The sequence below is a fragment of the Pinus tabuliformis genome, chromosome 4_2, assembly GCF_031772625.1.
Source record: "Pinus tabuliformis cultivar Carrire ecotype Pingquan chromosome 4_2, CPIR1, whole genome shotgun sequence".
NCBI classification, from domain to species: domain Eukaryota; kingdom Viridiplantae; phylum Streptophyta; class Pinopsida; order Pinales; family Pinaceae; genus Pinus; species Pinus tabuliformis.
In genome coordinates this window covers 490,703,318-490,847,496 of record NC_142304.1, presented here as the reverse complement: position 1 = coordinate 490,847,496, position 144,179 = coordinate 490,703,318, and the positions used below count along the sequence as shown (strand labels likewise).

At 35.4% G+C, this 144,179-nt stretch overlaps 1 protein-coding gene across 4 annotated transcripts; it reads right to left on the bottom strand.

Moving 5' to 3' along the window:
- Window positions 1-69,264: 69,264 nt before the first annotated feature.
- Window positions 69,265-139,920, bottom strand: LOC149170110 (BTB/POZ domain-containing protein At1g63850-like). 4 transcript variants are annotated; one of them, XM_089428882.1, is made up of 3 exons: window positions 139,835-139,920; window positions 73,413-73,470; window positions 69,265-70,839 (listed from the first exon to the last, which is right to left on the bottom strand). In XM_089428882.1, exon 3 carries the CDS (start codon window positions 70,835-70,837, stop codon window positions 69,545-69,547), a length of 1,293 nt encoding a protein of 430 aa, XP_089285008.1. In that variant the 5' UTR covers window positions 70,838-70,839; window positions 73,413-73,470; window positions 139,835-139,920; the 3' UTR covers window positions 69,265-69,544. The 4 variants fall into 4 exon arrangements, with proteins under 4 accessions (XP_089285008.1, XP_089285006.1, XP_089285005.1 ...); XM_089428880.1 differs by having other exon boundaries at window positions 69,265-70,843; window positions 139,835-139,918; XM_089428879.1 differs by lacking the exon at window positions 139,835-139,920 and adding an exon at window positions 76,440-76,830 and having other exon boundaries at window positions 69,265-70,843.
- Between the last annotated feature and the right edge of the window lie 4,259 nt (window positions 139,921-144,179).

Genomic DNA, 144,179 nt, shown 5'->3' with positions numbered 1-144,179 from the left:
AGTGGTCCAATTTTTCACCCCCCCAATATGGCCAACTAGCTAGAGCGCATTGAGATGTTGAAACAACATTTTTTAGACATCTCGTTCAAGCATGTGTACATAAAATTAGATTTTGTGCATATGGATTATCGAAGAGAGGTTTGTTGGCATTTTTTGGTATTCTACATTTCAGGGTCTGTTTTGAGTATATCGTGGTGGAAAAGGGTGAGATTGCCTTATGTTGATCTACTTTGCTACTTCAGTTTCAATCTTGCTTTTGTTTACATCTTTTTTACTATTGGATTATGTTTGCTCAACTAGAATGCTTTTTTAAACATGTACAACTTTTTAGATCTTGGTTGTGTCAATTCTGATATAACGGTGCACTAATAGATCCTTTTTTATCTTAAGACCTTATGTAACTTTTTGAGTGGAGATGTTGGATTTAAATTTTGAATATAGATGATAAATTTGAATCATATATGTACAAATTTTTGTTAATAGAGTTCCAATGGTTTTTTTTTTTTGTTGAAAAAAAAACACTTTCAATCCTTAGATTACTCTTCAATTAATGACTCTGGCCCCATTCAAGAATCAGGCACCTGGTGATTTCAACGGTCAAAGCGGTTGCGTTGTTCAACAAAGTCCAAGTGATCATCTAAAAAATGTAGGCTTATGTGTGCATGCATGTAATTACTTTACTTGTGATGCCATCAATTAATGACTACTAGCTTCAAGAATCATGCACCTGATCAACTGAAGACTACTCCATTTATGAACCGGGCACCTGATTCAAGAATCATGACAAGTGGGTTGAGTTATGCAGAAATAAGTGCACCCAATTTCTAACTTATGTTTCGTTTTGTTTTGTAATTTATTTTAGAGTACTTTAAGTGCGACTTTTTGGAGTTTCCGCCGGATTTCTGGTCGGAATCCAGTGAAATTTTTTGTGCCTAAATATTGATTTGTGTTGTTTAAACTAGTTTTTTTTACTGCATATCTGGATTCGTCACCCTCAAAATCCCTAGGGCACTTCTATTATAAAGAGTTCACCTGTCAAACTTGTGATTTCAATGAATCCCTGCCAAATTCTAGACATACTAAATCATAAAAGAAATAAAAAAACTTTCCAAAAAATCATACTTAAAAACTACTCAATTTATTTTTACAATTGATTTTTAATTTATGTTTCACAAATAATTGAAATTAATTTGTTTTTAGCAAATAATTGAAAACAATAAGTCATTTATGTTTCACAAATAACTGAAATTAATTTGTTTTTAGCAAATAATTGAAAACAATAAGTGAAAGGTATCGTTCATTTTATAATTTGTTTTAAACAAATAATTGAAAAAGTACTCGGCTAGATAAACTCCAATTATATATTTACAAAATTAATTAAAAATTCAATTACATATTTATTAGATAAAAGAAAAGGTTAATTGAATTTAGTACTATGTTCGTAAATACCTTAACAAAATTTGAACTTTTCCTAATTTATTCGAATTCAAACACCAATCAAAAGTGGGTAAATTTGATGGATATTTATTATTATTTTTTGAATTAAATTATTATATATTAATAATTTTGAAATTTACTTAATTTATAAATTTATTAAATTTATCGATTAAATAAAAATTTATATCTTTACATAATTTATGAATTCATTAATTTAATCGATAAAATAAAAATTTATCAATGTTTACATATAAAGTAGTAACATAAAATGGGTTGATTGAACCTTAGTCGTCTCCCTTATTTTCATGCCTCTTTAGTTCTCCTTTCTGTCAAGGCTTGTTCTTGTAAGTGCGACCATGGGTGTTGGTGCGTAGGCCTTGCTGCGATGTGGGGTTATATTACATTTGGGATTTCGTCATTTATTGCTTATGTTGTTGCATGTTCTTTTGTGTGGGATTTTGTCTGTTCGGGGTATTTTCCGCCACCAGTTCCTTGTTTGTCATGGTCTCTAGTTTTTGTGTTGTGTCTGTGGTCACTATTTTTTCTTGGAGATTTCTGTGGGTTGATGTGGCCTTTCCAGCTCTGTTAGAAGTTTCCCAACCTTGGGATTTTTCTTCTGGTATGTTTACATCCCCTAAGAATTTTGTTTCATGGGATTGGTGCCATTTATGTTTTTTTCCCGTTTGCTATTGTTTTGGCCGCTCGTTCTTGGGTTTTCGTGGTGCATTTTGGGCTTTGGAGATGTTTCCTTTCAGGGTCTTCATTAGCGGGCCTACATGCCCATATCTTTTGTTCACAATTATCTGGACTAGGGTTTTCAGCCCCTAGGGTTTCAACTTAAAATCATTGGTGGACCTGCGTGTCCATATCCTTGTTTTTTACAGTTCTCTATCCTAGGGTTTTCGGCCCCTAGGGTTTCAATTTGAATGTAATATGCACATATGCTTATCAGATCTGATGTAAACATGACTTTCTTAATGAAAACATGTTCGATTTTTCTTTCCTGAAAAAACAATAGTATCATAAAATGTAGGAAATAAGTGATATTTTAAGACCAAATACATCTTTATAACACAATATGTACTTTTTTTCAGCACATAACACAATATGTACTTATAATTTGAAAAAACAAGATAACAACATATATATATATATATATATATTCCAACTTTAATCAATCTTTTTGGAGAATGAGTAACTTCAAATAATTACACCTAATACAACCTAAATGCCACAAACAAATTTGTTACATTATGTCTCTGACTACTTGAACCCACACAACTAGGGGAAACAAATTGTTCACCAAACTATTCAAAAGGTAAGATCCTTTGAACTGTATAATTCTTTATAAATAAATGAAATTTAGATTGAAAATTTGTAAGATAGTTTAAATACTTTATGCTTTAAATACTTTATGCTTATATATATATATATATATATATATATATATATATATATATATCTATATTATAGTTTTTGCTTAAAATATAGCTAAAAATTATAGAGATAAAAATTGAATAGTTAAATCTATATAAAGTATGTATTTTAAGAATTTATTCATATATCTAAAAAACATAATAATCTCAAAGAAGATTTACTAGGGTTAGGGTTTCCAAATTTTTCTGAATACTCTGAGTTTTAGTTTTGATTAAGAAACCAATCTTTTAGTTGCCATACTTCATTTTGATTCTATTTCTTAAAGGATTTCATTGACCACATGAGTGAAGCCACCGAGAGGGGTGTGAGTCCCTCCTATAAAAATGTTGTAATAGGCTCCCAACAACCTATTATAGGGGACACGAGATCTTTTGCAAGAAACGACAACAAGAATGAAAACTTGGTGCTTAGTGCACAATTGCAATCATGTCTTAAAGTGAAATGTTTATTGAAAGAAACAATAAACCCTAAGTTTGTGGTGCCACATAATAGATTGGAGGCCAAAGATTTCTTTATGTAATATTCTCCAATTTAGAGGATAGGACCCATGTCTTTGAAAATGACCCTTAGTCTTTCAATAATGTCGGGTTATTTATGAGGTTCTAGGAAGTGCTACAATCCTGAGAAGGAAGAAATTTTGGCAACCTCGGTCTGGGTACGATTGTTTTCACTGGAGCTTGACATTCTAGAGGGTATTAGTAACTCCATTGGAGATTTTGTGAAAATTTCTGAGGTTACAAAGATCCTCTTATGCGAGAATTTGCGTATACATGAATATATCCAAGCCCCTCCCATAATATATTGAAATTTATTACCATGATGAGGTTTGGACTCAATCTCTGCAAAATGACCATGTTCCATTCAAGTGCCAACGGTGCCATGTATATGACCATTTGATTAGAAATTTCCCAATCATGAAAGTACATATGTAGGAAATATCCCTTGGACATATTCAAAAGGGTTCTAGAAAATGGTGAATAAAAGGAGAAACCCTAAAGCTCAATTGTCTCCACCACCTTAACAACCCCAATCAGAAACAAAGATCACCTCGACAACGAACAAATTTTCTACTATTGTATATCAAGAGGATAAAATTGACCTATTGGAGTACCTCATGGTTGTGGAACAAAATCGAGGGGGACACCTGAGAGAAACCCAACCCTAAATGCAAATTCCCTGAAGCTCCAACGGAATGCCCAGAAATCAAAAAATTGATTAAGACCCTCAGGAAAACTATAGAGACTGAGGAAACCCATGAACAACTCATCCTATACATGCAATCTATGTTGTTGATCATCAAAGATTGGGCCCAATCAGAGTAAGAGGAAATTTTGGATGAACAAAAAATCAAATATCATCAACTGTTTCTCCAATGGAAATGACACTGATAGGATTGAGAGAGGGATAATATCCCAGTAAATTTGGAAACATATAGCCCTCCTCAGAAAGATAAAGGAAAACAATAGTTAACCATGGAAATAAAGAAAAAGGGGAGGAAGATGACTCAAGAAATGGTCCAAAATGTAGGTGAGTTCCTTATCAACTCAGGATAGGTGAATATGCTTATCGAGTCACCCTCCCCCTTATCAACCTCCTTCTTAAAGAAGATCAAAGCATGGAATATACATGAGGTTAACAGTAATGGTAAACAAATACACCTATGAGATAAGATAGCAAAAGAGAAGCCTACAATAGTTGTGTTACAAGAAACAAAGGTTTCAGTAAAAATATAAAATATCTAATGGATTGATGTTGGAAAGGGTGTGAACCTATGGCTCTAGATGAAAATGGAAGCATTGGGGGCCTTGCATTGATTTGGAACTGTCTAGAGGTAGCCTTTACAAACTGGATTGTGTGCCCTTACATCTTGTTTGGCATATTCTAGCAAGTGGGAGATAAAGAGTGGGTTTGTCTCACATCTATTTATGGAACTCACATTCCGGATGATAAAGTAGTCTTACTATCGAATCTACGTGCCACTCGAGCTATTCACCAAGATGAGTTATGGACTAGCAGAGTGATTTTAATCTTTTTTGATAAAATACCCATACACTTTTCATTTATGACCAAAGGGCTTTGATGATAAGGTGCTTTTTCCTTAATAACAAAGTTTGGGGATAATAGATCCTTCAGTCGTTTATGGGCTAACAGATCCAACAATGAGCTTGGTGGACTACACTTATCAATGGCTAGGTTCCTCCCATCAACACCAAGGCAAAGGATGAAATTCCTAGGAAAGGGCTCATTGCCCGACTCAAAAAGAAAGAGAAAGAGAAAGGGAAAGGGAACCCACTTGCTTATTGGACTTTATATCCACCTCCTTATATAGAAATGGAGCTTCTTAGAGAATTCTTAACCTGGAGGAAAAAAAGGGTGGTAGTAGAAGACTAGATCAAGAGGCTCATCAATTTATGAATCTTCTCCAATATTAGAGAGTCACTAATATGGATACTAACAATGGGATATTCACCTAGAATAATCACAAAGGAGAGAGACATTAGGTAGCAACTTGACTTCACTGAATTATGATCTTTCAATCTCTTTTGGAGAAAGATATTTTTGTAGAAGCTGCAATACTTCTGGTTAGCTCACTCGCCTTTTATATTAGATTTGGATTTGAAAGTTTCCCCAAGAAACCAACCTTTCAAGTTTGAAGTTGGTGGTTTTAGGACCCATATTTATTAACAAAAAACATGAGCTGGTGGGAAGATATCAATGTCCTAAAGGAGCTCAAAACAAAAAAAAATATTGGAATAAGTAAGAGTTTCGACACATATTTGCATATAATCAAGCATTAAAGGAAAGTATGCAAGCAGTTCAACAAATAATCATTTAGGAAGGGCATTTTGAGGACCTAATATTTGAAGAAGGACAATTGGTCCACAAACTAGAACAATGGTGTAAGAAAGAGGAAACTATATGGAAACAAAAATCTTGCATTCAATGGCTAGATGAGGGGGAATGGAACACAAAGTTCTTCCATAAAGCTATGATAAAAAATCGTCATCATAACAATATTTTATCCCTCATATCAAGGGGGGTAAGATACTCTTTCAGCACAAAGAAATAGAGAAAGAAATAGTGGCATACTATCAGGATTTTCTCACAAAACCTATGCCCAAGAGACATGGAGCAATAAGAGGTATTATGGTCCACATCCCTCATCTAATTAAATCAGATCAAAATGAAGCCTTAATGCAGGAAATTTCTTTTGATGAAGTGGAATAAGTGGTCATGGCTATGCCCAACAACAAAGCCCTTGGTCCAAATGGCTTCACTATAGAGTTTTTAAAAGCATGCTAGTCCTTCATTTGACCCAAAGTTCACGCCTTAGTGGAAGAGTCTCAAGAATCTAGATAAGTATGGACAAGGCTTAATGCTACTTTCCTCACTCTCATCCCTAATACAGGTAAATCTGATGACCCTAGTGGATTTTGGCCCATTTCTCTTTATAATGTGGTATAAAAAATCATATCTTTTGTTATTCTGAACTATCTTAAACCCCTGCTCAACAATATTATCTCTCTTGAGAAAATTGGTTTTGTAGAAGGCGACCAACTTTAGATGGAGTAGTAGTTGCTCATGAATTCATTCATTCTTCCAAGATAGTTAAAAGGGTCAGTATGCTTATTAAATTGGACCTCTCCAAATCATATGACAAACTCAACCGAGATTACCTCCTTTAGGTGCCTTATGCCTTCAGTTTTCCCCATTTGTGGATTTCTTGGATCAGGTTGCTTATTTCTACCCTCTTTTTTTTTTTCTATCCTACTCAATGATTCTCCTAACAATACTTTCTATCCTTCACGTGGTTTATGATAAGGTGACCTAGTTTCCCCATTCCTATTCATTCTGGATGTCAAATATCTTGGTTGGTATATTAAGGCTGCAATGAGGCAAGGCATCCTTAGAGATACTCATCTTTATGGTGATGATCTATCGATCACCCATCAACAATTTGTCAATGATATTATTTTTTTTGTGAGACATCTCTTCAAGAAATGAGGTCCTTAAAATCTACCCTTTCTGATTTCATAAATGACTCTGGGACCAAGATTCATGGAGATAAATCTAGTATATGATTTTTCAATACTAATGCACTGATACAACATCACTTGGAAACGCTCTTGTACTTCCATATAGGCAGTTTCATAGCTAGATATCTTGGTATTCATATTTTGACAAACTCCTTAAGGACCTCTTGTTGGTAGGATATTCTACAGAGGTTGAGAAATAAAATAGACAGCTAGGCTTTTCACTCATTATATCTAGTAGGTGGGGTGGTTCTTCTTAAATAGGTTTTTCAAGATTTACCGGTTTATCAATTATTAGCTCTAGTATCCCCCAAACTGATATTCCAAGCAATCATTTCCAAATTTAGAAACTTCTTTTGGAAAAGAGCCAAACACGCAAAAAAGTGGTCATTGGTTGTGTCAGAAAACTCATGCACTCCTAAGTTAGCTGGAGGACTGGGGGTTCATGACTCTAAACTCTTGAACAAAGCATTATGGGCTAAATTATGGTGGATACGATTACAAGGGAGTCAAGATCTCCAGAAACAGACCTAGGATAAAAAAATATAATCACTATCCTTCTTAAGATGATAATTTACATGGATCGGTTTATCTCCTCGATCTTAAATTTGGAATATGGCCCACAATAATAAATTAATGATTCAAAATCATGCTTTCTGGGAAATCAAGAATGATAGGGAAACTCTCTTTTGGGAATAAGCATGGCTACAACTCACTCACTTTGGATATTGGGCAAACCTAAGGGATTTGAAGGGCTTCACTAAGGACAAGGGGGCTAACATGGTAGCATATTTCTGAAAAGACAATCAAGTTTCCAATACCTAGTGGGAGTAGATATCTAAGGAAGACTAACTAGAGTGTAAGGATCTAAATTCATGGTTAGTATTAGCACAAGAGCTTTAGGAATGAAAAATCCCTATTATGCAAGATTAGGAAAAATTACATTCGGCTAATAAAATGAAAGGCATGTTTACTCCCAAAGAAGTGTTTTCCCCTTTGGAAGGCTTTCAAGACTTACTGAGAGAACTCTTATGGAGAAAAATCTGGGAGCATAAATTATGCCCAAAAGTTGTTCACTTCCTGCAATTAATAAAAAGAAGAAAACTTCTAATGTGGGATCACATCAGGACAAAAGGATTCCATGGCCCCTCCATATGTTTCCTTTACAGGAACATGAAGAAATAATGGAACATCTATAGAACACTTCATATTTTTTTGGATCCATTTGGAACCAGGTCTTATCTCTCTACAGTCACTCAGATCGAATGCCCAACAACCTAATAGATACATTGGAACTGTAACACCCTCCTCCCACATCTACCCAAGTAATTGGCCAACCGGGGTAAACATGTGACGAGAGGATACAATGATATGATTTAACCTCCTAGGTGACCTTAAGGAAGTGGAATTGATGAAAACACATCAAACATACCTTCCTCATTAGCAACAACACTCCTAGGAGCCATCCCAACCACTCAGGTATCATGCCTTTGGGTCCCATTGATTTTTTAATCTATTAAAACTTTGGATACTCCCATGCTATAGGAATTCCAACATATAGAGAGATTTGAACTCTCCCACAAGCCTACATGCCTACATCCAGGGACTATTTCCAGCAGGCCTGTACCAGAGTTCGCAGGATTTAAGGCACTTTTCAAGCCCAGAAATCCGTCCACTGCCCAGAACTTGCTGTAACTTCCAGAATCCATTAAACACATGATAGAAAGACCAATAAACCAAAAACTGACTCCAAGACTAGGTCTGACCATCCCCAACCGGGACTGACATTTTGTCAAACACTTGGCAACAATGCAATCTACAAGAGTAAACAACAGATCTGAGCATAGGGGTCTCATACTTATCTGAGAATCACTAAGAAGCATTTTTCCCTTACATCATTCGTTGCATTATTATATATTAGATCATAAATACATTTTACATTCACTTATAAATAAAAACATGAGGAGAACCGTACATCATCACTGTCATAAAACATGCTTATAACCAACATAATAACAACAGAAATATCAAGGATACATTAGCTATAAAATCCACATATAAACCCATACATTTATACACAATATATCAAGGAGAGAACCTCTTATTAATGAATGCAAAATCCAACCCGATATGGGACTACCACGTTCCACCCGACCATAGAATGACTGAGCCAAATCTCTTTTCATCCATTCACCCCCATGCCATATTCCAAGCATGAATGTGGGACTCAAACCAAGAGAACCAACCAGGGCATCCCGAGGCTAAACCACCTCACTCTCATCAATAGAAACCAAGCTTTACTGTAATCCATCTCGAATCACTATGCCAACACAATGAACATGTAATAACAGGCTTTACCATGATATCCACCCGATCACTAGGCCAAAAAAGCATGGATGCCACCGAATTTCTCAACCTACACCATGAGGAATTTTCATGTCTCCCAGTCTCTCAGGCTTTACCGTAATCCACACCGGATCACTAGGACCTAAACCAAGACCCACTCTCCAGTATTTACCGCATATCCCATCCTAGGATTATTAGGCCCAATGGAGATAATTCCACCTTTTAGCTTCACCTTATATCTTGCCATTCACCAGTAAGGATTCCTAGGCCCACTGAGGCACACAATCATGGATTTATCGCAACCAACAATCTCGTTCAGGGGTAACTAGGCCAGTGGCTTTACCGTGATCTGAAATATGGTTCAGGGACCACTAGGGCATGTGTTCTATCATTTATGGATCCACCTCATTCAACTTTGAATCCATCCGACAATCTAGCTCAACCAAAACATGAGAATCCCATCACACCATGACTATCCGGACGGCGGAAATGGCAAGGCTACGCTGAAAACATTGTCACACCTGGAAAAACCCATGCCATAACAACAAACGAATCACATGCAATACCATGCATGCCGAATCCAGCAAGTAAAACACAAACACACATGCAAATCAATACCTACAAAGAATATTGTTGTAGCTGCTTGATCCCAGTATTCCTTTCTTGCTCCTTCCTTCCTCTTGCCTTCTTTTCCTTTCTTGCTCTAAAGAAAAACACAAGAAAAAGATTGAGAAAAAGATTTCCAACTGATCCTCAGAAGCCTTTTTATCAATGAGGCCTCTATTTTGTTCATTTTCTATTATTTTCCTTCATTTTCCTCCTCACATGCAACCTGTGACCTTTCACCTTCCTTTTCTCATAATTTCCATTATTTTCATAAATAAATGTGCCAAAAATGCTATTTTTCCTTTTCCAATTTCCATAGCCATAATTAACCAAATGAACACCAACACTAGGATGCTTTTCCCACCATTTATCTTGGAATACATGTCCCATCAACTGTGGTCTTATATGATTTTTCATGGATTTTTAACTAGGGCTATTATAGGAACATTGGAGATTCAATTTGTTCAACAAACTTGTAGTTAATAAAACTTGAATTTTGAGGGGGGTTTTGTTTTATAATCAATATGGAAAGAACACAATAGGAGGATATTTGAAGGCAAGCAAACTTTCATAAAATTTATATGGAAAATCATTAAAAATAATGCACAAGAAGCAATTCAGGTTTCCGAGAGAAACAAGAGAAACTAGTATATGCATTTTGTTAACCTTCATTAGCATTTGAAGATGCTTCTCGGGCAATTCCTAAAAGAAAAGAATGAGGATAGGGTTGAAAATGTAACTAGTGCTAGTCTTCATAATGTAAATTTTCATAATTAATAAATTGATTATCTTTACTAGCATGCTCTTTTTCATGTTAAGATTTATTTATTTTTCAAGCATGGGTTTCATGCTCAAGTCAAATTATTATTTTATTCAAGCATGTTCTTCATGCTCATTATTATTTGTTTTGGTCAAAGTCAAAGGCTTATTCATAGCCTAGAAAAATATTTTTCAAAAGATGTAATTTGGGTCAAATTCACCTCAAGAAGCCAAGTCGGCCTTGCACAGGAAGAGACAAGTATTTGATCCCCTCTGGACAAGTATAAATAAATATCAAGTTGAGCTCATTTGGAGACAAATTCGTAGCATTTGATCCTCTATTATTTTGTGATAGAACAAGAAAAATATCGAAGTTAAGGAGAGAAAAAGAAGGGGCTGAAGTTTGATCTTTCTTGAAGCCCACATGTCTCTTGTTGGTATGATGAAGTTTGTTGTTGGTGCTAAATTTGGTTTTCGACCTATTACTATAGTTGATGTAGGATCTGTTGATGGAATAATATCTTGAATGAGGGCTTGAATGGGCATCTTGAAGGTTGAATTATTTTCTTAGTCTTGAGCCTTGGATATCTCACTTTGATCTAATTATAAGAGAAGAGAGTTTCTTAGGTTCCCCCCTTACGTGGTTTTTCCCTCGATTGGAGCCTAAATTTTTGTATTCTTTGTCTCTAGTGATATTCATGTTTTATGTTTTTGGCAATTGCTTGATGAGCACAACGTAATAAAACAAGTATAAATCCAACAAACATTCACAAGTAATTATAAAGTAAGAGAAATCAACCCTAATCTAAAAGCATTTTGATTTCTCAACCCGGTATAGAGCTAAGGTGAAGCTAAGATAGTTTGAAGATCACAAATTGTCGGAATCTTGAAGCAAATATCTCTCTTTCCATCAAAAAGGAGGAAAATCTTGAAGTCCATACTATTTTTTGTGTTAAGACTACTCCAAGAAAATCCAAATTATGTAGCATTCAATCAAGAAGGTTTGAAAACTTATATTTGTGGTTCGAATTGTTTGGAATTTGAACTCAAGAAAGGAAGTGTGAATATTTGTAATATAGTCTTTATCCGAGTTCCACAAATTTGTGAAAGGTCATATCATTGAAGGAATCTATTATGATATGAGAAGTAATTTGTGATATAATCTTTATAACATTGTGTCATGCGAAGGCATTGTAGTAACCCTAGATAGAAGACAAAGTTTGAGATTTGAATACCCGAACCTGTGGTGCCATTTGTACCATGAGGTGATCTGAATTATGATAAACAAGAGATCCACAGATGATCTATAAGGACTAAGGTTGTGATACATAGTGAACAAGAGGTATGTCATAATCTATAAATTTTAGACCAAGGACATTCGAGACATCTATGATAGTGACAACATTCTCTTTGAAGAGACACTATGATGCAAGTCACAAGAAATGGAAGCTACAAAATCTAAATATTTGTGATAATTTCAAACAACTATATCCAAAGCCTTCTACAATTTACAATGTTCTTTGTGATTTATGGAGGAAGATGGAAGAATAATCAATAAAGTTTGAAGCTTTTATTCTAGGTCACTCTTTCTCAAGGTTGAAGGTCAAGTTTATGAGAATCATCTTTACAAAAGGATCTATATATTATGGGAAAACAAAGATAGAAAATGAAGCGAAATGAAACTTGAAAGAGTACCTCATATCTATGACATGTGACTTGAAGTATCAAATTTTATATGAAAAATTTGATGAAGTATCTAATCTCAAAAGATTAGGAGAACTGTTTTATGTGGATAGTATACATCAATTCTCAACAAATAGAAAGCATAAGGAGTGTACACAAACCAAGTCTTTTGTGATGACATTAGATTATTTTATGGCAACGTGTTATATGAAATATTTATGACACCATGACATAAAAGTTTGAAAATATCTGTGGCTATGTGGTCTCTCTTTGTTATACAAGTCCATGTGGCATGATTCTTTGTGCTAATATAAATCTGAGAGATGCAAATTATTCCTCGCTCAAGTCGACTACTAGATTGAAGTTTATGAAGATATCTTAAATGAAGTACTATGTGAATATTTGAAGTATGCTCCTCTACTAAAGTCTGGAATTAGTACTCTTATTACCATCCAATATCCAAATCGAAATAATTCAAGCATCCAAGTGTTTTTTTTCCTTTGCATTCTGAAGTTGGTTTCTAGGCTAAGCCCTAGAGGGATAGTATAAGTCCAAGATAGTTGAGTTGAGGTCCAAGATGGGTAGGACAAAATGGAATTTATGATATATGAGGCACACACGAGTTTTTCATGACAATGTTATGTATAATGGACAAGGCTTATATACGAAGAACAAGAACTAAGACATGTCTCCTATATAATGGATCATTTATGTAGCATATAAATGTAAACCTACAAAGCAAGTCTTATATGTGATTAACTCCATGATACAGGACTGAAAGAAAGTCTTATATGTGATTAACTCCATGCTACAGGACTGAAAGAATAAGATAAATTGTCTCTAGACGTAACCCAAATAATCACTAGAATATGAGCCAAACTATTTATCCAACATAATAAGGCCTATCTTTTTGAAATAAATTATCAAGAACAATGTTGTATATCCTTAAAGAAAGGATCATGACCAAATAATTTGAAGCATTTGGAGCACATATTTGAGGCACAAATGTATGGAGCAGTCGTACTACCCATAAATTCCCTCCTATATGTTGAAGAAGGACTAACCACATCCATGGAGCCAACCTATTTGATATTGAAGCTTGAAAAATTAAGAACATTGCAAGCAGTCCAAAGATATCTCTACGCTTGAAGGACGAAGGACTGAGATCATTATTCGACCTCTTGAAAAAACATATGAAGACCTGGTTATAGTGGTATGGAAAAAATTAGCGAAGGCATGTCTCTTTGAATTAAAAGTTACATACTCGAAGGCAATAATGGAGATCAGGTAAACTTAAAAGAGGTATGTATAAAATATGCAATCGATTATCTATGTCAATAGTAGTGATGTCAAGATAATGATATCTTGCAAGATAGTAATGCATCAAATAAAGGTTTGTTTTAGAAATCATTACCTTTTGAAGTCTTTCCTTGCATAAAAAGACTAGGAATTAAATGAATTATATGTAGAAAATTTGCTAATGATATTTCTAGGGTTTGTATAGAACTTCCAATTTATAAGCTAACAAGTCTTGAATACTTTGGCATCTAGGGTTTGTAACCCCAACAAGAATAACCCTAGGAACAAAACCCTATCTAATCATTTCCACTATAAGATCTAACCCTTGACGATAATGACATCATGCTAATGTGGGAACAAGGTTGGTGAACAAGCCTAGGATTAAGAGGAAGCTAACCCTTCTCAAAAGGATAAGTACTCTACTACTAATGATATTGTCTTTGTATTTTTCCATTTTGTTCTTTCATAATCTTCTAATAAAGGTTGCAGGTCAAGGCAAGGTTTATCTAAGCTTGACTAAGTAGAATTGGAAGAATGTGGCAAAGCATGAAAGACTAAAAGTTCGATTCGATGGCAATAAATTCACTTACCTTAGTTGTAAAGGGGGAGTTTCAAGATCTTAGATGGATGCAATAATTAGAGTCTGGCAAACAAACCCAGAGAATCTTGTGATCAAATGAGAAGATGATTGATATAGGGAAATATCCTGTGGTGAGGAGTTAAAGAGTTCTGATATCATTGTACCAACAACTAATTCATTCGATCCAGGATTGATAGTATTAATGATAATATAAATACTATTTTTGATTGGAAGTTGATATAATTTCTTGGAAGAGCATTAAAGCATAACCATGTTACGAAGAAAGAAGATGTGAATGCTTACACAATTAGTGTGAATAATAGCAATCATAAGCCTAGTGGAGGTACTGGTAGGGAGAATGGAGGATTGGATAAGCATATGTGACTAATAATTCTTAAGGAATGGTATCCAAGATAGGAGTAAACTTGAGGACCGACACTCTTGAGGATAAGGTATCCAAGATAAGAATAATCCTGAGGACCAATATTCTTTGAGGATGGGTGATATCCAAGATAAGAATAGTCATGTAAGGACATACCTGGTGAACATCTAGATGGGGTATTTTCCTTGAGGCGTGGCGATGGTGTCCAAATTTATGCCTCCCAACATTGTTATATGATCTAGTGGAGAGATAGAGCTTGTCAATCAAGGCCTTGCTATGTTTGACAATGGTAGTTATGATAATGATGATTATTATCAATCTGAACCCTTCTTATGAGAATATTTCAATTTGAGAGTATCTTGTTGTGTCATTATGAATACCTCCCTAGTTAAGAGGGAGTGTTGAAAATGTAACTAGTGTCGGTCTTCATAATGTAAATTTTCATAATCAATAAATTGATTATCTTTACTAGCCGAGCCTTCTATTTTTCATGTTAAGATTTATTTATTTTTCAAGCATGGGTTTTATGATCAAGTCAAATTATTATTTTATTCAAGCATGTTCTTCATGTTCATTATTATTTGTTTTAGTCAAAGTCAAAGGCTTATTCATAGCCTAGAAAAAGTTTTTTCAAAAGATGTAATTCAAGTAAAATTCACATCAAGAGGTCAAGTCGGCCCTACCTGGGAAGAGACACCTATTCGATCCCCTGTTGACAAGTATAAATAAAGATAAATTTGGGCTCACTTAGAGTCCAATTCATAGCATCTGATCCTCTAATCTTCTAGTATAGAACACGAAAATGAGCGAAGTTAAGGAGAGAAAAAGAAGAGGCCGAAGTTTTACCTTTATTGAAGCTTGCATGTCTCTTGTTGGTATGTTGAAGTTTGTTGTTGGTGTTGAATTTGGTTTTGGACTTGTTACAATATGTGATGTTGGATTTGTTGGTGGAAGAATATCTTGAAGGAGGGCTTGACTGGGCATCTTGGAGGTTGAAGTATTGTCTTGGTATTGAGTCTTGGATATCTCACTTTGATTTGATTCTATAAGAAGAGGAGTTTCTTGGGTTTCCCCCCTTATAGGGCTTTTCCTTGGCTTGGAGCCTAAATTTTTGTGTTCTTTATCTCTTGTGATCTTTATGTTTTACGTTTTTGTTAATTGATTGATGAAGAAAATGTAGTAAAAGAATTAGAAAGCCAACAAGCATTCACAAGTAATTATCAAGTAAGAGAAATCAACCCTAATCTCAAAGCTCTCTGAATTTTGAACAGATAGAAAGGAGATAATATCTTTACTTAATAATATTCATTGTAATTAATGGGAAATGCAAGATAGTCTAGAAAGGTTAGAAGTTCGCTTGACCCATATGGAAAAACCTATTTAATGTGAGCTCAAGTTTCTAACACCCCCTAGTACTAGTCTGGATGACCCAACCCATGTGACTTCCTCAAACACGTAAAATGTTTTTATGTTATGACTGTTGACTGTTTTTGGTGGTGTATTTGGTTCTTTCGCTATATGATGTTTTATGTACTATAGTTATTTTTTTCATGTAAAACTTGTTATATCACATACAGGCCAAAAAATCTAATCAAAGTGAGGCCAATATAATTTTGTAAATGAACAAGAAATATAATATTTTAATTAATTAAATACTTTCAACTTAAAAAAGTAAAAATAAATAAACAAAATTTCATTAAAATTTATATCACCAATTAAAAAACTAATTAAACAACATTTTACTAAAGATATTTGCAATTCAATGACCAGTGAATTGTGATGAACGCTACACATAATTATAACATTAAAATACCCTTAAAAAAATATGGCAACATGTAGCTCACATCTCAATAAATCTAAAGCTCAAATTTTAGTCATGGCAAAGCAAAACTCTCTTTTTAGGTTACAAACTTTGTCATCTTATTTGTCCCTACCAGGACTATTGTAAACGAAATGCCTTTGTTTTTTAAATCTTGCACATGCATCAATAAAATTTTAGATTTTTAACCTATGTTTTGTAAGATATTTTGTCGCTACCATTTTTTGCTTTATGGGTCAAATATATAGACCTTTTGTTTTGACCAACCAACAAAATATTCTTCTTATTTAGCCTCTTATCGAGGCAAAACTTAGAATAAGTATAAGTAATAGAGATAAATTTTCCTTCAAATGAAGGAATGCTACCTCTGCCTTAGCATTAATTCTCAAACATTTTATGTTAAAAAATGTTTTTCATAAACTTTCCATATTGTGGCTACTATAGCTCGAAAGGTGACACTATACTCCTTTCCTTTGTAAACACATGTCTGACATATGTGTAAACTATTTTTCATGTCCCTTGCATGTGTTTCCCCTTGCAAGTTAGCATTTTTTTTAATTAATATTCATTGAATCCTATCTTTGGCAATAGGCATAGTACACAAAGTTTGCATAGCCCATACACCAACGCATTCTTTGGATCTGGGCATAGTACACGACGTTTTCAAACCCTTATGCCAATGCTCTTTATGTCCAATGATCATCCATATTATCTTTATGTCTAGTGACCATCCATACTATTTGATACCAATGTATGTGTTTAGTCTTAGGACAACTATTTCATTTTCCCTTCTGTGCATGGTGCATTCAACCCCACACACAACTGTCTGCAACAGAATCAACAACGTAATAAGGCACACTATTATGTATTATCATAGCCTGTTGCCTTCGAAATCATTGTCATAGTCTATCATCAACACACCATGCCTTGTCCAACAACTTGTCAATACTCTTGTGTTAGGCTCTTCAACTTAAGTATTATGTTTTTTCTAATTTTATGCAAAATACAAATAAGAATATTTAAAATTCAATTTAAAAACAAATTTCCAATAAACATTATTCATCTTTAGCATTGCATTTGATCGATTAACCAAAAGAAAATTACGATCATAAACTTCAAATCCATATATTTAGCCATACTACCGCTTAATTCAAAGTATTTGTTTGATAGGTAGTTTGAATTATGTGTCCTTTAGTCAGTTCTAAAAACCATAAGAAAACTACTCTAAAATAAAAAAGAAAAGAAATCAATGGAAGAAGGAAAGTGTACTATTAATTGAGTACGTAGAAAAACTAGATTCATGTGAAAGTCACGTACGAGAGTCGAGCACCTTCCTCTCGATACTTGTGAAAGTCTTACAAGAAACAAAATGAATGACTTATTCACTATTCTATGTCACAATAATAGTAATAGTGAATTTTAAAGTCAAGTTGGAGCATTTCAATTGTTTTCAGCATACTTTAATTAAAGAATCAATGCTTATTAGTTTAATTAAAGAGCATTTCAATGGTTGTCAACATAGTTTAATTAAATAATAAATGTTGATCATCTCAGTGTGGACATGAACACTTATGAGCACTAGATTTGGAAAAAAGGTAGATAGCCAGAGTAAAGTGGTTAACAATAATCAAAATGGAAGAGGAAGAATGTAGAGAGGAAGGGTGCAATTATATAAATATCTTTACACACGAACACATTAATTATTTACATAAACCACATTAAAAATAAAGCACCCAACATATTATTTACAAAAAAAATCAATCAATCTAATAGAGAGTGAAGAATTTGTGCTAGACATGAGAGTTAGTAATAGCCCAAGCAGATCAAAGTACACATGAGAAATATATTGGCGCTAGACCATGTGCCAGACATGAGAGCTATTAATAGCCCAAGCGGATCAAAGTATGCATGAGAAATAGATTGATGCTAGACCATGTTTCTACCATTATTTCATTTACTATTCGACCATGAACGATAACTAGGAAAAATAACAAGTCGAATGAGAAATATTCCACCTTCCATTTAATTTAATGCAGTGAAAACAATCGGTTTGACTCTGAGCTTTACTTTATACCACCACAAGTGTCCCAATATGTTGGGAGATAATGTCAAGTTAATAAAAATGTTGTACCATGCATATTCCTATGGAAATTGTTTAGTCAATTTAGTGTGTCCTAAATTGCTACATTAATTATCAATCCGGGAGTCGTAGACTGATGAAGTGTGGCGCACTATATGTGCAAGACAACCTCTTTCTTACCTTTTTGTCGTTTTCAATTTTTATTTTGTTTTGGGGGTTTTTATCTTCGTTTATCTCCTAATATGAATGGAAATCCTATTCCTGAGTTTTAAGAATACTCTAGAAGGCAAGTATGGATATAGATTTTAAGGCAATTATGTCCTCTATAATGATTTCCAGAACTTAACACTTCAGAGGGTCTTAGAACATACTAGTGATGAAATTAATACTTGAACAAGAATAAAAATGTGCTGCTATTCAAATCAAGCAAATAATGAACTATTGATCATGAAACCATTATCTCTACTGCCTTCTAAATACAGAAAAATGAATTAAGCTACTGCACTCAAATAAATTAAAAAATTGCAATCTAGTAAAAGTAAAATCAATTCACATCATTTATAGTCCAATACCTCGCTAGGTAGTCTAAGCTATGGCTTTCAGAGATAACGTCAATGATATGAGCAAGTTGATGTCTAATTGCAGAAAAGTAAAACTAAAATCAAATCACATCATTCATAGTCCGATACCTCGCCATGTAGTCTAAGCTATGGCTTTCGGAGATAACGTCAATGATATGAGCAAGTTGATGTCTAATTGCAGAAAAGTAAAACTAAAATCAAATCACATCATTCATAGTCCGATACCTCACCAGGTAGTCTAAGCTATGGCTTTCGGAGATAACGTCAATGATATGAGCAAGTTGATGTCTAATTGCAGAAAAGTAAAACTAAAATCAAATCACATCATTCATAATCCGATACCTCGCCAGGTAGTCTAAGCTATGGCTTTCGGAGATAATCGTCAATGATATGAGCAAGTTGATATCTAAACTAACTAACAAAGCAAGTGAATAAGACTGAAATCAACAAAACAGAACTGGAATTAAAAAAACTAAGAAAAGCAAAGTTAGCAGAGAGGCTAATCCCATGTCACTAGTTATTGCGAAAATTATATGAAAATGCCCAGGCCTACTCTATCCTGAAACATACACACACTAATCAACGTTAATAGCAATATACAAAGCTTGTAAAATCATAAACATGAAAGAAATGTTAATACCATAACAGATGAAATATATACACACGTGGATAACTATGAAACATGTGCAATGGAAATAAGGAAACAATACATAAAAACTGTACAACAATAAGGAAACAAAACCTCAGCGTGCAGGGGCCCTCTGCATGGCCTTGGTGAATAGGCTATCAGTCCAAAATTGTGCTCATGCAGTCATATAAAAACAGAGTCTTCTTTATAATTCAAAACAGAGGAATAATCCTCTCGTTACCACAGTGGGACTAGTGTCACGGCACAGTAAACTTTAACAACGAAATTACATCAACAAAGACTAACTCTATGCGTTTGGAAACACGTTATTTATAACAAAAGCTTTATAACTGTTTTCCTGTGAAACTACGTCAACAGAGGACACGTAAAAGACAACGTCCATGAATTTAGCATAATGGTTGCCGAGATTATTCAATCTATCAAAAGTGGCTGTTGGATTCACATCGTGGGGCAGTCTACAGCTGTCAACATGACCCCAGGGATCTAGGAACGGCCACGAATCCTTCACGTGCTTGAAAACGAAGTCCTGTTGCTGTAGGACTCCTCTGTTTGACCATCGCTTGACCATCGTTGACCACGACTTTCCTTAATGAATTCGGTTGAACCAATAGGACCTGATCCATGTTCAGGTCATTCCTGATCTGCCCACGTGTCCCGTTTTTCCTGATGTCATCTGCAACCTGGAGTTTAACAAAAACAGTTGCGGAAAGTTGAATCAGCTGCGGAAAGTGGCTGCATTCCGCAGCTAATGAGAAAAATCTAAGTCAAACAACAAACACAAAAACATAGTTAGAAAACCACTTAAATGCTCTTTTAGAATCAATACGCAATGATCTCTGATAGCTTATGGAGTACTGGTGAGGGGAAAAAGTCTCGGAAAATGTGTAGGAGAGGTGTAATTTCAAAGCTCAATAGAAACCACTGTACCAGTATGAGGTTTTTCAAAATATATTTGTCTGCGACCTGTAGATTGTGTGGTGTGATTCCAACTCACCATAAAAGTTCCAATGCATTGCCTTCCTTGCACCAACATTGTAAGTGATCATGCACCACCCATGTCCTAGTTTTGTTGGTTAGGTTTGCATATCAAACCACATAGAAAAGTAGAGTTTGTTTAATAGTTGTTTCTGAAGCACCTTCAAACAACAAATGCATGTTTAGACAGGTGGAAAACATGCATGTCTTATCCTCGCACATCGAGGATTACATGCATTTAACTTGACAATTCAACCCATTCTCCAATGTTATTTAGAATAATTAAGTGGGGAATTTAAATGCGATGATGTGGTGGGGAATAAGGAGGGTCGATCCAATTCACGACGACCTAGACTGTAGGAATTTACAGGGTACGTTCCTCAGATAGAACACCAGAGGACACGGCTCACAAACAAATCACAGATCAATACACCAGTATTCTTGACGTGGTTAAAACCCTCAAAGAGGGAAGCAGTCCACGACCTGAGCCAACGCGGCAACTTCAAGCAATATATTAATAAAAGAATGAAAATTTACATAAGCTTCTCTCATGAACGGTCACCTTACAAATGACCCTCCATGCTTTTTAAATAGAGATCATGGACCAATCGAGTGTTAAGCCACAGATCAAGTGTCGGTAATATCGAGGAGAGAATGAACCGTCAGATCACTTCATGTCTAGAACATATCGTGACTGTCAGATTGTAAGTTACAAAAGTACATAGTAAATAAACACACTTTACCTAACTCTACACTAGACCAAGTTATACTTAACTATTTCCTATGTGTCAGAATATCCTAACATCCCCCCTTAAGAACAACTTGGGATAGGATTGAATGATGTACAAATATGATACAATAGGAGAAGGAAGGAGGCATTAGAGCCTATCCCCTCTTAGTGACAACTTCTTGAACTCCAACCATAAATTGAAGTTTAGTAAACTTCGCCTCTGTGAGAGCCTTTGTGAAGATGTCGGCAACTTGATCATCGGTTGAACAATATTGCACTTCAAGAGCATGGTCATGAATGAGATTTCTGATGCAGTGCATGTGTAGTTCAATGTGTTTGCTGTGCTAATGTTGGACTAGATCTTTGCATAGTTGGATGGCACTTTGATTATCACACCAAAGTGTAGTCAGATGTTGTTGCTGAAAGCCAAACTCTGACAGGAGCTGACGAAGCCATAGGGCTTCCTTACTAGCTTCTATGGCGCCACAACACTCTGCTTCTGCTGAAGAAAGAGAAATGACACTTTGTTTCTTGCAAGCCCCTGTAATAGGTCCAAAACCAAGAGTGAAGACATAACCTGCAGTAGACTTCCTATCATCAAGGTCACCAGCCCAATCGGAATCAATGAAACCAACCAATAGAGGAGATGCTTCTGCACTGTAATGAATACCAAACTGAACCGTACCTCCAACATAATGAAGTATTCCTTTAGCTGCTTTCCAATGACTTTCATGTGGGTTTTGTATAAACCAAGCAATAAGGCCAACAACAAGGAAAGGTTAGTACGAGTATGGGTCAGATACAAAAGTTTTCCTACAAGCTGACGTATAAGGTAGCACCAACTTCAGGGGAAGTACAAGTGACTGAAAGTTTGGCTCCAAACTGAAAGGGAGAAGGGGATGGCTTACAGTATTCCATGTGAAAGTGCCGTAGAAGATCATAGGCATACTTGGACTCGGAAAAGGAAATACCCTTGGATTTCAAGACTTAAAGACCAAGAAAATAATGCAAGTGTCCTAAGTCTATCATTTCAAACTGCTTTTTAAGGCTGGACTTCACATGGTTTATAAGGTTGGGACCACTACCAGTAAGGATAATATCATGAACATAAAGAACAAGAATGATAAGAGACTTACCCACTTCCTTGGTGTAGACAGTATTGTCAGAATGACACCTAGAAAATCCAGTATCTAAAAGAAAGCTATCCATTTTGGCATACCAAGCTCAAGGGGCTTGCTTGAGACCATAAAGGGATTTCTTAAGCCAACATACAAGGCTGGAGTCTGTTTGTATCGAGCCAGGAGGTTGTTCCATATAGATTTCTTCATGCAATAAGGCAGATTTAACATCCATCTGATGGACTCCCATTTGAAAGAGGCAGCAAGGGAAAGAACAAGGCGGATAGAGTTCATTTTGGCAACAGGGGAGAAGGTTTTAGTATAGTCAAAGCCTTCAATTTGTGAAAAACCCTTAGCAACAAGATGATCTTTATGTTTATCAACTTTTCCATTTGGTCCAAACTTGGTTATGTAAACCCATTTGCATCTAACAAGTCTTTGTCCCTTTAGAAGAGGAACAAGATCCCATGTATCATTTTCCAATAATGAACGATATTCTTCATTCATAGCTGCGTCCCAATCTGGATGGTCTGAAGCTTCTGCGAAGGTGTAAGGATCATAATTCGTTGAAGCTTGAGCCAGTAAAGAAGAGGCTCTATCGAACTAAGAACGTGTACGTCGCTGATCTATAAGATCACTTGCAAGAGAACCTACTGCATCCCGAGTAGCACGGACCCATTTTGGAAGCTGAGGAGCTGAAGGAGAAGGTGGGGGAGGATTGTCATCCTCGTTGTCATCATCTGAAGAAGGAATATTTTCAGAAGTAGAAGGGATAGACAGAGGTGGCACATTCGTCGAACTAGGCTCATATGCTGATATATTTTCAACAAACTTTACATCTCTTCTAATGAAAACATTTTTGGACTTAAGTGGAATAAGTCTATATCCTTTGACATCTTCAGAATATCCAACAAAAATACATTTTTCACTCTTAGGTTCTAAAGCTTTATGTTTCTCATCTGGAATATGGGCCCATGCTTCACTTCCAAAAACATGAAAGTGACTTACATATGGTTTAATTGAGCTCCATGCTTCTTCTGGAGTGATATTCTTTAAAACCTTAGTAGGAGTGCGATTTACTCTGTAATTTGCACAGTTAATTGCTTCTGTCCAAAAATTAAGACTAAGTTCTTTAGATTGAAGCATACAATTAGCCATTTCCTTTAAGGTGCGATTCTTCCTTTCAGCTACACCATTTTGTTGTGGAGTATATGGAACAATATGTTGCATTTGAATTCCATGCTCAGTGAAAAAGTTGATGAATTTGTTGTTAACATATTCTCCGCCATTATCAGATCTTAGCTTAAGAATTTGATGTCCAGATTGTTTTTAAACAAAGGCCTTAAAGGCCAAGAACATGTTAAATAATTCACTCTTGAGTTTTAAGAAGTATACCCAAGTGCATCTAGAGAAATCATCAATGAAAGTTAAGAAATACTTGTAGCCATAGAATAAAACAACTGAAGTGGACCACATAAATCACTATGCACAAGCTATAAAGGGGCTGAGGCGTGCCAAGAGGCACATTTTTCAAAACTATCTTGATGATGTTGTCCGAGTACACATCTGGAACAAACACCATCTCTGCAAGATACCATAGGAAGAGCTGTCACCATATTTTTCTTTACATAGATTTCGAAGGGAGCGATAGTTTAAGTGACCAATTCGCTCATGCCAAAGTTTGATCACTTCATCATTATGAGCAACAAATACCCAGGAAATATTTGATGACCCGAAGTTGTTAAACTTGTACAACCTTGTAGAATCATCAATAATGCCAGTAGCTAAAATTTGTTTAGGATCTCTTAGGTCCTTAATTACAACGTCGTGAGGTGAAAATTCAATGGCTTTACCTTCACCTGAATGAGTCATCTGATATACAGATAGAAGGTTGCAAGATAAGATTAGAACACATAATACATCATTAAATTGACCATTGCCTAGATGAACAGTTCCAGTCCCTACAACACTAAGAGATCTATCATCACCAACATATATATATATTGGTGTTACAATCATTTAAATAAGAAAATATGGCTCTTTTTTTGGCCATGTGATAAGAAGCTCGAGAATCAATGAGCCACTCATGAGAATGAGAAGAATAAGATACATTTAGTGCATAACCAAAGCAGGATGCTTGAAAACCACATGCAGAAAGTGTTATTCCTGAATATGAAGTTGTAGTTGAAGAGTGCTCCAAATGGATTTTATGCTTCTTCATTGTTGCTTCCAAGGCTTCCATCTTCTTAAAGCATTTGGATTCTAAGTGGCCATCTCGATTACAAAAGTGGAAATGTCTATCAGTGTTCTTCCCTTTGTTTTTATTTGCCTTATCATTTTGTTGAAATGATTTTTCATTTTGAGATTGAAATTGCTTAGGACCCTTGTTTGGTTTAGGGCCATTCTTTTTAGGATACTTCTTCTTAGGATTCTTTGAATTTGGTTGTTGCTGGGAGGCTAAGGCTTTCTTAGAAGAGTTTCCAAGATTAAGAAGACCAAGATGTAAGAGTTTTTCTTATTCTCTTATTAAAGAATCACAAAAGGCATCAAAATAGGGTGACTTGTAGTCTTGTCCTTGAGAAATAAAGACTTCTCTTGTAGAATGGAACCTGGAAACAAACACAGAGTAGGATGGTCCCAACTTAGTAACAGTGGAATAGATAAGGCTACCATCTTATTTTTTAACCTTAACACCTTCCAAGAGAAGTCTAAGGGTCTTGAACTTGGACAAAAAATCTTCAATGGAAGAAAAATTATTGGGGTCCAACGTAAGCAACTCATTTTCGAGTTGATGGGCTCTAATTTCATTTTTAATTCCAAAAAATTTAGTGAATTGTTTCATTGCTTCATTAGGGGTATCAAGTTCCACGATATGGAATCTAAGGTTTGGAGAAATAGACATCCCTATCAACCCACGTGCTTGATCTTGCATATTTTCCCATTTGGCTTCCTTATATTCATCTTTAGGTTTAGTTTCTTGGCTTGAGGCTATTCTGTAAATACATTTACTTCTAAGTAAATCCACAATGTAGGACCACCGTTGGAAGTAGTTGGTGTTGTCAAGAATAACTTGGCATGGAATTTCCATTTTAACAAAAAATTAAGTTTTAGATGCTGAAACTAAGTGTTCCAATAGAAAAATTAGGTTGATTAAAAAAAACGGCTTCCGGATGAAAAAGTTATGGCTTTTTGAAGAAAAGTTGTTGAAAATGCCGACGAAGTGCGTGAATGTGCGGAAGTGAATGATAATGTTATATATATATATATATATATATATATATCCCCATTTCCAAACTTATTCTAATTGGCTTACTTTAAAAAAAAATTATGTGACCCACTTATATAAATAAGTGAAAGTTACTTTTACAATGATACTTAATGAGCTACCCACTAAATTGTAACTTAAATAAAATATAAAGAGACTTTAGAATTATAATTGAGTCATTTTTTATCATGAGTGAGAACACTTTTACATAAAGTAACCGTAAAACATAAGTTACATGTGCTTTTTGAAAAAGTAATTCAACAAAAAAAAGACTTGAACTCAAGACCTCTATTCTCATAAAGTAACTTTAAACCAAGTGAGCTAGTTTAAAAAGTAAGTAATTTTTGGAAAAGAGGAAAAAAAAAAAATTATAAGTCACTGAAGCTTTGGGGTGTGTGCTTACTTGAAAAATATATTTTTGCCTACAAAACAAAAAACCACACAACCCAATACAAACATACAAAAAAACCAAACCTTATGGGTTGAAGTTAAATATTTTCCTCAATGTTTCTAATTTTCCGAGATCACACTAAGGCACGACGAAAAAGAGCATACACATGAGAAAAATCCTTTCTTTCTATTTCTGATTTTCCCATATGGCACAGAGTTGCAGGGCAAAGAGCATACGCAGAAATGAAAGGTATAGATCTTGTAATAAAAAAAACGGAGAGCTAAATAAAGCAAAAAAACAGAGAGATGAATAACTAAAGCCGCAAATAAAGACTGTATACCTTCAGATCTTAAAAATGACATAGCTAGGGCTACCAGAAACCTTTTCGCGTGAAACGAAAGGGGTTCTTCACTGGAACAGATGCTCGTAACACAATAGAGCAGTCCTCTCGACCCGAAAGCGGTCAGAAACAATAGATCTAGGACATTACAATTTGATGCAGTTTTACTGGCTTCGAATTTGGATCACCAACGGAAGCGGCCCTCAAATAGCTCTGATACCATGTAGGAATTTACAAGGTAAGTTCCTCAGATAGAACACCAGAGGACACCGCTCACAAACAGATCACAGATCAATACACTAGTATTCTTGACGTGGTTAAAACCCTCAAAGATGGAAACAATCCACGGCCTAAGCCAACGCGACCACTTCAGGAAAATTATTGATAAAAGAACGAAAATTTACATAAGATTCTCTCATGAACGGTCACTTTACAAATGACCCTCCATGCTCTTTAAATAGAGATCATGGACCAATTAGGTGTTAAGCCATGGATCAAGTGTCAGTAATATCGAGGAGAGAATGAACCATCAGATAACTTCATGTCTAGAACATATCGTGACCGCCGGATTGTAAGTTACAAAAGTACATAGTAAAGAAACACAATTTACCTAACTCTATACTAGACCAAGTTATACTTAACTATTTCCTATGTATCGGAATAATGGATTGCATCGTAAGGTTTCCCAACTCAAAAACATATGCCATGCATCCCATAATTTTTAACCGTAGTTTTCCTACAAACCCCAAAAAGGAATCCTATATTGAAGGAGATGAAAGACTTAGAAATATAGAAGTTCTTTTCACTATGCTCCAAAGACAATGACTACATTTCTTGGTGAGACCGAGGGATTGAAAGCCTTTAGAAGATATGTCATGGAACACACCATTTAATTGATCCTAAGCGAAAGGCGCTTCAGGCATAAGCAAACACTAATTGATCCGAAGATCGAGACTGTAGAAGGAGTTTATCATTAGGGGATTTTTGAGGTCTAAAATGGGCCACGTAAGGAAAATATAAAATAATTGTGGAAATAATAAAATAAGATTACATTACATCATCAAATTTTAGAGGGAAAAAAAGTAAGAACTATTTTTTCAACTCGTATTTTCAACTTATCTCCCTATGGGTTTACTCAAATTTCATGCAGAAACACTCTCTGGATGTAGAATTTGATTCTTCATCCAAGGAGTACCCATGTTTCATACTTTCGATGGACCTTGCTACACGAAAAATGAGAAATACATGAAAAATGTGATGACAATCACGTTTTTTCATGTATTTCTCATTTTTTGTTTAGTAGGGTACATCGAAAGTATGCAACATGGGTACTCCTTGCATAACGAATTAAATTTTGCATCCAACGAGTAATCCATCTTGAAATTTGAGTAAAACTTTACGGAGATAAGTAAAAAATACGAGTTGAAAAAATAGTTTTATTATTTTACTTTTTTTTAATCTTTTTACTTTTTTACTCCAGAAATGGTGAATCATCCCCCATGGTTGACATAATCATCTTGAATCCTATTGGTTTTCATAAAGTTTATTTTGGTTGTACATTTTTCTTAGGAGGCCCATTTTAGACCTCAAAACTCCCCTAATGGAAGTTGTTGGAGGCGAATATCATAATATACATCGCATTCAACCTAAATTCAAAAAGAGAATGGTCAGATTTTCTTATGTGTGGATTTTAGACTTCTTAATCAAGCCTCCGTGAAAGATCATTATCCGTTACTGTCGATGGAACTTTTTATGCAATGCATTTATCTATAGTGAGCGCCTTTTGAATGAACAACTTGCTATAGTGCCCCCAACTTGCTTAATCTATACCCTTTCTTGTATATCGTAGGCTTAACTAGTCAGAACTTCTAAATGGGGACAAAGCAGTAGTTAGGGACTTGTTGCCTTTGCAACCTGTATGTTTTAAGTTTCCAACGTTGTAAATCGATGGCCATTTCCAAATGGTTCTTCATATCATGCATCACATCCTCACCGTTTTCAGGTAGAATTCTTCCCACATGTAATTGTGTTGATTTTTTCTACATAGATTATATCAAGTAAATTTATAGTGGGCATTCATTGTCGAACAATATGCATCTTACAACTTAGGTTTGTGAGGAGATAAAAATTTAAAACTAGATAATAGAAAAAATAAATATAAAAATTAATAATAAGGGATGAATCCAATTATATATATATATATATATAACCATGGTGAGTCGGTGACTCGTTGGAGTAATTTGGTCAAGGCCCAGGATCAAACTTTGTAGTTCCCACTATAACACCAAGAGTATATCCAACAACACGCAAGCTAAATATAGCAAAAATTCATAGACGTCTGAATACCACTAGTCACTAGAGTTGAGATCCCAAACTCCAACGGGATGCCTATCCTTATAACTTACTATGATGGGACATAGTGTCCCCTCATGGGATTTGAAACTAGGTGGTGAGGATAACATCCCAATGAGACAACCACCCTCTCCTCCCATGAGGAGAATATTTGACAAATTTATATTAACATATAAATGAGTGGAAGACTCAAGGGTTTGCTCAATTGGTTGAGTTCCAATCATTAAAGCACTTTGCTCATGGGAGGTCACAGGGTCAATTCTCCTTGACGCTCTTGGGGTTGGAAATGATCCCTTCAGATAGATCTACCTGGATGTAGCGGCCATCGATCTTTTCCATGAACCACAAAAAAAAAGTCAACGAATTAACATCTATTTACATTAAAATTTTGTCAATAGACTATCCCGTAGACTGTAAAGGTTGTAAGTTGATTGGATTTGCAATACCATCTTTCCTTAAGATTAGTTTTATTTTGAGACCCATCAACTAAGGGAATATATAATAGAATTTATCAAGTCCGTCCACGGAGCATCGCTCTACCCCATTACTGAGTCTGTGAGGTGCGCCCCCCACAGCCTGCCGCTGAGCCACCACGACCAAGATCATCGTGAGCCCTACAGACCACCCAACCCAAAAAACCAACATTTCTACCGCCTCAACCGAAGCGAGTGGTCGCCACTACCACCTGCCAGGGAGACTCTTGGCCCCCCTGACCATTCGAATTGTACATCAACTAGGAAGAAGAACGAGCAATGTGAGGTATCTGGTGCATTATGGAAAAATTGACACCACTGAGAAGGGACAAAGCTAACCGAAAAAATACTACACCGACTACAACTTCAACCGCAGAGAATCGCCCCACCCACGCCAGCAAGACCACAAACAACCAACCCAAGAGAAGAGCAAGGAACCCCAATTTCCAACCGACAATAGGGAGTTGAACCCACAATTTGCCGTCCCCGACCCTTTGTAAGACAACCACTAACCAGACCACTCGAAATCCAACACACTCGCGCCACAAAAGCTGCTTAACCTTGCAGAACCCCGAGAAAGAACTACTGATGACAGTGAGCCAAATTTTGCCCAGAAACATAGGAGAACCTGCCCACCCACAGTAGGACCTTTGAATGAGTTTTAGAATGATAGGACCAAATCCTCTCCCGCTCGAAAAAAATAAAGACCACACACCAACAAGGAAATTAGCCAAGTTACTGACCCAGAAGCTGGGGAGGGGACATCGACTACAAAGTTGCCACCTTTGCTAGACAAGGTGCCCTCTATATTGTTTGTTACCATGCCCAGAACTCGATCTACTCTCTCCAAAATGATACCATGCTAAGACTACCTGGCAAAAGACCACACCACCCTCCATAAACCTTCAACAATTGCCTCCTCCTACTCACTTCGAGGTTAATGGAGGTTTCACACAAACAACAATAACGCATCTCGTACACAAGATGATGTGAGAGGACGGGGAGGCTAGTCCTCGCACCAACAACCAGGTGGTGACGCCCGATTCATCACCCCCATCGGGGAATAAATATATTATTTTAATTTTACGAAGAAGCTCTTATTATATTAAATTTTAATATATATATATATATATATATATATATATATATATATATATATATATATATATATATATATATATATATATAATTTTAACCAAAAAAATATTAATTTATCTATTTTTAGACATTTTTATTTTATTACGGATCTATAATTTATTAGATTTTTATTTTTTATTAAATATCAATTCTTGATTCAAATTAACAATTATTTTCTAACGAATAATTCATTATATTAAAATATTATTTATTAATATTTAGTCAAAACTAATTGTTATATTCTAATGGTCAAAAAGTAATTCTCTACATCGATAGCCCTATTTAATCTGATTATCCATCTTATCCTGATAATGAACCACACTAGATGGTTTGAAACACGTCAATGAAATGTTCTTGATGTGATTATTACCGAAAGATTTTCCAACTTATATAATTATTATTATTATTTAAAACTATCATTTATTTTTTACATAAGAGGCCAGTACTAATCGAAAAAGTTGTATATTACACTTTTTAATACAAAAATTTATAATAAAATAGATTTAAATTAATATAATTGTATAAATTCAAATGTTATACATTAGAATATTTTACGTGTAGTCTAATTGACAAGAAATTGACCCTTTTCTAAAAGTTTTTTTTATACAATTCTATAAATTAAAATGTTATACATTAAAATATTTTAGGCTTAGTCTAGTTGACAAGAAATTGGTCATTAATGTATTTTCTAGTCAATTTTGTTCAAAATCCAATATAGATTTTTAAAAATTGTAAGTTCAAGTTGTTTAATTTGTAAAGATCGACTGCCTCAAAGGTTTATTTAGGGCGTTAAATCCATCTATGCATTCAAAAGTGCATTTAAAAAAAGAAGAAATCACAATCTTACTTAAAATTAGGTTTTTTTAGGGCATTAAATCCATCTATGTATTCAAAAGTGCATTTAAAAAAAGAAGAGATCACAATCTTCCTATATATTGTATTGTGAGATTCCAACCAAAAAGCCATTTTGTCTATTAGTTAGACTAAGCACTTATTTTATGACATATTTTACATTGTCAAAATTATATATATATATATATATATATAGATAATTGTTATTATTAATAATATAATTAATTAAAAAAACTAATATATGAGTTAAACATATATATTTAAAAAAGTATGTAATAAAATTTCTAATCATGGAGAGTCACCCCACTTTCTTACAGTATCATGGGTCAATACCATAAATTAATAATACCACATACCCAAACGCTATAGTCATATTCATATGTCACTTTTTTTTAATTAATAAATTTAATTAAAAGGGAAAAAAAATCCCCTGATCAAGGTGAGCGCTGATGAAAGGGAATCGATGGGATATGTGCCATGGTTAGAGGAGTTATGAGATATAATGGTGGGTGTCCGGATGGCAGCCCTCAATCATACCCTTACAAGCACAAGGTAGGAAGGAACGATATCATAATGCAAGTGTGGCGTGGGATTTGACCAAAAGGAACGCCTTCGGGGTTTGATTCAAAGACTTTCGCATGGTCTGGGGAATTGAAACCCGTATTTTTGAAACCTTAAGGGCGACTGCAAAAGGAATTCTCCAATCCAAAAAATCAGGGGTTGACAACATCGCCTTCCAACCTGTAAGCGGCTACTGCAGGTATGTCTTTTTCGTTTTCTCTAAGCACACCCTTATCCCTGTGTTCAAATGATATTTCTTAATTCTTTGGATGGATGTTTCTAAGATGGTGACATGGGACAATCATGAAGCCTCCCAGGAAGTATGGGAGACAAGAAATGCTTATTTTGATAAGCGTTCTGAGTACTGTCAAGTTCTCTCTTTCTATTATGACATTATGCTTTCCTTGATGTCTATCCATTCTTATAATGAACATGGGGTTTTGGTCTGTGTCTCTTGCATAAGGATTTTTTCTCAATTTGTAATCTTTGTGATAAACCATCTGTCTGGTTTGATATGGGAAAATTTGGAGTGGAAAACCCTCAAGTTGATTTTGGTTCCTATCTCAAGGAGGTTCTGTGAATTGAGGGCAGTTGTTGGTGGCATTTTTCGTTGAGACTAGGTCAACTCCATGAGGAATACTTTGTTTTATGGGTTTATTGCTTATTATCCTACTGTATTATGTTATTGTACTTTTACATGAATTCATTTCCCTCAGATTCGTAAGGATACCACGCCAGGTCATATCTTTGTGAGTTGGCCTCCCGTTCGGATGAGGTCTTAGGCGACAGTGATTTTGGTACCCATATATTGGTTTCTATTGAATCTATGTGGTTTACAATATAGCCTCATGGAACGAACCTCCTCGAGCAGAGGGAACACAATTTGGAGAGGCCATGGCCGAAGTTGGAGTAGTGGACAAGGGCGTGGTGGTCGACAGTCTCAGCCACATTAGACCAGGGGTCGAGGACACCGAAGTATCACAAGATTAACTCGGGAGTCCACCCGGGCCTATTAGGTCAACACGCCTCCACAATTTTGTCATTTGATTTCAGGGTGGGAGTTAGAATTAAAACAACAAGCCGAAAACATTGATTTGGATATGGATGGCTAGCAGACCCTGGTCCAGGACCTAGGCCATTCTAGAGGTTGGTATACCTAGTATCCACAGACAATATATTTATATTGGATGATGAAAAACATTGTGGAAAAATCTTTAATGACATCCTCCATAAGCTCATCCAAGCCTGAAATAGAACTGCATGAAATTCATAAGGAATTCCAACTCATTCAACAATAAAATGTGCACCTCAGTTGCATCGAGAAGCACACCCCTTGCCTTCCTCTCACTAAACTGTTGGGGTCCAGTGCAAAATATCTAGCACCCATAGACTCATCTGATGAGTAATTAGATGATCTCCATAGTTAAGTTTCTTAAATTTTGAGATGTATAAATGATTGGTTTGCAGACTTTGATGTTTTGTTATAGATATATAACTAATAGGAGAATTAAAGGCAATCATACTTATATAACACTGCTAGATGTCCTGAGACTTTTCAGATTTTGGATGGCATATAATGCGATCAGATGGCCAACAAACCTGGTTTCCCAGTGGGAAAGTTGAGGCCATTTGGTCCTAGTGGATATGGATGTAAAACTTGCTTTCTTTTTTGAAATGGAATAGAAAGGAACTATCAAGCTTACAAAAAAAAAGGAAGAAAATGCATAATTACTTTTAGATATATCTCAACCTTTGATTTGTGACTAAAATCCTTGAAGTCTTATTAGTATGTGCCATGTTAGGACTACAGAAATCGATTTGGTTGTTGACCTATGTTGGTTTAGCACCAATCCAAGTTATAAAGTTTAACTTTGAAAGAGATATTTATTTTTCAATATTATTGAAAAAAATATTTTTCAAACATTTGATTGGATCATAACTTTGAAGGTACAACCTTTGTGCCATGTGGATAAATGTCTCAAATTTTTTTACCATAATTTTTTGATGTAGTTGCAATATTTATAGCATGATTGGACCGAGAGGTGCTCTACAACCCAATATAGAGTAGATGTGTAGGGGTAATGTAAGAAAGTTTGTCAACAATTTTATATGTCAGCTCAATATGTTGACTTTATATTAATATGTTCAATTTATAAAAAGTAAAATATTTGTAAACATTGGTCAAATAAATCATGATAAAATGTTAAAACTAATATAAAACCCAATATGGGCTAGATGTTGCTTTGTCCTAAAATGGTGAAAGTAATAAAATTCAATTTTTTATGTCGTAATTTTGTTTTTATTCATAAAACTATAAATAACCTTTTAGATATACATATCACATTAAAATATATAACATACAAATATTAGCTATACTCCAGTTACCTTATAAATTAAAATAGTGATTAACCATATGTAAATTTAATTAATAAGCACATAAAAACATTAATACTTTAAAACAAACTTACAATATAATAATGTTTTTAACCATGGATATTCATGCCCTGTAAAGACCGTAAAACAGATGTAAATGTTTTTATCATGAACCTGTAATTAATTTCATGAAATCTTACAAAATTAACCAACAGAACTGCTGAGGGTACCTACTTGTGCACCTGCGGTTGATTATGCCTCCAGCTGCCTTGCTTCGGTTACCAAAAGATCGAATCCACCCAGCCAAACTAAGCAAAACCTAACTACTCAATCCAGTAAGCTTCTTAGTTGAAGAAGACTATTCCCTCGTGCCCAGAAACCTCAGAATAATCCGCGGTCTTCCTGTGGATAATTTTAGTTTATGATGTTCTTCCTCCTTCAGTTTTCCTTTCCTCCGTTCTTTTCCTTCTTCCCGGCTCCCCTCTTAAAATTCTGCTCGGTGGTTTTTATCTGGTTTCTTGGCGGTGGCCGATCTTCCATCAGCAGCCCACCGCTTAACCTTTTGGTGACACCTTCCATGTCACGTATCATATATAACTCTCTTATGGTCATGTATATAATTTATTTCATTTATAATTTAATTAATTATATTTCTTTATGATTTATTAAAGTACTTTTTAATATTAAGATTATAACATTATACTAAGTACCCTTTTAATTAATTTCTTATATATATTTTTTAATCATTTTATTAATTTATTAATATAATTTTTATTAATAATCTGAAATATATAATTTATATAGCCTTCTTTTAGTATTTGCCCATTAATCATGATACATTAAGCAATATGGGTGTTGATGGATGAGTAGAACCTCTATTCGAAAAAGTGTCATGATATTTAATAATTATAGTTAATTTAGTATATAAATACTAGTGTGGTGTATGCAACACATGCATATGTAGCTATCATATGCATGCATCGTATGCTTGCTATTATTATTGCGTTCTCTATATTTATAGATAGGTCATTACATATACTCCCCCTTCAGAAAACTTTGTCCTGAAGTTAGAGTTTTTTTTTTTTTTTTTTTTTTTTTTTTTTATGATTACTTATGATAGCAATTAGTACATTCTTCTTAGGATTGTAAATCGAGGTTAAATTCTTATTTAATGTAAGGATACTATAAAATGGTGTTTTGAATACTTCCAGGTTTATAATTTTAATGGTCATGCATTGCCCTAACCAGGTTCCCAAGCTATTCTAAAATCATCCTATCATTCCTAATCTCTTCCACTCCCATCCTATTCGTCCTCTACTGGAGTATGCCATGGCGTCAGTTTTACTGACCTAACCATTCATAAACTTTAAGGATGATAGCATCTGTTAAACCGACCTAATTCCCAATAGGCATCCGACAGTGATCATCACATGTCTAGGGGAGCGTGATTCGCACAGTCCTCCCATGACTTCAGGGTTCGGAGGATAAATGGTGGGCAACACCTCCACCCCTCCCAATAGAATTAGGGTTAATACCCTATCATAGAATCTCTTTGAGCCTTAATTGTTTTGAGGTTTCTATCATCACGTGGTCATTTTGGTAACGGATATTATCTGCAATCATAAACACTTGTCCATGCATTTATAAAATGTGCATTAACATATTAAAAAATAAATAACTTATGTATAATTCACACATGTCAACTACAGTATAACATATTTTTCCATATTCTATTCATGTTATTGACTTTCATATTAAAATGTAATTATTCTTTGATTTCTATCTCATCAATCATATTGATACGCATAAATAAAACATAATTATAATATCTTAATTCCCATCAGAAACAAAATCACTTAAATATTTTAAACTTTACTTTAACAACTATAATTTAGTAAGATCAATAACATATTCTATCTTGGTATCCATGTACCAGCAGAACTTAAACAAATATTATGTCATAAAAAATTCACGTTTATATATGATCATTCAAAATGGTTCTCAGTCTCTGATTTGCAATAAAGTAAATATATACAAAACATAGTTTAAAGTTCTTCAAAATTGACACAGATTAGGGTATTTTTGACATATGTTCTCTGTATCTTCCCAAGTAGCTGATCCAGGACTATACTTGTCCCACTGGACCTTAACTTGGTCTACCAGACGATTCCTGAGCTGTCAAACCCTATGTTCCAGTATACGTAATGGTTCGACCGATATGATTCCTTCGTCCGATACCTGCAGTTCCTTCCATTGAAGGTTATGAGATTGATCAGCTATATAATGTCTTAATACAGATACATGAAATACATTATGAATTTTATGAGGTGGCAGTGCAAGACGATAGGCGACAGGTCCAACTTTTTCCATGACTTTAAATGGTCCAATAAATCGTGGTGACAACTTTGTCCCTTTTCCAAATCGAATAGTATAAAGTTCGATTGGAATTCCTCCATTTGAAGCGTTATACGGCAGACCTTGCAGAACACCGTTAAGTTGGGACAGGTTAGAAGATTGAGTGATAATAGGACCAGAATTAATCCAAGAAATGGAAGAGAAAGTAAGACAAATTAGACAACGATTAAAGGAAGCACATGATAGATAAAAGAGTTATGCTAATGCTCATAGAACTGATATGAAGTATGAAGTAGGGGATCGGGTTTTCATCCACATCAAACCAAATAAGGGGATCGGGTTATACTATGCTCTTTCTTATTCTTGGAATAGATGAGAATATCATCTAAAAAGACTTGTACAAATTGATCAAGATATTTGCGAAAAACACTGTTCATAAGATTCATGAATACTGCTAGTGCATTTGTTAATCTAAATGGTACCACAGTAAATTCATAATGTCCAAAACGTGTCCGGAATGCAGTCTTAGAAATATCGCTTTCAGAAATCCTTAGCTGATGATAGCCTGATCGAAGATCAATTTTTGAAAAGACAGCAGCTCCTTTCATTTGATCGAAAAGATCATCGATTCGAGGCATAGGATATCGATTCTTTACTGTAGCTCGATTCAAGTCTCAATAATCTATGCATAATCTTAAGGATCCATCTTTCTTTTTGACAAAAATTACAGGAGCACCCCAAGGTGATATACTGGGTCGAATATGTCCTATATCCAATAGTTCCTTCAATTGAATTTGCAATTCTTGAAGTTCTGGAGCTGTCATTCTATAAGGTGTTTTAGAGATTGGTTGAGTACCAGGTTTCAATTCAATAGTGAGATCTAGCTCTCTTACAGGGGGTAATCCTGGTAGTTCCTTTGGAAATACATCTGGAAATTCGACTAACACCAGATATTGTTTTAAGGATGGTCCTTTTTCTTTAGAATTACATATGCCTGACAACCTTTTCTTAATTAACGCTTCATTTTCATTGCGGATATGTAACGTAAAGATACTTTTCTTTTGATTCCTTGAATTTGGATTGCTTCTCCTTCATCATTTATACCTAGAATTCTTTTCCCATAACAATCTACCCAAGCTTGATGAGCTTCTAGCCAATCCATACCTATGACAAGATCGTAAGTTCCTAAGGATATGACATAAACGTTCAGTTTAGTCATAGAGACCCCTAGGTCAATTTTGCATTGATCCACACTTAAGTCTACGGATTGGAGTTCTCGTGAGGCCATTTCTACCTGTCTGAAATCATTTTGTCTACGAGCTGCCAACCCACACTTGTTTAATGCATATGGCGAAATGAAACTATCTGTGGCACCAGTATCAAATAAGATTTTGAGTTTTATACCATTAATAATACCTGAAGATTCCACTACAGTGGATTGATGTGCTGCTTGGTCGTTGTTGACTACTGCATGAATTCTATGATTACCTTGATTATTTGATATTGGTTCCTTTCCAGTCCTATGCAATATACTTGATGAAGCTTCTGGACAATCACGTTGAAAATGCGGTCCTCCACATCCCCAACAATTAACTTGCGTTGATCCTCTTGAATCAGGACGTGAATTTCTAGATAAAGAGCTCCATCCTCTCATGTTGTTTCCTCTCGAATTTCTTCCTCTATTGGCAGTTCCACGAGATGTCCATGGACTGGTGTTTGATGATTCAGTGGCTATAGTATTAACTGCCATGGGAGCTCTTGTTCCTACATTTCTTGAGGTAAATCTATTACCATAAGGTGGCCTTGAGCTACCTCCCCTGAAGAAATTTCGGGGAGTTTTTCCTGGAAATCCTGATTGTAAAGGTTATGTTAGCCCTACATCCTTTTTGATTCCTAGATGTTCTTCTGCATAACGACCACATTCTACCGCCTCAGCTATTGATGATGGTTTCCACATGCTCACCAAGGCCCTGATGCAAGGATTTAACCCAAATATGAAGTGTTCAGCTTGATGTTCATGAGAATCTAAGTAGTGAATTTATACCTTATCTCATATTCTTCCACTGTTTTATTACCCTGAACTAATGTATGGAAGGCTCTGGCTTGCTGTTGTTGAAAGTATGGAGGTAAATACTTTGCGCGGAATCTTTCCTCGAACAATTCCCAAGGGACATTATCCGATGCAAGGTGCAGTTGTTTTTCTAGATTTCCCCACCAAATCAAGGCACTTTCCTTTAATTGAAATACAACAATTTTTGTTTTTGAAAAAGAAGAATATTCTCTTAATCTAAAACATCTGTTCGTTCCTTCTAACCATGCCTCAGCACGTTCACCTGCTCGACCTCTTGAAAATTCTGGTAGTTTAATTTTCTGAAACTCCCTAGAAATATCTTCTTTGGATCTTTTATGCTCAAAATTTTTTGGTTCCGTTGAATTGGTTGCTAAGGGTTGAAGTTCTTCTTTTTTCTTAGCCATAATTGACCCTTTTAATGTTTCCAATAAGGCTTCCAATGAGTTCATTATCACGGTCAACTCGGTGCTGGAGCGATTGGTGTTGATGATGGTCTCAGTGGAGACGATGATGATGGTGGTGGCGATGGGGATGATGATGACGATGGTGGTGGCATTAATAACGGTGATGCTGCCCGATCACGTCGTCGTCACTCATATGTCCTTACCATTGTAATGTTTCCTGTGTGCATAATAAAATTTTATAAAAATTTGAGGTATACATTCGGATTTAACATATAGTTTTTGCAATTTCACATTTATAAACGGGTATAGTTTTTTTGCTATTTTTATCTGCTAGGCAGATCTTACTGGTACCGAGGTCAAGGAGGGTGGTCTCGCGACCTCCTTGTCCTAATGCAGGGTATTCTATCCTAATATGAAATAATGCAAAAGCATATGGTTATTAATTCCTAAGGTAGATCTTCCAAAATTTATTACTAAATAACATTCACAAAATTAAAATATTAAATGCCTCGTTACAATGAACATCATCAACATACCCATCACACCTCAAACTAACTATTACCTTTAAAGAAGGACACACATAGTTATAATGTTGAATATATTACTTAGATATGGATTAAACCTATAATATATATAAATGAAAGATTGTTTTGGTTCAATCTGAATCTGGAAACTCGTATGAGATTCCGATGTGAGATTCTAAATTTGCTAACCTTTAAAATTATCTAACCAAAGTTACTCAAAGGGCAGATCTTCAAGCATGCAAATTTTTTTTATCTTTCCAGGAAATAAACAATATAGTGCAGATTTTTGGAGCAACCAAAAGGAGTCTTTAGGCTGTAATCAAAATCTAAAATTATGAGTTTAAATTATAGTTGTCAAAGTAAATTTTAAAATATTTAAGTGATTTTGTTTCTGATGAGAATTAAGATATTATAATTCTATTTTATTTGTGTATCAATATGATTGATGAGATAGAAATCAAAGAATAATTACATTTTAATATAAAGTCAATGACATGAATAGAATATGGTAAAATATGTTATACTGTAGTTGACATGTGTGAACTATACATAAGTTATTTAATTTTGAATATGTTAATGCACATTTTATAAATGCATGGACAAGTGCTTATGATTGCAGATAATATCTGTTACCAAAATGACCACGTGATGACAGAAACCTCAGAACGATTAAGGCTCAAAGAGATTCTATGATAGGGTATTAACCCTAATTCTATTGGGAGGGGTGGAGGTGTTGCCCACCGTTTTTCTTCCGAACCCTAGAGTCATGGGAGGATTGTGCGAATCACGCTCCCCTAGACGTGTGATGATGACTACCGGATGCCTACTGGGAATCAGGTTGGTATAACCGACACTGTCATCCTTAGAGTTTATGAATGGTTAGGTCAGTAAAACTGACGCCATTGCATACTATAGTAAAAAACGGATAGGATGGGAGCGGAAGAGATTAGGAAGGATAGGATGATTTTAAAATAGCTTGGGAACCTGGTTAGGGCAAGGCATGCCCATTAAAATTATAAACCTATAAGTATTCAAAACACCAATTTTATAGTATCCTTACATTAAATAATAATTTAACCTCGATTTACAATCCTAAGAAGAATGTACTAATTGCTATCATAAGTAATCATATAAAAAAAAACTCTAACTTCAAGACGAAGTTTTCTGAAGGGGGATTGTATGTAACGACCTATCTATAAATATAGAGAACGCAAGAATAATAGCAGGCATACGATGCATGCATATGATAGCTACATATGCATGTGTTGCATACACCGCACTAGTATTTATATACTAAATTAACTATAAGTATTAAATATCATGACACTTCTTCGAATAGAGGTTCTACTCATCCATCAACACCCATATTGCTTAATGTATCATGATTAATGGGTAAATACTAAAAGAGGGCTATATAAATTATATATTTCAGATTATTAATAAAAATTATATTAATAAACTAATAAAATGATTAAAAATAAATAAATAAATATATATATATATATATATATATATATAAGAAATTAATTAAAAGGGTACTTAGTATAATGTTATAATCTTAATATTAAAAAGTACTTTAAAAAATCATAAAGAAATATAATTAATTAAATTATACACGTGACCATAACAAAGTTATATATGATACGTGACATGGAAGGTGTCACCAGAAGGTTAAGCATTGGGCTGTTGGTGGAAGAGCGGCCACCGCCAAGAAACCAGATAAAAACCACCAAGCAGAATTTTAAGAGGGGAGCCGGGAAGAAGGAAAAGAACGGAGGAAAGGAAAATTGAAAGAAGAAGAACATCATAAACTGAAATTATCCACAGGAAGAGCGCAGATTGTTCTGAGGTTTCTGGGCACAAGGGAATAGTCTACTTCAACTAAGAAGCTTACTGGACTGAGTAGCGAGGTTCTGCTCAGTTTGGCTGGGTGGATTCGGTCTTTTGGTAACCGAAGCAAGGTCGCTGGAGGCATCATCAACCACAGGTGCACAGGTAGGTACCCTCAGCAATTCTGTTGGTTAATTTTGTAAGATTTCGGGAAATTAATTACAGGTTCATGATAAAAACATTTACATCTATTTTATGGTCCTTATGCTATGTAACGACCTATCTATAAATATAGAGAACGCAAGAATAATAGCAAGCATACGATGCATGCATATGATAGCTACATATGCATGTGTCACATACACCGCACTAGTATTTATATACTAAATTAACTATAAGTATTAAATATCATGACACTTCTTCGAATAAAGGTTCTACTCATCCATCAACATCCCTATTGCTTAATGTATCATGATTAATGGGTAAATACTAAAAGAGGGCTATATAAATTATATATTTCAGATTATTAAAAAAAAAATATTAATAAATTAACAAAATGATTAAATATATATATATATATATATATATATATATGAAATTAATTAAAAGGGTACTTAGTATAGTGTTATAATCTTAATATTAAAAAGTACTTTAATAAATCATAAAGAAATATAATTAATTAAATTATAAATAAAATAAATTATATACGTGACCATAACAGAGTTATATATGATACGTGACATGGAAGGTGTCACCAGAAGGTTAAGCGGTGCGCTGCTGGTGGAAGAGCGGCCATCACCAAGAAACCAGATAAAAACCACTGAGTAGAATTTTAAGAGGGGAGCCAGGAAGAAGGAAAGAACGGAGGAAAGGAAAACTGAAGGAGGAAGAACATCATAAACTGAAATTATCCACAGAAAGAGCGCAGATTGTTCTGAGGTTTCTGGGCACGGGGGAACAGTCTACTTCAACTAAAAAGCTTACTGGACTGAGTAGCGAGGTTCTGCTCAGTTTGGCTGGGTGGATTCTGCCTTTTGATAATCGAAGCAAGGTAGTTGGAGACATCATCAACCGCAGGTGCACAGGTAGGTACCCTAAGTAGTTATGTTGGTTAATTTTGTAAGATTTCAGGAAATTAATTACAGGCTCATGATAAAAACACTTACATCTGTTTTACGGTCCTTACATTTGGTATCAAAGCCACAGTTAAAACCCTTTGACCTTACAGGCCTTACACCCACCTGCGTTTTCCTGAATTTTGACTTGAATAATGGTATACAATGGTATTACTATTTGTAAATCCTTCATTGCCCTGCCCTGCCTGTATTCGATTTATAAAACGTAAGTTATTCCTTACTGGTTCATGGAAATTGGTATTTACACATAATAAACCCGCAAAATATATACAGTTTCCGCAGCAAGAGATCCAAGCCATCTCCCAACAGGATGTGGCGTTGATTTGTCCAGGTAATATTGAAATCTCCGAGAGAAAACGTTTCTCCATTCGTCATCGCCTGTAATCCCCTCCATAGCACTTAGGGTTCTAAATTTTTCTGGCTCCTCTGTCCAGTCCGAAGGGTTTGAGCATTGATTTCCTAGTGATATTATCAATTTCGTTGAATTTTCTGGGGTTCCAACGAGGTATGCATGCAAGTCATAGTGCTGGAAGCCAGGGGTGCCATGTTCAATCCGCACCGAATAAAAAAATAAAAACAAAAAAATTATATAAATCAATTATAAATTAAATCATATAAATTTTAATTATAATAATCAAATATTGATTTGCAACCTTCGAACCCACAGGAAAACCACGATGTTAGATAGAGTGGTGGTAATTTGTATACAGCGGCGGACAGTGCCTTGGGTACTATCTGGCTCGCTTTCCCTTTTAACATGAAAATCGACATGAAATACCACCACTCTTGAATGTGCTGATGGTTGCTATAATCCACGTCAACTCAGCGTAGATGCCAAATTTATTTATTTTTTTAAATAAATCAATTATAAATTAAATCATATAAATTTTAATTATAATAATCAAATATTGATTTGCAACCTTCAAACCCACACGAAAACCACGATGTTAGATACGATGGTGGTAATTTGTATACAACAGCGGACAATGCCTTGGGTACTATCTAGGTCACTTTCCCTTTCAGCATGAAAATCGACATGAAATACCACCGCTCTTGAATGCGCTAACGGTTGCTATAATCCACATCAACTCAGCTTAGATGCCAAGTCCGACACATAGTTCCATTATTTGCTGGCCACGCATTCCTTGACAACTAATCAATCGATGTGTATCAACATTGTCGGTACCAAAATAAATATTCTTTCAATTGATTTTTAATATTTCTTTCATTAAATCAGGCATCCAAATAATAATAAAAATTTCTCGTCATATATTTAACTCAACTCAAGGTTCAGATAATGGTGCGGAGTATTTACTAATTACTTACGCTGAGAAACACTTACTAGTTATTATAGTTCAAGCATGCAATTTTTTTATCTTTCCAGGAAATAAACAATATAGTGCAGATTTTTGGAGCAGCCAAAAGGAGTCTTTAGGTTGTAATCAAAATCTAAAAGTATGAGTTTGCTGGTATAAGTTTCCAGATCTCAAACAACCAAAGAATGGCAAAATTATGCCCCAAGGGATGAATTAATAATGCTGATTTATGAAATAAATTATTCCAAATTTCATTCCAACCAGGAATAAAAAAGGTTTATGATTTGGTTCATGATTTTCATCAAGGGTTGGAAAGGAATACTGGTGCCTATATATCATTGGGCATATGGCGTCTAAAAAACAAGGTCAAAGTGAGCCTATTTCTCTGAATTTAGGTCATTTACAACAATATGAAGCATTCTAAAGCCAACTATTTGCTGCCTTTTACTCCAGATATTATATCTTTATCCTAATGATGGAAAATACATCAAGCTGAGAGAAGAAAACATCTATAACTGAAAATAGTGAATGAAGGTTAATTTTCATCGGTTTCATAGTTGTGTGCTGGAATTCTAAACAGATTCCAAAACGTTAACAATGGTGAGAAAGACGTTACATACTGAAGAGGTAACGTCCACGTCAGTTCCGTCCGGAGAAAATCATGGATTGTCAGATAAACTATAAATAAACTATTTTATTATCATATATATATATGTGTGTGTGTGTGTGTGTGTGTATTTTCATCTCTACTATAATAATAAACTAGTAAGTGTTTCTCAGCCTAAGTAATTAGTAAATACTCCACACCATTATCTGAACCTTGAGTTGAGTTAAATATATGACGGGAAATTTTTATTATTATTTGGATGCCTGATTTAATGAAAGAAATATTAAAAATCAATTGAAAGAATATTTATTTTGGTACCGACAATGTTGATACACATTGATTGATTAGTTGTCAAGGAATGCGTGGCCGACAAATAATGGAACTATGTGTCGGACTTGGCATCTAAGCTGAGCTGACGTGGATTATAGCAACCGTCAGCGCATTCAAGAGTGGTGGTATTTCATGTCGATTTTCATGCTGAAAGGGAAAGCGAGCCAGATAGTACCCAAGGCACTGTCTGCCACTGTATACAAATTACCACCACCATATCTAACATCGTGGTTTTCCTGTGGGTTCGAAGGTCGCAAATCAATATTTGATTCTTATAATTATAATTTATATGATTTAATTTATAATTGATTTATATAATCTTTTTTTTTTTGGGTGCGGATTGAACACAACACCCCCAGCTTCCAGCGCTATGACTTACATGCATACCCCACAGGTTCAAACAGTCGATGCGTGTTGAGGCATAGTGCCATGGGTCCATACGTCGGGTGGTACCAAAGAGCAGGTCATCGTTGGTCGAGACCGTCCACAGGTTGAACGTTGCGCTGTTGTATGGTTTGTCTTGGGTTCGACCCACCGAAATACATATCAAAACTTTAAAATATATATATCGTGGTTTGTATGGTTGTATGTTAGGTCATGGGTAGAGCGCTGCGTTGATTTGAGGCAGGTCGGGGATTCAATATGTAGGTCCACCCAAAATTTTAAAATATATAAGATCTAATTTATACGGTACAGTTTGGAAAGCCAATCAAATGGCATCAGCGTGGCCCTGGTTCAGTGGTAAGACGCCGCGTTATTACAAAGGAGGTTTGCGAGTTCCATCGGCTATAAATATATCAGCTAACGCCGTTCTGAGAGCTCAATCTCGGTACTTGTAGCTCCAGAGCGAGCCATATTCAAAGATCACAATCTCGGTACAGTTTTCGTATTTCAAAGTTGGTCCAAACAGGCGGAACCCCAGAAAATTCAACGAAATTGATAATATCACCAAGAAATCAACACTCAAACCCTTCGGACTAGACAGAGGAGCCAGAAAACTTTAGAACCCTAAGTGCTATGGAGGGGATTACAGGCGATGGCGAATGGAGAAATGTTTTCTCTCCGAGATTTCAATATTACCTAGGCAAATCAATGCCACATCCTATTGGGAGATGGCTTGGATCTCTTTCTACGGCGACTGTATATATTTTGCGGGTTTATTATGTGTAAATACCAATTTCCACGAACCAGTAAGGAATAACTTACGTTTTATAAATCGAATACAGGTAGGGCAGGGCAGTGAAGGATTTACAAACAGTGATACCATTGTACACCATTATTCAAGTCAAAATTCAAGAAAACACAGGTGGGTGTAAGGCCTGTAAGGTCAAATGGTTTTAACCGTGGCTCTGATACCAAATGTAAGGACCGTAAAACAGATGTAAATGTTTTTATCATGAACCTGTAATTAATTTCCTGAAATCTTAAAAAATTAACCAACAGAACTGCTGAGGGTACCTACCTGTGCACCTGCGGTTGATGATGCCTCCAGCTACCTTGCTTCGGTTACCAAAAGACCGAATCCACCCATCCAAACTGAGCAGAACCTCGCTACTCAGTCCAGTAAGCTTCTTAGTTGAAGCAGACTGTTCCCCCGTGCCCAGAAACCTCAGAACAATCCACGCTCTTCCTGTGGATAATTTCAGTTTATGATGTTCTTCCTCCTTCAGTTTTCCTTTCCTCCATTCTTTTCCTTCTTCCCGGCTCCCCTCTTAAAATTCTGCTCGGTGGTTTTTATCTGGTTTCTTGGCGGTGGTCGCTCTTCCACCAGCGGCCCACTGCTTAACCTTATGGTGACACCTCCCATGTCACGTATCATATATAACTCTGTTATGGTCACGTATATAATTTATTTCATTCATAATTTAATTAATTATATTTCTTTATGATTTATTAAAGTACTTTTTAACATTAAGATTATAACATTATACTAAGTACCCTTTTAATTAATTTCTTTTATATATATTTTTAATCATTTTATTAATTTATATAGCCCTCTTTTAGTATTTACCCATTAATCATGATACATTAAGCAATATGGGTGTTGATAGATGAGTAGAACCTCTATTCGAAAAAGTGTCATGATATTTATTACTTATAGTTAATTTAGTATATAGATACTAGTGCGGTGTATGCGACACATGCATATGTAGCTATCATATGCATGCATTGTATGCCTGCTATTATTCTTGCATTCTCTATATTTATAGATAGGTCGTTACATGCCCACTTTACTATAGATATTATTAACTTGTAAATAGGCATTGTTACAATACCATGTGTCAATACCATAGCTCACCAATACCACATGCCCAAAAACCATCTCTCATTTCACAATCAAAATATTTTATAATTACTTTCGAGATATATCTAAACCCTCTATCACATTAAATTATCTAAGATATAAATAATAGCTATAAGTTAAGATCCATTTCACCATATAGAGTAAAATAATAATTTTGTCATTATATTTAAATTTCATTAATAAACACATAAAAACTTAATACTTACGATGTAGTAAGAATTTTAATCATAAATATTCATTGTCATTTTCTCATAGATTTTATTAACTTGTAAATAGGCTTTGTTATAATATCATGGGATAATACCATTGCTCATCAGTACAATATGCCCAAAAACCATCTCTCATTTCTCAATCAATATATTATATATTTTTTTAAATTTAATTTTATTACATTTTTGCATGAAGAGACACTCTCCACCTAGTTTGGAAGAGATGTTGTAATGTCTTTTTATGTTATGTTATCAAAACATTTTGACTTGGTTAAAAAAAATTAAAAATTATGAATTAAAATAACTAATTAAAACATTTTGGCTTAGAGAAATTACATAAAAATAAAAATAAAATAAAATAAATAAAATTATTAATTATAACTTTTAATTATTAATAGCTAAACGAGCTTAGATTCATCTTAACTATATATCTATGAACTTTTGAGAGCGACCAAATCTCTTCAGGTGCACCTCAGGAGATTTGATCCCTGTCAAGGCTTGATAGAGCGACGAGGCTTGATAGAGGAACAGGTAAGATGGATCTAGGCTGGTTTTTAAATATTTGTGCAATGAATTTTCATTTTTAAGCTTTATAATTAAAATCCTTGAAAGATGAAGATTTGATCCCTGTCGAGGCTTGATCTAGGCTAGTTTTTAAATATTTGTGCAATGAATTTTCATTTTTAAGCTTCATAATTAAAATCTTTGAAAGATGGATCTATGTTGGTTTTTAAATATTTGTGCAATGAGTTTTCATTTTTAAGCTTCATAACTAAAATCCTTGAAAATAGTTCATACTAACGTAAATAATTTACCGGATCATTTAATACCCACCATAATCTAAGCAAGTATTTGCATAAAAAATGAATAAAAATAAGATGGAAATAAATATACCTACCGAGAGTTACTACCTACCATTATTTATGTTTTCTTCAATGCTTTAACATGTAAGAGTAAAAGTGTAAATGTGCCAACTTAGTAGTGGTTACTACCCACCAAAAATTTATGCAAATCCATATCCCTTAGTAGGCAATTAACTTTTCTACTTCATATATCAATTTGCAATTTTTCTAAAAACATAACATCCACTTAAGTGGCAGGGACTACACTGGCCTATAACACTTATTTAAAAATAGACACTCTTGACTCCATAACTATAATTATATGCATTTATGTAAGGTAAATAATGGAATGGTGTACTTTTTAGAAAGAATAATTCAATGTTTTTAACAATTTAAAATATGTTATGAATATGTATTTGCTTTTAAAGGATTAAGAGTTTAAAATCATATATGTAAGTCCAGTGATTTTTTCTTATGGAAAAAAAGAGTTTAAACTTATATAAGAACGAAGTATATATTTAGCAATCAAATTTCTTTGTAAAGAAAATAGGCTTACCTTACAAACAGAGGATTTCATATACTAATTTGAAATTTGTGCTAAGGCGCTCTACAACGGAGTATAGGAAAGATGTTGTCTCGTAACATTATATTAAAAGAAATAAAATAAAACCTACGTTTAAGAAAGTTAAAAACAAAAAGTATTTCAATATGTAACATAATATTAATAATAAAAAACATTTCAATATCTGCCATAGATGAAATACTTTAATGTCCACTATAAGTAACATAATTTTACATAACTTTTTTATATAGAAGGATAAAAAAATTGATAATAAAAAAATATAATTTGCCTTGCTCAACGCAAAGCTGACATATGGTACTTGAACAAATATATTAGTAACAAAAAATAATAATTGAGTATGCATAAAAAATATTTCAATTTTCATATTAATTAATATAATTTTATATATAGAGATATACAAATTGAAGTAAAGAGTTTTTTTATATTTTTATTTTACGTGAGATATGTATATTTCAATGGGCACTTTGAATAAAATATTTGAATATCCATATTAACTAATATTTCAAAATATATATAGAGAAGAGAGAGAATAAATAAAATATTTTATTGTCCACCTTACATAAAATAATTTTCTATCTTGTATAGCTAGAAAAAAAGCAATTGAAAAGAAAAGTGTCCATTTATTTCTTACTTCTTAGTATATGGGAGATGTGTAATTCAATATGTATATTAAGTAAAATATTTCAACATCAATTGTATATGCATGTATGTATATATCTTTTGGAATATGTATATATATATATATATATATATAGAGAGAGAGAGAGAGAGAGAGAGAGATTTCTAATTCAAGGTATGCGAGAGATGTGTAATCTTTTTAATGCATAATATAGAATTGACATGCAGCATTCTATTTAAATATTAATAACAAAGAAAAATAGATTTGATTCCATGGATAGATGCTTTCTATTTTCCATGTTTTCCAAAAAAGGAAGACATCTATTTAAAAACACATTAATATTGAAGAAAAAACATTTTAATGTGGATAATGTGGGCATAAATAAAGTATTTTATTGTCCATGTTGAATAAAATATTTCAATGTCAACTATGTATATATTATATAAAGTAATTACAAAAATATTTCTTAATTTTAAAACATTTTATTGGTGTGTTACTCAAGTAATTATAAAAACATATCTTATGTTTAAAACATTTTATTGGTGTGTTACTCAAGATCAAGGAGATGTGGAATACCTGAGAAGGAGTTGACACATGAAACAAAAACACACATATATAAGCAGCATAGATCCAACTTAAGCTCGATCTATCACTTAAGATGGATCAAAGATCTTGACATGCAAACTTTTTTTCAAGGTTTACATTGAAAAAAAGTTCGCACTTCAAAAGATTTAATCTCTAACACTTGGTAGATCCGCACTTAAAATAAATCTATAGTGATTAACACTTGGTAGATCCGCACTTAAAATAAATCTATAGTGATTATATATATATATATATATATATATATATATATATATATATATATATATATATATATATATATAGATGACCAAAATTTTCTATTGATAAGTAAAAAAATTACAAAGGATATACATGAAGACCCTTGCTCTCCTAGCCTCCCTCCAATCGGATTTGTCGGCTAGGAGAGTGATACAAAAACTGAGCAGAATTTGTCATGCTTTACATAATAGCCAGAAACAAAAAGACCGAAGAGCCCCAAAAACATAGAGAATCAACATACACCCAACAATCATCACATACTAATGTGGGAAATCAGGTGCATGACTAACACCCAAAGAATTAGGATGACCTAGGTCACAGTGGGCATGGAATTCCACATGAGCAAGGTGGGTCTCCATCTCATCAAGTCTATCATTGGTGTGCCTCTCTATCCTTTGCAAAGATGCCAGGTGATCAAGAATGTCCCACTAATTTTGCTGCAAGTCTTTCATAAATGCAATGCATTCATTATGATCATCGTGTCTCTGTTGCCTCATTCCCTCTAATTATACTTCTCATCTACAGATCAAGGGACTCCATGGAGGGTGGTTGGTCAATAAGACTTAGTGACTAAACTCGATCTTGGGCCAAATCCTCCACCAATTCAATACCTACCAACCCCTCATCCTCAACTATGTCAACTCGTTCATTCTTTCTCGCTAGCTGGCCATGATGCCCCTTCCTCTCCGAGCCCAACCTCGTTGCCTCAACATATCCAAATTGGAAACAGAACACCGGAAACAAAACATGGCTATAGCATAAACACAATACCCACTCCAATAAACCTCGAGGTCTCGGCCTGCATGAACAAGAATTGTCTCACCTCTCAACTTGAGCGTCCAAAATCCATACTCAAATTCATAACACCACCCCTACCCTTCTGGGGCATTGGAATAACAAAATACCAAAGGATAGTATCCCCCACGAGGACTACTACGGCAAGCCAAGCTCCAACTTCCCACTGCCAAGCACCTGTAGCTCCATTGCCTAGAGTGCCTGGGTTTAAATTCTCTCCACAGGGAGCTGCCACACCAGTAAAGGAAGATGAAATCGCACAAGTGACACTCTAACAACACTAAGACTAAGAATAAACTCTTCCAAACCAAATTCCATAATAACCAACGTACCAGAGTGTCGTTAGGCTTGTTGAATATAGGTCGTCGATCGGGCTCCACCAACTTGACCAGCTCCACAACATCCCATGTTAGCATGAAGTGAATGCATTGCACACTACCTCCAACACTCTCCCAAGGATCCCACACTATGAGAAAGGGTTTCCAAGCTAGCACTCTTTGTAGCTCTCCCCACCCGACATTAATGACAAAGGCACAGTTTACTAGTCAAACGAACATGCACAGGTTGGTGGCCTGTGCATACTCAACGTCAGTTACGCCACCTCTATTATTTCCCATACCAAAGGACCACCAACATAGAAAACCAAACGTCATCCAAGGTTTATAACTCGCTCCCGCTTTCTCGAGGCTTTGAAGCCCCTGACGCCAGTTATCTTGGTCGCCTTTCAAAATTGTTTCACGCATTAACCACATAGATCCCTTCCACCATGAGCCCAACTATTTATACTTTGTTCATCCACCCCAACAAGATAATAATTTGAAATATATTATTTATCATACTAATTGGTTATATAATTAAATCCCAAATATATTATTTATTATAACAATTGACTTTATAATTAATCTTATTTATTACTTCGTTTCGTTATTAAATATGATATAATACAACATACTTATTATTTTATGAAATAAAATGTTATTATGTACCATTATAATAAATCATTCCTCGTATTAAAATATACAATTCATAAAATAAATTATATTTGTATATTATGTGAATTCAATTAATCTTATTTATTACTTCATTTCGTTATTAAATATGATATAATACAACATACTTATTATTTTATGAAATAAAATGTTATTATGTACCGTTATAATAAGTCATTCCTCGTATTAATATATACAATTCATAAAATAAATTATATTTGTATATTATGTGGGGATCGATGAGGTTAAATTTAAATTATAAATAAAATAAAATAAATTATATTTATATATGTATGTGGTGATCGATGAGGTTAAATTTAAATTATAATATAAGGTGAAAGAGTATATATAATATTTTATATAGACATACATCATTACCTAAATTAAAGAGTTTGTAATCTTTGTAATCACTTCCATTTATATTTGTTATTACATAATTATAATGAATTGCTAATTAATATTAATATTTTTTTATTATATAATTTTTATTATATAATTTAGTAGATGATTAAGAATTTTAAAGTAAAATTTATCATCTAAATATGTAATTGAGTTATATGAAGAATCTTTGGTTTGTTAATTTTTTTATAATAATTTTAGATTACAGATTGTTAACACTTTGTAGTTGATTTATTTTTAGAGATAATCAAAAGAGTTATATTTCTAACATTTTTTTCACTAAGTATATTCTTAAGAATTGGTTACATAATAATAAACAAAAGCAATTCATTTTTGGAACCAACTTCTTGTCACCATTGGTAGGGATTGTTTAGGAGATTACTTCTTCTTCTTCCCTAAAGATGAAGTGATTGTTGATTCTTCCATTCCCGGAGTATCTTGAACAAAGGGTTATTCTTGTTCTAAAGATTTGGCTTCATCAGCTCGATCTTCCCAACTTCAGGGTTTGGTTGATGACTTGACTTACCATGAGTTTCTTGTGCTGTGTCTTGTGGGACTAGATCTACAATCTTTGGGCTTTAAGAAACATGTTTATGTTGTTTTTATTGAGAAATTGGAGTCACATGAGTTGAAGGAGCTATTGGTGGAGATTTATCCTACGAGACTATCCGGTCATCCTTTGAAGAGCCAACCCACCATGTTGATTTTCCTTGCTACTTTCTACTTCTATTTATCCTATTTGGGAATTGAGTTGCAATATATCTTGATTCATAATAAGCCCTACAACGCAAGGAGCCTTGCTCATAGTCTCATTTTTTAGTCTAGGCAAAGTCTTTACTAGTCAAAGTAATTTTAGTTGAGAAACCTAAGTTAAAATCCATTTCCACACAGGTTATTGCATATGTCACAATATTATGCCTTTGAGTTTCATGAGAGAGAAATTGGGACTTACCTAAAGTGGACTCAATGGGCTAAAGAGAGGGTAAACATTAAAGGTGTAGTGACATATTTGGAAGCCTAACCTAAATAGGAGTTGTGGTCCGAACCTTTGTTAAAGGATCCAAAGAGGTAGATTAGGGCTTCCAGTGCAAGCCTGCATTGTCCCAAAACCATATACTAACATTAAATATCAGATCCCCATATTTGACACTTTCAAACTCGAAAAAAAAACCTTAATATAAGAGTGGATGAAGACTTCTTGTTTGATCACTAGAATCTAATATTTTGTGATCTAGGTTTGAAGATATACAAGCCAAGGCCAAAAACAAAAAAATGACAAGTCAACGTACCAGATATGAGAAAATCAACTTGATCATAAAATCCATATCGAATGGAGACGGAATAGGAAGGGGTTTCGCGTAAAAAAAGAGACATAGAGAAAGAAAAAGATTAATGGAGCACACAATTCTTGAAGGAAACATTATTGAATGCTTCGTTTACCAAAAAAAGACATCAATGGTTGTAGAGAGGCAAAATAGTGGAGGCCACATACAAGGAGGAGGTCATAGGAGCAAAGAGTGCCATTGATCAACAAGGTTTCAAGAGCATAATCTATTATATTAGTAAAATTTAAATGTTATGTTTTTTTTTGGATATTTTCTAGTCAATTTTATTTGAAATCCTTTGGGAATTTGTGTGAAATGCAAATTTGAACTATGGATTTTGTATAATTTGAGTTCCTTATAGTTTTTTTAGGTCACTGAGTCCATTTATGCATTCAAAATTGCATTTAAACAAAAAAAAAATGTGATCTCACCCAAAGATTGTATCATTAGATTACAACAAAAAAAGACAAAAACATGGAATAATCAAACTATGACTTAATTAATTAATCATAGTAACACTAAATAATTAATATTTTTTATTTGTAAATTAGGCCTTCATATATTATTGACAAAAATATATACAAAAATCATATTTCTAGTTTGCCACTATGGAAATGAAACCATAAATATAAGAGCATGTTAGGTGTTTTCTAATTAGATCGTAAAATAGAGAAAAACATAACCAATTAGTTGAGTTCAAACAACAGAGAGACTCTAAATGAAGATAAACTAGGAATACTACGTGTAGTGCTAGAAGAAATGCATTAAGAATATAGAAAAAAGGAAGTAAAGATAAACTTTATTTTTGAATGTGGGTAGAGTCCACCTCAATTGAAGTGGGGGCTAGGTTCTCCTCCTCATTGCTTTGAAGGTCTATATTGGAAAGTTTCTTGGAAAACTTGTCGAGCCCGATGTCCATCTTGTTGACATGTTGTAGAGAATCGAGGTAGAGGAGGATTTCTTCACGAACCTCGTTTCTCTCGATGAAAGCCTTACGCATTATGGTATTCAACTGCCATTTTATATCTACAATTTACATGTATTTAGTGTGCCTTGTGTGATTGTTTCTAGTGTCAGGAACCTATTGGCCCAAATCCTCCTCCAACTAAATATCCTAGATAAACCTTCTATCTATTCTTGCTTCTCATTAAACACCTCATATTTTTTCCTCATATGAGTAGGGAATGTGGTCTTTGTGATGTCATGTTGAAACTTCCATGATTACCTAAGCATGCATCCAAGGATGAGGGCCTTTGCTTCTGGAGCTTTGATTGGGAGCAGTTACATTCTTGAGAAACATGCCATCAATGTTGACTAACACTTGGGAGCAGAAGGAGCTGAAAGCAAGATCAACACTACGGGAATGAATAGAGTAGAAAGGGAGAGTTGAGTGAGAAGGGGGGAGGAGAGGAAGGGAAAGAGGTCGGGATGGTGAAATAAACATTGGAAACCAATTCAAATGAAAGACAAGCCCATGAGAGAATGTAGCAGGGAAGGGGAAGAGGATAATCGACAAGGGAGAAATCAAGATGCAGAGGCAACGAGAAAAAACGGCATTGAGTTACAATAGAACAACTATCAAATCCATGGGTTAGAGTGAAAAACTTTGTAGGTGTAAACGTAGATTTCACAATTGAAACTCAATTGAGACGGAGAGTAGAATAATACTCACTAAGGAAGGAGATGTAAAAATGAAGCGGGATTCAATGACATTGTTGGTGGAATTATATGTATTCTAATTCCAACATTTAATTATCGAATATGGGATCGTAAGACTTAGAGATGCAACCACAAGAAATGTGGGATTAGATCCTAAGTTAACTTTAGACTACTTTTCACACCATTTAGAAATAAAAGACATTGCTTAAAAGAAAGGAACCAATCAAAAGAATAAACACTCTAACTATTCTATTGTTGGAAATGAATTAGTATAGGAAGACTAAAATGGTGTCAAGACTTCCCATTTGTTGGCGCATGAAATACGAAATATGGGGTCTGACTTGTTCCTATATTAACAAACTTAACTCTGGATATGTAAATCACACAACAATAAATTGAAATTTATAATTATATAATGTAATGTAACCTTAGTGCAAACTACTCATGTAAAACTGAATCAAGAAACTAATAATGAATAAATGTTGGTGCACCACACACATAAACGATTTTAGAAAATCCACAATACACACATTACTTCGCCTCATACATATACTAACATCATCCAATGTATCTCAACCTATCTCAGATGCAGGTACCGAAACATGGAACAAATCAATGATTTCGTTAACAAGTACATAAAATGCTAAAACAGAGTATGGTCGAATTCCTATATGAAAATCCAAGTTACTTATGATGATACAAAAACAGGAAACCATATAAACAATATATCTTAATCCAATATACAAGATTTAAATTAATACATGGTAACTAAGTACCGAAAATCTGAAAACAATACTTACCATTAATTAAAAATTATAATATAAATCTAAAATGATACAGTAAACCATACCAATGTTGGAGACAGTGGGCACTTTTCGACACCAAAAAGGTAGTTGAAAACTCACAAACTTAAATGCTTCAGAAACTCAATGAATCCTCCACTGTGGCTTTTATTGACCTTCAACAAAATTACAGTTTACAAATAATTCCAAATGATGATTTCTCTCCCTCACAAAATGTTCAATTACAAACTCATGACCCCTTTCTCAGTTATATGAGATCATAAAAACGAGTGAATAAGGATAAGTAGAGGAAAATCTCATAATTCTAGTTTTTTTGTAATTTTATATAAATTGGTGTTAAAGAACCAACCATATCGCCTCTACCATGATGCATTTGGAGAGATGTTTCTATGGAGTCTAATTTTCCATATTATGAACAAAAACTTGTCATGTAATTTCATAATTCAATTCCATGGACTTGGAAATCATGCTTGAAGTTGATTGTTTAAATATTTTTGCTAATCTCGGTTTTTTCATAAATTTTGTACAAATATGCTTTGGAGAACCAATTGTAACTTTGAAATTGTATCCAATTTTTTGGAAACGGTTTGAGATCTACGTAAATTGATATATTGTGAAAAAACCCATTTTCTTGATTCTTAAGATTGGTTATCATTTGTACAAAAATCGAGGTAAAACATGGCAGTTTTAAAGCTGTTACCTATTTTTGGCTCTAGCTTAAATCATGTGCTAGGATCTCACACGTGTGAGCTAGGTATATCCAAAGGCTTGTACCAAAATATTAGGCCCATGTGGCACCTAATTTACCATGTTAGGGAAAATAAAAACATATTTTATAATATTGACTTTTTTCTCCATTCATGCAGTTGCATAATCAAGTACCAAACTGCTGAACTGATACCGAACTAAGTACACAATCGCCATATTTAAATTGAACTGATACAAAGATAGAAATTTTTGTAGTTGAACACACTTCTTGGCCACATAGCCACATTAGTAACCCATCATTGATAAAATCATGTTAAAAACACATTTAACTACTAAAAATATAAGAAATCCATCATAATTAACCACAGGTTAGAAGAGTTTCATTTAGTGGAAGTTGATCATATAATGGCTATGAAAAATATCATAAATGTGGGAATATGTCTCATGAATAGAGACTTTATATATTGAATAATATGGCATATTCAGATCCCAACAGACGTCATGATTGACTACACGAACCAATGAATGAAATGCCTAAGGATGATCGTCATCAGACTACCAATAATTGAATTGTAATGAATAACAATAGTTGGAGCATTCATGGAAAGGTAATGGATTTGGCTAAAGTGATGGGAAAATTTGGAATGAATTAACCCTGATTTGCTAAACTTCATTTAGATAATGCATATTTGACATCCGATGGAGTGTGGTAAAGACATATGGCTATTCAGCATGAGGGTTAGTAATGATGATCATCCCACGTGTGGAAGAGGAAAGATATTATAGGGCTATGAGAAAATATTTAGAAGTTCTGATCGAATTTGGTTCAACAAATGAAGATTTATGTGCAGGTGGTCCTATTTTGATCCAACATTAACTAGCTTGTCAACTAGTATGTTATCAAATCATTTTATCTGAGATTCTATGATGATACAAATCTTAGTTAGGAAGAGGACAACTCGGTCAACCCCACTGGCAAGACACCAACTCCTAACAATTTTGGATGGAGGTGATCCATTGAGAAATTTTCTCACCATTTGGATTATGATTTAAGAATCCCCTTCAATCCAAACAAGGATGAAATATCTTCAGATTACTATCTAAGCACATATATTACTCTATAGTATTATTTGCATCTAAGCCCAAAGTGCCAATAAAAATATGTAAGATGTTTCCATACACCTCCATAGGTTACTGGTTGTAGGGAGGGGAGGGGCGGACCACAAGTCAGGATGCTAAGGGTACATGGAGGTTGGGAAGACTTAGGGAGTGGAAGAGGATTGCATAATGTCAAAGGATAGGAGGATAGTAGATTCAAGGAAGGATCTTTTCTAGTGTTGGATCATCTAGGGGTAAAGGAGGATATTATCTTAGTCATCCTTTCCATTTTGGACAACATATTTTGTTGCATGAAACCAAGGCCCACTTATGCTCTTTTTAGCTCCCCCTCAAAGGAATGACCTTTGGAGGTTGCAAATATTTTTAGGATAAACTTGGGAGTCGTCAGGGCTATGAAAAGATAAATATACATAGATTGAAGAATAAATTATAAAAGGACAAGACATGAATCCATATTAAGATAGTGAAAGGTCCAATTTTCCATCCCTTCCTTCATTTTAGGTAGTAATCTCTCCTAGGACGCATGGTAGAGAGCATTAGCCAAAACAGGAGCCTTGTTGAGAAATCAATAGGGCATTATAGAGATTTTGAGGTCTGAAATGGGCCTCCTAAATAATATAATAAAAATAATAATATAAATAATAAAATAATATTATATTACATCATCAAATTTTATGAAAAAAAATAAAAATAAAAAAATAAAAATTTTACCTTTTCAACTTATCTCCCTATGAATTTACTCAAATTTTGAGTGGAAGCACTCATTGGATGAAAAATTTAATTCCTCATCCAAGGAGTACATATGTTGCATACTTTCGATGAACCTTGCTACACAGAAAATGAGAAATACAAGAAAAACGTGATTACAATCACATTATCATGTTTTTTCGGTATTTCTCATTTTTTTGTGTAACAGGGTCCATTGAAAGTATACAACATGAGTACTCCTTAGATGAATAATTAAATTATGCATCCAACAAGTACTCTCGCTCAAAGTTTGAGTAAAACCATAGAGAGACAAGTTGAAAAAATAGTTTTTATTTTTTTAATTTTTTATTCCAAAAATAGTGAATCGTCCCCCATGGTTGACATCATCATATTGAATCCTATTGGTTCAAATAAAGATGATTTTGGTTCTACATTTTTGTTTTGAGGCCATTTTAGACCTCAAAATTTCTCTAACAGCAACGAGGGTGATTTCTCTTTACTTGATAGTTGCTTGTGAAGTTATGTTGGCTTCTTATTACTTTATTATTTTTTGTTCATCAAACAATTACCAAAACATAAACTATGAAGATCACAAATAGAAAATGAACATAAGAGGTAGGCTCCAAGCAAGGGGAAAACCCAAAAAAATCTTCTCTTCCTATAGAATCAGATCAAATGAAGAATCCAAGACCCAAAAAACAAAACCAAGGACTCCAACAAGACCCAAGTTAGCCCTCCTTCCAAGCTATTCCAAGAAGTCAAAGTCAACTCAAGTCAAAACCTACCAAATGAGCTCGAGCTTCAAATTTTCAGCCCCTAGCAACAAAATTATGGACTTGGAGTGAATTTTCAACTTCAATCCCTGCAACAGATTCAAAAACTTCACATGTGTGGGAGAAATTGGGCATATTTTAGGGCAAAAAATTCAATTTTCTTCCTCCTTAGACTTCACTTTCTCTCTTGATTTCTTACTCCTCTTGAATTTCACTCTTCTTGTCTTAGAGATCGAACTTGCTTGGTTCTGCTTCAAATGAGGTCAAAATGTCTCTATTTATACACATTTAGGAGGTTGAATTACTCATTCTAGGGCCAACTTGATGAGGCAAGGCCAACTTGGTCTTTTGGGTACAAAAATTACATTTTGACTCAAATAAGTTTCTTTTTCCACTTTATTTTCAAAGTCCAAATGGGACTTGACTCCAATATAATACTTTAACTTATTTTGACTCAATAAACCCTAGAATCATGAAGAACATGCTTGACCTAGATGACAAATCAAATTGAGCATGAAACCCATGCTTATAAAATAATATTTCCCTTTCTTCTTTAGATATTTATAAGAAATATTCAATAAGATAAGTACAATAGAAATTATGAAGAGTGAACCTAGTTATATTTTATAACGAGCCCCAAGTTATTTGGATGTATCATGTCAGGGAGCTCCTATGGAATCCCAATATCTCAATGGTATGTGTTTGGACTAATAGAGGAGTGTTAAAAAAAGATTGGGATCTGGACAAGTCAGTGCACATTCCAAAAGTTTCCATGAAGGTTGAGAGGACATATTTGAAACAAAATTCTTCTTTAATAGTGTGAACTCCCATGAGGAGGGTGCCATCCACAAATTGTTGATGTGAAGAGGAAAGATCATTTTTGTGAAGTGTTAAATCCTCAATATTACCAAAGGTTATTTCATCTTTGTGAGAATTTTGAGAGTACTTTAGCTATTAAAATAAAAAGTTATAAAGAAAGAGAATCCAATTTCTTGATCCCCGAGAGGAATTGAAGGGTGCAGAAGGGGAACGGTTAATTAAGATGGAAAAGAAAGCTCCAAAAATCAAGGCCATCATATATTTAATCCATTTGATGTCAAATCCAAATGCTTTCAAGATATGAAAGATGTATTTCCAAATTAGTTTGTTGAAGGCCTTAGAAAGATCTAGTTTGATGAACATACCTAGCTTATTGATATTCTTAAGAGGGTGGACAAGATCATGAGCAAATATGTCGTTGTTCATTATTTTGGAAACCCTCAATGTAGCAAAATTGCATTAGATAAATTAGAGTTGATAGAAGGGGTTTGAACACGTTGGCTATAACTTTTTGAGATGATTTTGTAAACACATTACAAAGGGTTATGGATCTGAATTTTGCAAGATCAATGGGTTTTTCATCCTTTAGAATTAGGATTAGAAAGGTGGCATCAAGAGCAGGAAAAAGAAAGGAGATTTTCTTGGAATTCTCAACTAGATCACTGATCTAAGTGGATATTGGTGACCACCCGCTTATTCCACTTACACCCCCACTATTGTTTCTTTTCAGTTTCCTTAATTGTAGCACAACTTACTATTTTTTGTAGCTTTTCAAGTCCTAAACTTTAAGAGTCATTTTGAGGGACTAAAAGACGTTTTTAGGGAAAACGGAAAGACTAGAAAAGTCCCAAACTTGATTACTTTTTTTTTTGTCATCCTCTTCGAAATCTTCGAAACAAGGTATTATGACAGTCAAACGGAGAATATATGCAAAAGTTACAACCCCGAGAAGTTGATGTACCAATTTACCCAAACGAGGCTCACAGTGTTGGCGCTTCATCTCCTAGGGTTATATTTTTGGATGTTTAAGGTTTTCCATTGTTTCTCAATAATAAATAGGCCTTTGAGCCTCATTGTAACACAATTCAAAGCCATGTAGCCGCCACGTCTCTTCTCAGAGATAAGTTACCATTGCCTGAGCTAGTTTATTTCCATTTCTATTTGTAAGCATGTTTTAGTGCTTTGATATTAGTTTTAATTCCGCTGCATCTCTGTGTTTATGTGTATATTTGTATTTTGTTGCATTCTTGCATAAGTCTGGATGAGTGGCATCAGAGCGGTATGCTCTTTCTCTATTTTTCTTTGCATGTCCCCAACGAGGTGAGGTTATAAGGAGTTAGGGTTCAATATAGTTGAACCTTTGCAAGACCAACCTTGCAAACCCCGACGACCTCCTATGGCTGAAGAAAAGAAATATGGGGGGGCAGGAGATCCTTTCAAAATATTGCTTGAGGAAGCGAAAAAAGAACGCGGTGATGGATAACTTTGCCCAAATCCATCAGTGACTACCCACAGGCAAGACATCTTCATTTAGCAACCACTCTAGCGGCGCCACTCGTTTTAAGGTACACGTTAACTTTGACATCCCCATATTTTAGGGACAGATAGATGCAGAAATCGTAGATAGATGGTTAAATATGTTGCAAGAATATTTTTCAGTTCATGACTTTTCCAATATGGAAAAGGTTACTTTTTCACTCCTCAAAGTCGCCCCACATGTCAAAGACTAGTGGAAAACCTACTGTGAACAAAAGGACAAGAGGGAATCCTCACTTTTTTTAGCCACACCCACTTGGAATTATTTCTAAGATGCCATCAAGAAACATTATTACCCTGTCAGGAGATATAAAGATAAATACATAAAGTGAACCACACTACGACAAGGAAGGGACCAAGATGTGTTGGAGTTCACAAATTTTTTCCATACCCTTCGCACGAAGATGGGTATCAAAGATTCTGAGCAGCATTTGGTACTCAAGTACTGCGGCTAGTTACAAAAGTACATCCAAGACGAGATAGAGTTCCTGGACATCTCCTCGCTTGGCACCACCTATCGATACACTGTCAAGATCAAGAAGAAATTTAAACAGAAGAAGTGAGATTTTGAATCTGCAAATCAAAGTCAAGGGAAATGTGCCTCCAAACTGTAGAACAAAGGACAAATCCAAGGCGGGGAGACCCAGGAAAACCCGTTGAAGCCACAAGCAAAAAACACCACGAAGACAAAGAAGGACACAAGGAAATGGTGTGAGTTCCATAAGAGCCCCACTCACAACACAAGTGAATGTTGAGCCAAGCAGTCACTGGTAGTCGAGCTAAAGGTTTCCGAATCAAATGCATGTTCCAACTCTGAGTTAGAAACCGACAAGGGAAATAACAAAGGGAAGCAGATTATCAATGCGGAGCCTAGTTTCCATCGTTTCCACCACCAAGATCCAGAAGGATAAGCCCATAGACCAGAGGACTGGAAGTGACTCTTCCACTCACACATGTGGGTGAAAGGTTCTCTGTTGTAGTTCATTGTTGATAGAGGGGGCCAAAAGAACCTCATTTCAGTAGAGTTCGTGAAGAGGTTGGGCCTACCGACCACACCACACCCGCAGTCGTACACCATCGTGTGGCTTCACCAAGGGCGAGATCTTTGTGTCAACCAACAATGTCATCTTCCCTACAACATCAAGCCCTCCATAGATGAGGTATTGTGTGATGTTGTCCCTCTTAAAGTTTGTGATGTTTTATTAGGCCAACCATACTTGTGGAAGCGGCATGCTATGTATGAGTCTAGGCCTCATACTTTTATTATTACTTTGGGCAATAAGTTGTACAAGATACCGGAGGTAGCACCGCCTACTGTTGTTTCTTTGATCACTGCGAAGAAACGTAGTAAGATCATTTCCCAGAACTAGAAATTTGTTTTCCTTATGATTTTCCCCTAAGGAAAGAAGAATATTATGACCACGACCCCTAGACAGGGCTCCTCCGTATGACATCAACAAATGGAAAAGGTTGTAGAGGAGTACGAGGACATCTTCACCTCACTCGCAGAGGTACCTCTACACTGTCAGGTCAAGTACTCCATCGATATGACCCCGGGCGTGTTGCTACCCAATGGACCGATCTATCGACGCTCTGTTCTAGAGAACGACGAAATCAAGAGGCAAATTCAGGAGTTGTTGCAAAAATGGCACATCAAGCCAAGTTCATCACCCTGTGGAGCCCAATCGTGTTGGTACAGAAGAAGAACAAGACCTAGAGACTCTGTATTGAATAGCGGACGTTAAAAAACATCACTGTCTAGAATAGGTAGCCAATCCCATGGATTGATGACCTTCTGGACCAACTCAAGGGGGCCAAATATTTCAGCAAAATTGACTTGAAGTCCGGTTATCACCAGGTAACGATCGAACCCTTTGATGTATGGAATACTGCCTTCAAATCCAAGGAGGGCCTTCTTGAATCACTGGTCATGCCTTTCGGGTTAACGAATGCCCCCACAACCTTCATGAGGATGATGGACAACATCTTGCGACCCTTCACCAACTCAGTCATGGTGGTGTATTTGGATGACATTCTAATCTTCAGCGAGAGCTAGGAAGAACACCTCCACCACATTCGACAAGCCCTCCAAACCCTGCGGCAACACAAGTTGTGTGCCAATTTGGAGAAATGCACTTTTGGTATGACCTAGGTTCAATATTTGGGGTACATCATTGATGAGCGGGGTGTGCATGTAGACCCAACCAAGATACAATTTATCGGAATTGACCAGCCCTAACCACTCTAACATAGCTCTGAAGCTTTCTGGGTCTTGCTAACTTATAACACAAGTTTGTGTTGGGGTTCTCTCATATAACTTGGCCTTTGAGTCAAATCACCAAGGGAGGAGCGAAAGAAAAGTTATTTTGGTCCGAATACCAACAAAAGGTGTTTGCTAAGTTGAAGCATCACCTTTGCTTTGCACCATTTCTCACATTATCAACCCTGCAACAACCATTTGAGATTGAGACATATGCCTCCGACTATGCTCTTGGTGTTGTTCTTACCCATCAGGGGCATCTAGTGGCATATCACAGTGAGACACTTTCAGACACAGTTCAAAAGTATCCCACCTATGATAAAAATATGTATTCCATTGTGCAAGTCTGCAGACAATGGAAGCATTACATTTTGTGGAAGGAAACGACCATCCACACAGACCATCGACCGCTATAGTTCATACAGACACAAGGGAAGTTGTCGAATGATATCCATCAGAAATAGTCCACATACCTGCAATAGTTCCATTTGAACAGTAAGTTCAAGAAGGGCAGCACCAACAATGTTGCAAACTGCCTCAGTCGACCACCGATTATGGCGCTGACCACTATGTTTGATTCTTGTGGGCACGAAACTCCAAGGTGGCCTCATCTTTACAAGAGCGATACAAAATTCGGCAACACATACCAGATGCTCTTGGAAGGCAAGCAAGTTCTAAATTTTCACCTCCAAGATGAACTGTTATGCCGCCTGAGATACCTCTGTGTTCCTTCAAGCGAGTGTGCCATGATGATTTTGGAGGCACCCTACATTCGGGTTGTTGGACATTTTGAGGTAGAGAAAATAGTGGTAGTGCTACAGAGGTATTTTTATTGGTTGAACCTTCGACATAATGTTGGGAAGTACATTAGATCCTGCACTGCCTATGCCATTGCCAAACTGACCATCAAGAAACAAGGCCTATATACTCCTCTACCTACTCCTAGTCGACCTTGGAAATCCATCTCCATGGATTACATGTCGACCCTTCCTTCTATTACGCATGGCAAAGACTGTGTTTTCGTGGTCGTCGACAGATTCTCTAAGATGGTCATTCTAATGACCTGCAAGAAGAATATCATAACATAAGCCACTGCTAAGTTCGTCTTTGAACGAGTGTGGGTACATTTTGGGATCCCATAGTCCATTATCTCATATTAGTACAAAAAGTTCATAAGTAGATTTTGGTCATGTTTCTTGGCAATGTTGGATACCAAGCTCACTAAGTCCACAAGTTTCCATGCCCAAATTGATGGCCACACAAAGGTCGTCAATAGGATCATCATACACATTCTAAGTATGTACAATTCGAAATATCCACGCACATGGGATTAAAGCCTCCCCTATATACAACACAACTACAATAAAGCTCTCCATAATTCAATTGGCCACAACCCCTTCCAGGAGGGGTTGGAATTCTAGCCACTATGTCCCATTGATGTGACCATACCATTTGGAGCTATTCAAGCAGATTCAACTCATGTCCAGTCTGAAGTTGACAAGGCTAACAACTTCATTAAGCACATCCGCCAGTAGGTCCATGACATATTGGACAAATCCAGTGCTAAATACAAGCAGCATCATGATCATCATCGGGTGCCACACAAGTTCCAGATGGGCGACAAAGTTTGGTTACATTTGCAGAAGGAGTTCCTCGTTGTGCCCCACCGAAAGTTTCACCCGCTTCGATATGGGCCTTACACAATCACTAAGGTTGTAGGGGACGATGCTTTAGAGCTCAACATTCTACCATTCCTTAGCGTGCACCCAGTGTTCAATGTGGACTACCTTCGACCATACTTTCCACCATTACTAGACACATCAAACATTGCAAAACAACTCACAACAACAAAGTTAAACCCAGACTGCATGGAACATGTCACAACTGATTGGATCATGGACACGCAGATCTAGAACACTCACCGACAGAAGATCCAATTGCAACGAGTTATCAAAGTTGGCCAACTCTTGCACCAAGGCAAGTGACTCACCAGGGACCGAGTTTAGCAGAAGTTTCCCCATCTCATGGAAGCACTCAATGTAATGGGGACCATTGCTTCCTAAGAGGGGAGCACTGATCCAGGGGGATATTGGTGGCCACCCACCTATTCCACTTGAACCCCCACTGTTGTTTCTTTTCAATCTCCCTAATTGTAGCACAACTTATTATTTTTGGCAATTTTCGGGTCCTAAACTTCCAGAGTTGTTTTGAGGGACTTGAAGACGTTTTTAGGGAAAACAGAGAGACCAAAAAAGTCCCAAACCAATTTACTTTAGTTTTTTTGTTTCCTCTTCGAGATCTTTGAAACGAGGTATTATGATAACCAAACAGAGATCATATGCCAAAGTTACGATCCTAGAAAGCTGATGTACCAATTTACCCAAACAGGGCCCACAGTGTTGGCGCTTCATCTCCTAGGGTTAGGTTTTTGGATGTTTAGGGTTTTCCATTGTTTCTTAATAATAAATAGGCCTTTGAGCCTCATTGTAACATAATTCAGAGGCATGTAATCGCCACATCTCTTCTCAAAGATAAGCTACCACCGTCCAAGCCAATTTATTTCCATTTTTGTATGTAAGCATATTTCAGTTCTTTGATATTAATGAAATGAAATTTTACTTCTGCTACATCTCTGTGTTTATGTGTATATATGTATTTTCATGTGTTCGTGAATAAGTTCAGATCAATCACATACAACGACCAACGTGTTTGAAAAAAATCAATGATGAAACCATCAAAACCTAGTGCCTTTCCTTTTGGCATTTCCATCACTGCCTACTCAACTTCCAAAATGGAGATTTCTCACACGAGTGCTTCACTATGGTCTTTTGAAACAAGTAAGGGAATATGAGGGAGGATGTTTTGGATGGCTTAATGGAGGGCTCAAAGAGGAGAGAGTTGAAATGAGCAGTTAGAACCTTTTCAATTTCTTTATGTTCCTCCAGCATGTTTCCTTGGGGCCTTTTATGCATGATATTTTATTGTGGAATATGTTGTAGCATGGATATGTGAAAGAAATAAGTTCGTTTTCCCTCCCAACCATTGAACACAAGGCTTTTGCCTCCAAGGAATTTTTTTCTTGTTTGTATCTTTCCTTCGACTAGAATTGAATTTTTTATTCTTGTTATGTTAAAGGTGGCATTTTTCTTTCCCGAAACATTTGGTCTTGGATATGGAACTATAATTGAATTGTTGATTCTTGTTTGTTAAGGGTGGCATTCTTCTTTCCCAAATCATTTGGACTTGTATCTACTTTGGAGGAGAGCTCAACCTAGGCTTTGAAATATCCCAAAATTCAGGGAAAAGCTCTTCCCTAGTGTCAATTTGGATTCTTTTGGAAGTGAGTAGAAAGTTATAACATGAATTGAAAGCTTGAGTGACAGTGGAAACAATTGAGACTAATAAGCACATGGCCCTTCTTGTTAAGTTTATTTTAGTACACAGGCCGGTGAAAAAGCTCTTGCAAATGATAGTATTCCACTATCATATAAGATTGAGGGAAGGAACATCAACAAAAAATTACCTTTGATAGATAGAAGCTATTGTGCTTCTATAGGGAAGACACCCAAGCAGTTGACAAGCAAGGGAGAGGCAAGTTCCACCAAGTCAAAAGATATGGTTTCAACTCTAGTGACCGTTTTGATCAATTTGGATAGGAAAAAATTTTGAGTGTATTTGATGGGTAAATCACCTTGTGATGAGCGATTTTCCCGTCAAATTCCATCCCTCGCTGGGACTCAAGGTTGAGCAGAGCAAATCAGTGGAAGGGGTCCACAACAACTCTGTCATTTCATTCAAATATTTATTGGTCCTCAACTTTGTCCCTTATAATCCATAAAAGGTACCCTCGTTGATAGGAGAATCTCTCATCCGCATTGTGTAGTCTTGCAGTGTCGAGGTTAGGCCTATGATTAATTGTGTGTGGGATAAACAAGATTCAAAGTGCCTCGCCTTTACTGTGAAGGTTCTTGAACTTTGTTTTGTAAAACATTGTTCAAAGTAGGTTAACTTGACAGAGAATGAAATAGGGAGGTTAGAAATTGGGTGCCTCTCTTGTTGAGGAACAACCTGGTACCCATCCAACCTCCACCCTCCTGTCAAATGAAACATTGGTCTCTGGTTACAACTCTTGCTTTCAAGTAGGAATTTCAAATCTACCAACTCTCATGACCATTTGATCATTTTAACACATCAAGTTGACGAGCATGGAAAGTTTTTGGCCATATTTGATAGGCAAATCACTCTGGTCATATTTGATGGGAAAAACACGCTGTGAGTCAAATTTCATCCCTGCTTGCATTGCATAATCACAAACCCTTTGTATTGACTGAGGAGATCGTCATTATCCCATATTTCGCATGTCAAAACCTAACTATGCTTGAGGACACACTGTTTGGCACATGACAAACATGTCATATGCACAAGAGACATGTTGAACACTTGCCATCGCAAAAAAATTGAACATGTGTCAATTATATTTTTGCGTTCTTTATATTTTAATTTTACCTATTTTTAAATAATTATGATAAATTATTATAGCATAATTATTTTATTTAGTTTAAATACAGATTTTAATAATTTAACTTTGATAACTTATTATTATTTTTAATTATTTGATTATTTTTTATATATAATTGGTTAATTTTATCCTTACAACTATTTTTCAATTTAATTTATTTATTCCATAAACTTCTTTCCGCTCTCCTAAACTTCTTCATTTTAGTTTCAGATTCCTAACGATGAAATATCCACTCAGATTCTTTAAAATTTTAACACATTTCATATCACTTAACATGATTACAAATTTTATTATAATAAAATTTTATTTATATTAAGTTTCAGATTACTAACGTTGAAATATCCACTCAGATTCTTTAAAATTTTAGCACATTTGATATCAATTAACATGATTGCAATTTTTTATTAGACTAGTATTTTATTTATATTAAAAAATCACACTTATGATTCATCGGAATAAAATGATAAATACAAAATAAAACAGAGCAAACTTTTAATACCCATACACCATTCACATCCCAAATTTGTGCAGGCCATCTGCCATATTTCATCTCAAACATATAAGGTAAAACGTTCTTCAAATATATATGGAAAATTGGTGTATTCATGTAGAATGGCAATGTCTCAAAATTCAAAGTTTAAAATTAGTAACGAAACCCAAGAAAACAGAGCACCTCTCAAAAAGCTCAGTCCTTCATTCAAAGTTTAAAATTAGTTACGAAACCCAAGAAAACAGAGCACCTCTCAAAAAGCTCAGTCCTTCAAGGTTTTATTTCATTGAGGACACTTTAACGCCATGAACCTTTCCCACATCCCTGTATAATTTGATTTGCGGTAATCATATCATAAACATAAACCCTCTCTGTAAGTGAAGATGACCACTTTCGATTATCAAGAGTTTCATATGATCATATGATCATATAGTTTATGAGCCCACCACTGAGACGCACTGCATTGATCTTGCAGAGAATGTGTTATGAAGGCATTTATCCAAAGGTTGTATATACCTCTGTGCTCAACAACTGGGAGAGTGTCAGCCAAATCGCTGATTCCCTTGTCCAGCCCCGCTATAGTCTCTCTATACTTAACACTACCGATGAGGCCCGAGCTCAGATCGATCATCGTATCGACCCAGTTGGTAAGGAAAGCAAGGCGGAATGGTGGAGGAGTAATTATCTCCCCATTACCTAGACCTTTCAGAATCCGATTGATCAAAACATCGAGTATATCTTTTACAGTCCCCAAACTGTATGCTGCCAGATTCATTGTTAATGCATTACGAAGATCAGCATCTTCGCAAAACATTTTGAGCACCTTTTCAAAAAGAATCCTGTCACAACGCTGAATCACGCCCACTAGCCAGAACAGTGCAGAACAAGAATTATTCATTTTGGCCCTGTCATTAGATTTAATAAGTTCCATGTTGATCAGAAACTTTTTCATCAGTTCAGACTTGCACTTGTTTGCTACAGCTGGGCAAACATTTGCATTACAGTAGTCTACAATAAAGTTTTCGACCTTGTTACGAGGCAGATCACAGATGTAGTCTTGCCCATTGGACACCATAGCCAACATTTCTGGCACACACTCCTCCACCATCTCTAAGTTTTCGACCTTGTTACGAGGCAGATCACAGATGTAGTCTTGCCCATTGGACACCATAGACAACATTTCTGGCACACACTCCTCCACCATCTCTAACTGTGCACAAGGATACTTGAATCGACCCATAGCAAGTCTGGCAGTTATATTGGGCGAAGTGTTTATTTGCAGAGATGATAAGAGGTCTCCAAGTTGGGCTTCTTGTGCTGTATTCCAATAAACAACATCCAAATATCGCATACATTGGTCGATGCAATCTTGAAACAATAATTCCGAAGCAATTGGTAGAATAGCCAGAACTTCATTCGCGCTGTAGAAACAAAGGGTCTTGCCAGACTGAGACGAATACATGAGCTTAATGCATTTTATATACTTGTGGAAACTGTGATAAATTGTTGACTTTACTTCAAGCGGCCGCTTATTCGAAGACCAACGCTCAGAAAGCATGGCTTTATAATACTCAGATTTTTGCAAAATTTTAGAGTGGAGGTAAAGAGGATTTCTTTTGTAAACTGCTCCATCTGAACGAATCAACTCTAATATTACATCGGCAGTATTTTTGTCTCCAAATTGCAGCGGCGGTTCGTCCATTGCTATCTTCAAAGAAACAGTTTGTGTAGAAGTCAAAGTTAGAATTTAACCACTGTTATTCCTAAAATAAACTAAAATTGAAGCCTGAAAAAAAACAAGTAGAGCAACCCACTAAGTAGATAGTATGTGCTTCAGGGAATCTTAAATTTTTTTAACTAATTTGTTTTAGTATCCGTCTGAATGTGAATATTGACAGACAGGAATAAGCTTAATTTCACATATATTAATCCAAAATGATAATCAGAGAGGATAATTTTATTATTTTTTTTTTCTTTATGATAATCAGAAAGCTCCAAATAAAGTTTATGGTTTATGGATTTGGGTGGGGAGGATAACAATTATTTCTGTCCAACACTTAAATATAAATTTAATTCAATGAGAATAAAAAGCTTATTGTAGACTTGTTTTGAAAACAATGGCATACGGTTGTAGGATAAGAAAAACCCCTATTTGATATGCTTAGATGTAAAGTCTAAGGATATGTGAATGTCCTGGAGAATCTTAGAAAATGTGAAGTTTAGAGATGCAATGTCTTTGAAGAATTTTGGAGAAAGCTATAGTAACTCTACAAGAATTTTATAACCTATAATTTTAATATTAAAAGCAATAAGGAATGGTAAGGTACTTAATGTATAAGAACAAGTTACAAAACATGGATGATAAAAGACTAAATGGATGGCATGAAGACACCAACTCTTGCCAACTCTTACCTAAATCATTGAGAAATATAATAAGATGTCATGATATATAATATAGATAATATTTTTTTTAAAATCCTCTCATATAAATTTAAAGAGAATTTGTAGTGCCATAAAGAGTTAAAAAATAAATAAAAGTTAAAATATTATAAAGAGTTGGTCAACCCTAATTTGATAAATCAAAACCCTAATCTAATAAATCAAAAGTATCTTTCATTTATGAATAACACAAATAAGAAAATTAACATCATTTCAAAAAAAAATCAAAATTGCTAAAGTACTAATTAAATTCTGCAAGGCACACTGAAAAACCGGAAAAACTGGGTTTTGGATAATTCCCAGAACAAAATGCTATGTAAAAATTTGTCTATCTTTCTGACACTAAAAGATGGAAGATGAAATAACACTTTTTCCTTAAAATACCATACATATATACATATTTATTTACTTTTTAGCAATGCAATTTTTTTTTTATAATACAATAATGTTAGAATAGCAATGCAATTTTTTTTTTATAATACAATAATGTTAACTTTACGTTCTAATTATTGATGTAGGTGTTATCCCTTTTATGATCCATAAGCTCTGCAAATTCGCTTAAGGTCGCTTAAGTGGCAACACCAGCAAAAGGGCAGATTGTTAAGTGAAAAGAATTATCAACAGGACTATTTTGTTTAACAAGCATCTCGATGGAATTTTATGAAATTTGTCTATTGTATTTCTATTTCTATGACTAACACTGCTTATGGACAAGTAAAAATAAGCATATTACATAGAGCATGAACACTTTTAAAATACTATTTTTTAATTTTAGCATAATATGGAGTCTTAGGGTCATTTCGCTATAATTAATCAAAAGGATTGAATCAGATCCTTAAGTAGATGTCGGACATGTAAATGGAAATATAACATTTTCAATAGAAAAGTGAGGCAATTTTTTTTGTGTTTTTTTTTTTTTTTTTCAAAAGAAAATTACATTTAACCTTTTAAATTTTTTTGAAAAATGTTGATTATATAAACTCAATCATATAAAATTACAATTTTACAAAATTTTATCCAAACGAACCCAAAATCTACCCAAAAAAATATTTAAAAATTCGCCTCGTTAAACTAGGCCATTGAAATAAAGTGTTGATGAATTCAATATTCCTTTAACCGTGATTTTAGATTAGTTCAAAATGACATCGCATTCAGTGGTCTCGAGTATTGCAGCATTACATCATTACTTTTTAGTTTTTCATATCAGAAGGTCGATGATTATCCATACTTTTAAGTTTTTCAGATCAGAAAGGCTTAAGCTTTATGTACAGTGAAAAATAACCAAAACAATGCGCATCGTGTTACTGGTTAGTAATTCATAAGATCACAGTTATGAAGTAGCCTTTAGTTTTTCAGAATCACAGATAGTATTACGGGTATGTATGCACGGAAAACCATATCCAATCGTTTCAAGAAGTAACATAACATAATTTTTCGGACCGTAACAGGTATAATGTGTGAAACAGTAACTCTGTGTTTTTGGTGACCATGTTTTTGGTGGAGCTACATGACGCCATAGTCTATAGCTGTGGATTATTTTTCTAGTTTTGTGCCAGAAGGAAAGCTTTTTTAGTCTCTTTCTGAACACTGGAACAGATGGTAGAAATACACAATGAAAAGTGTATATGCTGAATGTATTTTTCTAGTTTTGTGCCAGAAGGAGAGCTTTTTTAGTCTCTTTCTGAACACTGGAACAGATGGTAGAAATACACAATGAAAAGTGTATATACTGAATGTAATTATTATTTAATGGAATTACACTTTTTTCTTTGGAAAAAAAAAAAAACCTAACATAATTTTTTAGTTGGATCTGAACATCAAAGATTATGATTTCTCACCTAATCATAATCACCACGTGCCTCTGTAAGTCATTCCTGAGCACTCCAGCTACCAAACCTGCAATACAACAAACAAAAAATATATAAAAGAACTTCAAGTAAGAATCGCATTCATATAGCATAAAATTACAGCAGAAAGAACTTCATAAAAAAACTTCCTTTTAAAGATGAAGGAAATAGAAATCATATAGGAATATTTCAAACCACAGTTTTACCAAATATCAAAACCATTTTACAACCAAAAGCAAAAAAACAAAAATTATTTTGTTTTACCAAATATCAAAACCATTTTACAACCAAAAGCAAAAAAAACAAAAAAAATATTTTGTGCTAATTTAACAATGTTACATCTAACGAAATCCGAAAAACAAACCAACCCATAAGCTCATTGTCAAAACAACTCATACCTCATCTATATGACCACAGTCAAAGTCAAGACTACTCCTTAATAATCCATAAAATATATTTAGTCAGATGCTCAGGGGTAACTGCAGCTAGCCTCCCTCCCATTTTCGATGGTTTCTCAGACAATATATGCAGTGCCCACAGAGAAACTCAAAATCCAATATGACCAGAAAAATATACAACACAGATTTTATGAAGTTTTAACTACCCATTTTCATATCGCGGTGACAACTACAAGGCAAAAGAGGTACTACCCAGGGAAGCAATCTCACTGTGAATAACCATTGTAATCTAATCTAATTGCCTAGAAAATAATTGGAACTGCAAATATAGCAAAAGTGCATCCCAAAAATAGAACGATGTTTGAATGCTCCCAGGATTTATTATGGAAATTTCACAAGAGATGGAGAAAACCGTTGGTCTATATGAGACCATGAGAAACGCCAAGTTTCAGGGAAGGTTGACAGCGAGTCTCTTGCCGGTGGGTGAGATCGAGAGAGAAATGCAATAGATGCAGAATGACGGTGAGCAAGTGTTGCAGTTGATTATGCAGGTGGGCAACACCACTCTGTCCATGACCAAGTGCTTTTAATCGAGATTTAGGTTTTAACCATACCTGAAAAATGACGAACAGAGGACCAAGGCCTGCATTGATGGCTTTAACCTGTACAATAATTAATTTTGAAGAAACTTGAGGAAAACGATTCTCCCTTGGGGATCATTCCATGGGGGCCATGAAAATATGCAAAGTAATGGATAAAATTAATCTGGTGAAAATATCAGAAATATGTGAGAGGCAGAGCATTTACTTCATCCATCTTTGCCGCGATTGACAAAATTTTGAAGAAACTTGAGGAAAACGATTCTCCATTGGGGATTATAGCACGGCGCCTATGACAATATGCAAACTAATGGATAAAATTAATCTGGTGAAAATACCAGAAATATGCGAGAGGCAGAGCATTTACTTCATCCATCTTTGCCGCGATTGACAAACATCTCATTGATAACAATTCCATCATCCAAGATTCACAATCTTAGACCAAATCTAACTAAAACCTTCAGTTCCTAAGGCCATCTAATATCTAGATCATATATCTCTATGTACAGGACAAAGAAAAACATATAAGAGGGTCCCATCCAACTAGGGCTCTTATTTCTCAATGTTTTGAGACTTATATGCGAATCTGGAACGAATTGTGTTAAATCTATCCCAGGAGCCCTCGGAACCCTAGCAAGGAATGTTGTTTAGATCGTGACGCCCTTGCATGTATGCGATAAATGGCTCAGGTGAGCCTTTCCCAGTTTTTCCCAGGTTTCATTTCCGCTTCTAATATACGGCTCCTACATATATGATAAGTGGCTCAGTCGAGCCTTGCCCAATTCTCCCCAGGCTTCATTTCCTCTTCAAATATCTCCACAACAACTTTTACAGTTTAATTTCCAGTGGGATTGATGAACGGTGCGTTTGTTCAGTGGATTCCTCCTCCGTCCATCTCTCCAAAAGCCAGAGATCGCCGCCCTGCAAAATCTTAGTGTAAACATTCAATCGCGTGTCGCTTACTGATGTTAATTGCAGTGATGCCTAAATTGTGGTCCAGGACCTAGGCGTGGTCGTTCACCAGTGCATTCTGGCAACCAGGTGCCCCTATTTCGGGGCAAGTTCATCCCCAGCGTCGGTCTGGAGGCTTTTGGTAGCAAGCGCAAAATTACAGCATGAATTGAGAGACTGCGTGACAGAGGGAACGGTTGAGACTAATACGCACATGGCCTTTATTGTTAATCTTCTTTTAGGTAGGCAGATTGCTAAAGATTGAGACTAATAAGCACATGGCCGTTATTGTTAATCTTCATTTTGGTAGACATATTGGTAAAGAAGCTCTTGCAGATGATAGTATTCCACCGTCCTCCAGTCTTGAGGGAAGGAACATGAGCAACTGTTACCTTTGACAGATAGAGGCTACTGTGCTTCTGTAAGGAAGGCACCCAGGGGAGAGGCAAGTTCCACAGGGTCAAAAGAAACGAAAGAAACGAGGAGATGTTCTCTTTAGGCCGTCGAATAGCGCTGTCTTTCATTCGAGTAGTTATCGGTCCTCAACTTCGTCCCTTATAATCCATATAAGGTACTTTCGTTCACAGGAGAATCTCTGTCTACGGTTAATGGTGTGGGGGATAAACAGCACTCAAAGCGCCCCGCTTTTACTGTGAAGGTTCATGTACTTCGTTCTCTAAAAAGCTGTTCAAAGTAGGCTAACCTGACACAGAATAAAACCGGGGGGCTAGAAATTGCTTTGGTGCCTCTCTTGTTGAGGCACGATCAGGTGCCTATCCGGCGTCCATCCTCTCGTCAAATGAAAGGCTGGTCTCTTGTTATGATACTTGCCTTTCATAATAACAAGCTCTTTGAATTTATCGAGCTGAAAATAAGCTATGGATTTTATACATCAAGGTTCCACCCACTTTAAAAGCAACAGAAGGGGAGAAATAATATAGCTAGACATATCTGGTTATGCGGCTGTTTCTTTTGTAGGTACTGGACTGGAGCATCTATCGCTAACTTTGCTGTGGCCGAGCACAATTCAAACAAACAATATGGAAAAGAGAAGGTAGAAAAGCGCTTACCAGGACAAAGTGGTCAGGCGGTTCAGCAAAGTTCGATTGATCAACTGAAGAAACTTTTCGATTGATCAACTGAAGAAACTTAGCCTTATGGATGAATTTAATTACTTGTTTGCGATGCCATCAATTAATGACTCTGCTCCCATTCAAGAACCAGGCACCTGTTTATTTCGGTGGCCAAAGCAGTCCAGCAATCCAATCAAGTCCGATTGATCAACTGGAAAAAACTTAGGCTTATGCGTATGCATGTAATTACTTTGCTTGTGATGCCATCAATTAATGGCTGCCCGCTTCAAGAACCAGGCACCTGATCAATTGACGACTCTGCTCCATTCTTCAACCAGGCGCCTAATTCAATAACCAGGGCAAGCGGGTTGAGTTATATGGATATAAGTGCGCCTAATTTCCGCCTTATGTTCGGTTTTGTTTTTTAATTTATCTTTTGTCCTGTTCGGTTTTGTTTTTTAATTTATTTTTGGTTATTTATTTAATTTTGAAAACCATTGCTATGTTTTTAATTTGTTTTTTACCCCTAATTGAAAAAGTTAGCTGAAAAGTACTGTTGTGTTTTTTTCTTTTTTTTTTCCAAACAATTAATTGAAAAAGTACTCGGCTCGATCAAGTCCAGTTATATATTTATAAAATTAATTAAATATTTATAAAATTAAGTAAAATTCAATTATATATTTATTAAATAAATGGAAAGGTTAATTTAATGTAGTACCGTTTTTCCGAGTACACTAATTTTTTTTTTTTAAACAATTATATATATTTATAAAATTAATTATTTATGTTAAATGAATGAAAGGTCAATTGAATTTAGTAAAAAAATTAATTATATATATTAAAAGAATGAAAGGTCAATTAATTTTATATATTAAATGAATGAATTTAGTAAAAAAATTAATTATATATATTAAATGAATGGAAGGTCAATTAATTTTATATATTAAATGAATGAAAGGTCAATTGAATTTAGTATTATGTTGGTAAATATATTTTAATTAGCACAATCATATTAATAAATGTAATTGATAAAGGTTTAAAATTCATATCAAACACATATATCAATTATCAATAATATTAAAATTTAATGTTATTATCAATAATACAAATAATAATTAATATTATATTATTACTATTATACTAAATAATAATTATAATTTTATTATTACTACTATATTAAATAATAATAATAAATAAATAAAGATAATGACAACAATTATATTAATAATCATTTAATAAATAATTATGAAATAAATATTTAATAAAAATCAAACAATAATTTAAATATGGTTGATAGGAAATTCAACTTTAAACACTTTACCATAACACAGTTATTAAATGCTAGCCTCTTCCAAAACACAAGAGGTCGATGACAAAAGTTGCACCAATTCAAATCAACAAGATAATGATCACGACCATTCATGCTTTCCAACCAATCTCTTCTCGCATTGTCTAGCATTTTTGTATAACGTTGAAAAGAAAAAGGCGGTGAAATCTGCAAATCATCTATTGATTTCACTCTTGATATCGTTGTAAATGTCAGAGAAATGACATTAAACCCAAGGGATAAATATTATAAACCCAGGGTATAAAATCCCTAAGATAAATAATATATACCCTAAAATAAACATCCTTGACCATGATTTAACATCATTGATTTTCATACTCAAATGATGTTTGTCACAATGTGATGTTGGACCATGATTGATTTTCATATTGAGACAATCTTTGGCACATTGTGACATTGGACCATTGTTGACTATGGATGACCATGATTGTAAACCCAAGTGATTTATATTAAACCCTAGGATTAATATTATAAACCCTATGAATATTATTATACCCTAAGAATATAAACCAAATAAATCCAAGGGATTGCTATTATAAACCACGGGGAATAATAAACCGAAGGGATTAATTCTAAAAGCTAAAGGTATTATAAACCCAAGAGATTAATATTATAAATGTAAGGTATATAAACCCTAAAGGGATTGATATTATAAACCCAAGCTTTATAGACCCTAAGATAAATATTATAAACCCAAGGGATTATAAATCCAAGGGAATAATATTAAACCAAAGGGATAAATATTATAAACCCAAGGAATATAAACCCTAAGATAAATATTTGTCACAATGCGACTTTGGAATATGGTTGACCATGATTGATTTTCATATTGAGACAACATTTGTCATAATGTGACATTGGACAATGGCTTACCATCGTTGACCATGGTTGATCTCCATATTGAGACAATCTTCGTCACAATGCGATGTTGGACCATGGTTGACCATGGATGACCATTGTGTGACAATGTGAGGCTGGACCAAGAGATAGTCTTTATCACAGTGTGACCATGGTTGACCATGATTGAACCCAAAGGTATTATAAATCCAAGAAGATAATATTAAACCCAAGGGATTAATATTATAAATGCAAGGTATAGAAACCCTAAAAGGATTGATATTATAAACCCAAGGGAGTAATAAACCCAAGGGATTAAAAACCCAATGGATTGAGAATATAAACACAAGGGAATAATATTAAACCAAAAGGGATTAATATTATAAACACAATGTATATAAACCCTAGATAGAAAAAAGTTCCTCTTTGAAACTTTAGTCACTCTGGTTATCTTATATGGATGTGAGGTTTGGGGTTGTAGCATCTCTAGAGAATCCTGGAGAAAGATTGAGCAAATCCAAAAGTGTTTTATAACGTATAACCTCAAAATTAAAAGCAACACACCATATCCTATTCTCCTTATAAAAGTGGGTCTTTCTCCTATCGAGAGCCTAGCTATGACTAGGCTTCTGTTGTACAAGCACAAACTCAATAACATAGGAGACCATAGACTTCCTAAGCTAGCTTTAAATCCCAGCCAAAACCACCTAAGGCTCAAACGAGGTTGGTATAAAGACACTAAGGCCTGGTTAAACCATTGGGAGATCGACGAAAATGTTGCATTGCAAAACATAATAACATTAAAAATATTGTTACTTCTAAGTTCAAAGAAAAAATGTGTTGCGAGAAAGATTTAGCAGCTAAAAGAAAATTAAGATATTATAAGGAGGTCATCAACCCCACCCTAGAAGATCAAAAGTATCTCTCCATTTTAACTAGCTCAAAGAAGAAAATTAATATAGCCAAGATTAGAACGAACTCTCATGAGCTCCATAGTGAAACAGGTCGTTGGGCAGTTCCTAAAACTCCATGGATGGAAATGTTCTGCCATCTTTGTGAGAATACGAACATCGAGGATGAAAATCACTTCCTCTTAGAGTGCCCTGCGTACAATCACATTAGATCTCAGTTTCAAAATATTTGTTGCAATACTGACCTTCCTAGCCTTTTACGTTGTCAAAATTACAATGAGCTCGAGAGGCTTCTCTCCAAGCTTTTTGAGCATAGGAATAAAATCTTAAATCAAACTAAATAATGTGTTTCTTTAGGTCCAATAGACCAAAATTTGGTCTCAGTGGACATTAACCACCATCATCATCATCATTATAAACCCAATGGAATAATATTAAACCCAAGGGATAAATATTATAACCCCAAATAATATAAACCCTAAGATAAATATTATAAACCCTGACATAAATATTTGTCACAAATGTGACGTTGGAATATGGTTGACCATGAATGATTTTCATATTGAAACAAATAAACTCTAAAATAAACATGGTTGACCATGATTTACCATCATTGATTTCCATACTGAGATGATGTTTGTCACAATCTGATGTTGGAGCATGGTTTGTCATGGTTGATTTTCATATTGAGACAATCTTTGGCACATTGTGACATTGGACCACCGTTGACCATGAATGACCATTATTGTAAACCCAAGGGGTTTATATTAAACCATATGATTAATATTATAAACCCTATGAATAATATTATACCCTAGGAATATGAACCAAATAAACCAAAGGGATTGATAATATAAACCGAGGGAATAATAAACCCAATGGATTAATTCTAAAACCCAAAGGAATAATATTAAACCCAGGGGATCAATATTATAAATGCAAGGTATATAAACCCTAAATGGAATGATATTATAAACCTAAGGGATTACTACTAAAAACCTAAGGGATTAAAAACCCAACAAATTGATAATATAAACACAACGAAATAATATTAAACCCAAGGGATTAATATTATAACCCTAAGATAAATATTATAAACCTAAGGGAATAATAAACCCAAGGGAATAATATTAAACCCAATGGATAAATATTATAAACCCAAGGAATATAACCCCGAAGATAAATATTTGTCACAACACGACGTTTGTATATGGTTCACCATGATTCATTTTAATATTGAGAAAATGTTTGTCAGAATGTGACGTTGGACAATGGTTGACCATAGTTGATCTCCACATTGAGACAATCTTTGTCACAATGTGATGTTGGACCATGGTTGACCATGGATGACCATGATTTAACCCAAAGGTATTATAAGCCCAAAAGAATAATATTAAACCCAATGGATTATTGTTACAAATGCAAGGTATATAAACCTTAAATGGGTTGATATTATAAACCCAAGGGATTAATGCGAAAAACCCAAGGGATTAAAAACCCAACGAATTGATAATATAAACCCAAGGGAATAATATTAAACCCAAGGGAATAATATTAAACCCAAGGAATATAAACCTTAAGATAAATATTATAAACCTTAAAACAAATATTTTTCACAATGTGAAATTGTAATATGGTTGACCATGATTGATTTTCATATTGAGACAATATTTGTTGGAATGCGATGTTGGACAATGGTTGATCATCACTGACCATGGTTGATCTCCATATTGAGATAATGTGTGTCACAATGCGATATTGGACCATGGTTGACCATGGTTGTGACAATGTGACATTGGACCAAGAGACAGTGTTTGTCACAATGTGACCATGGTTATTAACCATGTTTGACTATGGTTGAGACAACCTTTGTCACAATGCGACGTTGGAACATGGTTTAGCATGGTTGATTTTCATATTGAGACAATGCTTGTCACAATGCGACATTGGTTGATTTTCATATTGAGAAAATCTTTGTCACAATGTGACATTGGACCATGGTTGACCATGATTATAAACCCAATGGATTTATATCAAACCTAAAGATTAATATTATAAACCCTATGAATAATATTATACCCTAGGAATATGAAGCCTTAGATTAATAAACCCTATAAATTATTATTTTATAGACTTTTTAAATGAAAAAAATCCAAAATACAGTGCAAAATCTTAAAAACAAATGAATAATAGATAATGAATTTTTCAAAAATAAATTCATACAAAATAAAATGAAACGAAATAAGAATTTGTAAATTCATAAATTCATTTACTATAATTTCATGAATATATTAAACTTTTAAAAAATATATCATGTGAAACATTATCGATGGAATTTTGAATCTATAAATTTACAATTTTAATCTAAGATATATTTCAAAAATTGATTTAAAAAAAAAAAACCCAAATTTTATATTTTTACTTCATCTATTTTACTTATAATCAATTTACAATATAATGCATTTCAAATTTTAAAAATAAAAATACATTTCAAATCATCAACCATAATTTCTAAATTTCATAACTTATTAACCATGGAGGAACTTATCATGGAACTTATTAATATAAACAATGTACTTCATGAGTAAAATATTTGAATGGCATATTAAGTAAAATATTTGAATGTCAACTAATATGTATCATGAAAATAAATAATTTTCATTGTGAAAACATTTTTAAGCATTTCAAGTAATGTTATTATTTTTGGTAAGAATACTATCAATAAGAAGTTTTTGGAGACAAGTCCCTTCGCATATTCAACAGAAGGTGAGGTAGCCCAAGAATAATCCAAAAGAGGAATGTAGAATCTAATCTTAAGGGTAGGTTCTAAATCCTATCTATTAAGAAGGAGGTTTCATTATCAAATTTCCATGCGGGTGACTGACTTACTTCAAAGAGTGGGTGAGAGCGGGTAGGTGAGAGCGGTGAGTGACATTCCTTCCCTTCAAAGAGCTCTTGGAGAGAGAGTAATTATAAGCTTCCTAATTCATTAAGGATAGGTTTATTGTTCATGCTAAGGGGGTTGCCGCTGGAGCTAAATTGAAAGGCAAATTGACCTTCATTACTTTCATTATCCCCCATCTTCTATCTTATTCCTTTCACCCCATCATATTGGAATAGAAGGAGACACCTTAAGTACCTCCACACTCCACCTAGAATATTCTCTGCTAGACAGTAAGTCACCATATGCAAATATAAGGTGAGCTCCCACGTTCAAGTTAAGTGGGTCGTAAAGGTGGCAAGTTGTTCTTGCCCTAACCAAAAGCCCCGCCCATAAGCAATTGAAGAAGCACTAGCAGCAGCCGTGATAGTAACGTTAGTCCCTAACTAGTAGAGTGTTGTTGGGCTGAGATGCTGTGTACGAACCTGAACCATCGCTAGCTTCACATTAGTGGAAAAGCTCATATATGGTCTATAATTGGATACGTAGTTAACCAACCTATATTACACCTTGTAGTTACTTAGCTTTGTTTACCACAAGTATACTTCATTACCCTTAGAAGTATTGTCCTAATTAATGACCCCCAACTTGAACCTTTGAAGGGTAGGTAGCATAGTTCCAATGGTAGAACACTAGCTATAAAGTCTAACAAACTTACTTTTTTAGTTTCTTCCCAAAACCGTCTCTCGCCCCTCACTAATGTGTTATAAGGTATCCACCCATGCCAACCCGATTACGCAGTTGATCAGCATAGCTAGTAGCAGCAGTAGACCCAGTAGTTGATTCAGTTTAAGCACCACCTGAAGTATAACCACCAGTAGAGCAAGCAAAGCCACCAGCAAAGGCAAAGGTATCTGGAGCAAAGCAAGCAGAATAAGCACCAGTTTTGGCAATTGAACCAGAAGTAAAGGTAGTAGCATAGCTTGTTCCCATTTTTTTTGTCAAGTTTATCTTTGAGATGCAAACATTTTTTTTTTTTTTAATTTTGCATTTTAAAAACATTTACACAAGAAGAAATTATATCACTCTAAACACTTCTTATATTTGTGATTAAAATCGATCAATGCTGATCTTTAAAGAAAAAACTAATAAGATCAGTTTTCAATTTGAAAATTTGTTATTAAATGATTGCTAATAATTCATTCATGCTACTTTACCTAATTCTAAACTAATCCTACACTTGAAAACCTATGATAGACCAAATTCGTAGCTAAGCTACTTTAATACATTTGTATTTGAAAAGTAAAGAAATCTTCCATAGAACAATCCTTCAAATCATTAACATCTAAACCACACTCGATTACTAAATTTATAACAGACACATAATTGATCTCGTGGAGATTTGTGGCATAAGCTAATCAAACCTTGTACTCCTCATTTGTGTGGCGACACATATTCCTTTTAAGAGTCAAGGTCCTGTAAGTCGGCCTCGTGATCGAATATCAAATGCCCAAACTTCTCATAGGGGTTGTCCACGTTAAATTTGTCATTATCAGACACCTGTGGCAGCGTACAAATACATGTATGTTCAGATACTGGCAAAGTAGACAGTGAAGTAGGTTTTTGCCACAATTATAGGAAAATTACCTTGTTATATATGGTATGGTAAACTTTGTTATTAATCAAAGAAGACGTAGCACTCACAAATTATAGCCCATATTCTTCTAGCCTATCTAGAAGATTGGAGTAGACAATATGATCTTCGAACATGTTGAGGGACATCTTAACGCCAGAATGGATGGAATTTATTTGCACCATAGTGAAGACATAGGAAAATACCTTGTTATATATTTTCTTATATATAAATGAATGTTATAAATAATAATGAGGAACTTATCATGGAGGAACTTATTAGAATTGAAATAATCTCAAATCCCTATGAAATTGGTGGGTGGGTGGGTGGGTGTGGAGACACGTGGCACAAATCTAATTTTTTAAATTTATTAAAAATAATGGACCATTTTGCTAAATAAAATTTGTTTATATATAAATGAATGTTATAAATAATATTGAGGAACTTATTAGAATTGGAATAATCTCAACATGGAGGAACTTACTAGAATTGGAATCATCTCAAATCCCTAGGAAATTGGTGGGTGGGGAGCCAAGTGGCACGGATCTAATTTTTTAAATTTATTAAAAGTAATGGACCATTTTGCTAAAAAAAAAAATCTTATAAATAAATGAACGTTATAAATAATAATAAGGAACTTATTAGACTAGAATAATCTCAACATGGAGAAACTTATTAAAATTGGAATAATATCAAATCACTATGAAATTGGTGGATGGGAGCCACGTGGCACAAATATAATTTTTTTAATTTATTAAAAGTGATGAACCATTTTGCTAAATAAAATTTGCTTATATATAAATGAACATTATAAATAATAATGAGAAACTTATTAGAATTGGAATAATCTCAACATGGAGGAACTTATTATAGTTGGAATAATCTCAAATTCCTAGGAAATTGGTGGGTGGGGAGCCACATGACACGAATCTAATTTTTTAAATTTATTAAAAGTATTGGACCATTTTTCTAAATAAAATTTGTTTATATATAAATGAATGTTATAAATAATAATGAGGAACTTATTAGAATTGGAATAATCTCAAATCCCTAAAAAATTGGTAGGTGGGGAGCCACGTGACAGATCTAATTTTTTAAAATTTATTAAAAGTAATGGACCTTTTTGCTAAATAAAATATGCTTATATATAAATAAATGTGGAGAGATGGCGGACTGAACCGGATGCTGCATGAACTCCCATGATTCCCCTCTGACGGGGTTTGCAGGCCGGCCCACGACCCTGTAAACCCCTGTACTCTCCACCCGTCATCCTCCGGTTTTTTCATTGGCCCATGAGCGGTTTCTTGGGTCCCCCGCGTCCTGTTCCTTCCCCTCCCTTTTTACCCTAGCTCCCCCCGCGCTCCCCGCACTTTCACCCTGGTTATTTCCCCCCCGGAGCTTTTTTCGCTGCCCTCTCTGCATCGGAACGGCGACCCACAGCTTGGCCGACAGCTTGAAGGTGTCGTTTTCTCTGCCAGAGGAGAACGTGACCCACAGCAAGTTTATTCTTCAGGATCTGCCCCAAACGGTCCCCCCGCTGTCGGTGCCGTCGCCATACGGTTACCTGGTTTCGAGGAATTCTCTATCGGGCGGTTACCAGTATCTCGAGGAGGGCATCTTGCAGTTGTCGACATGGACACTGAGCTAGTTGATTATTCGGAGTCCCCACTGGCGGAAAGCTCCATCTGGCGCTCCACGTTTACTTCATCAGAGGGTTTGCACAGCGGGAACCTATCTGCTAGTTTTGAGCATCTGTCGCCCACTATCGACCCGTCGCTCCCCTCCTCTCTTTACCCTGGCGAGCCCTCCTCCTGGAATTCCTTTGCCGTCCCCTCGCCGGCTTCCCTGGGCTTCCTGGAGAACTGCATACACTCCTCCCCGGTTGGAACATCCCCCCAAGCGCTGGTTATCCCCTCCCTTCCCCTGCCCCCGGAAACCACATTGGGGCTCCCTTCCCTTTCGGCAGCAAACCCTACCATCTCGTTTTCAAACCCCCCCTCGGGCCCTTCCGCTCCCTCGGGTAGTTACCATGCGGTCCCTCCCCTCCCCGAAGCCATTCCCTCTTGTGGGGCAAACCCTTTACCCCCCCCCCCCTGTTTCCCCCCCTGTGGGCTCTCAGGCCACTGCTAACCCGGGCCGCATGTCCTCCCGACCTGCCAAGAAGCAACGTTGTTTCAAATCCACTGCGGAGGACGTCTTCCTGCGGCTGGAAGAGGATATTCAGTGGGGAGAAGCCATGGATCTGGCGGACTGTGTCCTTGTGGGACGGATCAGAGGCAGACATGCAACGGCTGCAAAAATCAAGCAATGGGCGACTGAGATTTGGGGGCAATATCTTGTGGAGATCCCATCGGTACAGACGTTCGTTCGAGGATGGTTCGCGCTCAGATTTGCAAGGGCGGACCACACGAGCTGGGTTCTTTCCTCGTTCTGGCACTTTGAGAAGGCCCCGGTCCTCCTCAAACGGTGGACGCCCCTCTTCGACCCAGAGACGGAGCTTTTGGGCATTGGGCCTGTTTGGGTTAGGCTTCCGGGCTTGCCCCTGCAGTACTGGTCGGAAGATATTTTCAAAAGAATTGGAAATGCCCTTGGAACCTTCATGGAAACAGATAAATCCTATATCTCGACGGGCTCTATGGCTTTTGCAAGGATCCTAGTACATATGGATACCAGAGGGGGAGTGCCTGAACACATTACCATTCAATGGAAAGCCACTTCTAGGAAGCAGAAGCTGGATTATGAGGGCATACCCTACAGATGCAGAAGGTGTCACCAGGTGGGACACCTATATAAGGACTGCCCCCTCCTCCAGAAGACTCAGCAGACTGCCACGGGCCAGGATTTACCCTCCTCTGAGGAGATGCTAGACCCTCAGGCTGCTATGGCACCGAGAACGGATCGTATCATCACTTCAGATACGGTGGAAGCACCCTCGGCTCCTCGACGCAGGAAGCAAGCATCAAATGCGCCCCGGCCCCCATCTCCTCCTCTGACGCGCTCCAAAGCTGCAAAGGGAGCGGTCTTCTCCTCGGGTATGTCCACTTCTTCGTCTGACTCTGTTTTACATTTTACATCTTTGCATTTATCTACTGCTGGCTTCCCCCCCCTATCAAGCTCCCCCCCCCCCCATCCCCGTCAGCCCAGGACCTGGTAAAGGTGGCCTGCACATCCCTCCCCCCCTTCGGCTCGTTATATGTATCTTGCCCCATCCCTCGACCTCCGGGCCTCCCATCTTTATCCTCTGTCCCCTCCTTCCCCCACCCCTCTTTTCCCTCGCCGTCTCCCTCTGTAAACTCGTCCCCGAGATACCCAACCCGTTCGACCACTAAGCTAAAAGTCTCGGACTCCATAGGGCTGCCGTTGGATTCACATCTCCTTTCGCCCAAGCCGGGGCGTGGTCGACCTTCCTCAAAGTCAATAGCACAAAAACAAACGGAGGAAGACATCCTCCTTGGCAAGCAGCAAACTCTTCCCAGGGCCCTTAGAGCACAAGATACCCTCCCCCATCCCCCTCCATGATAATTTTATCCTTCAATTGTCGAGGGTTGGCCAGCCCGGAGAAAAAAGCGGCCCTGAAGCGACTCTTACTCACAAACCCTGTGGACATTATCTTCCTACAAGAAACTTTATGCAAAGCGGACACCGCATCTTCCATACTTGGCTCATGGTTACCCGGGTGGACCTTTACAGCCATTGATGTATCTGGCCGCTCGGGAGGCATTGCTATGGGATCAAAGAACAACTCTATTCTTCTAAATAACATCTGGGGTGGAGGGGGTTTTCTGGGGGCAGATATATACTCGAGAGATCTGGAGGAAAATCTCAAAGTTATAAATGTTTATGGCCCCTGTCAAAACAGAGAGTTGTTCTGGCAAAAGCTCCTAGACTCCCCACTCCTACAAGCTGAGAATACTATCTTGGGAGGAGATTTAAATTTCTCATTAGGCTTCTCCGAATCTTGGGGACATCTGGGCCAAATTGACCCCCTCTCTGATTTTTTTGGGCAACTGCTTGAAGATCGCCATTGGATAGATCTCCCTTCTACAAAACTCCAATACACTTGGAAGAACAATAGAACTGGGGATCAAAGCCTAGCGAGAAGACTGGATCGATTTATCATGAAGGAAGGGCTCTGCTCCCAATATCCTAGGGCTCGTCAATGGGTGGGAAGTGGAGGGATCTCGGACCACAGGCCCATTTTTCTGGAACTAGAAGCTAGACATCGAGCACAAAATGCCCCTTTCAAATTCAATGCAACTTGGCTCCGGGATCCCTCTTACATAAAATTGATATCGGATTTCTGGCATTCACATCCGATCTCAGAGAATATGGACCCAGCCAAAGGTTTGGTTAGAAACCTCTCTGAAATTAAAGGCAAATCAAGAGAATGGGCCAAAGCAAAGAGAAAACAGGATGATCAGACTATATCTGGGGCGGAACAAGCTATAGAGGCACTTGAAGCATCTTCAGATGGAACTTATATATCCCCAGAACAGAAGACCTTGTATGAAGATCTAATCAAAAAGAGAACCCAGATTCTCAGAGACAGAGAGGACTCCTGGAGACTAAGAAGCAGAGCCATATGGCTCAAGGAGGGGGATGAGAACTCTAAATTTTACCACCGTTTTGCAAATGGGCGAAAAGCGATCAACACTATCTGGGAGTTGCAAGATGAGCTAGGACATCAAATCAACAGCCCAGGGGAACTTGCCTATCTTGCCTCTTCTCATTTTAAGAATATATACAAAGCTCCAGGTCAAGCAAATCTCTTAGAAATAATGAGGGTCGCAGAACTTTTCCCGAGATTTGTGGATGAGGATGAGGCGGAGGAGCTTATTAAGGATATCTCGTTGGAGGAACTGGAAGCCACTATCAAATGCTTCCAAAAGGACAAGAGCCCGGGTCCAGATGGCTGGACAATTGAGTTCTTTTCAGCCTTTTTTGAGCTAATAGGTCATGATATTCTCAAAGCCATAAACCACTGCTGCCTATCTGGATCTATCCCCTCTAGTATCAAAGCCACCTTGATTGCTCTCATCCCCAAATCTGATAAACCTGTATCGTTTAACGATTTCAGGCCCATCTCGCTCTGCAACTGTCTCTATAAGATCCTGGCCAAAATCCTAGCAAACAGGATCAAGCCCATCCTATCGGCCAACATATCCTCTGAACAATTTGCCTTCCTCCATAAGCGCCAGATCCATGAGGCTATAGGTACTACACAAGAGCTCTTACACTCTATGAAAAGCAAAAATCTGAAAGGAATGATTCTCAAAGTGGACCTCTCAAAAGCTTTTGATAGGGTAAACTTGCTGTACATCAGAATGCTCCTCACTCATCTGGGTTTCCCTTTCCTTTTCATCAAAAGAATCATGAGCTGCATCACTGATGTCCCTTACAGTGTCCTCCTGAATGGTTCCCCCACCCCTTTTTTTACTGCCGAAAGAGGCCTCCGGCAAGGCTGTCCCCTATCTCCCCTTCTATTCTTACTTATTATGGAAGGGCTAAGTAGATTGATTGCAGCTGAACACCGAAGAGGGCGAATAAGAGGAATCAAGATCGCGGACAATTGTTTCCTTACACATCTACTCTTTGTGGATGATGTTTTGATCTTCTTAAATGGCAGTATGGCAGACTCATCGGCATTACATCAGGTTTTTGAACTCTTTCAGAAAGCAACTGGAATGGTAATAAATGTACAAAAATCCACCCTTACAGCGATTAACTGCTCCCCACAAGAATTCATCTTCACAAACAATCACTTTCCATTTCAGATACACCCCATGGAGGAAGGGCTGAAGTATCTGGGCTTCAGAGTAAAACACGGAGGTTACAGAATTGCAGATTGGATTTGGTTAATATCTAAAGTGGAGAAAAGGATCAATGTCTGGTATAATAGATACCTCACAAGGGCAGGCAGACTCACTCTTATCAAAGCTGTGCTGGAAGCAACGCCAGTTTACTGGATGTCCCTGGCGTGGATACCAAGAGGAATCTTATCTAGGCTACAAAAAATATGCTGCAGATTCTTATGGAAGGGATCAAAACAAGGAAATCTTTTTGCCTGGGTCAAATGGGACACTATAGCAAAACCAAAAAAATGGGGAGGATGGGGAATTAAAAGACTAGATTTATTTGCATCTGCTCTAGCAGCAAAAATGGGATGGCAACTCCTTACATCAAACAGTCTCTGGCAGAAAGTAGTTATGGAAAAATATATTGCTCCGGAAAGTATCTTCAGCTGGATCCGAAGGGAACACAGGGGAAGTGGTAGTCACTCCATCATTTGGAAAGCTATCCTAAACTCCCTTCCCCTTATCCGAGAGGGACTGACATGGAGAATAAATCAGGGGAACTCTGTCCGCATTGGTGTTGACCCCTGGATAGGTTGTGGAAACATGCATAGACTATCAGAGCAGCTCCTAACACACCTAAGGGATCAAGGCGCCACGCATATTGCCCACATTGCTGACCAAAGAAACTCCAGTTTCCTCCACCAGGCCTGGAGGACCTCACTAGACCTCCACATTCCGGAACAATGGAGACAAGAATGGGCATCATACACTGAGGCCCTCTCACAAGCTCACATCAGAATATCGGAGGGAGAAGATGAGATAGTCTGGGCCTTAGCAAAATCTGGTACATACTCCCCAAAGGAGGGTTACATGCAACTTATGCAAAATCACCAGCCAGACAACTCACTACAGTGGTGGAAATCTATCTGGCACCTAAAAGCTGCCCCTAGAACGAGGCTTCTTATGTGGGCTATTCTCTCCAACAAGATTCCCACTGGGGCAAATTTGAAAAAAAGATCCTTCCATGGACCCTTCTGGTGCCATCTTTGTAGAAGTAATGAGGAAGATACGGAACACCTTTTTCTTACCTGCCCGGCAATAAAAGATCTATGGTCACTCCTCTCTTTTCGCTCCCCTTCCCTCCACCAGTGGCATGGGCAATCTATCTCTGAGGCATGGAGCACCTGGCTGGCCCAGCACTCTGGAAAAGATAAGAATATTCCTCTCCTCATGTGTTGGTCTATCTGGATTGCAAGGAACAGAGCAATTTTCGACCAAAAGCTTCCCCACTGGCCTATCACCATTGTCCACATTATTGCAGACCTGGCTCTCATTCCTGATGATCCCCCATCTGCTCCCCCTCGGTCCATCACCCCAGAATTCATAGACAAATCCTTCCCTTGGGCATATTTCGATGGCTCAGCCCAAGAGGCAGGCTGTGGGGGGGGGGGGCCTCCTTTACTTGCGAGAAAATCACTCTTTCTCCCTCCAAATTCCCCTGGGCAGAGGCACAAATAATTTTGCGGAGCTCTCTACTGCCAAACACCTCATATCTTTTGCACTTGAGAAAGGCTGTACAAAATTACAACTGTTTGGAGATTCAATGATTGTATGCAATTGGCTCACCAGAAAATCATCATGCACTGCTTTCTCTTTGAGACACATCCTGGATGAGGCACTCAGACTAACAGTTGCATTTGAAAAATTTGATTGTCGCCATATATACAGGGAGCGCAACACTCGGGCGGACTACCTATCCAAGCAAGCAGCGCAGAGGCAAGAAGAGGACTGGTTAATACAAGAAGATTTGGATGGCACCTACTTTCAGCACTACCACAGACCCTTTGATGACTTTCAGGCTCAAAGGGATGCTCTCATTTGAAAGGGGTCCCAACATGCTCAGTATTTACTGGTTTTTTGTTTACATGCTTTATATATACTTCTGTTATGGACTATGGTGGTAAAACACAGCTATTTTATGTTTATATTCGGGCAGCAAGCTACAGCTGCATAGTGATAACCGAAACTATGGGAAACTTGTGCAAATCTTTTTTGCTGGTTATATTTATTTTAGGATATATACCTCACAAACTCCCTGCGTGGACAAACAGTTTGGTGAGAGGAGTGACTACTGTCTAGTTTATCTGGTTTGTAGTTGTCTGAAACAAAGATCAGTATTTTGGTTTGAAGTTACTTGAGAGGCAAACAGCCTCAGTATGCATATGCACAGCATCTACAGAATGTAATTTCTCTTTTTCATAATAGAAATTACGACTTTTTCTATGGGAAAAAAAAAAATAAATGTTATAAATAATAATGATGAACTTATTAGAATTGGAATAATATCAAATCCCTAAGAAATTTTTTAAATTTATTAAAAGACAATGCAACCTAACAAACTTTGTAATAAACTAAAGTCGTTGATAAAGATTAAGAATAAGCATATGCTGAGCATATTCCCTTGAGAATCGATCTAGACCCTCAATTAAAAAAAAACCAACAAAACTCCTTCCATCTAAAGTTCATATATATATATATATATGCTTATCGGTGAACAAGAATTGAAAAAAATAATTATATATTTATAAAGTAATAAAAAATTCAATTATGTATTAAATGAATGAAAGGTTAATTGGATTTAGTACTATGTCGCTAAAGAAATCAAAGTTGCATGGGACTTAGGAGCATGCCAAACAACTAAGCTTAAGCTTATGCCCTCTACTAGAGGATTGGGTTAGCCAAAGAAACATAGGTAATTCTTTCACTGTTTTGGGAGACTCTCTTCTCCTTATTCAACATTTGGTGAAGGGCTCCTCTTCCAGAGTCAAAACATTAGAAAGTTTTATCAAAAAATTAGGAAAGCAACACATTTCCATATTTTTCCTGATCTCAATAAAGATGCACTCTTATGTGCTAATGTTTCCATATTTTTCCTCATTTCAATAAAGATGCACTCTTATGTGCTAACGAAGGGTGTAAACTAAGATTATGAGATTTAAAAATCAATGTTGAATAAGGGCTTCTCCTATTCCTTAGAGCTAAATGGACTAGCATTACACAGTTATGAAGGACTGTATTATCGATTAGTTATCTAATGACATGCAAATTTTGTTTTTTTTGGGTCAGTTCTATAAAGTATATCCCTACAAAACCTAGTTTTTTTGTCCATATTAAAGTCGTTCTGAAAAAATTAAAGTTTTGGATAAAAAGGCTCAAGATTTTTTTTTTTTTAAATATAGATATATATATATATATATACCTGATATCTTTGCTACGATGTAAACATATACTTACCTCTATATATATATATAATTTAATTTTTGAACTTATTAAATTAATTAATAAAATAAAAGTGTACCCATATTTACCTTTAAACACATTTATAATTTATAATTTAGAAATATAAAATCTAATAAATAATATTTATAAATCAAATATATTTTTATTATTTAGAATAAAAAATTTTAATTTTATATTTTTTCCTTAAAATATAGCTAAAAATTATAAGATGACAAATTGAATTGTTAAATTTATATAAATTATGTATTTTAAAAAAAATTGTATATTTAAAGTGTATTTAAAAAAATAATTTCATTAATAATTATTTATTAAAAAAAACTAAATGTAATGAGTGCTACATAGTAGCTAGTATTTGTCACTTAGTTTAGATATAACTAAATTGAAATAAAAAACAACTAAAAACTAAAATTGCATATATCTCATTTTGCAATAATAAGACAATAGTGTGTCGGCAAAAAAATGTAATAGCTTTGATACATTTATTATTTATTATCTTTGTTCTTTTATTAAATGTTGGTAAATGAAATATTTTAATAAAATTTTGCTCAAGCATCTTACCATAGAATGTAGTTGTAAAATTTTTGGACATAACTACATTGTGAACTTGGTTTGTTTCTGAAGTTGCCACTTTTCATACGTTATGTTGATAGTTGGATGTTATTGATGAAGAAATTTCTCCAAGTAATATTGAACAATTTAAAAATCAATTATAAATTAGAATTTCTCACACATTGACATTCATTGCATTTGAAAATTAAAAATGATAGAAAAAGTGATGATCTATAAATTTAAATGAACACAAAATAGAAGATATTTATGCTTGTTTCTTTATTTGCATTTTTTTTAAATTTCGTTGATGGATTTCTATTAATAATAAAATATATTACACTAAAAGCTTTTCATACACCAAAAGTGTAGCTTGGGAGATCGTATCTTCAATGAGGGATAATCATAGATACACCGGAACTAACAAAGGTCAAAATTTACCAAGATGAGACTACCCTACGTCAATGCAAGGACATGACAACTATAGCAAAGAAGTTTATTGAAACAGACCCATACAAAATACCAAAACCGTGCTTCAGAAATACATATCATCAGCGCACTGGCATTATTGACAAACCATGATAAGACTTCTTAAAAAAACATATACTAACCAACAGTAAACACTAATACAATATGCTTGGTGGACTTGTTAGTCCGAGATGATAACTAGCGAGAGAGGAGAAGAGTTTGTGTGAGGAGAGGTCCCAGTTGGAGCGTTAATGACTGCAAGCACCTCTTGCTACTCATTAGAGTCAGTATTTGAATCAAATACCACAAATCGCTCCACCCGAGTCAGTCTAACCACAATGTCATCCAAGTTATACCTGATGTCCCTTAGGATTCTCTTTATCTCCTCCCGACCTGCAAACATCTTGTAGTTGTCAACTTACTTACCCCGAATGGCCATACTTAGCAAAGCTTCCATATGACGGTGCAAACTGATAGAATGGAGGAAGTGAAGCCTTCACTTATGGAACTTCCCTGGATCAGGTACCCACTTGAGGCTACTACCTCTAATATCTGAATTAGAGAAATATATATGATCATCGAACTCCTTGGCCTCTAAGTGAATAATTTCCTTCCTCGCTTCGAGAGAAGCAAACTCAAAATAATTTGCCATGGACTCCCATCCAAGCAAACGTCGATGTCACAAAGAGGATGACCCAGGTGCGCCACCCCGGCGGCTAGGCAGTCTCTGTCAATGGGCCACAGATGCATATAACCTCCAGACAAAACGAGAAAAGACAACTCTTGAAAACTGAAGGATAGGGATACATAATGTCAAGAGAGGGTAGGACCCCGACGCAATGAAAACAACAAGTAATACGAGAGATGAAATTTTGTGGGTGAAGGAGATAGATCAAGAAGCCACGACGCTTACAAACTAAAAATTGCCCTAACTTCCCAAAACCCTAAAACTTGAATGGACAGAGAGCTAGATAGATTTTAACTTTTGGGACAACTAAAATTCTATCTAAGCCATACCCATTATCAAAACCAAATGGAGAAGGTACCAGGGTACCACACTTCGCAAACCAACATTGGGTAACTGAACAAAATTCCAATAGGGTCAGAGTTTTGAGGCAACATAGAGGACAACATGGCCACCAATTCGAATGAAGGACCAAACCCTAAGTTGTGTAAAAGGAGCACGAAGAACATTGACCCTTATAGTAAATAACCTAATGACCCATAGGTAACCAAACTATCTTGCAATATATGACTAAACAACCAAGAAATAACCAGATCACTAAGGGACTACGACGCAACTAGACACTAATATTATGGGGAGAGTACCTAGAAAACATACGTCCTTGTAGTCTAGAATAAACCACCCTTGTCCACCATGCACAACTTGACAATTGTGGTCCTTCAGAAACCATAACATAAACTTGCTACCACCCTGGGACCTAAACCATGCATATATAGCAAGGTGAGGACCTGAGAGGTTATACTTTTTAGGTGAAGTGAACAACAGGAATGATCATCATGGCATGATAGGTGTATGACCGAGCACAGTCCTCAGCCAGCCCAATAAACTTCAAAATGACTTGCTTAGGAATGAGTTTTCCCTGTTTGTCAAAAAATTCTCCACTCGTGACTTATCCACTCGTGACTTATCCACCATAAGAGAGATAACCCATCTCAAACATAAAAAAATGAACACTAATACCAAAACAATTTTCATGCTAAAATGCAAATACTCCCACCTACACACATTTAAGTTAGGAAGACTAGAGTAAGTGAAACATAATTAGTAAATAGTGAGAATACCACGCAAAAGACATGTAAAGTCAAATGAAGAACATGACTCTCAAGCCGAGAGCCGCCACCCCATATACCATACATATGATCCGCATGATGCTAATTATACTGCTGGACAATAAACGTTCGCCGTGAAACCACCCGATCACGGAGTTTCTTTATTTGTATTATCCGTACGGCAATTCTATCCAAAGCCTTCGCCCCGAAGAAAAGGGAGCCATCAAAAACTTCGCGTCCAAGTAAAGAGAGTAATACTATATTGTATTTTTAATATTATTATTAAAATAGTGTGAATCAAATTTTAATTTATCAAAAATTTATATTTCTGGAATGATCTCTTGACAATCTTCAAGCATCTATAATGTATTTAAATAAACAATGAGTTTGGAGGGGTTGAATTTGTAATGTTATTAAAATATTGCGAGATAAAGTTCAATGTATCTCAATAATAATGTTGTGATTTGCAATTGATGTGTGATGTGTGGCTTATCAAAGGAAGTCACCACACGAGATTCCCAGTTCTACGTGATTTTTGTCATACTTAAAAGTATTTTATTATTAAAAATATTTTGATTAATTAAATATAATTTGAATATCAGGCCATCCACCGTGGCCACTCACATCAGCGCTAGTATTTTTAACATGGGGTATAACCCTTGACATCGCTTACGGATTGGTAATGCTAGTCCACTTGCTATAATTAATTTATTTTAACCAGATTCCAAAATGTTGGTTAATTATGACAGTAAAGTTATAATAGAATGATTGTAAAATAAAATTCTAAATAATCAGATAAGAAAATTAAATTAACAAAATTTAATTTATAATGTTAAATTATTAAAAAACTGCATAATTTTTTTATAAAAATAAAGTAATATTTAATCAAAACAAAAATCTAATAGGAGTAATAAAGATATTTTTTTCAAGGGGGAAGAGCATCCTTGCTGAAGAAGCAACATTTACATATATATTCGTCGAAGCGAGGAGATACAACAGCCGGAGCTCCGAAGAGAAATTGGAAACGGAGCTGCAGAGCAGTGTACATCCATCACATCAATCACAATAAACCGAGATACATTCTCAATGAGACAATATAAGCTGCCGCATAGCACCACATAAAGGGAATCGATTATGGGTGGGGAGCGTGAAAGCCGACAGCCCCAACCGCGTGAACTGTGCTTCACCATAATCTTTCCAATTCACCAAAACACTTGCCAAATCAGTGTAATGTAAATTGTGATAAACTCTCCACATATCTCTAATCTTAAAATATCTTTAAATATAACATGTAATGTAATTTACATGTCAATAAATTTAAATCTCAAAAAGCTCCAAGGGTTAGTTTAGTTGGTCAAAATCAGTGCCTTCCCATTGAGAGGTCACATGATCCAATCTCTCCCCAAAAAAATTCTAAATCTCAATTTATAAAATTTCAGTAAAGAATAATTTTTAAATATAACATGTAATGTAATTTACATGTCAATAAATCTAAATCTCAATTTATAAATTTTAAAATAATATAAAATTTTAATTAAAAGTAATTTTTAAAACGTTTTTGGGTGCAATTAGTGATATAATATTGTGCAGATGAAAAAATCTAAATTTTAAATCTTTTAAAAACAACTCAATCTATATAGGAAAAAACCTATCATAAACTTATCCACATATAATAATAGTGATGCAAATCAAATCAACTTATATTTCTAAAAATATAATAATAATTGTCAACCCATAATTTATTTTTTGAGAAAAAGATTATGCAAAATCTTAAATCTAATTGAGGTCCTACTGGATTTGGAAGATCATCTTTCATTTAAAATTATATTTACTTTGAACCCCGCCAAGAGAATATAGAATTGAACCAGCCCATCTTTTTATATATGAAAGATATGGAATAAGAGATTTAAAATGAATTAAGTTTACAGTTAAATTTTATGTATGCAAGTGGTATATATGAAATGAATTTTTTGAAGAAAAATAATTTAATGTTTTTAATAGTTTAAAATATTTTAAGAATATGTATTTTTTGATATTATAAATTTAGAATTAAATAGGGATAAAGTATATATATGTTAATTAAATTGTCTATAAAAAATATATTTTATATATTAATTTAAAATGATGTAGTTTAATTTATAAATGAATATTATTTTTATCAAAAGTTACTAAATGTCAACAATATAATTTCAAGATTTTGTTGTTGTTTAAAATATATTTTTGGATACATAAATTGATTCAACACCCTGAAAAGTAACTATCACACTCAAATTATTGAGATTAAATAATTTAAAATCAAAATTAACCAAAAAAAATCTTAAAAACCATTTCGTTTATAAATCAAACTACACCATCTAATACTTTTAAATATATTATGTATCATAATAATTCACTATATTATTTATTATTCAATAAGCATCATAATAATTCACTGTATTATTTATTCTTATAAATTTTATATTATGTATCATAATAGTCCACTATATTATTTATTATTCAATAAGTATCATAATAGTTCACTATAGTATTTATTATTCTTATTGACTTTAATTGATTCAAAATATATTCTTTATTATTCTAATTGACTTTATAATTGATACTATTTAATAATTTTAAATATAATTAATTCTATTTATACAATTGATAAAGTCCATCTTTATATATGAAATCATACCACACCACCAACGGAAAATATAGAATTGAACAAGCCCGTCTTTTTATACATGAAAGATATCGAATAAAATATTAAAAATGGACTAAGTTTAGAGTTAAATGCGTTTATGCAAAGCATATATGGAATGAGAAACTTTTGAAGAAGAATAATTTATGGTTTTAAATAGTTTTAAATATTTTAAGAATATGTGTTTTTTAAAATTATAAATTTAAAATTAAATAAGAATAAAGTATGTATCAAATTATGTCTAAGTAAAGTTTTTGGTTTTTATTTTATTGAAAAAAATATTTTATATATTAATTTAAAATTTGTTTTGATTTTAATTTTAGAATTTATTCTATTGTCTAGATTTGATTCCTCATCTTGTTCTGAAGATGAACCACACTAGTTGATTTGAAACTCGTTGAGAGAATTTTATTTTATGTGATTTCTACCAAAAATGTTGTTACAATTAATATGGATCCCAGAAGTCTAAATTCTACAAAAATATAAAATGTTAATTTAAATGATTATTATTAATTACTTATTATAATACTTTTAAATATATTATTTATCATAATAGTTGACTTTATAATTAATATTATTTAATTGCTTCAAAATATATAATAAATTATTATTTATTATAGTAATTGATTTTAATTGATTCAAAATATATTATTTATTATTCTAATTGACTTTATAATTGATACTATTTAATGATTTCAAATATAATTAATTTTATTTATTGAATGTGGTATCATATAATATATTTATTATTCTAATAAAATAAAATGTCATTATGTAGTATTACAGTAAATCATTTTTCATATTAAAATTATTTAATATATATTTTATTATTGATTAAAATAAAATAAATTATATATGATAATGATGATGATAATAATGATTAATGTTCACTAAGATTAATATAGTTTATGGGATCTTAAGAAGGTAAAATATTAATAGGAATTTTTTAACATTTTATTTCTATATTTGAAAAGAAGTGAGATAAGTATTTGATCGCCATAGTTTTGTTGACTTAAAATGTCAAGAAGGTTGGTAGTGTGAAATAATGTTGGTAGTATGGCAAATATTTTGAGAATTAGAATGAATGTGAGTATACTATGCAAAATCTAAGAGAGCGTTTTTCATCTTCAACCCACTTAATATGACATGGGTGATATACACTTTCATCCCATGGTGTTTTGGGAATCGACCAACTCCCAGTTTCATTATGAAGCTAATGGGAATTAGTCCTTATCTTAGAAATGATCATTTTGCGTTTTGGGAATTGGTCAACACTTGGTTTTATTATGAAGCTCATGAGAATTAGTTCTTATCTTAGTGATGATCATTTTGCGTTTTCGGAATTGGCCAACACCCAGTTTTATTATGAACCTCATGAGAATTAGTTCTTATCTTAGCAATGTTCATTTTCTTTGTAACACTAGTCAAGACAAACATATATTTTTGGTTTTCTAGATTGGGGTTAATCACCTCCTTCTAATATATTTATTTCTTTTTTCCTTCTAACTCTTTAACACCCAATAATTTCTCCTTAAATTTGAAAGTAATAATATTTTTAATATTATCCTTATTCTGCAAGATGATCTCCTCATTTACTCCTTGTTGAGAAATCTAGGGCAACTATATTAGGTGATTTCTTTTAGTTTGATAACCGCTTGTGATGTATTTTACTTAACTTAATTAGCTTTTCTTTCACTTGATTATATTTATTGTTATTTTCATTAAACAACTACCAAAGCATAAACAACAATATGACAATAGGACACAAGATATAGGCGATCAACCAAAGCCAAAACCTCTCCAATTGAGAGGAAAATCACAAGAATTTTTCTCTTTTTATAGAACATCAATTGACGAATTCCAAGACCTATGACCTTGACCAAGACCCGAATTCCAAGACCTATGACCTTGACCAAGACCCCTCCAAGACCAAGTCAAACCTTTCCTTGATGATATTTCCTTCTAGCAACTTCATCCTTAACAATTTCTGCGACTTCGACCCCCCAACAGATTCTTCTGCAACTTCGACCTCCCAAAAAATTCTTCTGCAACTTTGATCTCCTAGTAGATTCTTCTACAGTACCCTAGATCTTGTACAAGTGAAAATTTATGGTAGTTTCTTCCTCCTTTATTATTTTCTTGAGTTGATTCTCTCTCTTAGAGAACTCGGCTTGCAAAGAGTACTTCTTTGTAGGAATTTCAAGGGTAAGTTCCTCAGACAAAACACCAAAGGACACCGCTCACAAACAGATCACAGATCAATACACCAGTATTCTTGACGTGGTTAAAACCCTCAAAGAGGGAAACAGTCCACGGCCTGAGCCAACGCGGCCACTTCAAGAAATTTATTAATAAAAGAATGAAAAATTACATAAACTTCTCTCATGAACGGTTACCCTACAACTGACCCTCCATGCTCTTTAAATAGAGATCATGGACCAATCGGGTGTTAAGCCACGGATCAAGTGTCGGTAATACCGAGGAGAGAATGAACCGTCGGATCACTACATATCGTGACCATCGGATTGTAAGTTACAAAAGTACATAGTAAAGAAACACACTTTACCTAACTCTACACTAGACCAAGTTATACTTAACTATTTCCTATGTGTCGGAATATCCTAACATCCCCCCTTAAGAACAACTTGGGATAGGATTGAAGGATGTACAAATATGACACAATAGGAGAAGGAAGGAGACATTAGAGCCTATCCCCCCTTAGTGACAACTTCCTAAACTCCAACCATAAATCGAAGTTTAATAAACTTCGCGTCTGTGAGAGCCTTTGTAAAGAAGTTTGCAACTTGATCATCTGTTGAACAATATTGCACTTCAAGAACATGGTCGTGAATGAGCTCTTTGATGAAGTGCATGTGCAGTTCAATGTGTTTTTTGTGTTGGTGTTGGACTGGATCTTTGCATAGTTGAATGGCACTTTGATTATCACACCAAAGTGTAGTCAGATGCTGCTGCTGAAAGCCAAACTCTGACAGGATTTGACAAAGCCACAGGGCTTCCTTACTAGCTTCTACGACACCACGATACTCTGCTTCTACTGAAGAAAGAGAAATGGCACTTTGTTTCTTGCAATCCCATGTAATAGGTCCTAAACCAAGAGTGAACACATAAGCTGCAGTAGACTTCTGATCATCAGGGTCACTAACCCAATCAGAATCAGTGAAACCAACCAATACAGGAGATGTTTCTGCACTGTAATGAATCCCAAACTGAACTGTAACTCGAACATAACGAAGTATTCTTTTAGCTACTTTCCAATGAATTTCATGTGGGTTTTGCATAAACCGAGCAATAAGGCCAACAACAAAGGAAAGGTCAGGACGAGTATGGGTCAGATACAAAAGTTTTCCAACAAGTTGACGGTATAAGGTAGCATCAACTTCAGGGGAAGTACAAGTGACTGAAATTTTGACTCCAAACTGAAAGGGAGAAGGGGCTGGCTTACAGTCTTCCATGTGAAAATGGCATAGAAGATCACATGCATACTTGGACTGGGAAATGGAAAAACCTTCCTTGGATTGCAAGACTTGAAGACCAAGAAAATAATGCAAGTGTCCTAAGTCTTTCATTTCAAACTTCTTTTTAAGGCTAGACTTCACATGGCTTATAAGGTTTGGATCACTACTAGTAAGGATAAGATCATCAACATAAAGAACAAGAATGATAAGAGACTTGCCCACTTTCTTGGTGTAGACTATATTATCAGAATGACACCTAGAAAATCCAATTTCTAAAAGAAAGTTATCCATTTTGGCATACCAAGCCCGAGGGGCTTGCTTGAGACCATAAAGGGATTTCTTAAGCCAACATACAAGGCTGGAGTCTACTTGTATAAAGCCAGTAAGTTGTTCCATATAGGTTTCTTCATGCAAGAAGGCAGATTTAACATCCATCTGATGGACTTCCCATTTGAAAGAGGCAGCAAGGGAAAGAACAAGGAGGATAGAGTTCATTTTGGCAACAGGGGAGAAGGTTTCAGTGTAGTCAATGCCTCCAACTTGTGAAAAACTCTTAGCAACAAGACGAGCTTTATGTTTATCAACTTTTCCATCTGGTCCATACTTGGTTCTGTAAACCCGTTTGCATCTAAAAAGTTTTCGTCCCTTTGGAAGGGGAACAAGATCCCATGTATCATTTGCCAATAATGAACGATATTCTTCATTTGTAGCTGCGTCCCAATCTGGATGGCTTGAAGCTTCTGCAAAGGTGTCAAGATCATAATTAGCTGAAGCTTGAGCCAATAAAGAAGAGGCTCTATCGAACTGAGAACGTGTACGTCGCTAATCTGTAGGATCACTGGCAAGAGCACCTGCTACCTCCTGAGTAGCACGAACCCATTTTAGAAGCTGAGGAGCTGAAGGAGGATCTTGAGAAGGTGGGGGAGGATTGTTATCCTCGTTGTCATCATCTGAAGAAGAAATATTTTCAGAAGTAGAAGGGATAGAGAGAGGTGGCACATCTCCCGAACTAGGCTCGTAGGCCGATATATTTTCAGAAAATTGTACATCTCTTCTAATGATAACATTTTTGGACTTAAGTGGAATAAGTTTGTATCCTTTGACATCTTCAGAATATACAACAAAAATACATTTTTCACTCTTAGGTTCTAAATCTTTATGTTTCTCATCTAGAATATGGGCCCATGCTTCACTTCCAAAAACATGAAAGTGACTTACATCTGGTTTAATTGAGCTCCATGCTTCTTCTAGAGTGATATTCTTTAAAACCTTAGTAGGAGTGCAATTTATTATGTAATTTGCACAATTAATTGCTTCTGCCCAAAAATTAAGACTAAGTCCTTTAGATTGAAGCATACAATTAGTCATTTCCTTTAAGGTGCCATTCTTCCTTTCAGCTACACCATTTTGTTGTGGAGTATATGGAACAGTATGTTCAATTTGAATTCCATTCTCAGTGCAAAAATGGATGAATTTGTTGTTAACATATTCTCCACCATTATTAGATCTTAGCTTAAGAATTTGATGTCCATATTGTTTTTCAACAAAGGCCTTAAATGCCAAGAACATGTTAAATATGTTAGATTTTAGGCTTCTGTGGAAGTTTTTTGTAGTGGCATGATCCGGATTATCCACAGTTTTGTGTTCATTCTGTCGACGTTTCAAACCCCAAAGAGGGTCCATCATCAAGACTAATTCAGATAGAATATGAATGAAATCTTATTGAGAGAAGAGTCTATCGACCTGGGAATAAATAAACCTAAACCCCTAATTTTTAAGGAAACCGACACTTATATGTATGATTTCTAATTTATTTTAATTTATTATTATTTTATTTATAAAAAAAATTATTTAATTAAATTAATTATTTAGCCTTAATTATTCCCATAGTTTTTCCCTGGAACCTAAAAATTTATTTTAATTCATAAATAAGTTTAATTTATTAGTTTATAATTTAATTTATTAGTTTATAATTTAATTAATTAGTTCAATTTTATCCATAATTTTTATTTATTGTTATTTACCATATTTTTCATTGTTAATCCCTTTTTTTTTAAAATCAATTAATCAATTAATTTATAATCTTTATTTTATCTATTAATCAAATCTCTGGTTATTATTAATTATTTTAGTTTAATTAATTGACTAACTATATTTAATTTTAATTAGAATTAATTAAAATTGATGTAATTAAATTAAATTAAATTAATTAATTTTGATTTAATTAATCTAATTTAATTTAATTAAATAATCAATTTATAATTCTTTCGATTGCTTTTATTTATTTAATTAATCAATTTAATTTTATTTGATTAATTAATTATAATTCTTTCTATTGTTTTATAAAGTTTTTATTATTATTTAATTAATCAATTTAAATCTAATTGATTAATTAATTAATTTTAGTTAATTTTATTATTGTTTAAGGAATTTAGACTTCTGTGATCCATAACATTGTTAAGATAGTCTTCGGCAAAATCACATAACCAATCTTTTGTCGACGCGTTTCGAACCAACCAGTGTGGTTCATCGTCAGGACAAGTTGAAGAACCAATCTGGCTTAGCTCGATTAAATATAGTGTGCAGAGACTCCAACGGCTAAAATTCTAACGGCTAATTTGACCTAATGAACTTGGTCAAATCACTAAAATAGTTAATTAATATTTCTAGAAATAGTTAAAATTGGTAAAAAGGAATCCATTTGTTAATTTAAAATAAATGGATATATTATTAATATTATTTCTATTAATAGAATCTATAGTATGATACAAATATTATAATTATAATGGTCATTATATATTAAATGATTTATTATTTAAATAAATGAACAATAATAAATTAATTTAAAAATAGATATATTATTTCAAATCTCTAGTATAATATTAATATTTTAATTATAATGGTCATTATATAATCATTTATTACTATTCAAATATATTATTAAATAATTATTATTTAATATTAATAATAAATAGATATATTATTAAATGATTGAATTCATTTGTTAGTTTAAAGATAAATAGATATATTATTAATATTGTTTCAAATATTAAGAGAATCTATAGTATGATATTAATATAATGGTCATTATATAATATATATTAAATGATTTATTATTATTCAATTATTATCTAAATATAAGTGAATGGTAATAAATCACTACTATTTTTATAATTTAGTTACATTAGGTAATTATGTAATAATAACTTAATGGTCCATTGGTAAGTTAGATTTCCATTATTTAGTTCTTTAAAATATATCATATTCATTATTTAAATATAATGGTCAAAATAAATAAGTTATATAAAGTAATATATGTTTATTGAATACTCTATAACTACTAAATAATTTTTAATCCCAAACAAATTGTTAAAGCATTATTCTCCCTAGAGTCTTGTTATCCTAGGTAAATGCCATTATTAAGGGTAAAGTCCACGATAATTCATAATAGTATAACCAATAATATTGGTAAACAATAATAGAGGTAACTAAGACCTTAGGTAAATAAAATGTTACCTACAGGGTTGAAACTACAATGATTGGTCTATCGCAATTTATCCTTTAAACCTAAGGTCAAGTTTCCATTAATAATCGATATTTATTCCATAATTATTTATTCAAAAAATATATTAAAGTCAACTATGTCATAAGGGAAATATTAATATTATTTATAAGGATTAAGAAAGGGGGTCTTTATAGACATTGATAAAAGGGAAACTCAATGTATAATTAATAAATTTATGAAAAAATAATAATAAATGGCCAATGGTATCATAAACCAGTTAAGGTTAATACACTAATAAGCCCGAGACTGATTCCTAACTTATTAAAAACACTCCAAAATAATTAGACAAATCTGCCAAAAGAAAATTAAAGGAAGGGGAAGATAGAAACCCTAAGACCAAACACAAACGGGGAATGAGGAGGCTAGGAAGACAAGGCTGGGACCCAGCAACTGCTGATCTTCCAGCCATCATCCCTATTAAGATTGTTCGGCCTTTTCTCAATCTCCAGGGCCTCTCTAAATTTACGATGGTGAAACTGCGCAACTTTGGCAATGACTTGAGCCTCCTCTATACATACATGATGCATAGTCTTCCCCGCATGCTCAGCCAAGGCCGAGGACTTGGTCCTACCATGTCTCAAATCCGCTGAATGCTCGCTAATCCGCTGATTGATAGAGCGACCAGTCTCACCAATATAAGGGGTGCCACAGGAACAAGGAATGACATAGACGCCCTTCATGTCCTTAGGGTCGATTGGGTCTTTCACAGACCTGAGGGAGCCACAGATAGTATTGAGAGGTCTGAAAGTTGCGGGAACATTATACTTCTTCAGAATCCTCGCAATCCTGTCCGTGGTTCCTTGGATGTAAGGAAGATTCACACCCATGATATGATCACTAGGAACCCTTCGGATTGAAGGCTCCTTCTTGGCCCTGAGGAAGGCTTTTTGACCGAGGTGCCTCTTGTAACCATTCTTCTCAAAGACTTCTAGGAGGTGAGCCTTCTCCGACTCCAGGCTCTCCTCATCCGAAATTCTAACAGCACGGGTGGCAAGCGTGCTAAGAACCCCTATCTTCTGAGCGGGAAAATGATGCGAAGAAGCATGTAAGTATTGCTCCGTGTGCGTCTTCTTTCTATACACCTGATGAGAAAAGGAACCATCCACCTTCTTTGAGATGAGAACATCCAAGAACGGGAGACAACCATTTTCTTCTTTCTCCATCGTGAATTTAATGGCTTTATTATTGTTTTTTAATTCAATTTATTTTATTATTGCTTTTTTATTTATTTTATTATTATTATTAATCATTTTACCCCCTTTTTCAAGGTTTAACCATAATTGTCCAATTAATTAATAAATTAATCTTTATTTTTGGTTTTTATTAATTATTTTATTTTATTTTATTTCTATTTTTATTTAATTAAAAATTTTTATTTAAAATTAATTAATTAATTAAAATGAAAACCCAGATACTATGCTTCCAAAGGACTGGAGGGGTTTATTTGTCTGATCAGGGGAAGCCAATTTCCACTAATTTCACTCCCATTGTCCCTGTTGAGGTTTTGAGGAAATTTCATAATTTCGATGGCCTCTCTGATTTTTCTTTTATGATAATTATCCTCTCTTGCAATTATTTTAGCGTCTTCCAAACACATATGATGTTTTGTTTTGGAAGAGTGTTCTGCAAGGGCTGATGTACGGGATCTCTCATTCTTTATATCAGCCGCGTGCTCTTTTAGTCTTATTTTCAGAGATCGACCTGTTTCCACAATATAACTCTTGCCATAAGAGCAATCAATCTTGTACACACCCTTGAGTTGTTGACGATCAATGTTATCCTTTACTGACCTCATCATTTGTCTTATAGTTCCACATGTTGTAAATTGAGTGTTTACGTTATTCTTCCTTAAAAATTTTGCAATCTTATTTGTAACCCCTTGGATGAATGGAAGGTAAACTTTTCCATAATTTTCTTTCTTGTCTTCAGGAGGATGCCTAGAGAGAACCTTATCCTGAGCTCTTCTTATAGCTTTCGTGATACTCCACTCTCTGTATCCAAGGTTTTTGAAGATAGAGGTTAAGTGTTCAATCTCCTCTTTTAGGTGATCAGGGTCAGAAATCCTGAAAGCAATGGAAAGAATTGTAAATTGATTACTTACTTAATTAATTAAAAATTAAATTAAATTAGATTAATTAAATCAAAATTAATTAATTTAATCTAATTTAATTACATCAATTTAATTAATTCTAATTAAAATTAAATATAATTAGTCAATTAATTAAACTAAAATAATTAATAATAACCAGAGATTTGATTAATAAATAAAATAAAGATTATAAACTAATTAATTAATTGATTGATTAATTAATTAGAAAACTAGAAAAAAAAAAGGATTAACAATGAAAAATATGGTAAGTAACAATAAATAAAAATTATGGATAAAATTGAACTAATTAATTAAATTATAAACTAATAAATTAAATTATAAACTAATAAATTAAACTTATTTATGAATTAAAATAAATTTTTAGGTTCCAGAAAAAACTATGGGAATAATCAAGGCTAAATAATTAATTTAATTAAATAAAATTTTTATAAATAAAATAATAATAAATTAAAATAAATTAGAAATCATACATATAAGTGTCGGCTTCCTTAAAAATTAGGGATCTAGGTTTATTTATTCCCAGGTCGATAGACTCTTCTCTCAATAAGATTTCATTCATATTCTATCTGAATTAGTCTTGATGATGGACCCTCTTTGGGGTTTGAAACGTCGACAGAATGAACATAAAATTGTGGATAATCCGGATCATGCCACTGCAACATGTTAAATACTTCACTCTTGAGTTTTAAGAAGTATACCCAAGTGCGTCTGGAGAAATCATCAATGAAAGTTAAGAAATACTTGTAGCCAGAGAGTGAAACAACTGGAAGTGGACCACATAAATCACTATGCACAAGCTGTAAAGGGGCTAAGGCGTGCCAAGAGGCACGTTTTTCAAAACTATCCCAATGATGTTTTCCGAGTACACATTTGGAACAAACACCATCTCTGCAAGATACCATTGGAAGACCTGTCACCATATTTTCTTTACATAGATTCTGAAGGGAGTGATAGTTTAAGTGACCAAATTGCTCATGCCAAAGTTTGCTCACTTCATCGTTATGAGCAACAAATACCAAGGGAAGATTTGATGACCCAAAGTTGCTAAACTTATATAACCTTGTAGAATCATCAGCACTGCCAGTAGCTAAAATCTGTCTAGGATCTCTTAGGTCCTTAATTACAACATCATGAGGTTAAAATTCAACGATTTTACCTTCACCTGAATGAGTTATCTGATATACAGATAGAAGGTTGCAGGATAAGGTTGGAACACATAATACATCATTAAATTGACCATTGTCTATATGAACAGTTCTAGTCCCTACAACGCTAAGAGATTTATCATCACCAACATATATATTTTTGGTGTTACAATCATTTAAAGAAAAAAAACATGGCTTTGTTTTTGGCCATGTGATAAGAAGCTCCAAAATCAATGAGCCACTCATGAGAATTAGAAGAAGAAGATACATTTAGTGCATATCCAGACCGAGATGTTTGACAACCACATGCAGAAAGTGTTATTCTTGAATATGAAGTTGAAGTTGAATAATGCTCCAAATGGATGTTATGCTTCTTCATTGTTGCTTCCAAGGTTTCCATCTTCTTAAAGCATTTGGATTCTAAGTGGCCATCTCGATTACAAAAGTGACAATGTCTATCAGTCTTCTTCCCTTTTGTTTTTATTTGCCTTATCATTTTGTTGAAATGATTTTTCATTTTGAGACTGAAATTGCTTAGGACCCTTGTTTGGTTTAGGACCATTCTTTTTAGGATACGACTTCTTAGGATTCTTTGAATTTGGTTGTTGTTGGGCAGCTATGGCTTTCTTAGAAGAGTTTCCAAGATTAAGAAGACCAAGGTGTAAAATTTTTTCTTGTTCTCTTATTAAAGAATCACAAAATGCATCAAAGGAAGGGGACTTGTAGTCTTGTCCTTGAGAAATGAAGGCTTATCTTGTAGAATGAAAGGTGGAAACAAACACAGAGTAGGCTGGTACCAATGTAGTAAGAATGGAATAGATAAGGTTACCATCTTCTTTCTTAACTTTAACACCTTCCAAGAGAAGTCTAAGGGTCTTGAACTTGGACAAAAATCTTCAATGGAAGAAAAATTATTGGGGTCTAATGTAAGCAACTCATTTTCGAGTTGATGGGCTCTAAGTTCATTTTTAATTCCAAAAACTTAGTGATCTGTTTCATTGCTTCATTAGGAGTATCAAATTCTGCGATATGGAATCTAAGGTCTGGAGAAATGGACATCCCTTTCAACCCACATGCTTGATCTTGCCTATTTTCCCATTTGGCTGCCTTATCTTCATCTTTCGGTCTGGTTTCTTGGCCTGAGGCTATTCTGTAAAGACCTTTACTTCTAAGTAAATCCACAATGTAGGACCATCATTGGAAGTAGTTGGTGCTGTCAAGAATTACTTGGCATGAACTTTCCATTTTAACAGAAACTGAAGCTATATATGTTGAAACTAAGTGTTCCAATCGAAAGATATCGAAAAATTAGGTTGATTAAAAAAAACGGCTCTGAAAACAGCTTCTGGATGAAGAAGTTATGGCTTTTTGAAGAAAAGTTGTTGAAGACGCCGATGAAGTGCGGAAATGTGCGAAAATGAATGATAATGTTATATTTAAAAAAAAATTCCACCCCCTTTCCAAACTTAATCTAATTAGCTCACTTTTAGAAAAAAAATATATATGACTCACTTTTATAAATAAGTGAAAGTCGCTTTTACAATGGTACTTTATGAGCTACCCACTAAATTGTAACTTAAATAAAAGATAAAAAGGCTTTAGAATTATAAGTGACTCACTTTTTATAATGGGTGAAAACACTTTTACATAAAGTAACTTTAAAACATAGATTACATGTGTTTTTTGAAAAAGTAACTCAACAAAAAGAAATACTTGAACTCAAGACCTCTATTCTCATAAAGTAACTTTGGACCAAGTGAGATAGTTTTAAAGGTTAGTAATTTTTGGAAAAGAGGAAGGGTTTTTTTGGTCACTGAAGCTTTGGGGTGCGTGCTTACTTGAGAAAGCTCTTTTTTTGCCTATAAAACAAAAACCACAAAACCCAAAATGGACATATAAAAAAAAACAAACCCTTATGGTTTGAAGTTAGCTTTACCCGGAAACTAACAATTTTCCTCAATGTTTCTGATTTTCTGAAATCACACTAAGGCGCGGCAGAAAAGAGCATACGCATGAGAAAAAAAACTTCCTTTATGTTTCTGATTTGCCCAGATCGCACAGAGTCGTGGGGCAAAGAGCATACGCAGAAATGAAAAATTTAGATTCGGTAATAAAAAACAAAGAGATGAATAAACCGAAATAAACAGAGAGAAAATAACTAGAAACTGCAAATAAACATTGTATGCCTCAAGATCTTAAAAATGACGTAGCTAGGGCTACCGAAAACCTTTTCGCGTGAAACGAAAGGGGTTCCTCACTGGAACAAATGCTCCTAACATAATAGAGCAGTCCTCTCAGCCTGAAAGCAGTAAAAAATAGTAGATCTAGGAAACGACAATCAGATGCAGTTTTACCGGCTTCAGATTTGGATCACCAACAGATGCGGCCCTCAACTTGCCTCTAATACCATGTGGGAATTTACAACGTAAGTTCCTCAGATAGAACACCAAAGGACACCGCTCATAAACAGATCACAGATCAATATGTATTCTTGACATGGTTAAAACCCTCAAAGAGGGAAATAGTCCACGGCATGAGCCAACACGGCCACTTCAGGCAATTTATTAATAAAAGAATGAAAATTTACATAAGCTTCTCTCATGAACAGTTACTCTACAAATGACCCTCCATGCTCTTTAAATAGAGATCATGGACCAATCGGGTGTTAAGCCACGGATCAAGTGTTGGTAATACTGAAGAGAGAATGAACCGTTGGATCACTACATATCGAGACTGTCAGATTGTAAGTTACAAAAGTACATAGTAAAAAAACACACTTTAACTAACTCTACACTAGACCAAGTTATACTTAACTATTTCCTATGTGTGCGAATATCCTAACATTCTTGATGCCCCAATTTGACTTTACAACTCAGTGTTTGTTGCTGCAATAGGTGCTCTAATTTCTTCGTACACGTTAAGAGCAATACCCAAAATAAATCCAAAATTCCCGGTCTTCTTTTCTTCTTCTTTGTCCTTCTCTTCTTAGCACATTTTCCTCTTCCTTGATTGAACTTATGTGAAGTGAATGCATGCTTCAAGTGAGGTTGAAGTCTCCCTTATATATAGGTCTCCTACTAGGTCAAATTGCTCCTTTTAGGCTGACTTGTCCACTTAAGAAGGCCGCCTTGATTTTTGCACCATGACGAGGACTTAGAGGGACTTTTGACTCTACTTTGACTCAAATAAATTTTCTTTTCAATATGTAACATGCCCAAATGGGTCTTCAATACATGACAATGACTCAATTGACTTGTAGGCTAAATGACAAGCCCTAGAAGCACTCAATGGGTACTTGACCTAAAAATAAATTTCCCTTGAACATGAAACCCATGCCTCAAGAATAACAACAATAAATTTATTTTTCTCTCTACATCAAATACATAAAATCATGATTAAAGATGTCATTATGAATATCGAACCTAGTTACATATTTCAACACTCCCTCTTAACTAGGGAGGTATTCATAATTCATACAAGGTACTTGGGCAGTCTCAATCTAAAGAATTCTCATAAGAAGAGTTGGATTGGTAAGTCCAAGAATCTTATCATACCAACCAACATTGTCACATAGAAAGGCCTTGACTAACAACTCTAACTCTCCACAAGATTAGAGCACAATGCTGCAAAGATCAATGACTAATAGACACCATCATCATTGTCTCTAAAGGCACATACCCCACCCGAGTGTTCTCAGTGTATTTCCTTGCAGGAAAATTCCTATCTTGGAATAACACCGCCTCAAGGAATTTCCCCTTCGACTACTCTTATCTTGGATACCCTACCAAATCCTCAAAGAGTATCGAAATCAGTCTTAGATGCTTATCCAATCCTCCATTCTTTCTTCACAATATGAAGACAAGGATGATGTGTCTATATCTCCCTCTCAACTAAGGAAGATATACTCATTCCTATAAAGGAATATACCCAAGCTCCCTCTTATCCAGGGACTTTTCCAAGCTCCATCTTAACTAGGGACATGTTACCAACAATAACTATCCGCTCTTTAGTGGAGATCATGGTATTTTCAGCTGCATGAAGGGCTTCTCCTTTCAGTGTCATGAAATTCATCTTTATCATTATGGAGTCTTCATCTTCTAGATTTTCTTTGTAGGGCATCGACCATCGATCACTTTCCTTCAACAAACCATAGGGTTGAACCATCAATCATGGCATCCTTCTTTTCATCGAAAAGTGATCTTCTAGTCCACATTTGGCTTTTCTTCACATAACTACCTCTTCGACGCCATGTTTCTTTCAGGCTCTTACGTCCATTCCCATGAGTACTAGTTGTAGGTGGCATCTACAACTCTCTTCTGGTAGCCCTGCTTTAATCCAAGTAGATATTATTCAAAAATCAAAATGAATATCAAATCAAAATTACCTTTTAAAGATGGCCTTTCATCATGACATATGCTTTGTGCAACATCAACATCATGCACATTCATAAACGTATCTCCAAGATTTCCAATGTTAAGGGACTTCTTCTTTTTCAAACTTTATCAAAATTTTCATACCTTCACCATGGATACGTCATACTAAATGCTTCTAGTCATCATATGTTGATTCCTTATCTTATGTGACCATAGTTGCAAATTTTTCGTGAATCCTTCTTCCTTCCCTCACATATTGTATCCCAGGAACTTCTATGCATAGTTCCTTCATCTTGTCAACCACCTCATATTCCATATGAGGACATATTATGTTGACTTCATCTTATCAATATGTAAATAAGGGGATATGCTTTCATGCCTATTTCTAAAGGAATATATCCTTATCATGCTCATGAGATAGAGCATTCAACCATGCTATCTGCAACTATATGATGGCGTGACTTAATCTACCAGATACATGCATACATACCTATTTTCTTCTTTTCGTCATCTAAACTTCCTTCAACAACTTCCTTTCCTTGCTTGAAAGTACTTCAACCATGTTTCACTCCTATGTCATCATACCATCGTCCTTTTAAACAAAGGATCCCACACAAGGTGGAATGTAGACCATCAACAAGACACTTGCTTCTTCCAAGTAGAGGTGAACCTTCTAATGAAGATTCCAACTGAGGATTTTGATTATCCTCATCCGTAAATGCTCCTTCCTAATGATGATGATGCATGATGAACTCTTTCTATCCTTTATCATGATAGATGAATTTCTTCTACCCATAAGTACTACTTATGCTTTCAATGAGGTAACCAAGAGCTACTATCATCATGGTTGCTGCAACTATGTAGAATTTTGCTTCAGCTATCCTTTCAGGCTTCTATAATGATGTCGTGTTCTCTTTACTTCAATTGTACGCTTCTAATATGATGCCATCTTATACTAAGATTCATATTGTCATAATGATTTTCATCTTGACTTCCATGGTAGAGGTATTTTCACCTTCTACTTCTCCTTTCTATGCATATGAGAAACCTTAATAGTGAAGATCTATCCCTTTGGATTTCTTCTCATCGGGTTCTTTCACTTCTTCGGTGATATGGGCTTCATTTCTTTATTTCCATTTATTGTTTTCATTCTTGATATTAGGACAATTTCACTTGTAGTTCCCATATTCGTTACAACCATAGGAATGGATCTTTGACATATCGATCTTCTTCTTTTTCCCAACTTTCCTTTTCTCTTAGCCATGGCAGAAAATGCTTGAACTTGTTTACTCAGTCCCACATTACTTTTTTCTTTTAACCTAGTTTCTTCAATCTTGCACAATGACCAAAGTTCACTGAATGGAGTATCTTCCTTCTTTCCATAGATTCTTGATACAAAGTTGCCCCATTCCTCCAGTAGTGCATTGAGCACAACTATGGTCATCTCTTTATCGGACATTATTTCGTCCAACTCTTGCAGTTGATCCCATATTTCTGACACCCTCATAAGATATGAGGTTATTCCTTCTTCTTTTGACACCTTCGTCTTATATAGTTCGGTTCTTAGAGATATGAATTCTCCAACGGTGCTTATGGAGAATAATTCTACTAACTTCTCATAGATTTATTTTGATGTTTCCAAATTTTCAACATAAGATTGAGGGGATCCTTGATGGATTCTATGAGAATCCTTTGAGCCCTTATTTCCCCTTTATATACTTAGCTATAGCTTGAGATTCTTCTTTTGGAGGTTTAGTGATTGAACCCTTAACGTGATCAACGACTTCATTTTCTATGAGGATCAAATATGTCCTCTTCTTCCATGCAATAAATTTTGATGACCTGTTGACAGTGCTAGACCTGCCAACATTCAAGGGATCTCTGCGGTACGGAGTCCCAACTAGACCTCAAACTCTTTGGAGTAGGAGTCCCAGCACTGGGCGGTAGTGTAATGCCTTGACCACGGTAGTGCGCAGAGGAAAGTATGATAACTTTGGGTGAGAGAAAGTGTGTGACCCTGCGAAGAGTCAAGTGTAATGCATGAAGGTTCTAACACACGGAGGGGAAAAGGAAGTGTGCCCCTTAGAATCTTGTAATAGTATGCATCACAATCGGAATGACATCACAAGCTAAAATGCAGAATAGTCCACAAATTAAAGTGATGAGTTAATCCAACAACACGCATTCAACAAGATTCATACAAATTCATACAAATTAGTTCATAAACATATGCGTAAGTTAAATAACATACATTTCTAAAGCAACCAAAATAGTCCAAATACATTAAAAACATATGCATGAAAGCGTGATGGCTCTGATATTATTATTATAAGTGAAAGTTCCATCCATACATACACCATTGACAACCACTAGCCCTAATAGTGGAACATTAATGTCAAGAACACTTGCTCCTCCAAAGAACTGTACTCTCTCTACGCTATGGAGAAGCCAAGGGTCTTCAAAATACTCCCAAGCCTTTTCTAAGCCTAAGCCTAGCCAAAATCTTGGCTCCCAAAAGCCTGTTCTATGAGTTATGAGGTTCTATTTATAACAAAGGGTGGGGTGACCCTTGACATTCCCCTTTGTGACTCTTTGACTACCCTCATGACTCTTCAACTTCCTTACAAGTAACTCATTACATAACATGATGAAATTTCATGTTCTACTAATGACACTTGGAATTTCACTTCCAACATATTCACAAATAATATTACATTTTCCACATGTACCCAAGTGCAACGACTATATCCATGCACATTGCTAGCCCATCAAGTAGTTACGTAGGTAACCCTCTAGCCATTTGTTGACTATCTATGTCTGCCCATTATTCTAGAGAGGATAACTGGTACTCGGAGTGAGCTTTGTGCCCATTAGTCGAAACAACTCCTGCCAACATCCTCCCATGAACCCGTTGTCCCGATCACTGACAATGATATTCAGAAGACCATTAAGTCGAAATACCTCCCTAAAAAATAATTCGGCCACCTGTGAGGTTGAGGATCGGGATGAGACAGTGAAAAAGTGTGCAAACTTCGTCAGTTGGTCTACCACAACATATATGCAGTTCGTGCCCTACATTGTGGGCAACCTGGTAATAAAATCCATCGACACACTCTCCCATTTCCCCTCAAGAATAGGAAGATGTTGTAGTAACCCAACAAGGTTTGTTTTCTCACCCTTGTTCCTCTGGCATGTGTCACACTCTCAGACATGCTTTAGAACATCATCCTTAAGGCCCTTCCATGAAAAGTGGTCCCTAATGGCCTTGTATGTCTTGGTAAACCCCTGATTCCCTGATAATGGTGAGTCATGGGCTGCCTGCATTATCTTCTCCCTCAATTGGGAGCTGGGCACTAAATAAATCCGGTCCTAGAATTAAATCACTTCATTCATCACCCTGTACCAGTCATCCACCTTTGCACCGTCAAGGATCTCACATGCAAAATGGTCCTTGGAATACTCCGACAGTAACTGTGCCCTCCAATAAGGTGCAATTCTAATCAATGAAAGGGTAGCGGGCCTCCTGGACAACCCATCAGTTATCACGTTGTGCTTCCCTTTGACATACTCAATGTCAAAGTCGTATGCCTGGAGCTTTCTCACCCACTTTTTGTTGCCTCTCCTGCAACTGATTTTGTTCCAAGAATAGTTTGAGACTATTGTGATATGTTTTGAACCAAAACCTGTTTCCCACCAAGTATTTCTTGAACTTGGCTAGTGCATGCATGATGGCTGGCATCTCCTTGTCATAAATGGAGTACAATCTCTCGTGGGGTAGTAGCTTCTAGCTCTCAAAAGCTATCAGGTGTCCCCCCTTGCATCAAAACTGCTCCTACACCCTCCCTTGATGGATCACACTCAAGAAAAAAGGGTTGTACGAAATCAGGGAGTCCCAACATTGAACAACTGCTCATGACTTGCTTGAGATGCTCAAAATCCTCTTGTTCCCCATCTGTCCACTCAAACACCTCCTTCTTTGTCAAATCAGTGAGGGGAGCTGCTAATTGTGAAAAGCCCTTCATGAACTTCCGGTAGTAAGTACAGATTCCCGCAAAACCCCTTAACTCCATCACATTTCAGGGCTCTGGCTAAACCCGGATGGCCCTGATCTTCTCCTCATGGACTCTCACACCGTCCTCCCCAATAATGTGCCCTAGATAGATCATATCCGTCAAACCAAATTCACACTTAGACAAGTTAGGGTAAAACGGTTGCTCCTCCAAAATGCGCAATAGTGTCTCTAGATGCTACAAATGTTCCTCCCAGGTCTGGTTTTAGATCAAGATATCATCGAAGAACACCAACACAAACTTTCACAACTTCCCATGAAACACGTGGTTCATGCAGGATTGAAAGGTGGTTGATGTGTTGGTTAGCCCGAAGTTAATTAAGTGCCCATAGTGGCACCTGAAAGCTATCTCGGGGACATCCTGGTCCCTAACCCTGATGTGGTGGTACCCTGAACGCAAGTCAATCTTGGAGAAGAACTTAATCCCCCTCAGCTCGTCCACCAACTCATCTATGCGTGGGATGGGGGAAAAGTACTTCAGGGTCTTCTTATTGAGGGCCTAGTAGTCTATACACATGTGCAAGGACCCATCCTTCTTCTTCACTTGGACAACTGATGAAACAAAAGGATTGGAACTAGGCCTGATGTGCCCAAGTGACAACAAATCGTGAATGGCCCTCTCAATCTCATCCCTATATTCCTTGGGATGTCCGTAAGGGTTAGTGATCAAAACATGTACCCCCGACGCCAACTCAATAGTATGCTCAAAACCCTGATTAGGTGGTTTCCCAAGCGATATGTCTCCAAACACCACCGGGTAGCTGTCCAAAATAACCTGTATGTCTGGGTGTGGTGGCTTGGGCTGACCCCCAGCCTCAGAAATCCTCAACTCCATGACCCACTCAATGTAATCATGCCTTAAATCAACCTCCATCTTGTGGGCCGAAACAGTCTGTGGAGGGTAAGAGTGCATACCCCGTAGCAAAACTAATTTTCCATTTGACCCTCTGAATTCCATATCTAGCCTCCTCTAATTGGTAGTGACTCAGCCAAGCGAATAGAGCCACTGGACACCCATCACCACATTGGTGTCTGACACATCCACCACAAAAAAGTGGTATGTCACTGAATAATTCCCCATGGTCACTGTCAAGGCGGGAACATAGCGTGTGCACTGCATGGTTCTATCTCCCAGCACAAGAACCGAAAATCCCTCAAACTCCTCAGTTGTGATGCCCCTCCTCTGAACCATCTGTGCATCAATGAAATTGTGGATAGCCCCATTGTCCACCAAAACTGAAACATGTTGCCCCTGCATGGTACCCCTGATCCTCAAGGTCAAAAACTTGGGTACCCCTCGCAGAGATGCAAGGACCCCTCTTGCCGGTGTGAAGGGAGTTCCCCCTGGTGGTGGTGGTGGTGGTCCCTTCTTCACATGCGCTACATTTTCATCTCCACCCACTTCTAGCTCTACATCGTCCTCTAGGTCATTGTCAGAAAAGACCTCAATGTAATGGGCCTTGCTTGTTGTGCATCTATGGCCTGGTGCCCATGGTTCTTGACAGGTCAAACACAACTTCCTCCTCGGGAGGTCTCTTCGGGTTTCCTCATCTAGCGGCCCATGCCCCTGGTCAGCTCTCGGTGGTGGAGACCTAGTGTCTCTTCCCTTCTGCTAGAAACCCTGTCTAGGTGGTAAATGTTCTCTAGCCCTGGGTAGAGAATCCTACAAATCTCAGGCCCTCCCCAATGCGTCCTACAAGGTAGTGGGTCCATTGGACCTCACCAATCCTTTCAATGGATCTGTTAGCCCCTCTACAAACATGAAGGCCCACCTGGCCTCTGATAAATCAGGCACCATCATTGGCAACCTTAGAAACTCTGAGATGTAGGCCTTAGCGCTTCCCGTCTGTTTGAGCCTTGTCAATTGTCGGTGCGAAGGGAGTTCCCCCTGGTGGTGGTCCCCTCTCCACATGTGTTGCGTTGTCATCTCCACCCACTTCCAGCTCTACATCGTCCTCTAAGTCATTGTAAGAAAAAACCTCAATGTAATGGGCCTTGCCTGTTGTGCATCTATGGCCTCATACCCATGGTTCCTGACAGGTGAAACACAACTTCCTCCTCCGGAGGTCTCTCCGGGTCTGTCCATGCCCCTGGTTGACTCTCGGTGGTGGAGCCCTAGTGTCTCTTCCCTTTTGCTGGAAACCCTATCTAGGTGGAAAAGGTGCTCTAGCCTTGAGTAGAGCATCCTGCAGATCTTGAGCCCTCCCCAATGCGTCTTGCAAGGTAGTGGGCCTGTTGGACCTCATCAATCCCTTCAATGGATCTGTTAGCCCCTCTACAAACATGAAGACCCGCGTGGCCTCCGATAAATCATGCACCATCACTGACAACCTAAGAAACTCTGAGATGTAGGCCTTAACGCTTCTCGACTATTTGAGCTTTGTCAGCTCCCTAAAATTCTCCTCTGGGTCTCTCCTCTCAAAATGCTCTAGCACCCTCCTAGTGAAATCCTCGTAGGTTGTCACTCCGGCATGCCCCATCGTAGTTAGCCCATGGAGCCACCAGTCATGGGCTTCCCCTTTTAAATGCAAAGTGCCAATTTTAATTGCTCTCCTTCCATCGTCTAATTGAGATGGAAGTAGACATCCAACTTCCCAACCCATGCTTTCGTTGAGCTCTTGGTTGAACCATCGAAAATTCGAAGGAACAGTCTCCCCATGGTGCACTGTAAATCGGTACCATGAGTGTAGCCTCCTCCACCTTGCCCTTTTCCCCTGTTATTAGCTTTCAGCTGACAAAAGTCCCTAAAGGTCATGACCTTTCTAAAGTTTGGCCCATAGGACTGATACTCAACAAAATAGTCCCCCATGGTCATCTCCTCTTGCCCTTGTGGCCCTCTAACATCGGATGCTACAAATGTGGGAATAGTGGACCTAGGTGGTGTGTTGGAAATGAGGGGTGCATTGGGGCCATGACCCCCTTGGTCATGCGAAGTACTAGATCCCTCACCAATTCGGAATTCCCCTTGAATCCCTTTGCCCTTGTTATTAATGCAATTTTGTTGCCTCAACTCCTCAATACCCTTAGATAAATCCTATATGGACTTGAGAATATGTTGGACAAACTCCTCATCTTTAGTCCTTCTGTCTCCCTCGTTATCTCCATGTTTGGCCTTTCAACCTATTGTTCAACTATCACTGGATCTGGGGTAATTTGTAGCTACCTCTCCCTGCTCCTGTACCTCTGCCTCTGGTAAGTTACGTTCTGTTGGTCTTCTAGTGTCATAGACTGGTGCTTCTTTCACAGGTTGAACCAAGACTATGAGCTCTGATACCACTATAATATCCCTAAGGAAAATTTACAGTAATAAACAAAGCATGCATAGAGAAAAACACAGAAAATTTGCCCACAAATCAAACCACGAGATGAGCCAAAAACTGCATTGCTAAGCCATTTTATTGATAAAACATGATATTACAATGGGTGCTTGGAAAGTATGCACATGGGCTTGCCCAAGGCAAGTTAGCAAATCCCAAGTGATGAAGATGAATTTCCCCAAATGTGTTGGCTAATATCCCTTTGGCTTTCCGTTGAACTGCCTAGAAAATTACCTACTGGCTATGAATAATATCTGCAAGGGCTTTCCTCCGGTGCTCAGAAATTCTGGGAAATTAACCCTGAGCTCTCCCCCAAATACCCACAAAAACCCATGAAGGAATTGGCCAGATGTTGACCTTGGAATTTTAGCCCAATTTCCCTCGATGGCTCTGACGCTGGGTAGTTTGAACCACTTGTAAATCCTACTGCTAAATGCCCCCAAAATGTCCACAATCACCAACAAATCTCCTTCCTGAACTCCCCCACAAGTTTCAGCCCAAAATTCCCTTCTCTCCTCAACCCCCACATGTGACACTACCAACGACTGTGTAGTGCCTGCGTTGCTGCTGCTAGAAATTCCCCCCACACTCACAGCACGCTACTCCCGGATCGAAAGGATGAAACTCCCTCCTTGAGCTGGCAATCGAAGTCCATCGAAGCAAGGGGTGAGATTTCCACCTAGAAACCTCTTTTGCTCAACACCACTTGCAAACTTGGCTTTAGCTCAAGCATGCTAGTCTAAGAGAAAACTCAAATGATCAAGAATGCCCAAAAATGACGGTCTCCTCTTTTGTCAAAGAGCCTCCCAAATTCCCATGTGGCCCCAACCATCGACTTTCCCCCACCAATCTCCCTTAAATGAGTGCCTACTTCCTGGTGGGTCGTATTTCTCTATGGGTGGCCCCCAATAACCACTAGCGATTCGATTTTCACCCCCTTCTTCTAATGTTTGGGTCTCCCTTTAACTCAAAAATTCATGTGGGACCTCTAAACCCACCTTTCCTAAATGCAAGTATGAAATAATACAAAATTGGGCAAAAATTGATATTTTCCCTTAGAAATATTGCTAAATGGGAATATCATAAAACCCAACCTTAATAGATAGAGATTTAAATAAAAATAATCCAATTAATGTAAATTCAAATTTAAATTCATTTTTATATTACATTTAAATTTGGAAATCCAAAACTTTGAAACAAATTTTAATTCCAACACTTGACTTTTTATTATCAAATCCAATAATATAAAACTAATTATAATACCCTGTATAAGCTTTAACACTAGTCCAGAAAAATATAAAACATATTGAATTAAATAAATAAAATATCAACCTTAATAACAAGCAATTAAATTAATCTATTAATCTATATTGTCCCTCATTAAACAATTCAATCTAATTTTAGAGTAAAATTTTACCCACTTCTTTTACTTATTAGGAATTCTAGAATTTTAATTTATCAAGAATTATTACGCGGATAATAAAAATTTAATCTCCATAGAATATTCTAAATTTTTTGTGTAGAAATCATAAATCAAAGGTGATTTATTTAAAAATTAGTTATGTTATTTCCCTCATTTTAATTAAATTGATTAATTACTAAAAAATGTCATATGAACATGAATATGTGTCATTGAAACAAGTTATGGTTTTTTGGGCATGTGATATTAGTAAGTCATGTTATTGGATCATGGTATTGTAATAAAGCATATTTATACATTAAAAATCTCCATGATGAAGTGGGTGAATCTCCATGGTTAAGAATATTGTTACATGTTTTTCTAAATGTATATATGATTAAATGGTATATTAATTCATTTTATAATTATTAATAATATAATATAATTTATTTTATTTTTATGATTTTTTTAAATCTTGACAATATAAGATGTATAATGAAATAAGTATTTTGATACCCATCATTAGTATATACCAACGATTTAATTTATATAACCATGGTAAAATTAATAATACACAACATGCATTTATTCTATATGCATTTAGGTATAAGTTATTCCAATAATAATAGTATATTTAAATATAACATAGATTTTGAAATAGATATTAAAATCAACTCATTATTACACATATGGGGCTAAATAAACACATAGTTGCATCATATTCATGAGTAATTTTTGCCACTTCAAAAAAAGCAATATAAATCCATGTCGAAGTGTTAATGATATCCATATCTCATAGATCCACCATGCACCCTAGATGAGAGGAGTAAAGGAATATTTTCCTTATAAAAAAATATTGAACATGTGTGAGTTGTCATTTAGCCCCATCATCCAAGTCAAGTAAAATACGCTAGCCTCTCATTTTATGACAACACAAAGAACCCTACCCCATGCCATGTATTGTGTGACTTTTAACAATTTACTAGTGATTTTAATTCTTATAAATGACAAAAAAAAATCATTCATGGAAGGAAATAACATGGGTTCGATTACCACCACTAGGGAGATGACAATTTGAACAAAATAGGAATACATGGCATCTTTCCTAGCTCAAGAATCCAAAATTTATTTTGTAGGAATATAGAAATAAAATTCCCCAAGTTGCTTCTCTATCAAACTATGATGATCAAACTATGATCTTATTCTTCGTCCTCCCTTGATTTACTACCCCAAAATGTACTCAAACTTCCCCTCAAATTCTCTTGATCATGAATCAATTCTACTTTAAAATCTTGTTATCATTATTAAAAGCCTCTAAATTTTACACAAACAATGGTTTTGAGTACCTGCAAGTTTCTTTTGAATCTAGGTTTCACTATCATTGACTTCAAAGTGGAATTACACACTAAACCTAATCCTTATCGCTTTTTCTATAGCTATATATTTAAAAAAGCTTTGGAAAATGTTGTAAAGCTGTAACACAAACAATATTTGCTTTAAATGGGGTACAATCCTTATACTTTCTAAATAATTTAACTTACAATGTATCAAATACAAGCAAATAATCAAACCTATAGTCAAATTATATTTCATAAAATAAATAACTGAACTAACAATGCACCAAATACAAGTCCAACATTCACATGAATGGAAAAAAACGAAGTTGTAGTCTAATTGTTTTACATTTTGTAGTTTTTTGACATATTTTCTAATTAAATTTACCCAAAATTCGACAAGGATTGGTTGGAATCACAAATTTGAGCTGTGAATTCTACATAATTCGAGTGCTCCAGGGGTTTTTCAAGGATTTGAATCCATTTATGCATTCAAGAACACGTTTTAAACAACCAAAAAACACAATTTGACAAAACATTGTTTCCTCAAATTCTAAAAACATACTCCAAAATGTATAGTTTGATAGTGCCAAAAACTGAGTTCTAAAGATTAGTGAAAATATTTCTATTATGACAATGAAAATCCTACCACTTAGAAAGTCTAATGGAGGATTGATTCACCAACACTTAGGGAAAATCTACTGATAGAGATCTAACATTGTCAAATAGGAGGATCAAGAATCTCTACTACATATTCCAATAGAGATTTAGATAAAAGAAACAAAACCACGGATCACTAATTTAAATCTTAAACAACGATATATACCAAAAATAATGTCTAGATTATGATGTATGTGCATGTCCAAAAATCTACACAAATAATAATGATGATAATGATAATAATTAAAAGAGGCTGAAATAGAAAATGATATAATTAAAGGAAATTAAAACTTAGATAACTCTATAACGCATTTATATGGGATGATTAAAAAATACTAAACAATTTCTATCATCCTTCATATTTTAAAGTCAATAATTTACTAAATAAATAACCTTGGTAGTTGCAAGAGCATTATCCAAATTTAATAATTCAATGTACAACTAGAGGCAATCTTCGATGGCAAACATTAAAACCAATGATCAGTTTATTTCCTTTCCATCCTATCTAATGAATATCACTTTATTTTCATTTAATGAATAAGATGTAAAGAGAGTGGGCCAATTACTAACATATTACATGATACTTAATATTTTCCATCTCAAAATTGTTTCCACATGCTAATGCTCCCACATCTACTTAAATGGAGCAACCCTAATCCTAATATATGAAAATAGATTTCATTTTATTTTGGGATGAGGATACCCATGTAATTCATTTGATTAAATTTAAATACTAGAGTAGCATTTATCAAAGTCATGCGAGTGGTCCACCCAAAATTTATTTTTAAATATTATTTTGAATTATTAATTACTATTATTTTTATTTATAAGAATATTTCTAATTTAAAATATCTTTAATCATAAAAATATTACTAACTAAGCCAACCCTCTAAGGATTCTTTTCCAGTATCAATTGCCTCTAACTTGGTCCACGATCATGAATCTTGCCAACAAGGAGGCTCTGAGTGTGGAGTTGCAAAGGAACAGGATCCATGGAACAAAGACCTGCGTTAAGTGTCATAATCTTCAACTATGAAGGCCTCAAGATAAATAGTGAGAGTTGCCATCAATCTCCTATATATGATATGATTATTGCTTAGTTTCTTAGCACTCTTTGTCTGCCTCAGGTCACCATGCCTCGTCCTTCTGTAATGACTCCTTGTATACCTGCATCAAACCCAGTTTACTTGAGCTTCCATCTTACTTTGCCTCCAATCTATTTTCCATTGCACCATTGTAGGCAGAGATTCAATGATCAGGGAGGAGCTTCTTTGCACTCAATATTTGTAGAAAAAGGATCACAACCCAAAGGACGCTAGAATTATTTTGTTTAAGCAATTAGAAGTTGATGCTTAGGCCATAGCAAGTACCTCCAATTAGAAGCCACTCTTTAGCATGAGGTGGAATTTTGAACTATTTTCTTTGTGTACTACTTTTTTGCTTTTGGCCAAAAAAAAATGTAATCTTTAATTATGGCAAGCCCAGAAAAGCCTATAAAGATCACAGGGTAGTTTTTTTTGCTAAGATGGGATTTTGTAAGATCTTCAAAAGTTTTTTATGACAACCTTAAGACTCTTTACCTTTGTTACTGGTCTAGCTTCCCTAGCGATAGGCAATAGTAGAGCAACAATGTACTTGTTCAGAACTTTGATCTTAATATTGTAGCTTGGCTTTTACAAAAAAAAAACGCAATAGCTATCATTTTAAAGAACCATCTTAGGAGACTTTTCTTTGTATATTAAAGATTTTCTTCAATGATTTGGATATTTTCAATATTTGTTTGTGACGAGTAAGATTAAAATGATTGTACATAAACCAAATCAATAATGACCTATTAATTTTCATAAATTAAATATTTTATTTATTTATTTATTTTAATCATTATATCAAGTGCTATTTCCCACTATTAACGAAATTTAAATAATTACTTATATCATCATAAAATAACATTTTTTAAAAGATTTTTTTTTTTTTTTTTTAAGATTCTCTTGTGAAACTTTGATACCTATTTTTGTTACTATGGATGACATTTTCTACACAAGCATTTCTTTTTAATTTTTATCTTCATCTCTCCTATAATTAGTGAAGAAATAAATTTAAGTTATATTCAATTTTAAAATATAATATTTATTATTTAATATTTCATCTGATTTTTAAATAATGTCCATAAACACTAATACTTATTAAATTTGTAAATTACATATATATTCTAAATAAATTAATGAATTCCAATTCAAAAATATAACCCATTTATTTTTTTCATATATTATTCACTTTATTTTAGTTAAATCAAATTTATATAATATTTAACCAAATTGAAAAAAATATTGAAATGAAATAGTCCTTTTTAAAAAATTAAAAAATTGTTGAACTTAAATTAATGATCCCCATTCAAAGATTTAACCAATTTATTTTTTTCATATATTATTCACTTTATTTTAGTCAAATCATATAATATGTAACCCAAAATGTTTAAATTAAATTAATGATCCCCATTCAAAGATTTAACCCATTTATTTTTTCATATACTATTCACTTTATTTTAGTCAAATCATATAATATTTAACCCAATCGAAGAAAGTGTTGAAATGAAATTAGTCGTTTTTATTTAGATCAAAATAAAAAATAAAAAAGTGTTAAAACTTAAATTAATGATGGCCCATTCACAGATTTAACCATTTTTATTTTCATATACTATTCCCTTTATTTTAGTTAAATCGAATTCATATCAGATTTAACCAAATTGAAGAAAGTGTTGAAATAGTAGTCGTCCCTTTTTTTAATATTTAGATCAAAATCAAAGGAGTGTTGGACTCGTCTGACTCGTGATGGTTTATTGTTTATACCAAATTTAATAAATAAATCAAGTGTATTTGTTATTCACATTAAATTAGATATGCAACATATTGTTTGTCAATGTAATTTAATGTGATGATTTTTTTTTAATCTTTTCTAGACAATGATTGTAAGTAACATTTTGTTATTTAAATTGAGTTTTTGAATTTAGAAATAGATTCAATTCTCTACCAAACCTCTAAAACATTGAAATTGTATAGACTCAACCATCTAAAATTACAATTTTCCCAACTAGATAATATGCTCATAAAAAGGCCAAAGAGTTTATTTGTTTAGATAACATTATGGTCAACTCAAATACAACTTGAATGGGACTAAAAGTTAAGATGTGCTTCTTCTTAAAAGGTTAGAGATTCAAATGTAGAGGGTATATACACCTCTGTAAACTTTTTCAATAAAATTGTTGTGTGGAGGACTACCAATCTTAAACTTAAGCCTATGCACCCACAACTTGGATAAAAAATTCCACGGAAATAAATAAAAAATTAATAATAAAATGATTTAATTAATATAAATAAAAATTTAAAAAATTTCAAATGTAAATCAAATTGTTGTGCCAGGCATCACCAATCTTAAATTGAAACATATGCACCCACAACTTGGATAAAAAAGTCTAACATATAAAAATAAAGATTTAAAATAATTTAATTAATATAAATAAATATTTAAAATTTTTAAAAAATAAACTTCAAACTTAATTAAAAAAATAATCATATTTAACTAATTAAATAAAATATTAATATGGATAAAATTGAATAAATTAATTTTTAAATAATTATATATATCTTTTTGGCTATGGTCAAGGGGTGATCGCTATGGGGTTGATCAATCCCTAAGGGAATTTAGCCCAGCGGCCCACTAGCAAAGCCTAACCCTAAGGACTTCGGGCAGAATGGACCCTATAACCTCCCGAACCCGGAGGCACTAATTTTGACCAACTAAACTAACCCTTGAGGCTTTTTTATAATAATATTTATTATTAATATAATTTAAATGAATTTAATAGTTAAAAATACTAATATATATATCTCATATTTATAAAACCAATAAAATATATTTACTTTAATAAATGTATTTTAATGTATTTCAATTTCTCTAACTATCAAAAATAAAAATAAAAAATAAAATAAATAAATCATAATTTTCAATTAAATTAATATTATTAATAATATTAAATTAATAAATTCTATACATATTATATCTATTTATTATATCTGCATATTTATTTTTGTTTATGGTTTTCCAAATAAGTAAAAAAATAAAAAAATAAAATAAATTAATCATAATTTTTGAAATTAAATTATTATTATCAATAATATTAAATTAATAAATTCCATACATATTACATCTATTTATTATATTTAAATATTTCTTTTTGTTATCGTTTTCAAAGTAAATGTTAAAATTAATTAGTATGTGAGTCATTTAGTTTGGTTATTCTTAATAATAAATTTAACATAAGGAGGATTATTAATTAAAATTAAATAATTATTATAAATAGAGTTTTGATTTGTGATTTTATCTCATGTATTTTAACTAGATTGTTTTTTGTCCTGAAAATCATGGAAATTACCTTAAATTTAAGGTAATGTTGTTAAAATTTAATATTTTGAATGGTCCAAAGGTGTTTTATGGTGTTGAATCCATTTTTATTATCAAAAACATGATTCAAATATTGTTACTACAAGATTTTTTTAATTTGTTTTTCCCAAATTCCAACCACTTTTAACTATACGAACCATTCTTTTTTTTTTATCTTAAAAATGAGGGAAAAGAAGTAATGTCAAAGCTTTGATTGATATATGTCACATGGATTCCCCATCCACCTGGGATTAGGAGTGAGCATATTTAGGCAAATGATTTTGAACAGGTGTAAATGGTGCCTGGGCCCCACCATCCACATCATATTTATAACTCATGTTTTAGTGAGGCGGATCCATGTGGTATTGATATACGTCACATGGAGTCCCCATCCGCCTGGGATTAGGAGTGAAAGCATATTTAGGCCAATGATTTTGAATAGGTGTAAGTGGTGCCCGGGCCCCACCATCCATATCAGATTTATAACTCATGTTTTAGCGAGGCGGATCCATGTGGTACTAGAAGTAAAAGCATATTTTCCATACCAGACAAACGATTTTGAATAGGGATAAATGGCGACCAGGCCTCACCATCCACATCAGATAAATAAATCAACTCCAGTTTTAGTGACAACAGAGGGTTTTCTGGCCTGTGGTCAATTATCTCGAATGGTAAGCCTCAGGACTCTTAACACCATTTAGCCTCAAGGTTCTTAACACCACTTAACCTCAAGGTGTTCTACCCTGTGGTCGTGAGTTCGACTTTCATGAAGGCGAAATAGACCTCCCTACCATGTAGCACAGTTGGTGGATTTTCATAAAATAAATATATGAAATTAAAGTCCACCAGATAGAAACCCAGTGGATGGACCACAAACTGAGTGCCATATAAAATTCTCTTTCTATTATGGCAGAATCCTACTGCCTATCAACATTAATGGCGGGCCTGAAGTTGAAGTTCACTTAGAACTTAAGAAAAATCCTCTAATAGAACTCTATATAGTGATTTCAGATATTCAAATAGGAAAAACAGGAATCTCCGTTGCATAAACAAACAGGGAGTTGCAAAAGGAAACAGGATCAGAGATCACTAGTGGTAAATTTAATCTTATGCAAATCTACATATACAACTCTATATAGAGATATACGGTAGTCAATTAAGGGAGACGATCAGCCATTTGGCTAAGTTTCAGGAGAATTGAACAATATTTCTTATGTAACCTTAAATGGAGGGTCTTCTCTGGCTCCAAGATCCTTATTGGCCTTGACCCTATCGCTGATGTCAAAGATCCTCTAAAGTTCCCGGATCCTCTTCTGTTTTATCTTCACAGGTCAGGTTGCTTCACGTGGAACAGAATTATAGAGAAATGGAATGGCCTCTTCCCTATCCTTAAGAATGCAGCAGAACTTGGCATCCCTCAGGTTTTATCTTCTTTATGGCTCTCTCAAAAATTATCTATTGAACAGATGGCCTTGAAGCGCGCTTCGTCGGAGGATCACATGGTTTGGTCGATTCCATCATCTACAACAACTGTCAAAGATATTTATTTGGACCTCATCTACAAAAAAATTCCTCCGTCCAGGAAGATTTTCCCTCTAAAATGGTGGAAGCTCTCATGCCCCCTAAAAGTGATTATTTTCTCCTGGCTCGTCTTTTATAACAAGAACCTGACTTGGGAAAATTTAAGGAAACGTGATTGGAATGGCCCCAGCAGATGCGTTCTATGCAAGTTGGATGAGGAAACAAATTCCCATATGTTCTTCTCCTGCAGGACCTCCTTACTTATCTGGTATGAACTTGCTATGATTTATTCTGTTCAAATTCCTAACTTCTCTTCTGTGGATGCAGCTTTTCATTGGTGGGGAAATCAACACCCTCACAAACGCCCAATCCTCCCGATAACTATATGGAGTATATGGAAATGGAGGAACTTAAAAGTATTTGAGAATTCAAACATATCTTTCAACTATGTGTTATCATCAGTTTTAGCTCTTCATCCTTCCAGTGCTGGACAGTAGATTTGCTGAAGGTCATAGTGCCGATATATTTGTTTTTGGCAGTTTTGTATGGCAGTTTGGTATGGGCTTCATTTGCCCTTCTCATGAGATAATTTGTTGATGGTCATTATGCCGATATATTTGTTTTGGCAGTTTTGTATGGCAGTTTGGTATGGGCTATATGTGTTCTTCCATGAGACAATTATGCACTTATCTTGTTTAACTATCTTTTTCCTTCTTTGGGGTTCATCTGCTTCTTCCACAGAGGCAGTCTACTCTCTCCATGTGTGCTCAACAAGCATATGCTGTATATATTGCCTCAATATAATATTAAAGCTTTTCTTTCTGAAAAAAAATGTCAATTAAGGGAGACATGAATTTTCGAGGTCTACGGTAGTCAATTAAGAGAAATAGGAATTTTCGCTACATAAATGTACAGGGATTTGGAAAAGTGTACAGAAATTGGGAAAAGGCAACAGAATCAAAGATCAATGCACTATTGATAGTCTCAATCAAATTTATTGTGATCCAAATGCACGAATGCTACTATGGCGCGATGAAGTAGGAGCCGAAATAGGAAACAAGTTGGCTGATGGACAGGAATGAGACTGTGAGAAAGAAAGGATTCATCCATGCTAGGCAAGTCTAAATATTCCCTCTTCCATTGGTCGAGCGATATCGTTCCTCTCCCTTTGGATTTTAGACTTCGTTCCTCTCCCCCTTGGTCATGGCAGTAGTGCCTATCTATGCCTGGTAGGTGGCCTAGCCTGTAGCATGGTAGGTGGGGTGCCCCCGGTAGACCACTGATTTCCATCATATTGTTTAGGTCTGAAGCCCTCGCTAGTTCGACCTGTGCACCTACTTTTTGCAATATAGCCCAATCAAACTCTTTCCAATCACTATTTGCACCATTGTATGAGGCAAGAATGCTACATCGGTTGTTTATGGTTAGAGCACAATCTAAGTCTTTCTTTGGTCGTTGTAAAAACAGAGGCTCCTGAACCCTCCATTTTGACCAACTAATTCTAACCCCCGAACCCCACCAAACCTCTCGCACAATCCGGATCATTGATCAGCCTTGCAAAATCAGATGGTGGCGCTGAATATCGCACGGCTGAAGTCATTGAACTTTAGTGTGCGATGAGGGTGGTTTTCAGACCCGGCCCTCATCCACGTGTCATGAGTTGTATGGCATCGCTGCCAAATTTTCAAAACCACCTTCGGCTTGAAAGCGGTGCGATCGCTCCAAAACCACTTGGGAAGCGGTTTTGTCTCCTGCCACTGGAAAATTGGGAAATGTTGCCGCCAAAACGGATGTCGTCGATTATTACTTTCAACCTCTCTCCGGATTGAGAAAACCTTGCGCCAGACTCCGGGGATTTTCAGGGTTGTGATTACCATGGCTGCTGAGGCCGACCCTGGCCAACCTTCCATTGTAGACCTGTCTGACCAAAATTGTGATTCTTGCATAAATCTGCTCATTGCGAATTGGCTTCCTTAGTTTTGTTCTTATACACTTCTTTGTCCTCTTCCGCTTGGTTATGGCAAAGTTCTCTTAGGTTGCTCTGCGACATTGCGAGCCAATCCATCGAAATTCTGCTATCCTTACAGCTGACACCTTGGTTGGCTAGAATGTCCGCCAATTTGTTGGCCTTTCTACGCACATGGATGAATCTAAGTGTGCGTAGTCCCTGAAGATGTCCCTGTATTTTATGGAGAACCTGTATTAACCTCCAGTGTTTTGTAACTTTTTCTGGCCCTGTTCCATGACTAATTCTCTTGGTCGCGTTGATGACTAACTCTGAATCAGCTTCTATTATCACATTTTGGCAGTTGTCCTGTTTCAAAAATTCTAAGCATTGCTCCAAAGCCATTAATTCCGCCATGTTGTTGGTGGCTTTTCCTAAATGACCATGGAAGAGGGAGATAATGCTTCTGGTTTCATCTCGAAGAACTCCTCCAAAGCCTGCCATTCCCGAGTTACCTTTTGAAGCTCCATTGATGTTAAACTTCCAAAAACCTTTCGGGGGAGGATTCCAGAATTCTTGAATTGTTTCCCTCATGATTATTTTCCTGTCTAGACTTTGTGGAATGAGCCCCTGCATGCCTAACTGCCTGAGAATTCTTAACTCTGCTTCTGTGGGAGGGTTTTTGGGGAGATCCCTCACTGTGGTTCCGACTGTCTCCTTGAGCTGTTTCAAGATTTGCTCCAATAGGCGAAGAGAGGAATTTTTCTCCTCTTTGAAGATTCTTTTGTTTCTTTCTTTCCACACATTCCATATAATGAAACTTGGCAAAAGAGCCCAGGCAGAGTTAAGAATTTCATAATCCGAAAAATTATTCCTTCAATTGTTTAGGGTGTTAGTGATACTTTCTTCGTCTCTATCGGACTGAATGAAGATGGTGGCAAAGAAATCCCATAACCTGGTGGTGAAAATGCAACTATTGAGAAGATGTTCCATAGTCTCCTCTTGGGCTTCACAGAGCTGGCATCTGGAGGGCCCCAGCATACCCATCTTTCTAATATTATCCCAGGTTAAGATTTTCCTGTGGTGAACCAGCCACATAAAAATTTTGATCTTCATCCAGCGTTTGTGCCTCCATAGCTTCTGCCAAGTTCTATCCGGAGCTTGGGAATCCAGCCCAAGGAGAATACCTTTTGCTTCCTTAATATTAAAGTTGCCTTCTTTGTTGTTACCCCATCTTAGTTGATCTTACCCTTTAGTAACTAAAATCATCCACTAATCCAACATCCTCATAAGGGTCTCTGCTCTACTATTGAGGGTTTTGTCCTCTCTGCCATCTATTTTTCTCCAAGTTCTCCATTTTCCTGTATTGTGAGAATGCTCCCAAAAGTCCTTTACCTTTACTAATCCTTGGTTGTCTGTCTCATGCTTGAGGCCCAAAAATTCCTCTTTCAATAGTGTTGGTTCTTGTTGCCATTTGTCCTCCCAGAATAGTGCCAGATCTCCCTCTCTAATTTCCCAGAAACTGTTTTTTTGAACCACCCCTCTGTTCTCCCAGGCCTTGTTCCATATGGGAGAGCCCTTCATGTTTCCATACATTCTTATGATATCAGAAGAAGGCCAAGCGCTGGCATATTTTTCCTTCCAGATGCTTGCCCATTGAGCCTTAGGATCCTTAACCCACCACCACCAAAGTTTGGCCCCAAAAACCTGACTGAGAATCTCTAGATCATCCAATCCTAGGCCTCCTTGGTTCTTGGGTTTACAGATCTTTTCCCATGAGACTAAAGCCCATTTTTTCCTTGTTTCCTCTTTGCCCCAAAGAAAATCTCTTTGGATATTTCTAAATTGTTGTAAGACTCCTTTTGGAGCTGGGAGAGCTGATAGCATAAAGATTGGGATAGCTTGGAGCACTGCCTTTGTAAGAACCAGTCTACCAGCCAGATTTAAAGACCTGATTGTCCATTTCCTGACCTTATCTTGCATCTTAATGATTAACGGTTCCCATATGTTCTTGTGCAAAGGTTTAGCCGTTAGAGGAACTCCCAAATACTTAGAGGGGAGGGATTCTCTTTGAAAGCCAAGAATTCTGGAGACATTTCTCTGAATGGCTATATGGGTGTTAAAGAAAAATATTTTTGATTTGGAAAGATTGACTTCCATACCTGTTGCCATAGCAAAGTCATTCAAAATTTGTTTGTATGCTAGCACTTCCTTGACTGTGGGAATTCCCTGTAACATGGTATCATCTACAAATTGTTGATGAGTCAGAACTTGACCATTCTCCAATAGTTGGAGTCCTTGAATTTTGCCCGTTACTCTAGCATGCTTAATGGACCGCCCCAACCCTTCCATCATGAGGATGAAGAGAAAAGGAGAGAGCAGATCTCCCTGTCTGAGTCCTCTAGAAGGAAGAAAAATTTCAAAGGGAGAGCCATTAACTAAAATTGAAAAGCTAGAGGAAGTCACCAGGGCCATGACTCATCTGACCCAATTAAGATCAAAACCAAATGCGGTAAGCACTTTCTTGATAAATGTCCAGTTCACTTTATCATATGCTTTGGCTATGTCTAATTGCATGATCATACCTGCTTCCTTTTGCTAGTTAACGAGTGAACCACCTCATGAGCTTGAATGATGTTGTCTAGAATTTCTTTGCCTTCCACAGACCTAGATTGTTCCCCCGAAACAAGCGTAGGCAGCAAAGGTTTGAGTCGGTTGGCCACGACCTTGGAAATTATTTTGTAAACTACATTGCATAAAGCGATGGGCATATACCTCTTTGGCGTTTGAGCATTATCTTGTTTTGGAATAAGGGAGATAAAGGAGGTATTGAGTGCTTTCAAAATAGTTCTGTTCAACATGGAATCTTCCACAACCCTTAAAATATCCTTTTTGACAATATTCCAACAAGCTTTGAAGAAATCCACATTGAATCCATCCGGACCTGGAGCCTTGCCATTTTGCATTTCCTTGAGGACCTCACTAACCTCCTTTTCAGTTACAGGTCTGTTGAGATTACAATTATCCTCTCTGGAAACCAACTTAAGGATATGTTTAGTGAAGTCCTTGATGAAAGGCTCCCTTACTAAAATGTTTTCCTGGGCAATACCTCGGAAGTGCTTAACTAACACTGCTTCTATCTCCTCATGGGATTGATGAATCTGCCCATCCTCGTCCTTGATCGAAGAGATCCTGTTGTGAGTCCTATTTGCAATGGTGGATCTATGGAAAAATTTAGTGTTACACTCTCCTTCTTTTAGCCATTGAACCCTTGATTTTTGTTTCCAAAAAATTTCCTCTTGTTTACACAACTTTTCCCATTCTTGATGATGTTTCTCTACTTGATCATTTTTGTTCTTATCAAAGCCTTCCTTGATCAAAGCTTGGTTGAGCTCCAGAATTTTATTTTCCACAGATTTCTTTCCTGCAAAAATATTACCAAATTCATTCTTGTTCCAAGCTTTTAGCTTCAGCTTGATGTGCTTTAATCTTTTGTGTAGCAGGAACATTGTTGATCCCTGAATCTGCAAATCCTCCGCCCACCATTTTCCAATGTTGCTAATGAATTCTGGGTGTGAAAGCCAAATATTTTCAAATCTGAAAGGTCTATTTCTTGGGGTACCTATGCCCTTGATCTCCATTTGAACCGGCCAGTGATCTGAGCCTCCAAAAGGAAGAATTCCTGCTATTATTTCCTTGTCTAGAAGCATGAGATCCTCAGAGATCATGAATCTATCTAACTTGGAGGCTACCTGGGAATCCCCTCCTCTTTTGTTGTTCCATGTACAGAGGCCATTGTTTGTCTCAATATCAACAAGCTTCATGTTTTCTGAAAAGATTTGGAAGGCTAAGGAATCTTTATTTAGAGCTCTTGTACCCCCTTTTTTCTCCGAGAGAGATCTAATCATATTGAAGTCCCCTCCTATGACCCAAGGTAATCCTGCATGTCTGACCCAGAGATCCACCAAGGATTCTATAAACCTGATTTTGTCATCTAACCTTTGAGGGCCATAAACATTCGTAACTAGATAAGTGTCCCTGTCTCCTACAGGCTGTATAACCACTGATAAATAATTCCTTGATGCCTCCGCATCAATTATTCCAATTTTTTGGGGATTCCAGAGAGTGAGGATACCCCCTGCTGTATTTTCTGCTTTAACTTCTAGAAACTCAAATCTACTGAGCCATTTACTATGGATTTGCCTTAACTTTTGAATGGAGCATTTCGTTTCTTGGACAAAAATTATATCTGGAGCTGCCTGTTTCATTATGTTATTCAACATTCTTTGTTTTCTCTTGCTGCCTAGACCTCTAATATTCCAAGTTGTGAACTTCATAATTAAAGATTGGTAAAGGAGTAATTGGTTAGATCTTTCATCTTACCTGAGTCTACCATAAGCTTTCCACATTCCATCAGTAGCTCATTCTGCTTTTTCCTGCCTCTTTTTTTTTTTTTTTTTCTGGATTTCTCGGTGCTAACCTCGGAGTCGATTTTACTGCTTTCACCCCTTCATTGCTCTATCTTTCAATGTTGTTTACTCCCTCCAAACCCTTTGCCTGAGTTTTCCATAAGAATAATTGTTGTATTCGATTGCACTCTTCTTGTGGTAGTGATTCTACCCCGCCAGTTGTTCCCTGAATCAAGAACCCTTCTAGATCCAGGTTTTCTCTGTCAAGAATCTCCTGTAGCTCATTGTCCTCCATTTCCACCTCACTCTAGGTCATTTTCTGATCCATTTCCAGTTCTGATTCACTCATCATGATCCCTTTTTGTTTTTCATTTCCCTGTGTCTGATCATGTTCTTTTTCCTTCTCCTTCTTTTCATAGCCTTCGTTCATTACTTGATCTTCTACTGCTATTTCTTCGTCTTCTTCAAGAACTTGGAATTGATTCTAACTAACCTTTTGTCCTTCATTTTGGTGTTGCTTTGGCCCTTTTTTGCCGCTTTTTCCTTTATGAACTACTTTGTGAAAGCTGTCTGTGTCTCTCATTGTGTTAGTTTTGCTTTTGTTCTCTGCTTTACTGAGGGGGCAGTCTCTTAGAAGGTGTCCATGTTCATGGCATCTACGACATCTAAATGGAATATGCTCGTAGTCAACTGTCTGCACCCAGTCCTCATCAAAAACCTCCAAGATGACCTCATCCGGAAGAGCTCCGGATAGATCCATCTCCACACAGATCCTTGCAAAAGGGGTATATTTTCCCCTCCTTGTGGCTTCAGAAGCTTTGACAAACCATTCTAATTTATTGCCTATGGCAGCTAGCGATTCTGTTTGCCAATAATCAAGAGGTAGAGAATAGAGTCTTACCCAAACTGGGACTGAAGTAAAAGTTTCCTGCTCCGGTACGAAGTTCATCATCCATGGCCGCATATAGAGCCCTGCTGCTGCATAGAAGTAGGGCCCGCCTTCAAACACTTTGTCTTTATCTTCAATGTTAGTGAACACCACAGTAAAGAAACCCTTGGACCCCAGATGAAGATCAATGCTTCCTTTAGGCTTCCAGTGGTATCTGATCCATGTTTGTAAAGCTTTTTTAGTGGGCCATAGCCCCATGAATTTGCATATTATTGCATAAGTCCGCATGTGATCCCTATGCGCCTGTAGTGCTGGATCATTTAAAACTACTCTAGGAGTGATTTCAGTTTTGGGTTTGCACGGTCCCTTTTGAGTTTTGTCTTTTGTTCCCTCTTTTTTGTCATTTACCTCCTTGTCTTTTGTGCCATCCTTCTCCTTCGATTTGTTACTTTCTGTTTCCTCTTTCCTGTTTCTTCTTCCTTTCTCAACATTACCTCTACCTTTTTCCGAGGGTTTCTTGCCCTTGTTGGTCACTGTCTCCTTGTAGGAGGAACTCCCTCCCCTATGCCGATCCATGGAAAAAGACCTCTTTCAAAAAACTGAAACCCTAGACGCAAGCCCTTCGCTCCTGCCTCTCCCTTCGAAGGCAACTCCACTATCTCCTGAACATCTTGATTATAATATTTACATACAATTTCTCTTGCTTCCTGGTGTAACTGGCTTGGATGCAACTAAGCTGCAAGTTGAGACCCTTCTTGGTTGTTTCGGATTTCAAACTAACTCGCTTGGACTTGAAGCAGACCTAGGCGCAGAGACAAAGACAGGGATAAAACCACCACATTATTCAGGAACGTGGATACCTGGGTACCATCTAATTAAATTTAAATACTAAAGCATCATCAATTAGACATCAAGCCTTTTTAAATTTCTTGTTTGCCGGGAAGACTTTGGGATTTTCGAAGATAATCAAGCTTTTTATAAAGCTGAAAAAAATTAAGCAAGGATTCCATCTGGTTTTCCCGGTCAGAAGGAATAAACAGAATTGTCTGGGACCTTCACCGGGTGTGGCTAATCCAAATCAAAATCCAAAATTTACACCCAACCCAAAACTCAAACTAAAAGCTTCGGTGGATGACTTCACAGAATTTATAAATCACATATTGCTGGCCGTCGAATTTTCAGAGGGTTTCCCTATGTCCTAGTTGCCTCAGAAATTTAAACAGCTTACAGGAAAGTCTCTTGATGTTAAGCATCTTGGATACAAAAAACTGACTCAATTTGTTTATCAATATCGCGGCTCATTTCAGTGGACAATACCGCCGCTCAATTTAGTCGGATATTTCCTGCACCTGTAATCAGGGAAATTTTGGCCGACTCAGACGAAGCAACCTCCATTAACACGGATGTTTCTGTTTTTGTGTGATCTTTTGACACATATCCCTGTATATCTCGTATAGGCATGATGTATATTTGGTGACTATCCTATGGCAGTCAGTTTATTCCAGGTGTTTACATGCTGCTGTCCCTGAAACTCCTGTATCTGACCTTTTGTGTTTCCAGTTCCATAGAGTCCTCGATGCACAGGGCATCCAATATGTTTTTTCCTCCTACAAGCACACTTTCAAAGTTTTTGATGTACTATTTGTTATATATTGCCTCAATATAATGCATTCTGCTTTTTCGATCTGAAAAATAAAAAATAAAAAACCTCCATTAACACGGACGGCGATCCTACTAAAATGAAAGAGAAAGTAGAAGAGGACCGACCTTCTAGTGGTGGAAGTAGCAAGAAGTTGTTAGAAAACAGGGGTTGGGATGAATAAATCGATATTGAACAAGTAGCAAGAAGTTGTTAGAAAACAGGGGTTGGGATGAATAAATCGATATTGAACATTTCCCAGTTCACAATTCTGCTTACTGACATGGATGAAGTATTCTTATCAATACCAATTCAGGGTTTAATCAAGTTTGAATCCACACAAACTCAAAGATAAAGAGCACACGCGAACTCATTAAGCCGAGAAAGAATCCATGAAATGGAAAACATGTTATGAAAGAAGTTTTGACCCGATTATCAGTGAACTCTATCCATGCTTATTGTATTCAAGCTTAAAACGTTTTAAGAGCTGCAACAATCAATCCCGTTTTGCAGTATGCGGCGGCCATCCCTAATATAAATTCTCTGTTCAAAATCAATCTATCTACCTAATCTGACACATTTTAAATGAAACGCCGGAAAGAACAGTTAATAATTGGGAAATTCCTTTGCAATGTATCTGCAAATCTCTTTATAGTCTAATGATTATAAAAGAATCACACAGTGACCTTAAACCCGACGTATTAATTGATTTCAAGAAGAATTTACAACATTATACCTCATCTTTATCCCAATTCCTTGAACAAGAAATTTAAAGCTTAATGAAAATTCTAATCTAATATTCACTTTACCAGAAATTTAAAAGAGCTGCTCATTTCTTTCAAGTTAAACAAACATTCTAAATCTAATAGGGAAATAGATAACTGCAATACAATCAAGTATCAGGAAAGTACCTTGGAAAGGTAATGCTTCAGAGAAACAGTGCTTACTCCGCCATTTGCACACGGACCTCTCTAGGCTACATATTAGCAAAGTCGCTGAAAGCAAGAAATGAACAAACAGAGCACCATAGCTTATAAATTTTGAAAATAATTAATAAATTATGGAACAGATAGCCAATGTTGTTCGCACAGAAATCAAATCCACAAATAAGCACAAGCCCAGAGGTATGTACCTTGCAAATATAGCTATGTAGGAGTATTCACACAGGGCTTTGCACCCAGTGTTCTATCTATGAAGCTGCAACGAAAAAAATGAAAAATAGACAAAAAAAAATATATATCATTAGTGCAGAAACTTGTAGAAATAACCTAAATCAGAGAGATTAGAGATTTCAATTATTGTTAATATGAGGAAACTAAAGTGTGTAGGTAACTTGCAAATCTAGCTTTGTAGGAGTATTCACGCAGGGCTTTGCACCCCGTTCTCTATCGTTGAAGCTGGAATCTAGAATTAAAAAGAAAAAAAGCCATTAGTGCAGTAACATATAGAAATAACCAATGAATTTTTGAAACCAAACAGAGAAATTAAAGATTTCCATTATTGTTAATATGAAGAAACTAAAAGGCAGATCTCCCTCACCTCATTCATCCATTTATAAAAGGAATGGAGATTACATTGGCCAATTTGTCTCACCAAAATATCTGCTTAAGAAAATTTTTCCTCTGCTCTGTTGTGAATCAACACGGTGGTTAATTTCACAGACAAACTACAAACATTCAATCATGACACAATACACCCAAACAGACGAGACGAGAACATAAGGAACGCTCCACACATTCAATCATGACACAAGCATACGAGAACAGAAACAAAGGAACGCTCCACACATTCAATCATGACAGAAGCATACGAGAACAGAAACAAAGGAACGCTCCACACATTCAATCATGACAGAAGCATACGAGAACAGAAACAAAGGAACGCTCCACACATTCAATAATCACACAATACACCAGTCTACCACCGCATGGGAGATCAGAGAAAAGCAGAGGAAGCATAACCAACGTTAGAACCAGATTGTAACATATAAAGACTCTGCCATGTCATCTTTTCCTCTCGATTTTATCTCACAGACAACGGTCATGTTTTTGTGAATTCTTAGCCATCAAGTATAGATTCTTGAAATTTCGTGCCAAGAGAAATCAATGCCACGTCATGTTGATGACTCGACATCGTTATTGATATTTTGAAAACGCTGGGATCATAATTATAAAAATGCTAGTTCGTTTTTAAGAACTTAAGAAAGAAAGAAAAAGAGAAATTATTTTAATCTTTATGAAGTTAAAGATAGTCTATGGGACAGAGTGTTTTTTCATCTGCATGATGTATTTGGCATTTTTTTTATGAAGCTACAAAATAAATGCTCCCAGCGTATCCCAAGAGCTCACTGCGAGCATATCTACATAACTTTCCCTGCTGGATTTGAAGGCCTCACATTTAGAGGTTAAAAAAGTGACATCATTATAAAAATTTCGATGGTTTTCAAGATGTTAAAGTCTCAAGGAATTATCTCAATATAATTTTTTTGTTTTTAATATATTTAAATTCTTAATTTTTTAAATGGGTTATAAAATTATAGTTTCTTTATTTATTTTTAATAGAATTTCAAATTTTTATTATAAATTTTTTAACATTTTGAATTTATAAATTTTTATTATAGAATTTTTTTAATATTTTGTATTTATATATTTATATTTATAGTATATTCATTTTATATCTCAATAAAATGTCTCAATGTTTGTCCCACAAATAGCAAGGAGCTAAAGGATTTTGTCATGGAGAAGTTTGGTAAAAAGGTATGGGGAAAAGAATTGGGTAGAAAGAAGAAATATTACATTGAAGAATTCAACCCTACTTATTATTTACAACAAAAAGAGGTTATTGGAGCTAGCATTTCATGGAGGGCAAAGGTTCTTATTGCTCAATTAAGGACCAAATCACATCAACTTCGGTGTGAAACAGGGCGGTGGAAAAGGCCTAAAGAAGCTTGGGTAAAGAAGCTTGGGAAGAGCGTGTGTGTACATTTTGCACGTTTGGGGTTGTGGAATTCATTTTGGAATGTGATGCATTCAAAGACATCAAAGAAAGTTATGAAAACATGTTAGCATCAGTTTCTTGGCATTGTTTTTTAGCCAGAGAATTGTTGGAAGGTTGGGCCAGCTCATCATCAATTTGAATTGGAAAAGAATTGAATTGCAAAAAAAGTCAAGGAACTAATGATCTCCTAGACTATTTTTAGTCTAGTGGACCTTAAAAATTCATTTCATTATTATAAGATTTATAAAAATACAAAAAACAAAAAACTTTTTATTTATATATCATATAATAACTTAATTGGCAATTATTAAGTCATGAAATATTATGAAAATCATAAAATTGAGGGTTCAAAACTAGGTCATTCCAATAAAATATGTCTGTTTGATATTTCTAATAATTAATGGACATTAGTGTTGTCATATATGTATATAGAATGGCTTTAATATTTATGTAGAAATATATTTTTTTTATTTGTTTATTTATGATGTTAATCAAACAAGAATATTAATGATATTTTTAACCTACATATTATTATTTTTTAGACTATATTTGTATATAGTTTATTAACTAAATGTCATAATTTTGATATTATTTATTAGTTTTTGAATTTATAATATTGAGAAAGTAGTTAATTGAAAAAATAAATATAATTTGTATATCTTCAATATGTTGACCTTTAATAAGTATAAGTGATAATTATTTATTTGGTATTTAAATGTCACTTTCTAATAATAAAAAATCTCTCAAAATTTATTTCTTACAATTTATTATAAAAAATGTGACCTAAGGGACATATGCATAAACAAGTAAGCAAATGGATAGAGATAGGAATGAGGAGCTCGACTTTTGCATTCTTCATTCGACCTATACATCCCCTACTTCAACTTTGCTATGATTTCTCCCATAAGGAAAAGAAAACTTGTCATTGGCTAGAAAAAGTGAAATGGTGATTGTGCTCGGGTGTAGAGTGAAGTTGAGATGTCTTCAAAGAGTTTCTCGAGTGAAGTGTATGTTGTGGATAAATTCATAACACTAATATGGTTACTAAATCATGGTTGTTAGTATGTTCATGGGGCTACTATGACAATGATTTCATGGTTGTTGTGGTGATCGAGCTCTTTGATTCATTTGTTTATGGATTCCCTTATATGCTTTTTCTCATAGATATTTCATAAAGTTCATGGCCAATGAAAAATATGTATGTACAATATGGGTTGCTCAAAGATGGTCGTAATGCCAACTGCAATTCTAGAGTGATGTAATTTATGTTCCTTAACCATCAACCTCCTATTATGGGTATCTTGTAGGCTTAGAGTTACTAAATTGTGGGCCTTTTATTTTAGTGGCTTTCAAGAATCCCCACACACATTATCGATATATTATGGGGGAATGTCTCATTGGCTTGAAGAGGTTTACGACCATGACACTGTGTTGTGTGTGTATGATGTATTTAAATGTTTTGATAACGTTTTAGTTTTTACTTAACATAATTCAATAATATTATTAATATTTGAAGGAAGCATATTTACCAAATAATAAATTGGTATACATAAACAAGAAAAATATGTCTTATAACAATAAAATGCATCTTTTATATATGATCATAATTTGCTTCTAAAATTAAAAGATTATATTGTTAATTTACAAAATATACATTAAATTTAATAAACCATCTTCTATTAGCATTGTGGGTAATCTCCACCTCTATCCTTGTTTGTATAGATCACACGTTCAAAATTAAGTTGGGAATAAAATGATAAAAATAAATAAAAATGATTTACATTTAACACAAGTAACAGGAAAGTACTTTATTTTAGATATTCAATGGATAGAGATAACATCCTATGGGTTAGGATAACTTGTTCTTGCTAATGTTGTTGGGCATTTGGTTAGTTCAATGCTAGGTAGTACCTCATTCAAATCCCTCTTGGTGAGGCGCACTATTCTATGTCTATGGGTTTACTAGCGATTCAATTCAATAATGTAGAGAAGCATCCCTTAGGATTCCCTATGATATTTTCCTTGGAAAAAAATGATGCTCTAACATGCCACAGAAGAACCTTCGTCTAAGAAGTAATGAATAGAGGTATTTACTATGTTAAAGTGACATAATACTTGCACGTATCCATCAATAAGATTATTTTAAAAATCATCTTTAATAGCTAACAATGTGATGCAACAAGAGTGAATTAGAAGGTAATGGTTTATAGCTTGACAAGAAAGCAAATCAAGATGAACATGTGGCCTACTAAATTATAA

Excerpts from the sequence above, each read along its gene's own strand:
- LOC149170110 (XM_089428882.1), bottom strand. The coding sequence starts at position 70,837 with ATGGACGAACCGCCGCTGCAATTTGGAGACAAAAATACTGCCGATGTA.